Here is a 144,179-nt window from a genome sequence, read left to right on the forward strand (position 1 = left end):
ATTTTCGCTAGCTCACCATTTACAACCTGAACAAGCAACAGCCAATGAGAGCTGCTTCTGCAGCAATTCTTTATTCTGATTATTGCAGTAGATGGAATTGCAATACCGATCAGCCATGAGCACATTGAATGGTGGAACAGGCTGGAGAGGCTGGCTGGCCCACTCCGGTTCCACAAACCTGGTGATGCCAGCTGGCATCTTTTCTATGTCACACACAAGCGGATGTAAGAACAAAGTTGAGGGGTGGGGAGGTGTTCCCATTTTGTGTGAATGTAACATATATTTTACAGAAAGAAGGTGGCAGTGAAAAGGCAGGAAAGCTTTCTTTTATTAGGAGACCCTTGCCGAGAACTTCAGCCCAGGTTGGGCCGGTAAATTTAGCAAAGTTGAAAAAGTAGCGGCAGGCGCTAACCATTCTCTCCTCCAGCGATATTCAGCTTTGGCGCTCCAAGAGGGAAGTGGAGCGCTAAATCAAGTTCCACCTACTTCTCTTAGGGCACTAAATTCTGAGAGCAGGGCGGTAGCGGCAGAGCGCTGAACAATTTTGAGTGCATTGCTAACGGTATGATAGGCTGCTTCCCTCGCTTAAAGGTAAGGGCCAATGAAGCTGCACAAGGCGACCTGCACGACTGCCATTACAGCCCCAAACACTCTCACACAGTGGAGGGCCTGGACATCTTGCATCAGTGCAACATGAAAAACTTTGCACAGGCACCAGACTGGTGCAAATAATAAAGGTTGCGCTGGCTGAAAATTATTCCCTTTAATTACCACTCCCCAAGCGGCCAGCTGAGCTCACAATGCCTCATCTTGCTGGTGTAATCGACGCGAGGCGATACAGCAGGGGGCGGGAGGCAATTTCACATCCGAGGCGGTAACGGGGCGCTGCGCACTTTATGACAATCCGCAAGGCGCTCGAGACCCAGGCGGTAAGTGTTAGGACCAGGGCCATACCAGGAGGGAGGTCTGCGGGCGTCGCTGTACCCTGTCGTTAACCCGCTTCGCTCTTGATGAGATATATCTGCACTGGCTCAAACACCAGGTGGAAGCAGTTCGGAGAGAATAGAAACCTTTCCTGCAAGTAAGCGATGATCCACATCTGAACTGAGCTCTGCCCGAGCCTGAGGTAACGTATGCTTCATATATCGAAGCATCTATTGAATGTCACTGTGTCACATTTCCTCATGCACAGCAACTTAAAGCAATTCCAAGTTAACCAGAAACAAATGAGGATTAAAAATGACACAATAAATGCAAATTATAATTCAATGAGATTGTGGACATTTAAAATTAAACAGTCAAGTCACATGTAACTGAATGCTTTTCATGGAGTGTGTGCATCGTGCTATAACAGTTGGTGTGACTGTGGCTTGAACACCAACACACGCATCAGTTTCTAATGCAGTGATATCGTGATCAGATTAATTACATTAACACCAAAACAAATCTCTCCTTTATGAGCTGCTTGCAACTGTAAACCCTCCTCTAGCTGGGAAGAAAGAACAGCATAGACCCTGGATACTGTTTTCAAAGCTGCTGTGTGTTTGGCTAGGGCAATGCTCCAAGTGATTGAGCTGAACATCAGTGTTGCCCTTCCCCCAGACCCAAGGCATTATTTGATGGGGACTGCCCCCTAGTGGCACAGGTTAGAAGTACTAATAAGCATTTGAGTGACAGATGGCTCTGTGGCCTTCCAATTGCACATGAGCAGCTTGAGCTACGAGGGGGCATTCAAGCAATACATAAAGCATATGTTTAAGGAAGAACTACATAATTGAAAAGACCTAACTGATCATCTAACCAAACAGGTAATAGAAATCTAAGAAATAGCCTTGACACTGTGTTACTGAGAGATCGGCCACACGGTGAGAAGGACTCACTACTGAACTAAAAACAATGAACGTGTAAAATGATTACTTCTTGGAAGCGGTCCCAGCAGCATTGCACACATCACTGGAGGTTCATGGGGCCAATGTTCCTCTTCTCAATGCTTTGTTCCCAGTAGAGGGAAAATGGGTTGAGACCAATGACATTGGGTCGTCTCTTGCTAATATTGCCTAGGGAGTTCCTGGGGATGTCTGGAGGCGGTGGGGGGCGGCAGAACAGGTAGGGTGCAAGAAGGGGCTACCAATGCGGTAGTTGGGAGCATAACAGGCTCCTGCCTCATTTTCCTCCTCCAACACCAGCAAGGCACCCATTACCTTCCTTTTTGCTGAACTCCCCAGGAGTGTGCCTGTGATTCCCCGATGTCTGCTGCTGGTAGGTGAGGTTCCATGTCAGAAACACGCATTTTGAAAAGCTATAACTAGCTTTAAAACAAGAATAGGGGAAGTCCAAGATTTTAGTAGTTCTTTTTGGCAGTTTCTGAGTAACGGTCTCTGATTTAGTAAGATATGTGGGAGATCAGCGCCCACTGCAGCCCCTTTTAGTCTCCTGACATGTAGAGGTCCAGTCAAGCAAGGAACTGAAAACTCCAAGAAAGTCTGTGGGTTTTAAAACCATCTTTTCCTTTGATGAAAAAGCAATTCCTTTTAAGATTATCTTTTCAAAACACAAGTTGCAGCAAACTGTTTGTTAATGGTCCGGAAAATGAGTGTTCTCGTGGTCCCAGTATAATGGTCTCAGAGCCCAATAAAAGTGATTGCCTTTTGAGACAGCCATCACCAAGACAAATTCCCATAGGATTACTAAATGGAAGCCCTCCTTAACTCTTCAAGAAATGTAATAAGTACAAGTATGAGTATAATATAAACTGTGGAAGGGATGGGCTCAGTGGACAAGTGGCCTTTTCTTGGTCCATATAATTCATACAGCAGATTTTAATGCATGTAAATTATAAATTGGCAGGATGATAATCTGTTAGAACTGTTTTTGTGCCATTTAGCAGTTCATGAAAAATTGTCCTGAGGCAATTGAGGTGTCAAATGTTTCCCTGGAGATTGTTGAATCTAAGTAACTAAACAAATGTCAAGATAAGTGCATAAATAGAACATTTGTTAACTCCTTCTCTCCTTGCCTGCATAACTTCTGACTCACAGCGAGTAACATCATGGAAAGTAGCTATTGGGACCGAAATTGGCCAGCGCCCGGTATAGGGGCGGCAACCGAGTCGGGGTAGGACTTCCTGTGCCTGGTGCAGAAGTCCCACTCCGGCCACAAAATTCGGGTTACCGCCCCTCACAGGAAGAGGAGCGTAATGTCGCGTGCTCCACTTCCTGTTGGGGCGGTGTCCGGGCCGCTACGTGGGCAGGATTGGAGGGGAACGGGGCAGGTCAGAAGGCCTTCTCGTAGGACTGCTCCTGAGAATGGTCAAGGTGTCCATCAACTGGTCCAGACAGCGGGCGGTCGAGGGGGTCGTTCAGCCCAACTGCCTGCCTCTCTTCATCCGAGCCAGAGGGTCCCTGGAGATGGAGCACGCGGTGTCCACCGGTACGCTCGTGGCCTTCCGTGAGAGGTGGGCACCGGAGGGACTGGAGTGCATCATCACCCCCGGCAACCAAATTTTAATTTGATCCAATAATGTAAAAAGTTTAATTGGTTTAATTTGTTGGTTTTAGTGTCCCTGTTAAGGGGGGGGGGGGGGTGGGGGGCTGGTGGGGGGGGCACGCGAATTATAGTTTTCACAAAAATAGTTGTAGAGCTGTTGAGTTGTGAGTGGCTTAGCCAGTCATGTGATGGTCACAAGACTCAATAAAACCCCAGCCAGTTGGCTTCAGGGACTCACAATGACGCAGATGTTTGTGGGCCTGGTGGATGAACAGGTAATGTGTAGTGTGATTTGCTAATAAACCAACTAGTTCTTAATAGCAATGTGTTGCTATGAATTCTTAAGCAAAGAACCCATGAAGCAAATACATTATAGCTTGGTACAAAAATTCCTGCATGTGGTATGACAAAATGTAGCAGCATAGAATTACATAGAATTTACAGTACATAAACAGGCCATTCGGCCCAACTAGTTTATGCTGGTGTTTATGCTCCACACAAGCCTCCTCCCACTCTACTTCATCTAACTCTGTCAGCATGGGTAGAAAGTTTGTTGTGATATATATTGGACTAGGGGATGGTAACGAAATATGAAAAATTGCTAATGACACAAAATTTGGGAGTTTGGTAAACAGTGTTGAGGGCTTTAAAAAACTCCAGGAAGAGATAAACAGGTTAGTGGAATGGGCAGTCAAGTGGCAGATGCAGTTTAGTGTGGAGAGATATGATCGATGCATTTAAGAAGGAAATATAAGGAAGTGGGACTCTACTCTCATTGGAAAGACACTGAAGGGTACGGAGGAACAGAGAGACCAGGGGGTGCAAATATATAATTCCCTGAAAGTGCAAGTGCAGGTAGATAAAGCCAGTTTAAAAAAAGGCCAACAGCATTTGGTGTTTTATAAGAACAAAGATAAATTTGTACTCGCATACTGGCTGCAGTTTTGAAAGGACAGTAAATCCATAGAGAGGGTACAATATATATTCATAAAGATGATGCCAGGGGTGGGAATCTATAGTTATGAAAACATACTTGAGATACTGGGACAATTTTTAACTAGAGCCGAGAAGACTAATAGGAGATTTAATACATTATTTTTTTCAATTATGAAAGATTTTGTTAAGATTAATAGGGAAAGACTATTTCCTTTAGTTGTGGAGTCAGTGATGTGGAATCATCAAATTAAAATGAGCATTACAGAGTGAGGAGAGCTGTTCAGAGATATTTCTTTGCACCAAGAGCTTTTAGAGCATGAATTATTTGCCACAGGAAGTAGCCGAGGCAGAGACCACTGCATCTTTTAACAACAATAGCCATTTGATACATAGGGATCCAGGACAGCTTTAGATTGCTTGAACAAAGAGCCAGCATGGACATGTTGGGCTGAATGTTCTTGTTGTGCTTTAAACTTTTACATCTCCCTGCAAGAAATTAAAGGATCAAATGAGTGCTCACAAAATATATTTCAATTATTTGACATGAAGCCGTTTGAAATTTCTAACTCGGTTACTGCTGACTATATTCTTACCTCAGCTTTATTACGAGTGGCCTGCCCACAATCCTTGCCCCCTACTTCAGTTCTGATTACATTATGGAAGACCACAAAACTTTGTGAATTGTCCTTGTGATTAAGGTGGGTGGGGTTTGTGATGGGGAAAAGTCTGTATAGCCCATGGTTGGAACTGGCTCATAGGCCCAAGAGTTTTCTGTTGTCCTGAGCTTTCTTAGGCTCCTATTACATGCCACTGATTTCCCTTCTCTGCTGATTGCTAAACTGGTGCAGGGACATGAGCCATTCCAAGTAAGACTGCAACCTTTACAGTACCTCCTAAAGAGGCAAATCTACCAGCAGGCTTCAGTAACATGGCATCAAAACATGAAGCTATTAAGAAATATAACAAAAATTATGTGGCTAAAGTACAGTTCATCATCATCATAAGCAGTCCCTCGGAATCGAGGGAGACTTGCTTCCACTCTAAAAATGAGTCCTTAGGCAGCTGAAAATCATCATTGTCATGTATTTCACCATCTTGCAATGACAATAGTTATGTAACTGTAACTCATGTACACTGTACTGTCCCCTTGAAATGCACATCCTGACCACAGGGGGTGAGCTTGCAGTAGACACTCCTCATCTGGGTTTCCAGGTATAAAAGGGGAGGTCCCACCAGGATCAGCATTCCTTGGTCCTGGGAATAAAGTGAAGGTCACAGATTGACCGTGTCTGATATATACATGCCTCGTGTGAGTTTGTAACAAGGTGCAGAGACACTACAATCACCATCATAGGCAGTCCCTCGGAATTGAGGAAGACTTGCTCCCACTCATAAAATGAATCCTTAGATGGCTGAACAGTCCAATATGAGAACCACAGTCCCTGTCACAGGTGAGACAGATAGTGGGCGGGATAGGTTTGCTGCACACTCTTTCTGCTGCCTGCGCTTGATTTCTGCATGATCTCGGCGATGAGACTCGAGGTGCTCAGCAGCCTCCCAGATGCACTTCCTCCACTTAGGGCAGTCTTTGGCCAAGGACTCCCAGGTGTCAGTGGGGATGTTGCACTTCATCAGGGAGGCTTTAACATAGAAACATAGAAACATAGAAAATAGGTGCAGGAGCAGGCCATTCAGCCCTTCTAGCCTGCACCGCCATTCAATGAGTTCATGGCTGAACATGAAACTTCAGTACCCCCTTCCTGCTTTCTCACCATACCCCTTGATCCCCCGAGTAGTAAGGACTTCATCTAACTCCCTTTTGAATATATTTAGTGAATTGGCCTCAACTACTTTCTGTGGTAGAAAATTCCACAGGTTCACCACTCTCTGGGTGAAGAAGTTTCTCCTCATCTCGGTCCTAAATGGCTTACCCCTTATCCTTAGACTGTGACCCCTGGTTCTGGACTTCCCCAACATTGGGAACATTCTTCCTGCATCCAACCTGTCCAAACCCGTCAGAATTTTAAACGTTTCTATGAGGTCCCCTCTCACTCTTCTGAACTCCAGTGAATACAAGCCCAGTTGATCCAGTCTTTCTTGATAGGTCAGTCCCACCATCCCGGGAATCAGTCTGGTGAATCTTCGCTGCACTCCCTCAATAGCAAGAATGTCCTTCCTCAAGTTAGAAGACCAAAACTGTACACAATACTCCAGGTGTGGCCTCACCAAGGCCCTGTACAACTGTAGCAACACCTCCCTGCCCCTGTACTCAAATCCCCTCGCTATGAAGGCCAACATGCCATTTGCTTTCTTAACCGCCTGCTGTACCTACATGCCAACCTTCAGTGACTGATGTACCATGACACCCAGGTCTCGTTGCACCTCCCCTTTTCCTAATCTGTCACCATTCAGATAATAGTCTATCTCTCTGTTTTTACCACCAAAGTGGATAACCTCACATTTATCCACATTATACTTCATCTGCCATGCATTTGCCCACTCACCTAACCTATCCAAGTCACTCTGCAACCTCATAGCATCCTCCTCGCAGCTCACACTGCCACCCAACTTAGTGTCATCCGCAAATTTGGAGATACTACATTTAATCCCCTCATCTAAATCATTAATGTACAATGTAAACAGCTGGGGCCCCAGCACAGAACCTTGCGGGACCCCACTAGTCACTGCCTGCCATTCTGAAAAGTACCCATTTACTCCTACTCTTTGCTTCCTGTCTGACAACCAGTGCTCAATCCACATCAGCACACTACCCCCAATCCCATGTGCTTTAACTTTGCACATTAATCTCTTGTGTGGGACCTTGTCGAAAGCCTTCTGAAAGTCCAAATATACCATATCAACTGGTTCTCCTTTGTCCACTTTACTGGAAACATCCTCAAAAAATTCCAGAAGATTTGTCAAGCATGATTTCCCTTTCACAAATCCATGCTGACTTGGACCTATCCTGTCACCATTTTCCAAATGCGCTGCTATGACATCCTTAATAATTGATTCCATCATTTTACCCACTACTGAGGTCAGGCTGACCGGTCTATAATTCCCTGCTTTCTCTCTCCCTCCTTTTTTAAAAAGTGGGGTTACATGGGCTACCCTCCACTCGATAGGAACTGATCCAGAGTCAATGGAATGTTGGAAAATGACTGTCAATGCATCCGCTATTTCCAAGGCCACCTCCTTAAGTACTGTGGGATGCAGTCCATCAGGCCTTGGGGATTTATCGGCCTTCAATCCCATCAATTTCCCCAACACAATTTCCCGACTAATAAAGATTTCCCTCAGTTCCTCCTCCTTACTAAACCCTCTGACCCCTTTTATATCCGGAAAGTTGTTTGTGTCCTCCCTAGTGAATACCGAACCAAAGTACTTGTTCAATTGGTCTGCTATTTCTTTATTCCCTGTTATGACTTCCCCTGATTCTGACTGCAGGGGACCTACGTTTGTCTTTACTAACCTTTTTCTCTTTACATACCTATAGAAACTTTTGCAATCCGCCTTAATGTTCCCTGCAAGCTTCTTCTCGTACTCCATTTTCCCTGCCCTAATCAAACCCTTTGTCCTCCTCTGCTGAGTTCTAAATTTCTCCCAGTCCCCAGGTTCGCTGCTATTTCTGGCCAATTTGTATGCCACTTCCTTGGCTTTAATACTATCCCTGATTTCCCTAGATAACCACGGTTGAGCCACCTTCCCTTTTTTATTTTTACGCCAGACAGGAATGTACAATTGTTGTAATTCATCCATGCGGTCTCTAAATGTCTGCCATTGCCCATCCACAGTCAACCCCTTAAGTATCATTCGCCAATCTATCTTAACCAATTCACGCCTCATACCTTCAAAGTTACCCTTCTTTAAGTTCTGGACCATGGTCTCTGAATTAACTGTTTCATTCTCCATCCTAATGCAGAATTCCACCATATTATGGTCACTCTTCCCCAAGGGGCCTTGCACAATGAGATTGCTAATTAATCCTCTCTCATTACACAACACCCAGTCTAAGATGGCCTCCCCCCTAGTTGGTTCCTCGACATATTGGTCTAGAAAACCATCCCTTATGCACTCCAGGAAATCCTCCTCCACCGTATTGCTTCCAGTTTGGTTAGCCCAATCTATGTGCATATTAAAGTCACCCATTATAACTGCTGCACCTTTATTGCATGCACTCCTAATTTCCTGTTTGATGCCCTCCCAACATCACTACTGCTGTTTGGAGGTCTGTACACAACTCCCACTAACGTTTTTTGCCCTTTAGTGTTCTGCAGCTCTACCCATATAGATTCCACATCATCCAAGCTAATGTCTTTCCTAACTATTGCATTAATCTCCTCTTTAACCAGCAATGCTACCCCACCTCCTTTTCCTTTTATTCTATCCTTCCTGAATGTTGAATACCCCTGGATGTTGAGTTCCCAGCCCTGATCATCCTGGAGCCACGTCTCCGTAATCCCAATCACATCATATTTGTTAACATCTATTTGCACAGTTAATTCATCCACCTTATTGCGGATACTCCTTGCATTAAGACACAAAGCCTTCAGGCTTGTTTTTTTAACACCCTTTGTCCTTTTAGAATTTTGCTGTACAGTGGCCCTTTTTGTTCTTTGCCTTGGATTTCTCTGCCCTCCACTTTTCTTCATCTCCTTTCTGTCTTTTGCTTTTGCCTCATTTTTGTCTCCCTCTGTCTCCCTGCATAGGTTCCCATCCCCCTGCAATATTAGTTTAACTCCTCCCCAACAGCACTAGCAAACACTCCCCCTAGGACATTGGTTCCGGTCCTGCCCAGGTGCAGACCGTCCGCTTTGTACTGGTCCCACCTCCCCCAGAACCGGTTCCAATGCCCCAGGAATTTGAATCCCTCCCTGCTGCACCACTGCTCAAGCCACGTATTCATCTTTGAGGCTGTCCTTGTAATGTTTCCTCTGCCCACCTTTGGTTCATTTGCCATGAAGGAGTTTCGAGTAGAGCACTTGCTTTGGGAGTCTCGTGCCTGGCATGCGAACAATGTGGCCTGCCCAGCGGAGCTGATCAAGTGTGGTCAGTGCTTCAATCCTGGGGATGTTGGCCTGATTGAGGACGCTAATGTTGGTGCGTCTGTCCTCCCAGGGGATTTGCAGGATCTTGCGGAGACATCGTTGGTGGTATTTCTCCAGCGACTTGAGGTGTCTACTGTACATGGTCCATGTCTCTGAGCCATACAGGAGGGTGGGTATTACTACAGACCTGTAGACCATGAGCTTGGTGGTAGATTTGAGGGCCTGATCTTAAGGCGGCCGAAGGCTGTGCTGGCACACTGGAGGCGGTGTTGAATCATCTCATCAATGTCTGCTCATGTTGATAAGAGGCTCCCGAGGTATGGGAAATGGTCCACGTTGTCCAGGGCTGCGCCATAGATCTTGATAACTGGGGGGCAGTGCTGTGCGACGAGGACTTTTGTCTTACGGATGTTTAGCGTAGGGCCCATGCTTTCGTATGCCTCAGTGAATACGTTGACTACAGTTATGCTGCAAATAGATCCCATCCACCTTTACTTGCGTATGTAGTGAAATCTTGTTACTTTTAAAAATCTATTCGGGATGAGGCAACACTGGCAAAGCTGGCATTTATTGTCAATCCCTAGTTGCCCTGAGAAAGTGATGATGGGCCTTCTCCTTGAATGGCTGCAGTCCTTGTGGTGATGGTATCCAGTAGTAGGATGGACTAAATGAACTGTTTATAGCCAGCCTTGTACAGAGCAGGTTGTGCCATGCTGTTACTATGTAAAGAGGAACATTAAAATCTGGCAACAATATATCATGGTATATTGCTAGGAATATCATTAGTATGGCATAACTATGAATGGAACGGTACTTAATTGGCAGCCAAATTACCTAGGAAAGATTTCATTCCTTTGGATTGTTAACTTGTTATGTAAAATGATAAGGCTAATGAATAGCTCATACATTAACTGAAACGACAATTGTCTTTTCTGTATTTTAACAGATAGATTATACTCATTACTTTAGTTCCAATAACACCTCAATAAAAAGAAGAAAAAAACACCTGCCTGAGATTGTCAATGCTGCTGAACAAACAAATCCCTTGACAAAAGCAGTAGTGATCCATGATTATACAGCGCGCTTTTGTGACAGGACTGTGTGAATAAAAATAACAGTGATTAAATTATAAATCAAGGAGAATGACAGAAAATTATTGGGAACAATGAAATGATTTGACGATTCACTATGTCATTAGTACAGCCAGAACTCTGAATAATAATCTATAAATAATGCTCATAAACAGCTAATGTCAGGGGTAATGAAAAGGTCATTGCTGTTAAGATAGATATTTCAGACTGGATTACAATGTTTGTTGATGAGATTAAATAATTCTTCTGAGGGCATCTTCAGTAATATTTCTGGAACCGCCTGATGCATATAATTATTGTTCTTGTACATGACAAGAGTAAAGGGCACTGAACTGGATCAGAAAATAGTCGTTTTACTGCACTACCTGACCCTGTCCTGAATGTCATTGTAGATCATGTGATATGCATCTATGTGAGTGGAATTTCTATCCCAACATATTTTTGGCATTCTATTCCTTCGGTCAGCATATATTATAGCTGTGGCCCAGTGGGTAGCACTCTGGCCTCTGAGTCAGAAGTTTGTGGGTTCAAGACCCACTCCAGCGACTTGAGCGCAAAGTCTAGGCTGACACTCCAGTGCAGTGCTGAGGGGATTGCCGCACTGTCGGAGGTGTCGTTTGGATGGGATGTTAAACTGAGGCCCCATCTGCTCTCTCAGGTGGGTGTAAAAGATGCCACTGCCACTATTTAGATGAAGAGCAGCGGTGTATTCCCCAGTGTCCTGGCCAATATTTACCCCTCAACCAACATCCCAAAAACGGATTATCTGGTCATTATCTCATTGCTGTTTGTGGGACTTTGTTGTGAGCAAATTGTTGCTCCATTATATCAGAGACCAAGAGGAGCATTTTAACCTGGAGGAGCCCGTGGGTTGGGGTGCAGGTGGAACGTTGAAAATGTCAAAAATGCCACATTGGGAAGCCGGCTCCAACCCACCAACTTTAACTGTACGCGTTAGGCTGCTTGAACATAACCCACTTGGGAAAGGCGAGTTGCCAATTGACATAAATTAATTGCTCAATTGGAGTGATATTTCAACTGACTTTTCAATTTAACGGTGTATCCATGGGTTTCTCAAGCTTCCGGAAGCTCGCCAATGAAGGAAGGCAAGAACAGAGCATCAAGTAACATTTGCATCACACAAGTGCCAGGCAATGACTGTCGCCAACAAACAAGAGTCTAACCACCACCCCTTGACAGTCAACGGTCTTACCATCACCAAATTCCCCACCATCAACATCCTGGGGGTCACCAGTGACCAGAAATTTAACAGGACCAGCCACATAAATACTGTAGCAACAAGAGCTGGATATTCTGCAGTGAGTGTCTCATCTCCTGACTCCCCAAAGCCTTTCCACCATCTACAAGGTACAAGTCAGGAGTGTGATGGAATACTCTCCGCTTGCCTGGATGAGTGCAGCTCCAACAACATTCAAGAAGCTCGACACCATCCAGGACAAAGCAGCCCGCTTGATTGGCACCCCATCCACCACCTTAAACATTCACTCGATGCACCAACCAGCGCACTGTGGCTACAAGATGCACAGCAGCAACTCGCCAAGGCTTCTTCGGCAGCACCTCCCAAACCCGCAACATCAACCATCTAGAAGGACAAGGGCAACAGGCACATGGGAACACCACCACCTCGCCGTTCTCCTTTAAGTCATACATTATCCTGACTTGGAAATATATCACCATTCATTTATCGTTGCTGGGTCAAAATCCTGGAACTCCCTCCCTAACAGCACAGTGGGATTATCTTCACCGCATGGACTGCAGTGGTTCAAGTTGACAGCTCACCACCATCTTCTCAAGGGTAATTAGGGATGGGCAATAAATTCTGGCCTTGCCAATGATGCTCACATTCCAGGACCCACATACAGTGAGGAGAATCGCCCTGCGCTTGGCCTCCGTCTTAGCTTTGTCCCATTCCTTGGCCACAAAGTACTGGTCAAGGCGCTCAACAAAAGCTTCCCAATCATCACCCTCAACAAATCTCTCAAGAATACCAACGAAGGCTATTACCGCGTGAAAGTTTGTGATCCGTTACTCGTCGCCAATTTGTTATGTTCAGAATAAATCCATAGGACAATGTCGCAAGCTCAAACTGTTGTGACCTTGGTCCCTTTATTTCAGACTCTAGAGTGAGGAAGCAGCATGGTGAGTCACCTTTTATACCTGTTTGCCCCAAGGTGCACAGGTGACCCTTAGGTCTCTCACAGGTGTGCCCCCTGGTGGCAAGATTTATATTTGGGTGAGGTCAACATACATACATAACAGTTAGTGTCCTCGATCAGGCTAACATCCCCAGCATCGAAGCACTGACCACACTCAACCAGCTCCATTGGGTGGGCCACATTGTTCGCATGCCTGACACAAGACTCCTAAAGCAAGCGTTCTACTTGGAACTCACACACGGCAAGCGAGCCCCAGGTAGGCAGAGGAAACGTTTCAAGGACACCCTGAAAGCCTCCTTGATTAAGTGCAACATCCCCACTGACATCTGAGAGTCCCTGGCCAAAAACCACCCTAAATGGAGGAAGAGCATCCGGGCGGGCGCTGAGTGCCTCGAGTCTCGTTGCCGAGAGCATGCAGAAAACAAGCACAGACAGCGGAAGGAGCATGCGGCAAACCAGACTCACCACCCACCCTTTCCTTCAACAACTATCTGTCCCACCTGTGATAGAGACTGTAGTTCCTGCATTGGACTGTTCAGTCACCTGAGAACTGGCTTTTAGAGTGGAAGCAAGTCTTCCTCGATTTCGAGGGACTGCCAATGATGATGATGGTTTGCTGCGCTCAGTGCAACATTGCACAGCACTGAGGTTTAGACCTTCAGGAGAAACAAGGCGCAGAGCACAGAACCTCTTTGGAGGATAGAGAGGGGGAGGAGGAGATTGATGAGGGCAATGCACCACCGGTTGCTCACATTACTGCCAGGGATCCAGGGATGCCCCAAGGTTCACTTAGGTTGCACCGGTGGACTCATGTCATGAGCACGTTCAGCCACTCTTCCTGCACCCCACCGACACAAAGCAATTGTGCAAACAACTAATCACCCCTTGCACAATCCCACATTGGTCCCCGTCAATTCACATCTCCACATTCATCATCAAACATGTTAAAAGGCAACTTGCCACCCAGCAACCAAGAATGGGCAAGATGGGAAAGTGGTGTAAAAGAATAACATTTATGTGCTTTAACTAAACAACAGAAACTTAACAACATTACATTTTCTCATACACCCATGTGCATACCCTTGTGCAAGTACATCATGTCCTCTTCCTTTTCCTTCAGCTCTGACATGGTGTTATCACTGTGGCTTCAGCAGAGGTAAAGGTAGGCTGCTCAAATCCCTGCTCTGACTCCTGAGATGCTCCTAGCCGATGACCTCTGGGTTTTGGAGCCCGTGAGGACCCCTCCAAAGCCTGTTCCACCTGCATCTGTGCAGGGGCAGACTCGGCCATTGGGAGATGAGGCAGCATGTAGGCTGGGGTGGGGAGGGGAGAGGGTGACAAGTGAAAATGCATTGAGTGGATTCCCCACTTCCATGACCCCTTTCACCATCATCACTCTCATGGCCCAGCCGCACATCACTGCTACCATTGTGGTGGAGAGCACTATGGTGCAGTTTAGTATGGCCGAGGCTTAGGTATCCATCATCCTATTTAAAGTGACAGACACACTGTTATCCAGAGTCCGCACAGCCATGGTCAAGGTGTGCATGGACTTATTTGATTGGAGTGTTTGATGCTCCACGGAGCTGGCCACTCTACCAATGGAAGTGTTTGATGCTGCGTGGAGCTGGCCACTCTACCCATGGAAGAACACAGCATCGCAATGCCCTATGACATCAGCTCACTCAGGTTTGAGGCGGACTCCTCCATTCTTTCTGCAATCATGATCAATGTCCTTTGGAGGCCTGTCAGTGCATCGCACATTCTTTGCTGCTGCTCAATGATTCTCGTTTTCATCGATGGCCCCCAGGGTACAGCATCTGTGTCCAACTGAGCAGAGCTTGGAGAGGGCTGCGCCCCTCCCCCCCCCACCTCCCCACAAAGTGAACTCCCCACTGCTGTCTCTGTCACCACCATCTGCTCTTGCTCACTTGTGAAGTGTGAGTCACCAGGTGAAAACCCAACTCTTTGTCTAACTGGTTCCACCGAAGTGCAAGCATCTGAGCTGGTGCATGTTCTGAATGTGTCCTGAGAAGAATTCAGTTCCTCAGAGGAATCATTATCTGCAACCTCCACTGACTTCTGTTGCACATGTGAAGGCCCTATCAGAGATAAAAGATATGAATTAGTCCTGGCAATGTAAGAATATGTTGCAAGTTATCATTATGAAGATGATCTATGTCACTCACTGTTGAATTTAAGTCAACATGACAGAGTGTCGTATGACATGTGAGTCATTGATGTTCAATTGTGTCACCAGATAACTGGGAGCTCCCCATCTTCCCCTCTCTGTTGGCCAAAGACCCCAAAAATTGACTGTTCTCCAGCGCTTTCTCCTCTGCACTTGTGAGCTGACAAATGCGTGGAGACCCACCTCCAGTCCCATCCCTCTTCCTTGTGTTCTCAGCTCGCTTCTCTTGCAACAAGGGAAAGAACAGATCTATGAGTGAATGTGTTCACTTGATGAATGCTGTGCATTTGTTGAGGCAGCCTATCAGGGAGAGGCATCACATTACATAAGGGTGATTGGGATGTGAGGAAGTGCATAGAAATAAAAGGATGAGTGCGTATGCAAGGTAAGTGGATGTGAGGAGTGAAGTGATGGAGTAGGCTTTACAAGGGGATGGGGTGATGCGCACAGCAGGATGTAGGTGAATGTGTAACCGTACTCACCTTTCTTAATCTGGTTAGGTCATTAAAGCTCTTCCTGCATTGAATCCAGGCACGTGACACTACACTCCTGTTGTTGACGTGCTGGGCCACCTCCTGCCACACCTTCTTAGTGTCAACAGCAGGTTTCTTCCTCCCGCTGCTGGGAAGAGTATCTCTCCGCTGTTCCCCACAGACCCATCAGTATCACATCAAGGGAGTCGTCATTGAAATGTGGCACAACCTTTTCCCATTTCAAATCCATTCTCAAACTTCCACTTCTCTTGTTTTCAACTGCAAGTCCTCTAAATTCCAACTTCGAATTGGCCCTTTAAATACTGGAGTTGAGATCGCGTCACATGGCTCCTCATCATGTGAGGTGAGTCCTCATCGTGTCGGATGGCTCCTCATCATGTCACATGGCACCTCATCATGTCACATAGCACCTCATCGTGTCAGGCAGGTCCTCATCATGTCACACGGGTCCTCATCGTGTCAGGCAGTGACTTCTGCTACATTGGGGGCGCAGTATAAATGCAAGTTGTTGTTGTAATGACATCTTCCCACCCTGATCCCTGTATCCCTCATGTATGTACCAAGTCTCCCTTTAAATGCTATGCTGTCGCAGGTTGTGTCTCAGAGCCCCTCTCCAATTGCGCTCCCAGCGACCTAACCTCCAAAGTAGCAAGGCCAGCGGGAGTTCTAAGGGCGCATACTTACATTGGAGGCATTTCAGAGAAGGTTCACTAGATTGATTCCTGAGATGAAGAGGTTGTTATATGAAGAAAGGTTGAACAGGTTGGGCCTATACTCAATGGAGTTTAGAGGTGGTCTTATTGAAATGTATAAGATTCTGAGGGGGCTTGACAGTGTAGATGCAAAGAGGATGTTTCCCCTCGTGGGAGAATCTAGAATTAGGGGGCATGGTTTCAGAATAAGGGGTCGCCCATTTAAAACAGGAATTTCTTCTCTCGGAGGGTCGTGAATCTTTGGATTTCTCTACCCCAGAGAGCTGTGGTGGCTGGGTCATTGAATATATTTAATGTGGAGATAGACAGATTTTTGAATGATAGGGAAGTCAAGGGTTATGGGGAGAAGGCAGGGAAGTGGAGTTGAGGCCAGGATCGGATCAACCATGATCTTATTGAATGGTGGAGTAGGCTCGAGGGGCCAAATGGCCGACTCCTATTTCTTATGTTCTTGTATTCTCATCACGCCCGCTGCCGCTGATTGGACGACAAACCCGGATGTAAAATGCTAATGAGCAGGCTGAGTTAAAAAGCCATTGACAGACTAACTAAACTTACTTCTGAGTTTCCCACGCAATATCGGAGACCCCCACCAACCCCCCTCTCCCAACACATCTCCGAGTTAATATTGAGGCCTACACTTCAAAAATACTTAATTGGCTGTAAAGTGTCAGCTGTGGCACAGTTGATAGCTTTCTTGCCTCTGAGTTAGAAGGTTGTGGGTTCAGAGACTTGAGCACAAAAATCCACGTTGACATTCTGAGGCAGCGTTGCAGTGTCGGACTGTCTTTCGCATGAGACTTTAAACCGAGGTCCTGTCTGCCTCCTCAGGTAGATGTAAAAGATCCCATGGTACTATTTTGAAGAAGAGCAGGGGAGTTATCCCCGGTGTCCTGGCCGTTATTTATCCCTCAATCAATCACTAAAACAGATTATCTGGTCATTATCACATTGCTGTTTGTGGGAGCTTGCTGTGCTCAAATTGGCTGTCGTGTTTCCTACATTACAGCAGTGACTACACTCCAATGGTACGTCATTGGCTGAAAAGCACTTTGGGACTTCCTGAGGTCATGAAAAGCACGTCTTTCTTTCTTCACATTGAGGAATATTCATATTCACCATTTGTATGTGAGATTTAGTAGAGTGAAAATCAGATTTCAATGTTTCAAAGTTCGAAATGCTGTGCTATAAAGTTGTTGATTTTTTTGTGAGTCTATACAGAGTTTAAACCAATCTGAAACTCCAGAAATGTCCATTTGACCCAACAGCACAATCACGCCCACACACACCGTTCACCACATCTTCACAGAAACACATCTGTTTTCTGCCTTTTTAACCCATTTATACTTTTCATTTCAGTAGCCTATCCTAGTAAGTCATTTCATAAATGTATAATCCCTTCTGTATAAGACCTCCGCTCATAATACCCGATTTTCGTTTTTAAATTGTGCACCCCTGTTGATAGTATTTCACATCATAGATATTTTAAATCTAAGATTAAACTCCATGCAGGGTGGACTAGATCATAGGCATCGTGGGGATTGGATTAGGTTGTTGCTTTAAAGTGAAATGATATGACAATCTGCTATCTTTTGAAATCTATGAAATTCTGCTCATAAGTTGCCTGCACTCAATTTCAAGCGTGCTCTTTGTTGGCTTCTTGCCCCCTTGCCTGTTTGTCTGGAAACATAGAACATTGAGTGGCAGCTACACAGATTGAAACGTGTTTGCTGCTGAATAATGCATGGTTCCAGTAGGGATCTCAACCTGCACTAATGTATGAAGCTAGATGTGTATTGGTTGTTCTGTTACAATTTACGTGTACATTTTGATCTCATGTAATTTCAAAGGGATTGAGCAGTTCAAAAGAAGATGCTGAGTAGAATGCTGTTCATTCTCACTTCTGAGATAGAGTCATAAGGAATGACTCAGAAATATAGAAGATACGGCCACATAAAGCACAATTCAAAGCTCCACTCAACACTAGTGCCCCAAGATTATGACATCAAACAGGATTTGCCATCCAATGACTTTAAGGTAAAAACATTTTTTAGTACTACCAGGAGAAGTAATTTAAAAAGGTAAACTAATCCCTGCTGGATATCGGGAATGGTAGCATAGTGGTTATGTTACTAGACCAGTAACCCATGATTAAGGGACATGAGTTCAAATCCCACAACAGAAGCTGGGGAATTTAAATTCAGTTAATTAAGTAAATCTGAAATAAAAAGTTAATATCAGTAATGGTGACCCTGAAACTATCAGATTGTTGTAAAAACCCATCTGTTTTGCTAATGCCCTTATGGTTTACTAAAAGGGAAGGAAATCTGCCATCCTGGCCTGGTCTGGGCTATATATGACTCCAGACCCACAGCCATGTGATTGATCTCTGAAGTGGCTGAGCAAGCCACGCATTTGTACACAACCACTACGAAAAATATTAATAAGAATAAAACCGGACGGGCTACCCGGCATCAACCTCGGCACCGGTTTCAGACACGACAAAGGCACACCCAGCCCACTCGACCCTGGCAAGTCCTCCTCACTAACATCTGGGGACTTGTGCCAAAATTGGGAGAGCTGTCCCACAGACTAGTCAGTGGCAGTTGCAGCATGTGAGTATGACTGACATAGGCATATTCATATGTTGTTGCAACTGCACCTATCCAGGCCACTGTTCAGTATTCCATCACATTTCTGACTTGGGATTACAGACAGTGGAGTCTCACTGAGGGATCAGGAGACGAGGGACTTGTCACAGAGTACTCAGCCTCTGTTTTGCTCTGCTAGCCACATTTTTGATACGATTGGTCCAGTTACGCCTCTGGTCAATGGTAACCCCCATGATGTTGATAGTGGTGCTCCTGCAGGTCAGAGGGCAGTGGTTGGGGCTTTTCTTCTTGGAAACATTCATTACCAGGCACTTATGTGATGTGTTACCTGTCACTTATCGGACCAAGCCTGGATGTTGTCCAGGTCCTGCTGTCGGTTGATACTGGTCTGTTTATTATCAGAGGAATTGTAAATAGAATGAACACTGTAGAACCATCAGAAAATAGCCTGGGCCCTGACCTCAAGATGGAGGGAAGGCCATTGAAGCAGGTGAAGATGGATGGGCCGAGGATACTTCGCTGAGTAACTCCTGCAATAAGGACTTGGGACTGTGGTGATTGGCTTCCAACAACTGCAATCATTTTCTTTTGCGTCAGGTATGCCACCAGTCAATGGAAAGTTAACCCTTGGAACAAGTATTCAGTTTGAGGGTTATAGCCAATAAAACAGTGTAAAGGACCAATGATTCCATAATGTATTTGTCAATCATATGAAGGCTTTTAAATTGTTTACTTCTAAGACCCCTGCAGGTCATGAAGATGACATTTTTAAAAGAAATGTGTCAATCAAGATCCTTGGAAGTAAACTCGTTTTTGCTTTAAAATGGCGAGTATTTTTTGTTGAATGTTCTTCCCTCTAGACATCCCTTCTTTAAGAATCTGACATATAAACAATGAATTGATGAAATTGTTCTGAAGGACCAGGCGGTTGTCAAGAATGCCACTGATGCTTGACCTTTTCCATTTATTTTTGGAACATATTGCAGGAAGCACTGGAAACATTTAAAGCAACACTGGGGTAAAATACACAATCTGTCATTTTAAACATAAATGTAATTGTCAGTGTTTTCTTTAGGTTAGAAGATCCCAAATGTTCTTTGTTGAGTCCCTCATAGAATCATGTCCCATTCAGGCTCCCCCTTTTTCTAAGAAATTTTATATTGCAGACCCCAAAAAGATGGCACACTTCAAAAAAAATGGCACATTTTAACAACTGGGAAAACAATTGAGAGAAGCTCAAGATGCTCATGCTGCCTTCAGTCATGTAGGGATTGAGGTGCAGTGGCCCTGGAGCAGTGTGGTGGCCCCGACCTGCGAGAGACCATCAGCAGCAGGTCGGGGCCATGAAAGGAATGGAGGTGCAGCGACATAGCACTGCAAGGTACAGCACGAGCCAGTCCAGGGGGGTGACGGCTGTGAAGAGGGCTGGACGTCACCATAACCCAGGTCGGTGATTGGAGCGTGGGCAGGTACAGCAGGAGCGGCAAGGTCGGGGGGAAGGAGCGGCGAGAGATTGCAGAGTAATGTGAACGGAGCCCAGGAGTGGCGAGGGCCCCAGGAGCAGCACGGGCCAGTCCACACTGCGATATGTGTGCGCACTAGGTCCGTGCAGCAGAGCTGGTCTCCAGTCGTCTTGGTTAATCCTTGCCACTGGACCAAGACCTAGCTCTGTCAAGCCTGTGTGGTGACTGGTGTGCAACGGCCACCACACATTAAAAAAACCCACGCACAGGCATCTTCCACCCTTCAAGATGCAGTTTGGGACCTGGAATATTCGGTCCTTCATTGAAACACCTGTGAACTCATTGAACTCATCTCTTTTTGGCGTGGAAGCAAGTCATCCTCGATTCCAAGGACCGCCGAAGAGAAGAGAGAGGGATTATGTGTCTCAAATAACCAACTGCAATCAGGAGATTCCACAGGAAAGTCTTTCACTTCAACTGATGTGACAACAACAACAACCTGTATTTATATAGCGCACCAAAAGGACACCTGTTGTAAACAGTCTTTAATGGATGTTGATGCAGGCGAGTTTCTTCGAAGTGTCGACAAGCTCTTGTGTCCAATAGGCAGACGTCAGATCCAGTTTCGTGAACGACTTTCCACCAGCTAGCATGGCGAACAGGTCATCAGACCTCGGTAACGGATACTGATCCTGTCTCGAAAATCGGTTAATTGTAACCTTGTCGTCTCCACAAATCCTGACAGTGCCATCACTCTTCAACACAGGAACAATGGGACTAGCTCACTCATTAAACTCGATCGGTGATATGATCCCTTCACGCTGGAGTCTGTCAAGCTCAATTTCAACCTTCTTCCTCATCATGTACGGAACAGACCGAGCTTTGTGATCGACAGGCCTTGCATTGGAGTCCAGGTGAATCTGCACCTTGGCTCCCATAAAATTGCCAATGCCCAGTTCAAACAAAGAAGGAAACTTTTTCAATACTTGAGCACACGAAGTATCATCCACCGAGGACAACATCTTGATAGCATTCCAGTTCAGCTTGATTTTCTTGAGCCAATTCCTGCCGAACAGCGTTGGACCATTACCTGGGACGATCCATAATGGTAGCTCGTGAACCACACCGTCATATGACACCTCGATTGCTGCACTGCCGAGCACCGGTATGAGTTCCTTAGTGTAAGCACGCAACCTGGCATTGACTGCACTCAGCTTCGGTTTCGCAGCCTTAGTGTCCCACAGCTTGTCGAATGTCCTTTGGTCATTATCGACTGGCTCGCACCCGTGTCCAGCTCCATTGATACAGGCATGCCATTCAACTTCACATTAACGACTGTCAGCTGGCTCTTGTTCAGGAATGAATACAGTCCTTTCACTTTCTCCTCGGGTTGCGTATCTGGGCCATCACTGAACTGGTCCTCATCAACCACATGGTGAGCCGCACCACTCTTGCTCCAGTGAAAACGGCCCACTTTCGAACATCCTTTGCATGAGTATTGTCTAAACCGACACTGATGAGGCTGATGATTGCCCCCAAAACACCAACAGGGTGAAATCTGGTTTGAACTAGTTGGTGGGCTCTGAGCAGCGACAGCTTTTGCGTAAGCAGCTCTGCCCGAAGACGACGCCATCTTGTTTACAGTACTTGCCGTGGAACTCCGACTCGTCGAAGATATCTGCCTCAAATTATCATCTGTCGTCATGCATGCCTGGGCAGTTGCGATGGCCTTTTTCAAATCCAGCGTCTCGGTAGTCAACAGCTTCCTGAGGATCGCATCATGGTTGATGCCTATCATGAAGACATCACGCAGCATGTTCCTGAACTTACACGGCTCAGCAAGACGTCACAGGTCGGCGTCAAATCCTGACACGACCTGGCCCTCAGCACGAACATGTGTCTAGAAACAGTAGTGTAATATGATGATCCCCTCTTTTGGTTTCAGATGGTTACCCACCAACGTACACAATTCTTCGTACCCTTTTTACGCCAGACATACAGGCGAGAGAAGATTCTTCATGAGGCCGTAAATTTTCAGACCATGAACGGTGAGGAGAACTGCCCTGCGCTTAACTGCGTAGGCCTCTGCCTCCATGCCGTTGGCCACAAAATACTGATCCAGGTGCTCGACATAATCTGCCCAATCCCCCTCCACGAATCTCTCCAGGATTCCAACAGTGCCCATTGTGCATGCGAAGGTTCTTAAATTACCTCATCGCCAATTGTAATGACTCAAGAGTCTGGTTATTATAAACCCACTCAGGTGCAACCTGATCCATCTTTATTCCAGCCCAAGAGTTCCAGTTTGACAAAGACACACAGCTTAGATACAGGTGACCAAGCACACGTGCCACATGCGTACAGCCCGATGACCTCCGACCGCGGCGCCCTCTGGTGTCTGGTGACCCCCAAGCATTAATACATAACAGCAACAGAAGGCCACCAATGGTTGAGCGATTATAATCAGCGAAGCTCAAGAGGGGAGAATTAGAGGAGCACAGACATCTTGTGGGGTTGTGGGGCTGGAAGAGATTACAGAGATCGGGAGGGGTGAGGCCATGGAGGAATTTAAAATAAGGATGAGAATTTTGAAATCGAGGCATTGCTTAACCGGAAGCCAACCTTGCATAGCCAGGGGAACTGGATTATAATCTGATGGCAGCACAGTTATTTGAATCCTGCCGATTTCTGGAAGTGAGCATTGTACCTATTAGAGCTGTTATTGGTGCAACAGCAATCGGTTACTATGTATCTGATCGCCAGATAGGTCCAACCTGCTGCCTCTGGCACATTGCAACTGACTACTGTCTCACGAGAAGTAGCTCCGATTGGTCCAATGTCCACTTTCTTTATCTGATTGGAGGGCTGAGGGGTGACCTAATAGAGGTCCTTAAAATTATGTAAGGTTTTGACAGAGAGAATGTTTCCACTTGTGGGGAAGAGCTTAACTAGAGGCCATCAATATAAGATAGTCACCAAGAAATCTAATAGGGAATTCAGAAGAAACTTCTTTATCCAAAGCGTGATGAGAATGTAGAACTCTCTACCACAGGGAGTGGTTGAAGTGAATAGTATAGATGCATTTAAGGGGAGGCTGGACAAGCATATGAGGGAGACAGGAATAGAGGGTTATGCTGATAGATTTAAATGAGGAAAGACAGGAGGAGGCTCGAGTGGAGCATAAACACCGCATGGACTGTTTGGGCCGAATGGCCTGTTTCTGTGCTGTATATCCTATGTAATCCTATGTAAGCCTGTGTAAACCTGTGCTTATCAGGGTCTGTTGGCTGTTCACAATTGCATTTTGGAGGTGGGTTTATTGACAGTAATATGCTAAGTGTCAATTTTGAATTGAATGCATTTGACTGAAACACCATCCAGGGATAAAGTTATTTGGAACGTCTATTATATATTTTTTGTGGAAACTTGAATATTCACAAGAAATGATGAATGGGTTAGACTGTCTTGATTTAATATTGATAAGCTAAGGTACTAAGGGAAGGCAGTTTGTTTGTTACAGTCTGCGTAAATAGGATGAAATTTGAAAAAGGAAAAAGTCAAAGGGGCTTGATTAAGGCCTCCGCCCACCCAACTGCCGCCCAAAGTGCCACTGATGATCGCAGAGGTACCGGATGGTACTTTGGGCGGGATATTCATCGCCGAGATCCCTCGAAGGTCGGCGGGCGACACATGGACGACGTACACTGACAATCTGGACGGCAGCAGGCGGAAGGTCACATTCTCGGCGGCAGAGGCGCTTGTCGCCCAAGTGGTGGAGGATGGAGTCGGGCCCACGGAGGGTCGAACAGCTGAAAAAAAAAATCATCATGAAAAAATAAAAAAACTATCGGAAGACCTTCAGGGGATCCCATCCAGGTAAGTCGCTGTGGAAAAAAATTAATAAAATGTTCACTTACCTTTTTTTCAGGTTCTTCATCCTTACCGTCAGGGTCAGACCAACCTCCTCGCAGCGGTCCACCCCCGTTCTGGCGATGACTCCCGCCCACATCAATACAGGAGCTCGGTGGGCGGGAGGTCAGTTGCGCCACTGGGCCGTCCGCTGACGTCAGCGGGCAGTTCCTGGCGGCTCGCCCCTCCTGCCTGCTCCAGGCCATCTCGAAAGTGGCACTGGGCGGATCTTCCAGAGGAATATCGGCGGCAGTGGGTGGTGAGTTGATGAATTTTGGCCCCTTTAAATGTGTAGTTATAGCACTCTGGAATTCCCTCTCGAGACCCCTCTACCTCTTCACTTCTAGCTCCTCCTTAGAACCTATCTCTCTTTCCCCTCCTAATATCTCCTTCTTTGGCTTGATGTCTACACTTTATTTGATTATGTCTGTGAAGCACCATGAAACTTTTTACCTAAAAGATGCTATATTAATGCAAGTTGTTGTTTTTGAGGCTACTATTATTATATAGAAAATATATTTCAACAGACAACTCAGGAGGAAGTATAAAATTAAAAGTACAAGCAGAGTGCCAGCCAGAAATTGGAAGAAGACTAGCGATGAACCAGCAAAGAAAATGATCTCAAACAACTAACTGAAGACAGAGTCTGGAACCAGCAAAATGTAAAGGGTTTCAATAAAATGAGTTAAACTGCTACCTGATCAAAGAGACTGTAAGATTATATTGACATTATATAAGGTGGAATTTTTGGCCCCACGTTTCCACACGCGGCGAAAAAGGCGCCCCTCCGAGCTGGGTGCCCGTTTTTCGCGCCGTTACCTGAAAAAAAACGCGGTATTCTCGAGCGCCTTGCAGCTCGATGTCTGCTTGGCGCGGCGCACAGGGGGCGGAGCCTACCACTCGCGCCGATTTTGTAAGTAGGAGGGGGCGGGTACAATTTAAATGAGTTTTTTTGGTGCCGGCAACACTGCGCGTGCGCGTTGGAGCGTTCGCGCACGCGCAGTGTGAAGTAAACATTGGCACTCGGCCATTTTAAAAAGTGCTGCAGAAAAAGTGAAAATTTGTTTATTGAACCCTTGCAAAGGCTTGCATTTTAATTTTCTTGATATTTCTGTGTGTGAGGGTGAGGGAGTGCATTCTGTAATTAAAGATAGACTGTGATAAACGGGACACATGCACTTGTTTGAGACTATTCAAATTTTTTGTAGCTGTTCAATTTTTTACATTTTTTAATAAAACCACATTGTCCTTCCACGATCAGCACTGAGGCTGCTTGCAGCTTTCTCCCCCTGCCGTCGGTCAGTCCCGATGGCAAATCGCTGCCTGAAAGGCCTGCCTGAAGCACTTTCACACAGGTAGGAACATGGTTTATTTAATCTTTTCTTTGCTTATAAATTTTTATTCAGGTTGGATTTATTTGTATAATATTTGTATAAGTATAACTAAGGATTTATTGTAGAATTTAATGACTTCCCTTCCCCCCCCTCCCCCCCCACCTTGTTCCCGACGCCTAATTTGTAACCTGCGCCTGATTTTTTAATGTGTAGACAAGGTTTTTTCAAGCCTACAAAAATCTTCACTTGCTCCATTCTAAGTTAGTTTGGAGTACGTTTTCAATGTGGAAACTTTCAAATCCGGCGTCAGTGGCCGGACACGCCCCCTTTTGAAAAAAAATTCTGTTCAAAAGTGAAACTGTTCTACCTGACTAGAACTGCAGAAAACTTAAATGTGGAGAATTGCGATTTCTAAGATACTCCGTTCTCCACCAGTTGCTCCTAAAAGCAGGAGCAAATCATGTGGAAACTTGGGGCCAAACAGGAAATGCATGATTCCTACACGTTAGTTTGTTATATTAACTGATAAGATCTAAGCACGACTGTAATCTTCTAAAATGATTATTCAAGTTATTATACGTTATATTGAACCAACCTAACCGTCCTCAACAAAGTTATTGTTCTGTTTGTGATGCCTAAGTTGATAATCATATTAGGGTGAATCTTCTAGTCCATGTGTGGACTAGGGACACAGTAGGTTTCACACTTTTGATTTGGTTGGAGGTGGGCCACATTCAGACTTCACCTCAGTAACAATAAGCAAGCGAGTTCCCAGCAACTGAGCTCATAACTTTGTGGGCAGAAGATCCTATGTGCTACAGTTATTAAAAGTCTGTAGCTAGATCTTAGACGGGGGTGTGGTAATTTACATTGCAGCATTGCAGAAATATATCAGGCTGAAGGTGCAGTGCCGATATTCAAAGTATTCTCAGATGTCAGCACTGAGGAGCAAGTGTATTTCAGGAGGACAGCTTTTTTTAGCACCCAAGGCCAAGGGCCCCATAAAGAGTGGTCCAAAGTACATCAGAGGACAGGCAACTCACGTTGACAAGGATAGTAACTCCCAGAAGAGATGTGCAAGAAGTTCAGAGCCCCCAGTCGTTCTGCTACTGAAGGGACAACTCAATCATATCCTCCCTCAGCTGAAGATCAAAGGAATGCTTTTAATAGAATGATAGAGTGAAAGGTATAGAGGGAACAGAATTCTTAAAATGCATTCAGGATAACTTTTTTGGCCAGTACGTGGCAAGCCCAACAAGAGAGGGAGCGGTTCTGGACTTAGTTTTAGGGAATGAAGCTGGGCAGGAGAAGAGGTATCAGTGGGATAGCATTTTGGGGGTGGTGATCATAATTCAGCGAGACTTAGGGTAGTTATGGAAAAGGACAACGATAGACCAGGAATAAAAGTTTTCAATTGGGGAAAAGCCAATTTTACTAAGCTGAGATGGGATTTAGACAAAGTGGGCTGGAAACAGCTACTTGAAGGTAAATCAATGTCAGACCAGTGGGAGGCATTCAAAAAGGAGATAGTGAGACATCAGAAAAAGAGTGGGACTAACAAATCTGGAGCCCCCTGGATGTTAAGGGGCATACAGGGTAGGATAAAGAAAAAAATGGAAGCTTATGACAACTACCGAGGGCTCAATACTGCAGAAACCCTAGAAGAGTATAGAAAGTGGAGGGGTGAAATTAAAATGGAAATTAGCAAAGCAAACAGAGGGCATGAAAAAGTAATCTTCATTTAGAAAGACACGGATTCATCAAGGACAGTCAGCATGGATTCGTTAAAGAAAGGTCGTGTTTGACTAACTTGATTGAATTTTTTGAGGAAGTAACCAGGAGGGTCAATGAGGATAGTACATTTGATGTAGTCTATATGGATTTTAGCAAGGCTTTTGATAAGGTCCCACATGGCAGACTGGTCACGAAAGTAAAAGCCCATGAAATCCAAGGCAAAGTGGCAAGTTGGATCCAAAATTGGCTCAGAGGGCAGGAAGCAAAGGGTAATGGTCAGTGGGTGTTTTTGTGACTGGAAGGTGGTTTCCAGTGGGGTTCCACAGGGCTCAGTACTAAGTCCCTTGCTTTTAGTGCTATATATCAATGATTTAGACTTGAATGTAGGGGGTATGATTAAGAAGTTTGCAGATGATACAAAAATTGGCCGTGTGGTTGATAATGAAGCAGAAAGCTGTAGACTGCAGGAAGATATTAATGGACTGGTCAGGTGGGCAGAACAGTGGCAAATGGAATTCAATCCGGAGAAGTGTGAGATAATGCATTTGGGGAGGGCTAACAACGCGAGGGAATTCACAATAAATAGTAGGACACTGAAAAGTGTAGAGGAACAAAGAAACCTCGAGTGCATGTCCACAGATCCCTGAAGGTAGCAAGCCAGGTAGATAAGGTGATTTAGAAGGCATATGGGATATTTGCTTTTATTAGCTGAGGCATAGAATATAAAAGCAGGGATGTTATTCTTGAACTGTATAAAACACAAGTTAGGCCACAGCTGGAGTACTGCATGCAGTTCTGGTCACCACATTACAGGAAATATGTAATTGTACTAGAGAGGGTGCAGAGGAGATTTACGAGGCTGTTGCCTGGACTGAAGAATTTTAGCTATGAGGAAAGATTGGATAGGCTGGGGTTGTTTTCTTTGGAACAGAGGAGGCTGAGGGGAGACCTAACTGAGGTGTATAAAATTATGAGGGGCCTAGATAGAGAAGGATCTATTTTCCTTAGCAGAGGGGTCAATAACCAGGGGGCATACATTTAAAGTGATTGGTCGGAGGTTTAGGCAGGATTTTAGGATATATTTTTTCACCCAGAGGTTCTGGAGCTCACTGCTGAAAGGGTGGTAGAGGCAGAAACCCTCATAGCATTTAAACAGTACTTGGATGTGCACTTGAAGTGCCGTAACTTACAGGGCTATGGACCTAGTGCTGGAAAGTGGGATTTGGCTTGTTAGCTCTTTGTCGGCCGGCACGGACACGATGGGCCGAATGGCCTCTTTATGTGCTGTAACTTTCTATGATTCTATGATACTTTCTGAGCACAGAAGTATAACTCTGTCACAGCCTCGCAGCGCACTGCTTCTCTGATATATTGAGGTACAATGGCCTTAGTTGATGTTTGCGACTGGAGAATGCAACTTTGAAGGAGATTGGCACTTCCATTATATATTCTAAATTGCTGGATGTCCGTTTTCAATGGGCATCACTTGGACTGAGTGTAGTACAAATGCTGCCCTCATTATGCTGCTCAGTTTTATATTACAGTGTTGATTTCACACCCAATCATGAAATGGGTGGGAAATCAGCATTGTCAATCTCCATCCATGCTTCAAGGCTCAGTGCTGCCTTTGTGCATCACTGCCAATTTTCCCTTCTGAGGATATGAAAAGTGTTATATCAATTCAAGAGTTTTCTTTCTTTCTTTCCATCATAGCCACCTTTAAAAGGTCTTCTCAAAACCTAGCTTTTATTTATGCCTTTGGCCATTTCTGCTAACTCTTGACCCAGTTGCTGCTCTGTGCCCAGTCCCCACAGTGAAGCAGTTTGAGAGGATCACTATATTAAAGGAGACATACAAGTGAAAATTGCTGGTGATTGTCTGAGAATACTGTGTCAATGAGTTTTCCTCCCCAGCAGCTCCTGCCTTCACACAGCCGCACCACAGGCCATACACTGCGAACACTGCCTGGAGACAGGAAACACTCGGCCCCAGTAGTACACTTTCGCTTGGCAACATCTTCCAGTGAAAATGAAAGTTTGAATAATCTGTCATCCTTATAACTGCACAGTACCTTTGAAACAGCGACTAACTGCAGCTCATCGACAATGAAGCCGAAAATAACACTAATTGACCAATTATTGCAATTATAATAATTCTTCCTGCTTGAAATGGAAAACCTTCTGCCACTCAAATTTTTATTAACCAGATATCGAGTTAAATCTAGCTTAGAATGCATTTCCAATGCAGAAAGTGTGAATAATTCTGTCTGGGAATTTTTAGTGTATGTAAGACCGCAAGTTTTAAACACCACCTCTCCAGGGTGCAGCACCTCAGCTTTGAACTAGGATCTGTCTTCCATTTGAAGACAGTAAGAAAAAAAAAGCACGACCTTCAGAGCCTGCAGGTAATTGGTCTCCCGAGTCTCCGGTTTGCTGAACCCAACAGCAAACTCTGCTCTAATTGCATGGCAGTCTGTTTGCCCATCTCAAAGCCCAGAGGTCTGATAATATGTAGCAGGCTGCTGGCATCAGATTTTTTTTTCTGACTGTCTCAGCTTTTACTTTCCAACAACTTGCGTGTTATGCTTTTTTTTTGATTAGTAGTACAATATCAACAATCAAATTCCTCCTGCCAGTTTCTCAATGAGGTATGTAACTGATTATTGGTAAGCTGCGATCTTGATGTAATTACAAGATAATTCATTTGTCATGGCTATTAGAGAATCGCTGAGGGTAGATTATCTCATCTTGAACTGTCAGAGGAACATAACCGTGCAAGCCCTTATTCTGTATTCTGCGTAACAGTTTTTTTCAATCACATTTTCGTTGATGATTATGGGCTAGAACCTCCACTTTTTTTGCATGCTTAACGCCCACTTAACGCCCGTTTTACCGCTGGAATGACGTATAACGCCCAGATATCATCCATTTAGCCAAAAATGGAAACTGACCGCCCATTTTTCAGAAACTTATCGCCGAGCGTTACTTTCCCCATGTGCTTGTTGCTGGGAAAAAATAATACCGCCCGCCCATTTTTTGGGGGCGGAATCATCAGAATGGGCGAAATCAACGCCCATAATATCGCCCAGCGCTACTTTCCGCACAGATTTAATGCTGAGATTTAATAATACCACCTGCCCACTTTTTTTTGTCGTAAAGAGCACATTTGCTGAAACTAGCGGCCATGAGATCGGCCAGCGTCACTTTCCACCACCTCACACACATATCACCCACAATATCGCTTGTCCAAAAAAATGCCCAGAAAAACTGGAACAAACCGGAACTAATCACAGTGTTATGGACGGGCAAGTCGAGTTCTACATCATATGTCGCATCCTTTAAAAGGCTGCTGTGCTTCAACCTCGGGGAGTTCGGGTGTATTCTGGAGGTCGTTGGAGTTGATGTGAACACCTCTACAAACATCTTGACCATACTGTGACTGATTGGAATTTAATAGGTGCCTTTGTCGGGACATTCATTCTTTTTGACCAATCGGAAAACAGAGAGCTACTGGAATGGGGCCTGTCCTTTCTCACCCTCTCTTGATGACCAATTACATGAAGCAGACTCGAGATCGCCGAAGGTACACTCCACAGCATTATGTGCACAATGTAAGATGTGCCAGACTGATGAGGTGCACCAGACGTTACACCCCCCGCAAGTATAGGCAGAAGCAGTCTTAACTCGCCTTGAAGTCTGTATTGTACTCTGCAAGGGTCATTTCACCTATGACCAATGGCCACCCATTATATACCATGCCCAATTTTCCCTTCCATCAAAAGAAAAATCAGGCATGGTGTGGGTGGTAAAAAGGTATCACGGGTTTTACACAATCATCCAGAGATAAAATTGCATACTCCATTCCTTCGTTCTCTCTATCTCGCTCCATCTTTCCCTCACGCACACTCCTCCTCGCTCATTCTCCCTCCCTTCTTTCCCTCTCCCTCACAGGCCTACTCTTTCACAGGCCCATCTCTGTCACAATCCATCTCTCTCACTTTGTCATTCGTTCATTCCCTTAGACATTGCTAGCATAAAAATGCAGGAATATGCAGCACTGCTGGAGGGGGAGCGAGTGCCAACATGAATTGAGGGAGTGAAGAACTGTGTCAGAATGAAATGGGTGCAGAGGCAATGAAAGACGAATCCCAGCTTGAACTGAGAAGGGAGCGGGAGCAGAATGCCAGAATAAACTAGAGGATAAGGAGGCTACAGAAAAGTGCTTAATAAGAATTAGGAACAGGAGTAGGCCATCTAGCCCCTCGAGCCTGCTCCGCCATTCAACAAGATCATGGCTGATCTGGCCGTGGACTCAGCTCCACTTACCCGCCCTCTCCCCGTAACTCTTAACTCCCTTATTGGTTAAAAATCTATCTATCTGTGACTTGAATACCATCAATGAGCTAGCCTCAACTGCTTCCTTGGGCAGAGAATTCCACAGATTCACAACCCTCTGGGAGAAGAAATTCCTTCTCAACTCGGTTTTAAATTGGCTCCCCCATATTTTGAGACTGTGCCCCTAGTTCTAGTCTCCCCGACCAGTGGAAACAACCACTCTGCCTCTATCTTGTCTATCCCTTTCATTATTTTAAATGTTTCTATAAGATCACCCCTCATCCTTCTGAACTCCAACGAGTAAAGACCCAGTCTACTCAATCTATCATCATAAGGTAACCCCCTCATTTCCGGAATCAGCCTAGTGAATCGTCTCTGTACCCCCTCCAAGGCTAGTATATCCTTCCTTAAGAAAGGTGACCAAAACTGCATGCAGTACTCCAGGTGCGGCCTCACCAATACCCTATACAGTTGCAGCAGGACCTTCCTGCTTTTGTACTCCATCCCTCTCGCAATAAAGGCCAACATTCCATTCGCCTTCCTGATTACCTGCTGCACCTGCAAACTAACTTTTTGGGATTCATGCACAAGGACCCCCAGGTCCCTCTGCACCTCAGCATGTTGTAATTTCTCCCCATTCAAATAATATTCCCTTTTACTGTTTTTTTTCCCAAGGTGGATGACCTCACATTTTCCGACATTGTATTCCGACATCTGCCAAACCTTAGCCCATTCGCTTAACCTATCTAAATCTCTTTGCAGCCTCTCTGCGTCCTCTACACAACCCACTTTCCCACTAATCTTTGTGTCATCTGCAAATTTTGTTACACTACACTCTGTTCCCACTTCCAGGTCACCTATGTATATTGTAAACAGTTGTGGTCCCAGCACTGATCCCTTTGGCACACCACTAACCACCGATTTCCAACCCGAAAAGGACCCATTTATCCCGACTCTCTGCTTTCTGTTTGCCAGCCAATTCTCTATCCATGCTAATACATTTCCTTTGACTCCGCGTACCCTTATCTTCTGCAGTAACCTTTTGTGTGGCACCTTATCGAATGCCTTTTGGAAATCTAAATACACCACATCCGTTGGTACACCTCTATCCACCATGCTCGTTATATCCTCAAAGAATTCCAGTAAATTAGTTAAACATGGTTTCCCCTTCATGAATCCATGTTGTGTCTGCTTAATTGCACTATTCCTATCTAGATGTCCCGCTATTTCTTCCTTAATGATAGCTTCAAGCATTTTCCCCACTACAGATGTCAAACTAACCGACCTATAGTTACCTGCCTTTTGTCTGCCCCCTTTTTTAAACAGAGGCGTTACATTAGCTGCTTTCCAATCCGTTGGTACCTCCCCAGAGTCCAGAGAATTTTGGTAGATTATAACGAATGCATCTGCTATAACTTCCGCCATCTCTTTTAATACCCTGGGATGCATTTCATCAGGACCAGGGGACTTGTCTACCTTGAGTCCCATTAGCCTGACCAGCACTACCCCCCTAGTGATAGTGATTGTCTCAAGGTCCTCCCTTCCCACATTCCCGTGACCAGCAATTTTTGGCATGGTTTTTGTGTCTTCCACTGTGAAGACCGAAGCAAAATAATTGTTTAAGGTCTCAGCCATTGTAACAGTGCAAACAATTTTTAAACTGTTCAGCAACAGAGTATGCCAATAAATAGCTACATAAAACTTTAAAACATAGAAACTGGACATTCGGCCTAACAGGTCTGTGTCGGTGTTTATGGTCCACACGAGCCCCCTCCCAGCCCTCTTTATGGGAACATAGGAACAGGAGTTAAGCCCTTTGAGCCCATTCCACCATTCAATGGGATCATGACTGATCTGTATCTTAACTCCAACCACCCGCCTTGGCTCCATATCCCTTAATACCCTTGGCTAACACAGAACTAGCAACTCAGATTTAAAATTAGTAACTGAGCCAGCATCTACTGCTTTTTGCGGGAGAGGGTTCCACACTTCTAACACCCTTTGTGTGAAGAAGTGTTTCTTAACTTCTCTCCTGAATGGCCTGGCTTTGACTTTAAGGTTATGTCCCCTTGTCATAGACTACCCCACCAGCAGAAAAATGTTTCTCTCTATATACCCTATCTATTCCTTTCAAAATCCTCAAAACCCCAATCAGAGCTCCCCTTAACATTATATATTGCAGGGAATACAAGCCTAGTTTATGTAATCTCTCCTCATAATTTAACCATAATGGTAACATTCTGGTGAATCTGCGCTGCACTCCTTCTCAGGCCAATATATCCTTTCTAAGGTGTGGTGCCCAGAACTGTACACAGTGCTTCGGTGTGGTCTAACCAGAGCTTTGTGTAGCTGTAGCAAAACTTCCTTCCCTTTATATTATAAGATATGAAATAAGAGCGGGAGAGTAGGCTATTTGGCCCCTCGAACCTGCTCCCTCATTTAATAAGATAATGGCTGATCTGATCTTGGCTTCAACTCCACTTTCCTGCCCGCTCCCCATAACCCTCGACTTCCCTATCATTAGCAATATACTAACATAGTAGGTTGTGGACAGGGCAAGACCATTAGGCCAACCCTTCAGTTCCATTACTGTGATTACATGAGAACATATTCTAGCTCTCTAGTTATAAAGGCTAACATTCCATTCACCTTTATAATTATTTTTGTATGTGACCACTACATTTTAGTGATCTGTGTACATGGACCCCTAAATCTCTGTGGACTTCCACTCATCCTAGATTTTCATCGTTTAAAAAATACTCGGATCTATCCTTTTTTGGTCCAAAATGGATGACCTCACACTTACCTGCATTGAAATCCATCTGCTGCAGATTCTCCCACTCACTTACTCTATCAATGTCTCTTTGCAATTTTATGCTCCCAACAACATTACTTACCAATCAGCAAACTTGGATATATGGCTCTCTCTTGTGTTATCTAATTCATTAATAAATAAAGAAAGTAATTAATCTAACCGTATCAACATATCCTTCCATTCCTGACTCCCTCATGTACTTAACTAGCTTGCCATTAAATGTATCTATGGTATTCAACCGCTCCATCTCGCTACTCTCTGAGTACAGAAGTTGCTCCTGAATTAATTATTGGATTTATTAGTGACTATCTTATATTTATGGCTCTGAGTTTTTGATTAGTCTACAAATTTAGTCTTTGCTGATAGAACCCTCTCAGTTCTGGTATCATCCTTGTAAAATCTGATACTGTCCTTGTAGCCCACAATTTCTCCTCAACAAATAAGGAAAAGCTTCTGCAATTTTTAGCACAATCTTCGCTGTTCAAGTGATGGAATGTTCGTTATAGCTGCAGTTTAAATTATGACAAACCTATATTGACGGCACTTTCATTCATAAGATTGTATTTAAGACTGTCATTTAATTGTCTGTTTATTGAAGTTGTTTTGTTAGCTTTTGCTAGTTTTCCAGGTTGTATGCTATCTCTTCCCTTTTCTCCCTGTCCTCCCTCTATCTTCTCTCTCATTCCCTCTCCTTGTCTCTCTAATTCCATCTTCCCCCCTCTCATTGACTCTCTCCTTCCCTCTCATTCTCTCATTCCCTCTGTCTCACATTTACCTATAAAGCTGAGTGGGGCCTTCACTCGAGGTCACGCCACTGGGGTTTCTTTTCTCCCGCAGAGACCTGTAGCTTGTGGTATCGGTAGTATTGCTCCCCATTTAATCCTTTGCCAGACTCTAGACCAACTGATTATATCAGGGCTCAGTGTAAATGTTGATTGCTCACTCCCACTAGATATTTACATCAGCCTCAGATTAGACCAATCAAAAATAATTCTAAAAACATGCAAACAGATACATTGCATGTTATTAGAATTATAGAACAGATACATAGGAACACAGGAACAAGAGTAACCCATTCACCCCCTCATGCCTGTTCCGCCATTCAATTTAATCATGGCTGATCTGTATCTTAACTTCATTTAACCATCTTGGTTCCGTAACCCTTAATACCCTTACCTAACAAAAATCTATCAATCTCAGTTTTGACATTTTCAATTGACCTAGTTCCAACAGCTTTTTGTGGGAGCGAGTTCCAGATTTCCACTACCCTTTGTGTGAAGAAGTGCTTTCTGACACCACCCCTGTACGGCCTAGCTCTAAATTTAAGGTCATGCCCCTTTGTTCTGAACCTCCCCCATCAGAGGAAATCATTTCTCTCTATCTACCCTATCAAATCCTTTAATCATCTTAAACACCTCCATTAGATCACCCTTTAACTCAAAGTTCTATACTCAACGGAATACAACTCTCTTCACTCAGAGAGTTGTTAATCTGTGGAATTCTCTACTGCAGAGCGTTGTTGAGGCCAGTTCGTTAGATATATTCAAGAGGGAGTTGGATATGGCCCTTACGGCTAAAGGGATCAAGGGTATGGAGAGAAAGCAGGAAAGAGGTACTGAGGTGAATGATCAGCCATGATTTTATTGAATGGCGGTGCAGGCTCGAAGGGCCGAATGGCCTACTCCTGCACCTATTTTCTATGTTTCTATATAAGCCGCGTCTATGAAACCTGTCCTCATAATTTAACCTTTTATCATACACAGAATTAATCTTTCAGCACATTGTAGTAAATTAACAAGAGGGAAGAGCATGAAAATGGAGGCCAGAATGCAGTAAGAAAGCTTGAAGAACAGACACAATTGTTGATGGCTATGGTGGCCATTTAAGCAATTTGGGATGTTCTTGATTAGAACCCAGAATGTAGAGGCTAATGCCAAACTCATTACAGAACAGCAACATTCAATAACTGTAGACTGAATATTATAAACAAGTTGCATTTATTAACCTTTTCCCAAGAAAACAAATCAATTTAAAAGAATAATTTTGCAAAGGTTTTTCGTTGCTGTGGCTACAAGCAGTTCATGAATCCTTGAACAGGAAGATGAACAGCTAGTCTGTAAAATATTGCAATTAACACATTTGAATTTTTTAAAAAGTCTACTTAATTGAAGATTATTACCCATGGTTAAGAAGGGCATGAAGTCTATTTGCTGACAAATGCATTCATCATAAAAAGAGCAGCTTTTTGAGATGCGGTGAGGATGTTTCCCCTGGCCGGGAAGTCTAGAACAAGGGGTCACAGTCTCAGGATACGGGGTAGGAAATTTAGGACTGAGATGAGGAGAAATTTCTTCACTCAGAGGATGGTAAACCTGTGGAATTCTCTACCACAGAAGGCTGTGGAGGCCAAGTCATTGAATATATTTAAGAAGGAGATAGATAGATTTCTAGACACAAAAGGCATCAAGGGGTATGGGAGGAAGCGGGAATATGGTGTTGAGATAGAGGATGCATGGCAGTGCAGGCTCGAAGGGCCGAATGGCCTACTACTGCTTCTATTTTCTATATTTCTATGTTTATTTTTCAGAAAGGTGAGGGCTGAGTATAGACTTTAACTTTAATAACAAAGGATACCTGCAAGCTTTATTCTGCTTAATCCTCTTGTTATTCTGCACCATCGCACTGAGATTAAGTGTGTGGGCAGGGCAGCTAAACAAAGCATTCAAAAAGCTATATATTACAGCCACAGAAGAATGCAGCTTGTCATTGGCCACATACTGTCCTATTCAAATTGTATGTAGAAACAAGGTTAATGGTAATACTAAGCCAAGTGCAACTGGGCCATTAGAAATTAGCTGACAAAAAGAAGGCCAAAGGGCTAAAAAGGATTCTAGCAACAGATTTTTCTTCCTGTTTTAAGTTTAAGCATTTAAGAAATATGAGACTGTATTCCTTCAATTTTCTTTACAGCAGAAATGAGATTATTTTTCAGTCAGTGCACCGCTAAAGCTATCGTACAGAGAGTCGCAGCTATTGTTTATGCCAATCTCCCAGAAAGATATTACTCTGAGGAGCATTGTGGGGGGGTGGGGGTGGGGGGAGTTCGATATCACATGTCAGTGGCATTTAATTACAGCCACTTTGTCGTTATTTTACTTACAGGTTTGTGTCGACTGCAAGGCAGCGGGCGCGATGAGAACTCGCATGGCGAGATTTCAACTCAAGTATTTAAAGGGACAATCCAAAGGTGGAAGTTGGAGGAGTTGGGAGTTGGAAGCAAGAGAGGAAGAACTCTGACAATGGATTCAGGATGGTTAAAGGCTATGTCGCACATTAATGACGCCTCCCTTGATGGGGGCATTGAGGAGCCACTCTTCCCCACCAATGGGAGGAAGAAATCTGCTGCTGGCACCAAGATGACGCGATTGGAGGTGGCCCATGAGATCAGCAGCAGGAGCACTGTGTCAGGCTCATGGATTCAGTGCAGAAAGGGCTTTAATGACCTAATCAGGTCTGGAAAGCTGAGTACAGTTGCTCTGCCTTGTCAAGCCTACTCCATTACATCACTCCTCGCACCCACTTACCTTGCAAGTGCATCCATCCTTCTCTTTCTATGCGCTTCTTCACATCCCCATCTATCTATTCACCACTGCCACTCACCTTCATCCTTATGCAATTGCATGCCTCCCCCTGATAAAATTAAATTTTATCACGAATGTTCAGATTAAAAACCCTGTCCATTAAGGTAAGTTTATTTTTTTTAAGTTTAATTTTTCTATCTTTTAAAACTGTTACGCTGGTAAAAGCAGGCTATACACCTGCAAATAGCCCAGATCTCTGCCCGTGAATGTCCTTATCCCGGGGATGCGTGTGATCTGTTAAAAGATATTTTCACCGTTGGCAAATGCTGGTTCTTGGTGCATGTGCATGACACACCAAGAACCATTACTTGTGACACCTCTTCGGGTACATGCATAAATCTTACGCACCCGGGGAAGTCACAATTTTACAGGCCATAAAAAAAATTCCCAAAAAATCTATTTTGAAATTCTCATTCTTGTTTTCAAATCCCTCCATGGCCTCACGCCTCCCTATCTCTGTAATCTCCTCCAGCCCCACAACCCCCCAAGATGTCTGCGTTCCTCCAATTCTGCCCTCTTGAGCAACCCTGATTATAATTGCTCAACCATTGGTGGCCATACCTTCTGTTGCCTAGGCCCTAGGCTCTGCAATTTCCTGCCTAAACCTCTCTACCTCTCTCTCCTCCTTTTAAGATGCTCCTTAAAACCTACCTCTTTAGCTTTTGGTCACCTGCCCTAATTTCTCCTTATGTGGCTCGGTGTCAAATATTTTGTCTCATAATACTCCTGTAAAACGCCTTGGGAATTTCACTACGTTAAAAGCGCTATATAAATACAAGTCGTTGTTGTTGTGTGAAGAAAGATTTCCTTATATCAGTCCAAAAATTATATTTCAACAGTTTGAGCCAATGAACCCTAATTCTACTCCAGCAGTTTAATTCTTATAAGCTCTCTTTGCACCTCTTATTTCATTCTTCAGTTCTCCCCTGTACTTTTTGTACTCAGCTTGGTTTTTACTAAATTATGAACCCGTCATTTATCATAAGCCTCCTTTTTCTATTATATTTTAATCCATATAGCTTTTGTTATCCAGGGAGTTTTAGTTAGCTTTTACTGCCCTTCCTTTCCCATTGGGAATGTGTCTAGTCTGCACCCGAACTATCTCCACTTTGACAGCCCACCATTGCTCATTTACTGTTTTACCTGCCAATCTTTGATTCCAATCCAGCTGGGCCAAACCCCTTCACTCAATCTAACTAGCTCTCTTCCAGTTGAGTATTTTCTCACTTGATTTGTCCTTGTCCTTTTGTCATAACTACTCTAAACCCAATGATACTGTGATCACTGATTCCCAAATGCTGTCCCACTGAAGCATGCTCCACGTGCCCCTATTCAACATCCCATTGGCTTTGTTGATTGCTGCTCTGCATTGGTTGGATCTGTTTAGTGTCAAATCTATTAAGACTTCTAAATCTTTTTCAACTTCATTCTTAGCTATTTCAACACCATTCACGCAGTATGCATGGCATCTAGTTTTCCTTCCTATGTGTAGCAATTTACAGCTTTCTGCATTAAGTGTTATCTGCCGATGTTCTGTCCACTTACATATTTTGTCCAACACGTTATGTAATTTCTGAGCTGCGTCCTCAGATTTCATTGCCCCTCCTAGTTTTGCTATCATCTGCAAATTTGACGACTTTACATTCAGTTTCTGAATCCAGTCATTTATGTAAATTAGGAACAGTGGTGGTCCCAGCACTAAGTCCTGAGACATTCCACTTGGTAGTTCCCCTACCTCTGACAGAACTCCTCTAACAAGTGTCCATTGTTCCTACCCTTCAGCTAATTTCTTATTCATTTCCAGGGTTTATTTAACCTGAACCCCCAAAACTTTGATTTTAATTATTAGCCTTTCATGTGGAACTTCATCAAAAGCCTTTTGGAAATCAAGTTACATCACATCATAAGGTTTACCACAGTCTACTTGGAGGTGACACTTCCTTAAAAGAGTCAAGATGGGATCTTCCCTTTCTGAATGCATGCAGACTATTGTTAACTAGCTTATTGCTAGATGATCCTCAAGTTTATTCTTAATAATTGATTGCATTATTTTACAGGAATGAAAGTGACTAAGGGGTCGTCATTACTGTGCTCCTCAGACCCGCTGTCAAGGAATTTAAAGAACTTAGGGGCCGAAATTGTCCCGCGGCCCATCCGGGGAAGTTAGCCTTCCGGGCCCGGGTCAGTTAACACCCGGGATGGAAGTCCCGCCTCCGGCATGGAATTGCCCTTTGCGCCCCTCAAACAAGATGGAGTGCTGTCTCAGGCACTCCCGAATCGCCAGCACTGCGCTGAACAGGTCACCACTATGCGGAAGCTCCACATAGCGCTGACATGTCACAACGCCCCTTCTCTTCATTTAAAAGTGAGGGCCACTGTGGACTCTGCATAGCCCTTTGGTGGCCACCACTGGACCACCAGGGACAATCTCGACCAGGCCAATGACCTGGCACGCAAGGAAGAGTGTCGGGCTGCATGATGGCGGCCCAGTCGAGACAAGGGCCGCCATTGTTGAGCCGATGGAAAAGTCGGCTGACAAAAAAAAATGTCGACCCGGGGCACACACGGCCTTCCTATTAAGGGGCGGATGTCAGCGCCCACACTCTAACAATTTTCTGAGTAAAGAAATTACTCCTTATTTCCCTATTGAATTTATTGGTAACTATCTTGTATTATAGCCCTTAGTTTTGGATTCTCCCACAAGTGGAAGTATTCTTTCTACATCTACCCTGTCCACCCATTCATAATTTTAAAGACCTCTATCAGACCTCTAAAGAAAAAAAACATAACCTGTTCAATCTTTCCTGATAGCTATAATATCTCAGTCCTGGGACCATCCTTGTAAATCTTCTTTGCACTTTTTCCAGTGCTTTTATGTTTTTATAGTATGGAGACCAGAACTGTGCACAGTACTCCTGTGTGGCCTGACCAGGGTCCTATACAAGTTTAACATAATGTCACTACTTGTGAATTCTGTACCCCTGGAAATAAATCCCAGTGCTTTGTTAGCATTTTTAATTGTTTTGCTGACATGTGATACTGCTTTTAATGATTTGTTCACGTGTATCCTTAGACCCCTTTGCTCATCCACCCCATTCAGTTTCTTATTTTCTAAGGTGTAGGTCAATATCACCTGCAAATTTTGATATTGAGTTCCTTGTTCCTTTGTCCAAATCTTCGAAGTGCTCCTTCCAGCGAACACTGACTGCCTCTCTGTCCTTGTTGAGTACCTTTCCGTTCTTGGCCAGCAGTGGGGTAGGGTCTTGGGTGCTTGAGCCATAGGTGGTCTTGACTGTGCTGAAGAATCCACGCATGTCGTGGTTGTCAGCTAGTTATTGGATCCCCTGCACTTTCTCCACCCACCTGTTCTTTAGGTCACGAGATTTTTGTTGGACCTCAGCCTTCAGATGTCTGTAGAGCTGCTTTCTTGCTCTCGAGTTGTGTTGCTGTTTCCAGTTCAAGAATGGCTTGCGCTTGCAGCATATTAGCTCCTGGATCTCCTGGTCGTTCTCGTTGAACCAGTCTTGGTGTTTCCTAGTCGAGTGACCGAGCGTCTCTTCACAGGTGCTAATTATGGAGGCCTTGAGGGCAGACTGGGCGCTATGGCCATTCTTGTCTTTCTGATGGAATAGGGTGTTGGTTATGACAAGGTCATGTTCTAAGCATTTTGTCAGGAGGAGGGTACCGTTGGAGTTGGTTTTCCCTACCCCCTCTCTGCCAATCACACCTCTCCAAATCATTAATGTAAATTATGAATAGCAGTGGTCCCAGCACTGATCCTTGTGGAATACTGCTTTCTATATTCCTCCAATCTAAATAACTATCCTTTACTCCTACTCTCTGCTTTCTAATTTGCTATACATTCAGCTATTTGTCTCCTGGTTCCACATGAGTGAACCTTTGTCATGAGCCTATCGTGTGGCACCTTATCAAAGACCTTTTGAAAATTCAAATATATGACATCTACTGCATTACCCTTGTCTACTCTTTCCATTGCCTCTTCAAAGAATTCTGTCAGGTTAGTTAAGCATGCCTTAGCCTTTCGAAATCCATGCTGACTATTTTTTATTGGCCTGGAAATCCCAGCCTCTCCGGGTCCGTACGGGGTGTGTACGGACCCGGGAAGGCATTGCAAAAGCCGGTTTTCAGCGCACAATGCGCATGCGCTGAAAACCGGCTTTTCTGATCTGTCAAGCTCCAGATCCTCCACATCTCCATAGCCAGGACATTCGCATGGGCAAGATTGCGGTATTCACCCATATCTTGCCCAGCAAATGTCCTGAAAACTCTTGTGCCTGATAGCGTAAGAGTTTTAAAACACACAAAAACATTGTAAAATAAAATTTAAATAAACATATTTTATTGTTAAAAACCCTGTCCACTAAGGTAAGTTTATTTTAAACCATAATTAAAAAAACTTTTTTAAAAATCGGAAAAATATATTTTTTTTCTAAGACATTTATTAACTTTAATTTCAATTAATTTTAATTATGTGAGGTGCGTTTTTATTTTTTATTATGGTGTTTAGTGTGTTTGGTTTTTTTTCTCATCAAAAGCAATGAGAACTTGTAGATACGAAGTTCCCATTGTTATTAATGAGAATGCTGTGGAATACTGTACCTGATTGGCTGAGCAGTTACACGTGACTGCACCTTCTGTGTCCGAACCTGGAGGACAGGAGCGCGCTTCACAGCACGGGAAGAGAAGGCCTCACCACCGGAATCGCAGGCGCCTCTGGGACCACCAGGTAAATTCGTAAAATTTCTCTGGTCGGAGAATATGTTTATTTAAATTTTATTTTACAATGTTTTTGTGTGTTTTAAAACTCTTACGCTATCAGGCACAAGAGTTTTCAGGACATTTGCTGGGCAAGATATGGGTGAATACCGCAATCTTGCCCATGCGAATGTCCTGGCTATGGAGATGTGGAGGATCTGTCAAGCTGGAGCTTGGCAGATCGGAAAAGCCGGTTTTCAGCGCATGCGCATTGTGCGCTGAAAACCGGCTTTTGCAATGCCTTCCCGGGTCCGTACACACCCCATAGAGGCCGGGATTTCCAGGCCAATAAAAAATAGTCAGCATGGATTTCGAAAGGCTAAGGCATGCTTAACTAACCTGACAGAATTCTTTGAAGAGGCAATGGAAAGAGTAGACAAGGGTAATGCAGTAGATGTCATATATTTGAATTTTCAAAAGGTCTTTGATAAGGTGCCACACGATAGGCTCATGACAAAGGTTCACTCATGTGGAACCAGGAGACAAATAGCTGAATGTATAGCAAATTAGAAAGCAGAGAGTAGGAGTAAAGGATAGTTATTTAGATTGGAGGAATATAGAAAGCAGTATTCCACAAGGATCAGTGCTGGGACCACTGCTATTCATAATTTACATCATTCCATCGTTCAAAAGAAGCCTCCAACCGGAATTTCAGGGCCATTATATTTACTGTCTCTAGATATCTTCTATTGGGAGGGGGGAACTTAAAACAATCACTATCACTAGAGAAAAAGTACTAAGCAAACTAATGGGACTAAAGGCGGACAAGTACCCTGGATCTGATGGCCTGTACCCTTTGGTCTTAAAAGAAGTGGCTGCAGAGATAATGGATGCATTGGTTGTAATCTACCAAAATTCCCTGGATTCTGGAGAGGTCCCAGTGGATTGGAAAACCGCAAATGTAATGCCCCTTTTTAAGAAACGAGGGAGACAGAAAGCAGGAAACTATAGACCAGTTAGCCTAACATCTGGGAGAGTTGGGATAAATGGGTAATTTTCAGGTTGGCAAGCTGTAACAAGTGGGGTGCCACAGGGATCAGTGCTGGGGCCTCAATTATTTATAATCTATATGAAGTAACCGATATGTAATGTAGCCAAGTTTGCTGATGATACAAAGATGGGTGGGAAAGCAAATTGTGAGGAGGACGCAAAGAATCTGCAAAGGGATATAGATAGGCTAAGTGAATAGGCAAAAATTTGGCAGATGGAGTATAATGTGGGAAAATGTGAGGTTATCCACTTTGGTAGGAAGAATAAAAAAACAAATTATTATTTAAATGAGAGATTACAAAATGCTGCGGTACAGAGGGATATGGGAGTCCTTGTACATGAAACACAAAAAAGTTAGCATGCAGGTACAGCAAGTAATTAGGAAGGCAAATGGAATGTTGGTGTTTATTGCAAGAGGGATGGAGTATAAAAGTAGAGAAGTCTAGCTACAACTGTACAGGGTGTTGGTGAGACCACACCTAGAGTATTGTATACAGTTTTGGTTTCCTTATTTCAGGATGGATGTACTTACACTGAACACAGTTCAGAGAAGGTTCACGAGGTTGATTCCTGAGATGAAGGGGTTGTCTTATGAAGAAAGGTTGAGCAGGTTGGGCCTATATTCATTGCAGTTTATAAGAATGAGAGGTGATCTTATTGAAACGTGTAAGATCCTGAGGGAGCTTGACAGGGTTGATGCAGAGAGGATGTTTCCTCTCATGGGGGAATCTAGAACTAGGGAGCATAGTTTCAGAATAAGGGGACGCCCATTTAAAACAGAAATGAGGAAGAATTTCTTCTCTTAGAAGTTCGTGAATCTTTGGAATTCTCTGCCCCAGAGAGCTGTGGAGACTGGATCATTGAATATATTTAACATGGAGATAGACAGATTTTTGAGTGTTAAGGGAGTCAAGGGTTATGGGGAATGGGCAGGGAAGTGAGGTTGAGGCCAAGATTAGATCAGCCAAGATCTTATTGAATGGCGGAGCAGGCTCGAGGGGCCAAATGGCCTACTCCTGCTCCTATTTCTTATGATCTTATATTCTATCATTTCTTTTAGTATAGCTTCCAGTATCTTTCCTGCCACTGACATTAAGCTATAGTTCCCAGGTTTTGTTTTATCTCTTTTTTGTATATAGGACCAACATTAGTTCTCCGCCAATCCTCTGGCACAATCCCTTCGTCTATTGAACTTGTAGATATATAAACAAGTGCCTCTGCATTGTTGCATTTGTTGTGCCAATTAATACTCTTTTAGCTGGATAAAGGCTACTACCAGATGTCTTTTTATCTAATATGCAGGATTGATGTTGAGTCCTCAGTGTAAATGGGTATAGCTGCATTTTATTTTAATGTTTTAGAACTCCAAATAATCCACTGTCCTGCTCAGTTCCTTCATTTTATCTGGAGTACTTTCAATCTCGTAAAAAAACCTCTAGAGCATTGGATTCAAATAATGGTTATGTGATACACTTGAGCAGAGCCTGTCTTCTATATGAAGCTGATTGATATAATATATTTAATTGGACTGTTTGGTCATTCGATGTTACCACAGAATTAAAATAATATACAAAATATACCCAATCTCTGCAGTGAAGAGTGAAAGAGGAATGTAAGATGTACATAAGCTCATCAACACAAAGTAGCAACTAGGTATTCACGGGACGCAGTCTGGACAGGTGCCATATTCTTTCCCTGATCTGTGCTGAGTTCGCTCAATTCAGCTGGAACAACAATAGTAGTATTAAAATCAGATTCACCAGCCGAGCTAAAGAGGGTGAAAAGAATGGGTCAGTGTTGTTGCTTCAGGTTGTTATCCAGTGATTCCCGCTTAACTGCATATGTTGGAATGATACATAGCCCCTCAACACTCAGGAGGGGAAGAAAGGAGAAGTCTATTGGAAAATGAAGGGGGAAAGATCAAGAGCTTTAGAGCCAATAGGGCTGATTTTAACTACAGGTGGGGAACAGGGGAGCTACTCGAGGGCCAAGCCATTTTGGGGCTCGGGCCTCATTTACATGCTGCAGGTGAGCTGCGGGCACCAAGCGGACACCCCACAACAGCACACCAGTTCTGGGAGGGCTGGAAATCATCCAACTCCCACGGTGATCTGATTGACAGTTGGAACCATGGTGCAGGGGGGGGGGGGGGGGTGACGAGAAGCAAGGCGACCCTGGGCAGGGAGTGGTAGGGCTGTCCGGCAGGGGCTGCAGTGTTTCTGTGAGCCCACGACAGCATTCCTCTTGGGACCACGAGTAAAAAAATGAACACATCCCAGACTGTTTTGTGAATGGCCATTTAGTGAGTGGTCTCCAGCGCTCCCTTTAAGGACAGCTGGTTAGGCCACACACCTCTGGTACAAATGGTTGGCGTGTTCACGGTGCATATTCTAACCATTTGTACCTCGAAATTGCAATGTCCTATGTATCTTATAGGAGAGTGCCAGTATAAATGGGGCAGTAAGTGACCCAATGGCATTCTGGTGTACTACCATTCCATTTACACTGGACGTAGAGAATTAAAATCGTCCCTAATGTTTGAATTCTACAATTGATTCTTGGCTCAATGGTCACATATTCATAATAGGAAGTTAGAATGGAATCAGGGAAAGCAGTGTTAAGGATGTCACCATTAAAGCTGTCCGCCCCTAATAGCCATAACATTAGTTTACTGTTGATTCTCAAGAGGCTTGTAGTGTTTGTAGGCACTCTGGTAATGAGTCCACGAGGTAAGGTATTGCACTTGAACTGTTGTGACCTTAGTCCATTTATTGCAGCTCCTGAGTGAGGTTACAGTAAGGTGGGCTCCCTTTTATACCTGGTTACCTGCGGTGTACAGGTGACTTCTAGGTCTCTCTGGTGGTACAGGCATATTGTATACAATGTAAAGATACATTCAATGGTCTTATGTAACTGTACATTGAGTATACAGGGTATATACATACACAAGGCTACTGTAACCCCCTCGGATATTGTGAATAGAGAAAACAAAGTACTTCTTTTATTTGAGATTATATAACATTCTTGCTAACTATCTGATGGGAACGCTAAAGGGCAATAAAGAGAAATGTAACCATAATATTTCATCAAGACTCCTGCTTAAAAAGCAAAATGCATCAATCCTTTCCTAATTGTAGATGATTTTTTTCAAAAATAATTTCGTTAGAAATTATATAGAAAATAGTGAAGTCTCACCTCCATGCATGTAATAAGATTATTGTAAAATATTTTTCCAGAAAGAAGCATCCGATATTAAATTGTAACATATTGTCAAAAGAGATTGAAGTATTACAAAATGAAGATAATTTCATTCTAAATGTGTGCATATTATACTTCTGGCATATGGAGAGTTAAGCCAGCGTGTAAAATTGGTGATTTAATTTCGTATCAGTGCAGACCGTGGAACTTATGTCCAACAAATGTAATTAATGTTTGCCGCTGAGCCATATCTTCTCCATTTGACATATGTCTGAGGCGTCCTCTCCTTCTGTGCCGTTTCATAAGGATTTATGATTTACTCTGCTCACGGAGCCTAGCTACGCTGTAGATGAATGTGGCAGAGGATCTAGATGGCTGCATTTCCTCACTCAATCTTCCAACATTTGCATGCCAGATGTGGGCCGAGGCTATAAAATCAAAGCAGCGTGCAGTGAGCAGTGAGCAGACAGGACTTTAGTGATGATGAGACACAGTGGCCTGAACCCCTCGCACACAACACAAAGCAAGAAGCCATCAAAACTGAACGGAAACTTTTTCACCATATATTTTTGTACACTGCTCTACCCCTAGTGACTTCGGAAACACAGTGAAATTCAGAATATAGGAGCTGTGAAAGCTGTTTTAAGTAAAGCACCTGCATATTGCTTATTGTCAATTAAGCCGAATGGAGCTTTCGGCACTGTATTAAATGGACACCTCTGCATTGGCGGTCTGCTGAGCGCAACCAATCTATTTAGTCTGATAGTGGTTGAACCCAGTGAATGGTGGTTAAGTACCTGTTCGATATCACCATTAAATAGCAGTTGATCAAATGACTATTGCTTACATTTAAGTACAGCTTCTGACCAGATTTAAACGCTACGCTTGCTTTTTGCAAACAAACCCTGCAGAACAACAGGGGAAAAAAATGACATTTATGTTAAATGGCCATCATGTCGTACGGATTTCAGGAACGCTGGCACCTTATGACCATTAAGTCCCAAACTAAGAACTGCCAAACTCATTTCACAGGTGATCGATACAGCATCAGTCAGCAGCAGACAGAAACATAGAACAACAACACAATGAGCCACTGAGCCCCATTTGGAAGTGCCGTCCTGTGTTGACGAATTTTGTCAGCCCGTGATGAATGCGATCTCATTGATTTGCTGCTAGTGCGGAGCTTAAACCCCAAGGAAAGACAAATAGCTGTTTTGCATATCATTCAAAGCACAATGTCCGTTAGCAGAGGTTACACAGGCATTGATTTTTTTTGAATGCCACTGACAAACTAAAGCTGTCATTTATCACAACCGACAGCACTGAACATATTCTGTACAAATGTGATTTTTATGCCTGGCTGCCTTGATGTAGAAAGGAAAATATACCGAGTTTATTGTAACTAATTTGAAGGAATGCAATTTCATGCTTTCTGCTATTAGTGCTGACATTCTTAGCTTTGTGACGAGACCTGAATTGTTTTTTTACACATGATGCATCGTACAACTGGTTTTAGCAAATGCAAGAATTGTGTTTTGACTATCATACACAAATATTTGGAATAGTATTTTTCCTGAGTCAAAAGACGCCAGACATTTTATGCAGGAATATTATACTAATATTTAATTATACTCACTCAAGATTTTTGTTAGAGGTTGGGGGAGGGGTGGCTGGTTGCCTGACATATGCAGAAGAGTTTCTGAGTCAGTTATTGAGACATTTACACCTGTATAATTTCTGTTTGTCCCATACTGGACACACATCAACACACTTGCCTAGGTCCAGAAAAATGAAGTGCAGATTGGCAGAGCCAAGGCTTAGGGTAGGATTACTGCTGGAATTGAAGCAGTCTACCATGCAGCCTATTAGTACAAAACATACCCTATCCAGCTAAACCAACCTTAAGTGCTTTTTATTGTGCACGGACTGCTGTTATGGGTAGTGGTGAACATGTGCCTCGCAGTGATTAGGTGAGTTTATATGGAATTCTTGAAAATGTTCTTTAATATCTAGTAGAGGGCATTTGTTTGCAGGACTATCTGAAGCCCCGTGAGAAGAATCCCAGCCCCAGTGACAAGCCTCGCCCTCTGGAATCTATGGAGGGAATTTTAACCTCCAAAACAGGCAGGCTTGTGTTGGGTGAGAGGTTAAAGTGTTAAAAATCTGAATCCCGACCCCAATCCACCTCCAACCTGCCCACTTCCAGGTTTAACGGAGGCAGGATGGGGGACAGGTAGCTGACCTGCTCCCAGGAGACGGGTTGGCACTTTAACTATGATAATAAGGCTGGAAATCTTGGATTTAACTATGGCAGGCCGGGATTTCCAGACCTTTGAATTCCTGGCTGCTGCAGTGAGGCGAGGACAGCCTTGGGGAGTGTAATGTATGCACCTGTGAGGATGTTCACAAGTTTACAAAGCTGTTGAACTTGGCCTGGAGGGTGTTGCATGGAGCAGTCCCGTACAAGAAGCTTTTAAGTCAGTTCAAGAACTCCCAGGCTGCCTGTAATTTCTGCGGTCTGGAAGAGTCTGTGTTCCATGTTTATGTTGAGTGTGTGAGGTTGCAGCCCCTCTTCCATTATTTGAAAGGGCTGCTCCTCAAATTCTGGTTGCACTTCAGTCCCACGCTCCTGATCTTTGAGCACTCTGTGCAGAGGGGAGCGGGCAGGTCAGAAAGCCTCTTCGTAGGACTGCTCCTGGGCATGGCCAAAGTGGCGATCAACCAGTCCAGGCAGCGGGCGGTCAAGGGGGGTCATTCAGTCTGACTGCCTGCCTCGCTTCCACAGTTACATCCGAGCCAGGGTGTACCTGAAAATGGAGCAGACGGCCTTCCATGAGAGGTGGGCGCCGGAGGGACTGGAGTGCATCATCACCACCGGCAACCAAATTTTAATTTGATTTATTTTAATGTCCAAAGTTTAATTTGTTTGATGTGTCAGTTTTAGTGCCCCTTTAATAAGGGGGCACTTGTATTATTGTTTCTACTTAAAATAGTTGCAGAGCTGTTGATTGCCATCCGAGCGTGCCATGGCACACCATCTTGCCATCTGGAAGAGGCGGGAGTCCCCACTGAAAGGCTCTCTATGTGGGAGTCCTCCTTTTATTTATTGGGAAGTTGGCCTGGAGGGTGTTGCATGGAGCAGTCCTTAAAATAAGTTTTTAAGTTGGTTCATGGACTCCCAGGCCGCCTGCAATTTCTGCAGCCTGGAGGAGTCTGTGTTCCATGTGTATGTACAGTGGTGTGAGATTGCAGCCACTTTTTGGCTGCACTTCAATCCTATGCTCTTGATCTTTGGGCACCCAGTGCGGAGGGGAATGGGCAGGTCGGAGGGCCGTCTTGTAGGACTGCTCCTGGCCCTGACCAAGGTGGCCATTAAGCCCGACGACTTGCCTCTTTTCCATGACTACGTTTGCACCAGGGTGTCCCCGGAGATGGAGTATGCTCGCGGCCTTCCGTGAGAGGTGGGCACCGGAGAGACTGGAGTGCATCATTACCAGTGGCAACCAAATTTTAATTTGATTTAAGTTTCCTTTAAAGTCTTATTTGGAAATTTGTGGGTTCTAGTGCCCTTATCAAAAGGGGGCACTTGATTTAAAGTTGCACTCAAAATAGTTGCAGAGCTGTTGAATTGTAAGTGGCTTAGCCAGTTAGGTGATGTTCACAAGACTCAATAAACCACCAGCCAGTTGGGCTTAGGGGATCCATGATGAAATATGTGGTTGTGAGCCTGGTGGATGAACTAGTAATGTGCTGTGAATTGTTAAACCTTTGGTAATAAACCAGTTAGTAATGTGTTGCTATGAATTGTTAAACTAAGAACCCATGAAGCAAGTGCATTACAGGGAGCAATCCTTGTGATCCGGGAGGAGCAGAAGTGCTTCCCTCTGGTCCTCCAAGGTCCCCCGCCATCAGCTCCACCACTCCCCACTCCCAGCTGGTCCAAAGGTAAAAATACCCACTGATGTGTATGTATCATGTACTGTAACATTAGACCACTGAATGTATCCTCACACTGTATACACCATACCTGTACCACCAGAGGGTGCTACTGGTGGAGACCTAAGGGTCACCTGCACACTGCAGGTAACCAAGTATAAAAGGGAGCTTACCTCATTGTGTCCTCACTCAGGGAGCTACAATAAATGGACTAATGTCACAACAGTTCAAGTACAATACCCTACCTCATGGAGTCATTACTAGAGTGCTTGCACACATAACAACTGGCGACGAGATTACGAATTTCCATGCGCAACATGGCTAACCTAAGCAACTTTCAACAATTCGCTGATGGAGAAGATTGGGACGCCTTTGTGGAAAGGCACAAACGACTTGGCTGGAGACACACAGACCTCGCTGGCTGATAAGCGCAGAGCCATCCTGCTCAGCAGTTGTGGGCCCACTGTCCACGGCCTCGTCAGGGACCTGCTAGTCCCAGCGAAGATGACAACGAAAACGTACGCGGAGCTCGTAACAATAATACAGGAACAGCTCAAACCTAAAGAGAGCATCCTCACAGCCAGACACCAGTTCTACACCCACCGGCAGCCCAAAGGCCAAGAAATTGCAAAATATGCTGCAGATCTGAGACGAATGGCTGCACCATGTGATTTTGGCGACCACCTCACTAAAGCATGAAGGGACATCTTTGTTATTGGAATCGGCCACGAGGGCCTCCTCTACAGGCTGCTCTCTGCGGACACCATGGTCACCCTGCAGAAGGCAATTAAAGTGAGCCAGCACCTTTCAGAAGCAAGGCTGCTGCCCCGAGTCCCGCAACCCTAAGTCCACCACATGGGGCCAACCGGCTAGCCCTGTGCTGGCACTGTGGAGGAAATCACAGGGCCCACCAGTGCTGATACAAGGACTATACTTGCAAAGGCTGTAACACTAAAGCCCATCTCCAGTGGATGTGTAGAAGAAACTTTACTCACCGAATTGCTGAAGAGTTGGTCGATCACCCGGGCTCCAGCACTGATGAAGATGAAGAGAGAGTCTATGAAGCAGCCTGGAAGAGGTGTACAGAGTGTATACCTGCTCCACTGAAAGTTCCCCGTGGAAAATGGAAGTAGAATTCAATGGCGTTCCAGTCTCTATGGAGATCGACACAGGGGCAAGCCAATCACTAATGAATCAGACAGCCTTCGAGAAACTCTGGGACAATCCCGCCGAACAACCCAAAATGCTCCCAATCCAGGGCAAGCTGCTCACTTACACAAAAGATACCAACCCAGTTGTTGGCAGTGTAGATATCCAGGTGTCCCATGGCGGCGTGATGCATAAGTTACCTTTGTAGATCGTTGCTGGGGATGGTCCACTGCTGCTGGGAAAAAGATGGATGAATCAAATACAAATCTGTTGGAGTTGGGAAAGCCTCCAGGACCCGGCGATCGACGTCCTACATAGCCCCAAATTTGGATCCATCACAGCACCAGAAAATCCTACCGTCCACTCGACTGCGTGGCAACGACACAGACCGCACAATTCAATGGCGGGATGATCCAATCCAAATGACCAGACCTCACCTTCCGGGCTCCAGTGGCAGGACTCCGAGGGAAGAAGATCAGCGCAGAAGGTAGATTCCCGGCTTCTCTGGTAGAACCTGGGGAGAAAAGGATCACCGCAGCCTACCTCGTGGAGAGACCGAAGATGGCGCCCGCACCACGAGGTAAAGCACCTGAAATCAAGATGGCTGCGACCAGACCATGAGGGGCAGCGTTGAGGGAGCAACACGTGATACCGAGCAGCAAACCAGATTGGGGTAAAGATTGCAAGGCCCTTTTAAAGGAGACCGGCAACCCAGAACAATTAAAGGACAGTTCCACTCTTTGTACAGCGATGCCGGTGACACTAATGTTAAAGATATAATTAACAAATGCAAGTATACAAATGTACCGTTGAACAACGATGCTTGTGATACTAATGAAAAAGATGTAACTAACAAATGCAGGTATCTAAATGTAACCTAGCACCGAGATTAATGTGCAAAGTTAAAGCACATGGGATTAGGGGTAGTGTGCTGACGTGGATTGAGAACTGGTTGTCAGACAGGAAGCAAAGAGTAGGAGTAAATGGGTACTTTTCGGAATGGTAGGCAGTGACTAGTGGGGTACCGCAGGGTTCTGTGCTGGGGCCCCAGTTGTTTACATTGTACATTAATGATTTAGACGAGGGGATTAAATGTAGTATCTCCAAATTTGCGGATGACACTAAGTTGGGTGGCAGTGTAAGCTGCGAGGAGGATGCTATGAGGCTGCAGAGCGACTTGGATAGGTTAGGTGAGTGGGCAAATGCGTGGCAGATGAAGTATAATGTGGATAAATGTGAGATTATCCACTTTGGTGGTAAAAACAGAGAGACAGACTATTATCTGAATGGTGACAGATTAGGAAAAGGGAAGGTGCAACGAGACCTGGGTGTCATGGTACATCAGTCATTGAAGGTTGGCATGCAGGTACAGCAGGCGGTTAAGAAAGCAAATGGCATGTTGGCCTTCATAGCGAGGGGATTTGAGTACAGGGGCAGGGAGGTGTTGCTACAGTTGTACAGGGCCTTGGTGAGGCCACACCTGGAGTATTGTGTACAGTTTTGGTCTCCTAACTTGAGGAAGGACATTCTTGCTATTGAGGGAGTGCAGCGAAGATTCACCAGACTGATTCCCGGGATGGTGGGACTGACCTATCAAGAAAGACTGGATCAACTGGGCTTGTATTCACTGGAGTTCAGAAGAGTGAGAGGGGACCTCATAGAAACGTTTAAAATTCTGACGGGTTTGGATAGGTTGGATGCAGGAAGAATGTTCCCAATGTTGGGGAAGTCCAGAACCAGGGGTCACAGTCTAAGGATAAGGGGTAAGCCATTTAGGACCGAGATAAGGAGAAACTTCTTCACCCAGAGAGTGGTGAACCTGTGGAATTCTCTACCACAGAAAGTAGTTGAGGCCAATTCACTAAATATATTCAAAAGGGAGTTAGATGAAGTCCTTACTACTCGGGTGATCAAGGGGTATGGCGTGAAAGCAGGAATGGGGTACTGAAGTTTCATGTTCAGCCATGAACTCATTGAATGGCAGTGCAGGCTAGAAGGGCTGAATGGCCTGCTCCTGCACCTATTTTCTATGTTTCTATGTTTCTATGCTGATAGTACACAGGAAAGTGATGTAATTGACAAATGCGGAAGTGTAAAGACAAATAACGATGTTGAGTCGGCTGATTGTCGGAGCCAATGTATCATGTTTTCCAATGATGAAATGAGATGTGATGCCGGGTTCGACAAAGCCAAAGACAACCTCCCGTTGGAAGCATCCAGGTCCAGCGGGTTACCCGATCATATAGCCTGTGCCTCCAGGACCAATGTGATGCTCCAGGGAGGGTGGCCACACACACAGTGGGTGCATACCCACTGTAGAGCCAGCAATCAATGGATGGCACAGGGACCACCACTGGTGCCCTGTCCCAGATCGGCCCGAGCCCACCTGGCCACCAGGGCCAGCACCGGGGGTAAGAGGCTAGCACCCTCCAGCCCTCCCGATGGGACCTGGGATGACCAGACACCCACCACCACTAAAGGGCAGCAGAGAGACCCTGCAGCCCTCAAAGGAGGATAGGGCGGCCACACGTTCCTATGGCTCTATTCACGACTAAGCAACGGCTAATCCATGCCCATCCAGCTGGCAGGGGGCACAGTCCGGTTGCTCTCGAACAAACGTCCTCACCCACCTGCACCCACACCCCAGGGGCAAGTCTGAATACCACGTGTTGTGTAGGCATGCCTGTTCACTGCGTGATGTCTGTAACACTGTCATGCAACATTGAATGTAACCTTGTACTGTACACACCTTACCGGTACACTAGAGGGTGCTGTTGCTGGAGACCCAGGGGTTGCCTGCACACGGCAGGTAACCCAGTATAAAAAGAAACACACACAGCTTGTTGTCAGCATTCAGGAGCTGCTAATAAAGGACTGCAGGTCTGCACAGTTTAAGTACCATACCCTGCCTCGTGGAGTCATTACTAAAGGTGCCTACATACACTACAACTGGCGACGGGAATACGGGATCACGAACTACACGCTCAACATGTCTAACCTCAGCATTTTACAGAGCGGGAAGATTGGGATGCCTTTGTGGGAAGATTGGAACACTTCTTTATAGCCAGCGACCTGGACGGGGACACACCGGCCACATTACCAAACAAACACAGGGCCATCCTGCTTAGCAGTTGTGGGCCCACCATCTATGGTCTCGTCAGGGACTTACTAGCCCCGGAGAAGACAACCACCAAGAGCTATGAGGAACTTGTAGCAATTATACAGGAACAACTAAAACCCAAAGAAAGCAACCTCACAGCCAGGCACCGGTCTACACTTACAAGTACGCTACACACTTAAGAAGACTAGCTGCACCGTGTGAGTTTGGTGACAACCTTAATGAAGCACTAAGGGACATATTTGTCATCAGAATCAGCCACGAAGGCCTCCTACACAAATTGCTCTCGGCTGACATCACGGTCACCCTGCAGAAAGCAATTCAAGTGAGCCAGGCCTACATGGTTTCGGCCAGCGACTCCAGGCGAATACTGACCCAGGACTCTAAACCGGCGAGCGCAGTGCACCACATGGACACTTCTAAAGGCAGAAATGCTGCCCCGAGTCCCGCAACCCTGAGTCTGCCACAAAGGGGAAACCGGATGGGCCCGTGCTGGCGCTGTGGAGGAAACCACAGGGCCCACCAGTGCCGCTACAAAGACTATGCATGCAAAGGTTGCAAAGAAAAAGGGTACCTTCAGAGAATGTGCAGAAAAGGCTGGAATCACTGTGTCTCTGATGAGTTGGCTAATCACCGGGGCTCCGACACAGATGAAGATGAAGCTGCTCTAACCCTGGGAGAAGAGTACGGAATCTTTACCTGCTCCACCGGAAGTTCTCCGTGGATGATGGAAGTGAACATCGACGGGGTCCCAGTCTCCATGGAGATCAACACAGGGGTGAGCCAGTCTGTGATGAGCCAAAAGATCTTTGAAAAAATTTGGAGGAATCCTGCCACTCGACCAGCCAAATCCTGTCCAGGCAAAGCTGCTCACCTATACCAAAGGTAAAATCCAAATCGTTGGCAGTGTAGATGTCCAGGTCTCCCAGGGCGGCGTATTGTACAAGCTCCCCCTGTGGATTGTAGCCGGCGATGGTCCCACGCTGCTGGGCGGGAATTGGAAGAACTGGGTCCACATCAGGCGAAGTGGTGTTGTGGAAGAAAAGAGCACCACAGCCTGCCTGCAGCAAGACCACAAAATGGCTGCAGAACCACAAGCATGTGGAAGGAAAGAGCACCACAGCCTACCTGCAGCAAGACCACAAAATGGCTGCAGCACCACAAGCAACAGACCTGTAATCAAAATGGCCTCCTCCATGCCACAAGTCAACATGGAGGAGCATTATGTGACATCAAGCGTCCAATCGGATTTGAAAGCTCCCTTAAAGGAGACCGGTAACCAAAAAAATTTAAAGGGGAAGTTCCAACTATTTGAGTACACGGACTTTAAAGCTAAAGATGCAACTAAAGGGTGCAAGTATGAAAATGTATGCAATGTAACCATGAATTGTGATGCTGGTTTAACTAATGTGACTAATGAGATGAATGCAGGTGTCAGTAAGGTTAAGAATAAGTTCATTATGCTTAACAATAATGATAGAGATTGCAAAATGCCCAATGTAACCATGTCTGTTGAAACCAGGACACCCAAAAGTGATGCAAGTGCTAGAATGTACAATGCAGGCTCGACAATGTGTGATCAGAGCCAAGGTGTCATGTATACCGGTAGGACACTGCCAAAGGACATTGGGTCCTACAGAGACCATGCTAATGCCAATGGAATCCCCCTGTGGGAGACCCTCAGGTCCAGCAGGCTACCTGACCATGTAGCCTGGACCTTTCGAACGAATGTGATGCCCCTTGCAGGACACACACACAGGCAGTGGGAGCAGACCCACTACAAGAACAGTGGTCAATGGACAGCCCAGCCACCACCAATGGCAACCGGCACCAGACCAGCCCTACAGCCCCTGGCCACCAGGGCCAACACCAGAAGCATGAGGCCAATACCCTCCAGCCTCCCTGGCAAACCCTGGGATGACCTGACCCTCATACCCATTGTGGACAAGGAGCCCACCCAGTCTTGTGGCCCTGCCCACCACCCCACAACTACCCACATCACAGTGTATACACACCACCCACTGCTGTCGTGGCTACCTCCCACTTAGTTTGTGTGTGAGGGAGGGGAAACATACGAGGCCAGCCTCAAGCACAGGGGTCACACCTGGCAACCACACAACCCTTACCACAACCTCCCATAACCCACCACTGATCATCTCCCCTGGTCATGACAACTAGGATATGAAAAATGCTCAGGGGGGAGTATTGTTGTGTAGGCATACCTGTCCACTGTGTGATGTCTGCAACACTGTCATGCAACATTGAATGTACCCTCGTACTGTACACACCTTACCGGTACACTAGAGAGTGTTGTTGCTGGAGACCCAGGAGTTGCCTGCACACGGCAGGTAACCCAGTATAAAAAGGTACACACAGCTTGTTGTCAGCACTCAGAGCTGCTAATAAAGGACTGCAGGTCTGCACAGTTTAAGTACCATACCCTGCCTTGTGGAGTCATTACTCAAGGTGCCTAGATACACTACACCACATATGTATTTTACCTGTAAAATGTACTTGTTCCACTGCTGCTGAACCCACAAACAGAGATATAACCAATCAGATTCTTTATTCTCTGTACATGCACGCCAATGCAGATGTCGAGCCAGACACATGGTCTATGCATGGGGGGGGGGGGGGGGGTGGAAATGGATGTATGTAGCCATGGTCACACATGGCTCACACCCAGAAACCACACAACCCTCACTACAACCTCCTACCGTCCACTGCTGACCATTTCCCAATGTTGTGGCAATAAGGAATTGGGGGTTCACAGCGGGAGAGCCATTCCCCAGCAAAGACAAAGTGCAAAGGCTTTGGGCACTCGAATCGAGGGCTAGAGCACCCAGTGCAAAAGCCAGTGGCACAAGACTTAGGGCGGAGTGTTGTTGTGTATGTATAATCTATGTACTGTAACATTAGACCATTGAATGTATCCTCACACTGTATACACCATACCTGTACCACCAGAGGGGGCTACTGGTGAAGACCTAACGGTCACCTGCACACTGCAGGTAACCAAGTGTAAAAAGGAGCTCACCTCATTTGTCCTCACTCAGGGAGCTACAATAAACGGACTGAGGTCACAACAGTTCAAGTACAATACCCTACCTCGTGGAGTCATTACTAGAGTGCTTGCACACATAACACCCCCTATTGGATGGCCAGTCCGGCCGATCAATCAGCAACAGTGCCTTGGATCACTGTGGACCTGCTCCAGGTATCAGATCACTAAGTCTATCACAGAAGATGAATGTGTTCCAAACGTCCATCACCTGACGCATGTCACCTCGACCCTGAAAGAGACCCTGCTTACCTTCCACACCAAGAAGGATAGTCAGCCATTAGTCATTAGTCAACTGGCAAGAAAGTATTTAAGCTATGTAGACATCACATATCAGGAGATCCTGTTGAGTCGCATGGTAAACAGAACAACTCAGCATAACATTTTTGAATGTATTCCCACTATGCTGCGCGGATGCACATCATATTTCTTCAAACCAGTCGAAGGTGTGGAGCTTCAGCAGCATCTGCTTGCCTATTTGCAACCTAATCATAATGGGAAGCGAGCCCTACATATATGTCCAGCTGGACAAGGGATAGACATAAAGAGAAATGAGAAAAGAAAACATACTCATGACACAATATGTGGTTATGGTACAATGGGCCAAATCTTCCTGGAAAAATAACAGGGAGTTCATGATGCACACACAAACTGGCCAGCACATTCAAGGGAAGAATGGAACAGGAACTAAGGAGATTGTTTTTTCAAAATAATTCTTGACGAGTTATTTACCATTTTTTATGCTTTTCCTTAGACCCTCAAGCCAAATACCATTCATTAACCAAGAGAATAACAGATGCCATATTCCCAGGCTTCTGCCAAAATCACTCTCTAATCAGTCTCTGTTAAATGTGTCCAAGTTGCTTCAACCTCCAAACTCCTCTCCCTCCTTCTGCAGAGCATCTTATCTCCACTCGGCACTTTGACCAGCCAGCAAAGCTGAGACTGAAAGAAAGAAAGACTTGGGTTTATAAAGTGCCTTTCACGACCACCGGACATCTCAAAGCGCTTTCCAGCCAATTAAGTACTTTTTAGAGTGTAGTCACTGTTGTAATGTAGGATATGTGGCAGCCAATTTGCGCACAAGCAAGCTCCCACAAATAGCAATGTGATAATGACCAGATAATCTGTTTTTTTTGTTATGTTGATTGAGGGGTAAATATTGGTCAGCACACCAGGGATAACTCCACTGCTCTCTTTTGAAATAGTGGAGTGTCAGCCTAGATTTTCAACATTTGCCGTCTCCAGGCCAAGTCCAAGACAACCCCAACCTCTGTCATCGAGCTACGGTACATGGGCGATGCCTGCATCTGCACACATACAGAGGCTGAACTCCAGGACATAGTTGAGATATTTACTGAGGCGTACGAAAGCATGTGCCTTACGCTAAACATCCATTAGACAAAGCTCCTCCACCAGCCTGTACTCGCCGCATAACACTGCCCCCCAGTCATCAAGATCCACGGCGCGGCCCTGGACAACGTGGACCATTTCCCATACCTTGGGAGCCTCTTATCAACAAGAGCAGACATTGAGGATGAGACTCAACACCGCCTCTAGTGCTCCAGTGCAGCCTTCAGCCGCCTGAGGAAAAGAATGTTTGAAGACCAGATCCTCAAAACTGCCACCAAGCTCATGGTCTATAGGGCTGTAGTAATACCCACCCTCCTGTATGGCTCAGAGACATGGACCATGTACAGTAGACACCTCACGTCACTGGAGAAATACCACCAACGATGTCTCCGCAAGATCCCATAAATCCCCTGGGAGGACAGACACACCAACATTAGCGTCCTCGACCAGGCCAATATCCCCAGCATTGAAACACTGACCACACTTGATCAGCTCCGCTGGGCAGGCCACATTGTTCGCATGCCAGACACAAGACTCCCAAAGCAAGTGCTCTACTCGGAACTCGTTCACGGCAAATGAGCCAAAGGTGGGCAGAGGAAATGTTACAGGGACACCCTCAAAACCTCCCTGAAAAAGTGCAACATCCCCACCGACACCTGGGAGTCGCTGGCCAAAGACCGCCCTAAGTGAAGGAAGTGCATCGGGAGGGCGCTGAGCACCTCGAGTCTCATCGCCGAGAGCATGCAGAAACCAAGCGCAGGCAGCAGAAAGAGTGGACAGCAAACTTGTCCCACCCACCCACCCTTTCCCTCAACGACTATCTGTCCCACCTGTGACAGGGACTGTGGTTCTCGTATTGGACTGTTCAACCACCTAAAGACGCATTTTAAGAGTGGAAGCAAGTCCAAGGGATTCCAAGGGACTGCCTATGATGATGAGTAGGAAATGTGGCAGCCAATTTGCGCACAAGCAAGCTCCCACAAATAGCAATGTGATAATGACCAGATAATCTGTTTATTTTTGTTATGTTGATTGAGGGATAAGTATTGGCCAGGACACCAGGGATAACTCCCCTGTTCTTTTTTGAAATATTGGAGTGTCAGCCTAGATTTTTGTGCTCAAGTCCCTGGAGTGGGACTTGAACTCACAACCTTCTGACTCAGAGGCGAGAGAATTACCCACTGAACCACAGGTGACACTGACACTGGGAGCTCATGTGAGAAATTGTGGGTGCACGGAAGCAATATACAAATGTAGACATGGCTGCCTCCAAATCTTTAAAAAACAAAGGTAATTTATTTTTCAAAATAGATCAGAATATTGATTTTTCCAACTTTTTTCCATCTAAAGATAAATATGATTACGACAAATAGAAATATTCAAATATTCTATTTTTCAAGAATTTTCCGTGGTTTTGTTGCACTCTTTGCCAGATAGTAAACCCTGAAGCACATAAACAAGGTTTCTACCACACTACAGACAGAGTTACAGTGGCAGAAAGTCTGAGGAAATTCAGTACCGTACTGTCTTCAAGAGCAAGTCAAGTAGACACCGTATAGTTGCACTTCCCAGTCTCCGTCCATCTGCTGCTGAAATCGTTTACATGTTTTGATACCTCCAGGCTCAAATATTCCAATGCTACCCTCCGGTAACCTGAACTTCCCAAAACTCTGCTGCCCGTGTCCTAACCCACACCAAGTCCCATTCACCCAGCACCCTGTGCTCGCTGACTTACATTGGCTCTTGTTCCAGCAAATCATCGATTTTAAAATTCTCATCCGTCCATGGCCTCACCCCTCTCTAGCTGTGTAACCTACTCCAGCTCTCCGACACTCCAAGAACTCTGTGTTCCTCCAATTCTGGCCTCTTATTCATCACCGACTTCCTTCACTCCACCATTGGCAGTCACGTCTTCAGCTGACTAGGCCCTAAGCTCGGAATTTCCCTTCCTAAATCTCACTGCCTCTCCACCTCTAAGATGCTCCTCAAAACATATCTCTCTCCAGTTTTTAGGCTAGAAATTCATTATAGCCCAGGAATGGGCGGTATAATTAGAAAAGTTGCAGAATTAGCGCCAGGCGCTAATGCTTTAGACTGCATGCAAAATTCGTGCTCATTACTCCTGGCAATAACTGTTAAGAGCGGTGCTGCGGGGAGGGCGGGATTTGACACGTGGTGCTGGATTCGCCTTGCCCCAGCGCTAATGCTCTAGTGTCACATTAGCTGGTGTTTTTCCACATAATCTTCTAGTGGACACGGGCAGTAGAGCTTTGGATGAGCTCAAGTTTATTGAGGGTAGAAGGTAGGAGGCCGGCCAGGAGACCATTGGAATAGTCGAGCATGGAGGTAACAAAAACATAGATGAGGGTTTCAGCAGCAGCTGGGCTGAGGCTGGGAAGACACGCTAATGTCTCCTTCTTTGACTCGGTGTCAATTTTTTTGTCTGATTATGTTCCTCTAAAGTGCCTTGGGTTGTTTTACTATGTTAAGAGCATTTTATAAATGCAAGTTGTTGTTGAATTTATTTTGCATGGATTCTCCGTGTCAATATATGTATCCAGATAGAATAAAAAATACATGAATTGGCGTGTGACTGAGTTTGAAAAAGGGCAGCATATGAGTGAGTGTTACATCCTGGCATGTCACAAGAACTATTTACTTTTAGTACTTTAAGTCCAGTACTTTTAGTAAGTTTTCAAATGGCCTTCGATAAGGTACACCAGAATAGACTGATGAACAAGGTCAGAGAATGTGGAGTCAGGGGACAAGTAGAAGAATGGATAGCTAGCTGGCTTGAAGACAGAAAGCAGAGAGTAGGAGTAAAATGTAACAAGAATCAATGCTGGGGCCACTGTTGTTCCCAATTTATATTAACGATTTAAACTTTTGAATCCAAAACAATTTCTAAATTTGCGGATGACACCAAACTGGGGACGATAGTCAATACTGAGGAGGACTGCAACAAATTACAGGAGGACATTAATTAACTTGCAGACTGAGCATCTAATTGGCAAATGAAGTACAACACAGGTAAATGTGAGGTATTACATTTTGGTAGGAAGAATAGGGAGGTCACTTATTACTTGGAGGGTGCGAGTCCAGGTGGGTTGAGGAACAAAGGGATCTCGGAGTACAAATACACAAATCACTAAAAGTTGCGACACAGGTTAGCAAGGCCATAAGAAAGCAAACCAAGCACTAGGGTTTATTTCTAGAGTTATAGAATTCAAAATGAGTTATGCTAAACTGTATCGAATCTTAGTTAGACCACACTTAGAGTATTGCATACAGTTCTGGGTGCATTATAGATGTCATGTATTTAACTGTCATTGTAACCCATGTATAAACTGACCTAAGTAGTACACAGTGAGAACATTGACCACTAGGTGGTGAACTTGTGGGAGACACTCCTAACCTGGACTTTCAGGTATAAAAGGGGAAGCTCCACCCACCTTCATCACTTCAGTGCTGGCTAATAAAGGTTACTGGTCACAGAGTGACCTTTTCTCAAGTATGGGCCTCGTGTGCATTTATACTGTATAGTAAGGACATATTAATAATAAAAAGGCACTGGAGAGGGTGCAGAAAAGATTTACAAGGATGATACCAGAAATGTGAGGGTATACATATCAGGAAAGGATGAACAGGCTGGGTCTCTTTTCTCTTGAAAAAAGAAGGCTGATAGGTGACCTAACAGATCTTTAAAATTATGAAAGGTTTTGATAGAGTGGATACAGAGAGAATGTTTCCACTTGTGGGGAAGAGCATAACTAGAGGCCATCAAAAAGTAAAAGAAAGAAAGACTTGGATTTATATAGCACCGTTCATGACCACCGGATATCTCAAAGTGCTTTACAGCCAATGAAGTACTTTTGAAGTGCAGTCACTGTTATAATGTAGGAAACACGGCAGCCAGTTTGTGCACAAGCATGCTCCCACAAACAGCAATGTGATAATGACCAGATAATCTGTTTTTTTGTTATGTTGATTGAGGGATAAATATTGGCCAGAACATCGGGGATAACTTCCCTGCTCTTCTTCAAAATAGTGCCATGGGATCTTTTATATCCACCTGAGAGAGCAGACAGGGCCTCGATTTAACATCTCATCCGAAAGACGGCACCGCTGCACTGGAGTGTCAACTTAGGTTTTTTATGCTCAAGTGCCTGGAGTAGGACTTGAACCCACAACCTTCTGACTCAGAGGTGAGAGTGCTATCCACTGAGCAACAGCTGACACTGTATCAATATATGATAGTCACCAAGAAATTTAATCGGGAATTCAGAAAAAAATTCTTTACTCAAAGAATGGTGAGAATGTGGAACTCGCTACCACAGAGAGTGGTTGAAGCGAATAGTATAGATGGATTTAAGGGAATACTAGACAAGCATATGAGGGAGATGGGAATAGAGGGATATGCTGAAAGATTTAGATGAGAAAAGATGGGAGGAGGTTCTACTGGAGCATAAACGCCGGCAGGGAATAGTTGGACTGAATGGCCTGTTTCTTTGCTGTATATCCTATGTAAAGTTTGTTGCTTTTATAATTTTGAAACAAACAGGTAGAAAGTCTATAATATGTCCTCTACCAGTTTCTATGCATTATAGGGCCAAGTTTCCACAGGAGTTGCTCCTATTATTTTGGAGCAACTAGTTTTTTTTGGAGTACCTTAAAAATCGCAATTCTCCACATTTAGTTTGCTCCCGTTTCAGTGAGTTAGTTCAGTTTCTTTTTAGTTTAGTTTTACTTCAAAAGGGGGCGTTACCAGCCACTTACGCCTGTTTTGGCCATTTAAGCAAGTTTAGACAGCCAATAGTTACTCCAAACTAACTTAGGCCAGCGTATGTGTCCACTTTTGTACGCTCAGAAAAACCTTGCAGACACTTTAGAAATCAGGTGTAGGTAGCCAAAGGTGGGGGGGGGGGAAGGGAAGTGAGAGGATTTTCCAAAGAATTAAACACCTTCACAACAACATTAAAGAAGCATAAGTACATTTAAAGCACCAAGCACTAAACAAAGCACAAAAATAAGCATTCAATAACAAATAAAAAATACAAGGAAAGCACCAAGACTTACAAAGCACTAAACAAAGCACAAAAAGTAATAAGCAATTAATTCACAAATAAAAAATAGTTGGAGCCCTGCACCTAAAGCACCAAGACCAAAGTAATAAGCAATCAATCAATCAATAACAAATAAAAAATAGAAGTCCTACCTTTATGTGACGGGAAGGCAGCGGGCCGCTGATGAGGGAGAGGGGAGAAGGGAGGAGGGGGAGGAGAGGGTGGAGAGGAGGGGGTAGGATGGGGGGAGAGGATGGGGGGAGAGGAGGTGGGGGAGAGGAGGGGGGGAGAGGAGGGGAGGAGGGGGGAGGAGAGGAAAAGGGAGGAGAGAAGAGGGGGGAAGGAGGGGGGAGACGAGGGGGGTGAGAGAGGAGGGGGTTGAGAGAGGAGGGTTGAGAGAGGAGGGGGGAGAGAGGAGGGGGGAGAGAGGAGAGGGAGGAGGAGGGGTGGAGAGGAGGGGGGAGGGGGGGCAACGTTAAACATACGAGCCTGCCCAAGTCCCATCCTACTCACATCTTGCCCCCAATCTCTTTGCTTTCCTGCTACCCACGCCCCCCCAAACATCTCTGAGACAGCCCCAAGGAACACTCGATGGCCTCAGTCATCTTCCTTCTTGATGGTCACTTTTGCCAGCTCCTTCTCCCTTTCTTGTTTGGCTTTCTGTTCCCGGGATCTCCTGTCTCCGATGATGGACATTGCCGTCTGTTCCCTCGCAGGTCGCGGCGGGTAGCCCATTCGGCCAGGGCTAGGGGTGGCGTGCTTTGGGCCCCTCCCAAACAGCCTGCAGCACACGCATAGCTACTGCACATGCGCGCACACTCTAGTGCGCATGCGCAAAGTTCCCGGCACTGTTTTTAGTGCGGGGACCTGGCCCCGCCCCTCCCCCCCCCCTCCACTGGTTCTGGGCACTCCGCCAAGTCCGAAGGAGGCCTGATGAGCGTGGAGAATACCACGATAAGGATTAGACGCACTTTTTGTTCCAGAAAGTCGGTGGACCTCACAGAGATGCGCCGTTCTAAGGGTCGCTGGAAACTTGGCCCCTTGATGCCCCAGACAGTGATATCTAATTATCATTGTTTTCATATTGACATTTAAAATTGTAAAGTGTCAAATTTGTAGGACAGCAATAGAACTGTCATTACACAGGTCTCAGGGACTATACAGTGGGGTATTGTTGGTGCCAATTACTGAGATATGGTTTTCTAAAGGGACACTTCTTCAAACACCAATGTTTTTAAATGAACATCAGTGTGTTTTGCTGAATAATGAGGACTTGATAAATGAGAATAATCTACAAGATGGGCTCAATTAACATGTTTCAACATTAATCAAGTTTCTTCATAGCAACGAAATAGGATTTGAGATAGCATCGACAGGATTCATTGGGGAGTATTATACATGCTCAGTGGAGGAAAGAAAACCCTGCTGTAAATATTATCAAGGAGTTCATACTGCTCCATTACTCTAGAATATAAAATAGAGGATTGGTACAGTACATTGGAAACTGTCATAGTTGGCCTACCAAACTTGAAACAAAGACCTAGAAATTTAACATCACTAAAAATCTGCTGGTGCTACCACGGGCCGGTGTTAATGGCCGCCGAAATTGAGGGCACTGGCAGGACCGGTAAATGGGCACTGGTGGCTAACTAACATCTGCCCAGCGCTAAACTTACCGTGCAACGCCACCCTGGTGGTATTAGTCCTAGCAGGAAGCCCAGCCGTAGCATCATTGCAGCAAGAACAGCCTGCTCTTAAAGCAAGGCTGTCATTTTAGAAAGCAGTGTGGTCTCTTAAAGGGAAACTGCCTTCTGAAATGAAAAAAATTTAAATAATGTAAAAATATGCAGTTTTTAGCCCTTACAGTTCAACTGCCTTCTGAAAAAAAAATTAACATTAAAAAGAATTCCCAAATGGGAGTCTTCAGCTCTTAAAGCTGAATTGCCTTCTACACCGAAAAATATGCTAATGGCTCAGCAAGCCAGGGAGGGGGCACCCAGGGTCATGCACACAGTACTCCAGCTTTGCGCAGGGGGTCAACACTGCAAGAGAGGTCCTCTAGAAAGAACGATGTGGGACCAGATCACCGAGACCATCACTACTAGCAGTGTCGCCCCCACGACCTGGTTCCAGTGCCCAAAGAAGCTTCATGACCTCAGACCAATGGTCAAAAACCATCTTCTACCAACTGCACCACTAGCCTCACACACTGCTCAATGCATAAACCCCCCCACACCAATCACTCACCTACTATGAATCACAAAGCCCACCTCCTAGTCCTAGCTTCACCTCAGCCCCTTGGAGGAGATAGTGCTGGCCATTCTTGGCAGAGTCATGGCTGAGCCCTTGGCCAGTGGCGGGGCTGAAAGGATACAAGTTGCTGGTATCCTCACACCTTATCCTCCTTCTCATAGGCATCTCTTGCTTTCCCGCCCTCCCCTGACCACAACTCCACCCTTGTGCCTTCCTCATTTCACACACCCAAGAAATGTAGCCAGCGAGCAGGTGGCCAGTGGTTGACTAAGAAGAGGGAGAGGAGATTGAAGAAGAAGAAGAAACACCGTCACTCGATTTCACACTCCCAGCCACCAGCTTCGCAAGGTCGACCGGCAAGGCCATTTATAGTGACCTGCCCTGAAAATCAGCAGCCTTCCATTGGCCCTTCTGCAGCCATTGGGATAGCACTGCATGGCATCAATAGGATAGGCAAAAGCACACACAAGACAGCCACTAAGGGAATACACAATGGTGATTAGTTGATTTCTTGATGTCATATTGGATGGATAGATGTATAAAGTTGGATTGGAAGGTTTGTTTTGTGGTGACTTTTATTTCAGCATCATGGCCAAGAGGACACTGTGATGGTCAGTAACAGAGGGATGGTAAGGTGTCGGACAAAAGTTGAAAGGGAATTGGGGTTGTGATCACTGGTACCGTGGATATCCCGGCCAGAAAGGCACCATCTGGGTTGCATCCTTCTCTTCTGCTTCTTCCTGTTCTGGGTCTTCCTTTTCCCTTGGTGAGCGGACACTGCACATCAGACATAAAAGCATAAAATGCTGAAAATACTCAGCAGGTGAGGCAGCATCTCGACCTGAGACATGAACTCTGTTTCTCTCTCCATGGATGCTGCCTGACCTGCTGAATATTTTTTGTCTTCTCAGAGGCCCTCATTTACCATCTGAGGCCTTGCTAGCATCCAGCAGCATTCTCTGCACATTTAAAAAAAACTTCTAACATGTATTACACCAAGCTACTACTTCAAATGTTTAAAATTCCAGTCCAAAAGCTTAAATGCTAACTTACCTGAAAGTTGTGTGTGTCCCTTTCAGAGGTACGGCTTGCTGCATGCTTGCTTTCAGAGCGAGCTTAGGACCCAGCGCTAAACGCAGTGCAAAGGTCCAAGTTTGCAGAACATGACGTTAAGTCGGTCTGCCGTCACGCTCTCCATATTTGCATCTCTAAAGCCTATCATTAAAATGGCGGTGCCAAGCCCTGCACCTTTGATGGACGTTAGAGTTGCGGCAGTCAATTTTTGTCAGGATTGCGACGCTAACTTGTGTCATTAAGGTCGGGAATATGTCGGCCAAAAAATCTTTACTGACCTGAGCCCTCCTCTCATCAAAACCAAGATTCAAATTGCAGCCATACTGAATATTGAAAGAAGGAGATGATCCTTATTACCTCATAAAAATATTCAAAAATTTCAACAGGACACAAAGAAAGTTAGTCACGCTTTTTACTTTGAATTTTAAAAGAGGCACTGAAGGTGAATCTCCAGCTTTATGTCACAAACAGTCATCTCCCTGTTTAGCACTACTGAGAAAGAGACAAATAGATTCCGTAGTGTAATAGGTAATGCTGGGAAACTGGATGTTGAAGGGTAAAATATAGTATGGATGAATAATTATTCCATGATTCCAATTCAAGAGTGATGACTTCAAATTTAAGACTTCTATAGATTTGTCTGGAAATTGATCACGTTGGACTGGTTTTTTTTGAGGAATACTTTAGCGAACGGTTCTTCTCCTCAATCATTTTTACTTGAACGATGTTCCCACCTTTCCCTTTCTCCAAATCAATGTCCTAATTTCAGACAACTGATACTTGTTATATTAGCAACAGGAAGAGCAAATGGCTCTTATGGTACAGATGCAATGGTGGCTTAGCTTGGCATCGCTGAGATTTACAAGGAAGTTTGGTAAAGATGGTATATTCCTATTCCTATTCACACAATCACAAGATATGGATGAGTAAGGTCATTCGGCCCATTTTAATTCATCCATCCAGAACAATTCCACATTCTCCCTTTTGTTGCATCTAGTTGTTTCTTCAATGATTCCAAAGCTTTCGCCTTCATTACTCTGCCTGGAAGTCCATTCCGAAGAACTTCCTGCTATTAGCCCTAAAAGTCCTTTGTTCTTCTCCCACGGTTTTATGTAAAGTAGTATTATGGATTAAATTTTTCCAGGTCTTTTACTGTTTTAATCCTCATCATTGGTTGACAATTGTCCTCCACACGCTTTATGTTTTAAGGCAGGGACCTGGTCATTGTCCATGGTCACTCTTTTGTAGACTTTTATTGAGCTGCATCATGGCTTGCAGGTTATGGATGTTGTTGGCTAATTCAAGGATTAGCTCATCAGCCTTTTGATGGCTTTTCCTTCAACGAGGGTCCCCCTCCTCTTCCCAAGCCGCTCGACCACCCAAAGCCGTTGGCATTTCCTGGAGATGGCCACTCGTCTTTGACTAGTCCCAGATAATACCGTCTACTGTCATTACAGTGGCAGGTTTTAACACCTGACCTGATACTGATTGATATGGCTGTATAAGATCATCTCTTTTTCATACTGAAAAGCCCAAGGGGGAGAAATTGGCCTTGTTTGCTCCACCCGTAGTGCCTGCGAGGGGCAGTAATGGGGCACGAAGGGGTTAGCGACTCACCGACGCCCGCGAACTTCCCTGGTGGTGTTGCACTGGTGCTACCACTTACCACCTCGCTCTCTTGCGCCCCATAGATGGTGACATTATCTGGTGCACAGCGCTCCGTTAGTGCCCTGGATGTAATATTCGCTCCCGCCCCCTGCAACATCGCTGGGCGCCAACAATGGCAGCTGCAGGAGGCGTTGTCACCTTGGCTGGCCGCTTGGGGAGTGATATTTAAAGGCAGTGGTGGTCAGTTAGTGAAAAAATTATATATCTTCCACATTCTGATGCTTCTTGATTCTTTTCCCACTGCGATTGCTCAGCCTTGCACTCTCGTAGGGTGCTTGGGGTGGCTATGCACGTAGCACAGATGTCCTGGACCAATAGACACAGCCTGAAGATTCATTCAACCCAGCATTGGCCCTTCCCTTTAAGGGAGGGAAGGAGCCTGTTCAGACGACAGCGTTGCAGCGAATATTGTTCAGCGCTCCGTCACTACCGCCTCTCTCACTCCCTTTGGCGCTCTAAGGGAAGTGGTAGCATTTGATCTAGGGCTCCACTCCCTTCTTGGAGCGCTAAAGCGGAAGTTCCCAGCACCAGCAAATCCTTTTCGCCCGGCGACACTTTTGCACCCCCTGACAAGTTATCACCCCAAACGGGGCACTACGCAATTTCTAGCCCCAAGACTCTCCAGTCTCAACTCTTCACTCAGATAATGACCAACCTTGTAGCTCTTCCCTGCAGTGCCTCCAACACTTGAATGATATTGTTTCTCAGTGTCCAGAGCTGGGTAAAGTACTCAAGTTGATTGCTTCTGAGTGGTTAAATGTAACTTATATTCAAAAATAGTTTTAAAATGTCTCGGTGACCTCTACATGCATATACAGGTGCAGCACCTAAAATCCTGAACACTCGGGACCGAGGCCATTCCGGACCTCGTGTTTTTCCAGACTTTCGAACGTGTTTCTGACGTCACGACTCCAGAAACACCCGAGCCCAGGTTTCGTTATTTCCGGATTTCGGAACATCGGAAAGACGGGGGCTGGGGGGAGTGGTGGACAGGAGGGTAAGAGCCCCCGCCGAGGAGAGAGAGCCCCGTCGAGGAGGTGTTTGGGCTGGCCGGCCCCACTGAGGAGGTGTTCGGGTGGGCCGGCCTCACTGAGGAGGTGTTTGGGCGGGCCGGCCCCACTGAGGAGGTGTTCGGGCGGGCCGGCGAGGAGGCCCCGAGGTAATGACGGCGGGGTGAGTGGCAGCGAGGCGAGGCCCGAGGTCGGACAGCGGTGGGGCCCCGAGGTCGGCAGTGTCGGCGGGTCCAGATTCTGGAACATTTTACGGATTCCAGATGATCCTGCCACCGATTGTCCTGGAGTCGGAACATTCCGGATTCCGGAACTCCGGATTTCCGATGCTGCAACTGCATCCCAAAGCTCTGTTCAATCAGGGAGGAAAAGAACAGTACGATCTATATAATGTACGTAGACCGTCCATGGGATCATTAAAGAGCAATAAAGCTTTCTAATCCATAAATGATTCGAGTTTAGCTGAAAAGGCTAATAAGAAAACATTAAGGCCTTGTTGATTATACACTTTGCACCACATGTGGTTCTTAAAGTTGGAAAAGTAAATCAGTACTTTTATATGCTGCTTTGAACGTGAAACGACAACAATCCCATTAAACCTAACATTAAACGTAACACTATTACTTTATAATTATGTTACACATTTTCTGTTTTTTAACTAGAGTATAATTCAAAGTAATAAATTTTCAAAAGCATTGTCTCCGACTTTAAAATAATTAGCCTGTTTTAACAGATTACACAAACAAGAGCATTGTACTAATTTCTAAAAACACAAATTGCATAAATTTTTACATCAAAATCCTCTGAAACCAATTTACCATGGGGTACTTTTAACCGAACCCACCCAACGGGATCCTAAGGTGATCAGATCAGGCGATCAGTTTCCCACCCCATCTGATTTTACTCTCCGTTGACTTCAGTGAAAGGTAAAAACAAGCGGGGTGTAAATCAGGAGAGCGATAATGTGTCTGTCGGACAAATCTAATGGAAAACAGCAGCTTTCCTAACAACTGCTTGAATGTGCTTATTTGGTTTGTCAGGGGTTTAAAGCTTGTCAAAGTTACTTGCTTATGGTGATTTGCTTTTTTAATTGGGAGTTAAACAATGTAATATTTCTTCATCATTGCTTAACAATGATAAAGGTAACAGTAACAATGTGCATCCATACAGCACCTTTATTGTAGTAAAACATTCCAGGAGCGATTATTAAACAAGATTTGACACTGAGCCACACAGGAAGATAATATGATATGTGATCAAAAGCTTGGTTAAAAGGTATGTTTTGAGGGGCTTTTTAATGGAGGACGGAGAGGTGGAGAGGCAGAGAGGTGGAGAGGATTAGGTAGGGAATTCCAGAGCCTGAGGCTTAGGCTGCTACATAAGTACATAAGAAATAGGAATAGGAATAGGCCATATGGCCCCTCGAGCCTGCTCCGCCATTTAATACGATCATGGCTGATCCAATCATGGACTCAGCTCCACTTCCCTGCCTGCTCACCATAACCCCTTATTCCCTTATCGTTTAAGAAAATGTCTATTTCTGTCTTAAATTTATTCAATGTCCCAGCTTCCACAGCTCTCTGAGGCAGCGAATTCCACAGATTTACAACCCTCTGGGAGAAGAAATTTCTCCTCATCTCAGTTTTAAATGGGCGGCCCCTTATTCTAAGATTAAGCCCTCTAGTCTCTCCTATCAGTGGAAACATCCTCTCTGCATCTACCTTGTCAAGCCCCCTCATAATCTTATATGATTCGATAAGATCACCTCTCATTCTTCTGAATTCCAATGAGTAGAGACCCAACCTACTCAACCTTTCCTCATAAGTCAACCCCCTCATCTCCGGAATCAACCTAGTGAACCTTCTCTGAACTGCCTCCAAAGCAAATATATCCTTTCGTAAATATGGAAACCAAAACTGCACGCAGTATTCCAGGTGTGGCCTCATCAATCCTCTGTATAACTGTAGCAAGACTTCCCTGCTTTTATACTCCATCCCCTTTGCAATAAAGGCCAAGATTCCATTGGCCTTCCTGATCACTTGCTGTATCTGCATACTATCCTTTTGTGTTTCATGCACAAGTACGCCCAGATACCGCTGTACTGCAGCACTTTGCAATCTTTCTCCATTTAAATAATAACTTGCTCTCTGATTTTTTTCTGCCAAAGTGCATGACCTCACACTTTCCAACATTATACTCCATCTGCCAAATTTTTGCCCACTCACTTAGCCTGTCTTTGTCCTTTTGCAGATTTTTTGTGTCCTCCTCACACATTGCTTTTCCTCCCATCTTTGTATCGTCAGCAAACTTGGCTACGTTACACTCAGTCCCTTCTTCCAAGTCGTTAATATAGATTGTAAATAGTTGGGGTCCCAGCACTGATCCCTGCGACACGCCGCTAGTTACTGATTGCCAACCCGAGAATGAACTATTTATCCCGACAGCCACCAATAGTGGAGCGCTGAAAATTGAGGATACACAAGAGGTCAAAATTCATGGATATCTCAGAGGGTTGTAGGGCTGGAGCAGGGTGCAGAAATAGGGAGGGGTGAGGCTATGGAGGGTTTTGAAAACAAGGATGAGAATTTTAAAATTAAGGCATTATATGACCAGGAGCCAATGTAGGTCAGCAAACACAGGGGTAATGGGTGAAAGGGACTTGGTGTGAGTTAGGACATGGGCAACAGAGTTTTGGATGAGCTCAAATTTATGAAAGGTGCAAGGTGGGAGGACAGCCAGGAATAGACAAGTCTAGAGATAACAGCAGCAGATGGGATGTGATGGGGCAGAGACGGGTGATGTTACGGAGGTGAAAGTAGGCTGTGTTGGTGATGGAGTGGATATGGGGTCATTATCTTTCTTCTCTAGCTATCAAATGCTATTGATACTGAGAACAGCTTAAGTATAAAGGTATAAATATGAGCGACTTCTACTTTACAAATAGAGTAACTTGCACGATAGAGTAAAATTCAAACTCATTTCTTTCAGCGAATAGTGAATACAATCACCATAATCTCTGTGATTTAATCTGATGGTGAAACAGCTCTGATTTACTTTGAGTTACATTGAATTTACAGCACAGAATCTACAGCACCATTCAGCCCAACTGGTCCATGCCAGAGTTTATGCTCCACACAACATAAGAACATAAGAAGTAGGCCATTTGGTCCCTCGAGCCTGCTCCGCCATTTAATAAGATCAGTGCTGATCTGGCCTTGAGCTCAGCTCCACTTCCCTGCCCGCTCCCCATTACCCTTCACTCCCTTGTCGCTCAAAAATCTGTCTATCTCCACCTTAAATAAAAACAATGACCCAGCCTCCACAGCTCTCTGGGGCAGAGAATTCCACAGATTTACAACCCGCTGAGAGAAGAAATTTCTCCTCATCTCAGTTTTAAATGGGCAACCACTTATTCTGAAACTATGCACATAGTTCTAGATTCCCCTGAGAGGAAACATCCTCACAGCATCTACCTTATCGAGTCCCCTCAGTATCTTATATGTTTCAATAAGATCAGCTCTCATTCTTCTAACCTCTACTGAGTACAGGCCCAACCTGCTCAACCTTTCTTCATAAGTCAACCCCTTCATCTCAGGAATCAACCGAGGGAGCCTTCTCTGAACTGCCTCCACTGCAAGTATACCCCTCCTTAAATAAGGAGACCAAAACTGTACGCAGTACTCCAGGTGTGGCCTCACCAACACCCTGTAAAGTTGCAACAGGACATCTTTGCTTTTATACTCCATCCCCTTTGCAATAAAAGCCAACATTCTATTTGCCTTACTGATTACCTGCTGTACCTGCATACTAACTTTTTGTATTTTATGCACAAGGACCCCCAAGTCCCTCTGTACTGAGCCTTTTGTAATTTATCTCCGTTTAAATAATAATTAGCTTTTTTATTTTTCCTGCCAAAGTGGATAACCTCACACTTTCGTACATTATACTACATCTGCCAAATCTTTGCCCACTCACTTAGCCTACCTATATCCCTTTGAAGATTTTTTTGTGTCCTCCTCACAACTTGCTTTCCCACCCATCATTGTATCATCAGCAAACATGGCTACATTACACTTGGTCCCTTCATCCAAGTCATTAATATAGATTGTAAATAGTTGAGGTCCCAGCACTGATCCCAGCGGCACCCCACTAGTTAATGTTTGCCAACCGGAAAATTACCCTTTTATCCCGACTCTGTTTTCTATTAGTTAGCCAATCCTCTATCCATGCTAATATATTACCCCCAACCCCATGAACATTTATCTTGTGCAGTAACCTTTTATGTAGCACCTTATCGAATGCCTTCTGGAAATCCAAATACACCACGCCATTGGTTCCTTCTTATCCACCCTCAAAGAACTCCAGCAAATTTATCAAACACAATTTCCCTTTCATAAAACCATGCTGATTCTGCTTGCCTGTATTATACTTTTCCAAATGTCCTGCTACTGCTTCCTTATTAATGGACTCCAGCATTTTCCAAACAATAGATGTTAGGCTAACTGGTCTATAGTTTCCTGCTTTCTATCTGCCTCCTTTTTAAAATTTGCATTACATTTGCATTTCCAATCCGCTGGGACCACCCCAGAATCCAGGGAATTTTCGTGGATTACAAACAATGCATCCGTTATCTCTGCAGCCAGTTCTTTTAAGACCCTAGCATGCAAGCCATCAGGTCTAGGGGGCTTTTCCACCTTTAGTCCCATTATTTTACCGAGTACTTCTTCTTTAGTGATAGTGTTTGTTTTACGTTCCTCCCTCCCTATAGCCCCTTGATTATTCATTATTGGGATTTTTTAGTGTCTTCTACCATGAAGACCAATAAAAAATATTTGTTTAAAGTCTCTGCCATTTCACTGTTCCCCATTATTAATTCCCAGTCTCAATCTCTAAGGGACCAACATTTACTTTAGCCACTCTCTTCCTTTTTATATACCTGTAGAAACTCTTACTCTCTGTTTGTATATTTTTTACAGTTTACTCTCATAATCTATCTTCCCTCTCATTATTTTTTTAGTCGTCCTTTGCTGGTTTTTAAAAGTTTCCCAATCCTCTGGCCTCCCACTAATCTTAGCCACTTTGTATGCCCTTGTTTTCAATTTGACACCATCCCTTATTTCCTTAGCTAGCCACGGATGGTTATCCCTTCTCTTACAGTCTTTCCTCCTCACTGGAATATATTTTTGTTGAGAGTTATGAAATAGCCCCTTAAATGTCTGCCACTGCTCATCAACCATCCCACACTTTAATCTATTTTCCCAGTCCACTTTAGCCAACTCTGCCTTCATACCTTTGTAGTCTCCTTTACTTAAGCTTAGGATACTGGTTTGAGAACCAACTTTCTCATCCTCCAACTGAATTTGAAATTCAACAATGCGATGATCACTCTTTCCTAGAGGATCCTTTACTAGGAGATTATTTATTAACCCTGTCTCATTTACACAGTACCAGATCTAAGATGACCTGTTCCCTGGTTGGTTCTGCAATGTACTGTTCAAGGAAACCATCCCAGATACACTCTATGAACTCTTCCTCAAGGTTAGCTTGGTCAATTTGATCTGTCCAATCAATATGAAGATTAAAATTGCCCAAGATTATTGTAGTTCCTTTTTTAGAAGCCTCCATTAATTCTTGGTTTATACTCCGTCCAACAGTGTAGCTACTGTTAGGGGCCCCACCCTACATCACCTAACCCTATCGGCATATCCTTCTATTTCTTTCTCTCACATATATTATCTAGCTTCCCTTTAAATGCATTTATGCTATTTTCTTCAATTACTCCAACTCGTAGCATGTTCTACATTCTTGCTGCTCTTTGGGTAGAGATGTTTCCCTTGAATTCCCTATTTTATTTAATATTGGCTATCTTATATTGATGACATCTGGTTTCAGACTCTCCCACAGGTGGAAACATTTTCTCTACGTCTATCCTATCAAACCCTATCATTCTCTTAAAGACCTCTATCGGGTAAACGCTCGACCTTCTCCTTTCGAGAGAAAAGCACCCCAGCCTGTTAAACCTTTCCTGATAGGTCAGTCTTCTCAGTTCAAATATCCATTTTAAAAACAAAAACAGAAACAAAAGCATTGCATTTCTTTTCTGATTGATTATTTTAGTTTGAACAGTTTGTATTACTGGCGTCTTCGGCACGGCTGGTTGAATGAATCTTAGTGGAACAGTCATTAAGACAGAGGTGCTTGTGCTGTAACTGAGCATGTTACTTCAGCTCCCTCACACTGCTGGACTCCGCAACTGCTCCAAAGTCACTTCCCAGATGGGGTCATCACTACAAACCATTTAAACAAAAATAAATGATGACAGAAGCAAAACATTAATGATAGTTCTCAGTAACTACTTGTGCCTTAAAGGCACCATCCTTCCTGAAACAGTGCTTGCCACACAAAATGAAGTAAATCGCATCACTCAAATTGTACTGAAAATAACACAGGGTTTCTATTTTTCTTCTTCCGCATCAAGGAAAATGTTGCCAAGCATCATTTAATGAAGACTGCGACCCTTTAAATAAGATTCTGATGGTAGCACGTTCTCTCCCAAAAACAGGGGCTGGATCTTGACTTTGTGTGACAGTGTAAAACATCCCTCCTGATTTTTATTTCTATTGAAGTCAAGATCGGGAGCGACGTCAAGCAGGCTGCCGATTTGCTATTACCCGCTTTACACAACGCACATAGTCTAGATGAACCCCACTCTTTGAAATACTCTGAGGGTCAGTCATTTTCAACATTATTGCCTGGGAGTTAAGCTAGTGGATCGGGCTGCACTCCTTTATCCAACCAGCGTGATTGTCATTCCAGTGATTTTGATGGGATGAGGATCAATTGGAGTCTATCCCAGGCAGGTGATCCGCTCTGCCAAGTTACCTCCCAAGCAGTTCAGTTCAAAATGAGCCTCAATCCGTTTATTGAAACCAAACCATGCGATATAGGTTTGAATGTACATTTGTAAATGTTTCATTGAACTTAGACTTTATGTGACGTTTGCAAAAGAGATCCGATATCAACTAATCACAAGGTTATTCACAAGAGAAATCGAGACTAGGAACCAACCACAATGCTACAGAGCTGCATAAGGCACCTTCTGGATCTCTTCTACAAGTGAAAGCCCTTCCTAGGTACTGCTACCTGCTGGCTGGCTGTTTAATCTTTGCACCTTTTAAATCATTGGTCGAACATCAGATTTAAAACAAAACATTTTACAAACACAGTGAAGCTTCCTTGTAATACTCATATAACACAATACAATATATTGGTATTTTGATAGCTGCAGTTCTTGACAAAGCTCCAAAATATATTTGAAACTTTCACACAATAACTTGGGGAGAAAAATTGAGTTACAAGCTGTGTTTCAAGCACCAAGGTTTCGGTGTCCTATTTCTAGCACAGGTTTTGGAAAGGTGCCAAACAATGCAATGCGTTGCGGTTTACTACAGAACAATTTCGATTTATGTAAGCTCTTCATGTTATTGAAAGTTGGCATGCGGGTACAGCAGGCGGTGAAGAAGACAAATGGCATGTTGGCCTTCATAGCTAGGGGATTTGAGAATAGGAGCAGGGAGGTCTTACTGCAGTTGTACAGGGCCTTGGTGAGGCCTCACCTGGAATATTGTGTTCAGTTTTGGTCTCCTAATCTGAGGAAGGATGTTCTTGCTATTGAGGGAGTGCAGCGCAGGTTCACCAGACTGATTCCAGGGATGGCTGGACTGACATATGAGGAGAGACTGGATCAGCTGGGCCTTTATACACTGGAATTTAGAAGGATGAGAGGTGATCTCATAGAAACGTATAAGATTCTGACGGGACGGGACAGGTTAGATGCGGGAAGAATATTCCCAATGTTGGGGAAGTCCAGAACCAGGGGACACAGTCTTAGGATACGGGGTAGGCCATTTAGGACTGAGATGAGGAGAAACTTCTTCACTCAGAGAGTTGTTAACCTGTGGAATTCCCTGCCGCAGAGAGTTGTTGATGCCAGTTCATTGGATATGTTCAAGAGGGAGTTAGATATGGCCCTTACGGCTTAAGGGATCAAGGGGATTCGATTGAAAGCAGGAAAGGGATATTGAGGTGAATGATCAGCCATGATCTTATTGAATGGTGGTGCAGGCTCGAAGGGCCGAATGGCCTACTCCTGCACCTATTTTCTATGTTTCTATGTTTCTATTTTTTTGTTTAATATAATCATCATCATCATTGTTATAGGCAGTCCCTCGAAATCGAGAAAGACTTGCTTCCACTCTAAAAGTGAGTTCTCAGGTGACTGAACAGTCCAATATGGGAATTACTATCTCTGTCACAGTTGGGACAGACAGTGGTTGAAGGAAGGGGTGGGTGGGGAGTCTGGTTTGCTGCACGCTCCTTCCTTGTCTGTGCTTGATTTCTGCATGCCCTCGGCGACGAGACTCGAGGTGCTCAACGCCCTCCCGATGCTCTTCCTGCACTTACAGCGATCTTGGGCCAGGGATTCCAGGTGCTGGTGGGGATGTTACACTTTATCAAGGAGGCTTTGAGGGTGTCCTTAAAACATTTCCTCTGCCCAACTAGGGCACGCTTGTCGTGTAGGAGTTCCGAGTAGAGTGCTTGCTCGTGTCGAACATGCGAATACTATAAACTGTACAAATGAAAACCCCACACTGTTATATTGATACATAATTATCAAAGCGATAACATCTGCAAAGTGAGAACAACTCAAAACATTACTTCTGTTGGCAGTAAATACTACAATGTAGCCCAGTATGAAAGGAGGATATCATTTTAGATAAGTACTTAAGAAATAGGAGCAGGAGTAGGCCATTTGGCGCTCATCTGATCATGGACTCAGCTCCACTTCCCTGCCCACTCCCCATAACCCTTTACTCCCTTATCGCTCAAAAATCTGTCTATCTCCGCCTTAAATATATTTAAAGACCCAGCCTCGTCAGCTCTCTTTTTTAAATAGAGGCATTGCATTTGTGCTTTTTCAATCTGCTGGGACCTCCCCAGAATCCAGCGAATTTTGGTAGATTACAACCAATGCATCCAATACGTTTGCAGCCACTTCTTTTAAGACCCTAGAATGCAAGCCATCAGGTTCAGGGGACTTGTCTGCCTTTAGTCCCATTATTTTACTGAGTACTACTTCTTTAGTGATAGTGGTTGTATTAAGTTCCTCCCTATTAGCCCTTTGATTATCCACTATTGGGATGTTTTTAGTGTCTTCTACTGTGAAGACCGATACAAAATATTTGTTCAACGTCTCTGCCATTTTCCTGTTCCCCATTATTAATTCCCCAGTCTCATCCTCTAGGAGACCAACATTTACTTTAGCCTCTCTTTTCCTTTTTATGTTCCTATAGAAACTCTTACTCTCTGTTTTTATATTTCATGCTAGTTTGCTTTCATAATATATCTTCCCTCTCTATTTTTTTTTGTCATTCTTTGCTGGCTTTTAAAAGTTTCCCAATCCTCTGGCCTCCCACTAGTCTTGGCCACTTTGTATGCCCTTGTTTTCAATTTGATACCATCCCTTATTTCCTTAGTTAGCCATCGATGGTTATCCCTTCTCTTACAGTCTTTCCGTCTCATTGGGATATATTTTTGTTGAGAGTTATGAAATATCTCCTTAAATGTCTGCCACTGCTCATCAACCATCCCACACCTTAATCTATTTTCCCAGTCCACTTTAGCAAACTCTGCCTTCATACCTTTGTAGTCTCCTTTGTTTAAGCTTCGGACACTGGTTTGAGATCCAATTTTCTCACCCCCCAACTGAATTTGAAATTCAACCATGCTATGAGCACTTATTCCTAGAGGATCCACAACGTACTGGTCAAGGAAACTATACACTCTATGAACTCTTCCTCAGGCTACCCTGGCTAATTTGCTTTGTCCAATCAATATGAAGGTTAAAATTGCCCATGATTATTGCCGTTCCTTTTTTACAAGCCTCCATTATTTATTGATTTATACACCGTCCAACAGTGTAGCTACTGTTCGGGGGCCTATAGACTATGCCCACCAGCGACTTTTTCCCCTTATTATTCCTTATCTCCACCCAAACTGATTCAACATCTTGATCTTCTGAGCCAATATCGTTTCTCACGAACGCACTGATCTCAACCTTTATTAACACTGCTACCCCATCTCCTTTCCCTTTTTGTCTGTCCTTCCGAATTGTCACATACCCCTGAATATTTAGTTCCCAGCCTTGGTCACCTTGCAACCATGTCTCTGTAATGGCTGTCAGATCATTTGTATCTATTTTTGCCGTTAACTCATCTATTTTGTTACGAATGCTATGTGCATTCAGATAAAGAGCTTTTAAATTTGTTTTCTTTAACCATTTTTTCCTTTTGACCCACTTTCATGTTTATACATTCTGTCCCTTCCTGTCACGCTCTGGTTTACATTTCCCCCAGTGTTACCCTGCTCTGTTGCCTTCTCCTTATTCTTTGACTTTTAAAATTTGCACTCACCTGAACCCTAATTAGTTTAAAGCCCTCTCTACAGCCCTAGTTATTCGAATGACTATAATTATGCTATGGCCATAGCGAACCCATATTTCTAGGCACCCTTTATGCAGAGATAGAATGGCAGGTGGAAAAAGAATGAGATGCAACAAAACGGCAACAATTCTGACCAAACTCTCAGTGGCTGGTGAGCGGTTTTCCGAGATGTCTGCAGATTGCAAAGCAGCGACAAAAGGTCTCCACATATGTCACTGCAGCCAGATCAATCTTCTTGCCAGGCCCATTTTATGATGTAAAGCATGAACTGCCCTTTGGAGTGACATTCTCACTCTTCCAGGTCTGCCGCAATGTGTGTCTAGCAATCAATAACAAAATAACAAGAGTCTGAGAATTATTTTCATCTCAGCTGATGAACAGAGATTTGTTGCATTGGGTAATATCACCAATTTAGAGTCCGGAAAGGCACCATCTGTCAAAGATTGTACTGCTACCAGATGTTGCTAATATAAGTGATAGTTAAACCATCTCATTTTGCATCTTAGTACTCACCTGAGGCCCTACTGAAACCCCCTACCTGACACTTGCCTGGAAGCACTGCAGCTGAATCTCTAGCGCTGATTTTAATTCTACCCACCTGGCGGAAACTGTTAAAATGCCCTGGGTTACTTACCCACCAAAAAGCCACAGACCACAATTTTAACTCAGGCTTTACTCTGCACCTCTGAGGTTGAGTGGCTTTACAGGAACATAAATCTTATCATTAAATGGGTCCTTACATCAGTAAATGCCAGCCGCAGCTTTCTGGGGCAGTTTTAAATCATTTTAACAGCGCAAATGCTGAGGTTTCTTGAATTACGGGAGGGGGGGTGGGGGCGGAGGAGGGGGGGAGCTGTTGGTTGACGGAACACTTTCGTCTTCACAAGGCTAATGGCAGAGTGTTGCAAATCATTCAGCAATTCATGGCAATTTGTAACTCACGCCAAATCTTTTCGTTGCCACAAGTTGCTGGGAATTTTACGCACTAAAAATGGTGAGTTAAACGCGTATGACATTATTGGTGTGTAAAAATCCCAGCAACTTGTGGCTCCAGAGACTTGAGCACTAAAATCTAGGCTGACACTCCAGTGCAGTACTGATGGAGTGCAGCACTGTCGAAGGTTCTGTATTTCAGATGAGACGTTAATCCGAGCCCCATCTGCCCACTCAGATGGACGTAAAAGTTCCCATGACGCTATTTGGAAGAAGAGCAGGGGAGTTCTCCCCGGCATCCTGCCCAATATTTATCCCTTAATCAACATAACAAAAAAACAGGTTATCTGGTCATTATCACATTGCCCTTAGTGGGAGCTTCTGTGCGCAAAGTGGCATTCGCATTTCCTACATTACAACAGTGACTACAATTCAAAAAGTACTTCATTGGCTGTAAAGTACTGTGAGACATATGGGGGTCGTGACAGGTGCCATAGAAATGCAAATCTTTCTTTATGTTCCCAGCAAATTCTGGGCCAATAGCATGACAACAATTTATTACCAATTCATTTTTAGGATGACGGCAGAACAAACAGCAATGATTAATTAATTAGCGGCACTAATTGTTAAGAAATCAGTTACCCACTTTCTAACAGCCATGTTAACTTGTTTCTACAGGTGTTCTTTGTTAAAGTTAACATGCAGGGGACAATTACTTTCCCTCCACAGCCCCAGACAGCTCCAAAGGATGAAACCATGATGAGGATTAAGGAGAGCTGGATGGGGGCCAAGATGCAGCATGCACGTTTAGGTTCAGAAACTAAGGGAGCCAGCTCCAAAAGAGAAAAAATATAGGACTTTTTAAGTCTAAATGATATTTAATGCAATCCAATTTGCACTGTGAAGTTTAAAAATAATTGTGCAGATTGTTTTGTGGAAAAGATATTGATGAACATTTGATCTGTGTCATGAAAATTTTTCAACTGTCTTAATTGTTTCTACAATGTTTAACATAATAGTCTTCCTCACTCAGCCACAGTAGTTGCTATGGTTACCGCAGGTCAATTGTTGTAATCTTCACTGGTGGTGTTGCTGATGAAGAGGCAGAGGATATGTTTTATCTCCCTTCCCCCTAAATAGCATCAGTGTTTGTATCTCTCTCTCTCTCTCTCTCCCCACCCCACCACCATCCCAGTGTCTGCTGGTGCAGAGTCCAGGCTATAGCATCATCATCATCATATGCAGTCCCTCGGAATCGAGGGAGACTTGCTTCCATTCTTAAAATGAGTCCTTAGGTGGCTGAACAGTCGAATACGAGAGCCACAGTCCCTGTCACAGGTGGGGCAGATAGTTGTTGAGGGAAAGGGTGGGTGGGACAGGTTTGCCACACGCTCTTTCTGTTGCCTGCGCTTGATTTCTGCATGCTCTCGGCAATGAGACTCGAGGTGCTCAGCGCCTTCCTGGATGCATTCCCTCCACTTAGGGAAATCTTGAGCCAGGGACTCCCAGGTGACAGTGGGGATATTGTACTTTTTCAGGGAGGCTTTGAGGGTGGCCCTGTAACGTTTCCTCTGCCCACCTTTGGCTCGTTTGTCGTGAAGGAGTTCCGAGTAGAGCGCTTGCTTTGGGAGTCTCGTGTCTGGCATGCGAACGATGTGGCCTGCCCAGTGGAGCTGATCAAGTGTGGTCAGTGCTTCAATGCTGGGGATGTTGGCCTGGTCGAGGATGCTAATGTTGGTGCGTCTGTCCGCCCAGGGGATTTGTAGCTTAAGAACAACAAGGCTACGGGAGCGGATGGAATCCCTGCTGAGGCACTGAAGTATGGCGGAGAGGCACTGCTGGCGCGAATACATGATCTCATCTCTCTCATCTTGAGGGCAGAGAGCATGCCGGGGGATCTCAGAGATGCAGTGATCGTGACCATCTTTAAAAAAGGGGACAAATCCGACTGCGGCAACTACAGAGGAATCTCCCTGCTATAAGCCACTGGGAAAGTCGCCGCTTGAGTCCTCCTCAACCGTCTTCTCCCTGTGGCTGAGGAGCTCCTCGCAGAGTCGCAGTGCGGATTTCGTCCCCTATGGGGCACAATGGACATGATTTTTGCAGCGCGACAGCTGCAGGAAAAATGCAGCGAACAGCACCAGCCCTTATACATGGCCTTCTCCAACCTTATAAAGGCCTTTGACATTGTCACCGCGATGCTCTATGGAGCGTCCTCCTCCATTTCGGATGCCCCCAAAAGTTCTTCACCATCCTCCGTCTGCTCCACGACAACATGCAGGCCGTGATCATTACCAACAGATCCACTACAGACCCAATCCACGACAAGACCCGGGTCAAACGAGGTTGCATCATCGCCCCAACCCTCTTCTCAATCCTCTTTGCTGCCATGCTTCATCTCACAGTCAACAAGCTCCCCGCTGGAGTGGGACTAAACTACAGAACCAGTGGGAACCTGTTCAGGCTATCGCACCGGTGAAATAAATGACATTAGCATGGAACTCTGTTACGTATTAATGCTTGGGGGTCACCAGACACCAGAGGGCACCGTGGTCGGAGGTCATCGGGCTGTACGCATGTGGCATGTGTGCTTGGTCACCTGTATATAAGCTGGGTGGCTTTGTCACGGAGGAACTCTCAGGCTGGAATAAAGATGGATCAGGTTGCACCTGAGTGAGTTTACAGTAAGCAGACTCTTTGAGTCATTACAATTGGCGATGAGGTAATTTAAGAATGCACAATGGACACGGTTGGAATCCTGGAGAGATTCGTGGAGGACGAGGATTGGGCGGATTTTGTCGACCGACCGCCTGGATCAGTATTTTGTGGTCAATGGCATGGAGGCAGAGGCTTGCGCAGTTAAGCACAGGGCAGTTCACCTCACTGTTTGTGGTCCGAAAATTTATGGCCTCATGAAGAACCTTCTCTCACCCGTACGTCCGGCGGAAAAAGGGTACGAGGAATTGTGTATGTTGGTGGGTAACCATCTGAAGCTACAAGAGGGGATCATCATATCACGCTATCGCTTCCACACGCATGTTCATGCTGAGGGCCAGGTTGTGTCGGGATTTGTCGCTGACCTGCGACGTCTTGCTGAGCCGTGTAAGTTCGGGAACGTGCTGGAAGACATGCTGCATGATATATTCGTGATAGGCATCAGCCAAGATGCGACCCTCAGGAAGCTGTTGGCTGCAGAGACGCTGGATTTGAAAAAGGCCACCGCAATGCCCCGGCATGCATGATGACAGATGATAATTTGAGGCAGATATCATCGACGAGTCGGCGTTCCACGTGAAGTACTATAAATAAGATGGTGTCGTTTTCGGGCAGAGCTGCTTACCAACTGGTTCGAACCAGACTTCACCCTGTTGGCATTGTGAGGGCAATCATCGGCCTCTTCAGTGTCAGTTTAGACAATACTCATGCAATGAATGTTTGAAAGTGGGGCATCTTCACAGGATGTGTCCACAACAGAGCAAGCGTGGTGCGGCTCACCACGTGGTTGATGAGGACCAGTTCAGTGATGGCCCGGATACGCAACCCGAGGAGGAAGTGAATGGACTGTATTCGTTCCTGAGCAAGAGCCAGCCGATAGTCATTATTGTGAAGCTGAATGGCGTGCCTGTATCAATGGAGTTGCACACGGGTGCGAGCCAGTCGATAATGAGCCAAAGGACATTCGACGTACTGAGGCTGCGAAACCGAAGCTGAGTCCAGTCAATGCCAGGTTGCGTACTTACACTAAGGAACTCATACCGGTGCTCGGCAGTGCAGCAATCGAAGTGTCATATTGTGTGGTTCACGAGCTACCATTATGGATCATCCCAGGTAATGGTCCAACGCTGTTCGGCAGGAATTGGCTCGAGAAAATCAAGCTGAACTGGAATGATGTCAAGATGTTGTCCTTGGTGGATGATACTTCGTGTGCTCAAGTATTGAAAAAGTTTCCTTCTTTGTTTGAACCGGGCATTGGTAATTTTACGGGAGCCAAGGTGCAGATTCACCTGGACTCCAATGCAAGGCCTGTCTATCACAAAGCTCGGTCTGTTCCGAACATGATGAGGGAGTAGGTTGAAATTGAGCTTGACAGACTCCAGCGTGAAGGAATCATATCACCGGTCGAGTTTAACGAGTGGGCTAGTCCCATTGTTCCTGTGTTGAAGAGTGATGGCACTGTCAGGATTTGTGGAGACTACAAGGTTATTATTAACTGATTTTCGAAACAGGACCAGTAATCCATTACCGAGGGCTGATGATCTGTTCGCCATGCTAGCTGATGGAAAGTCGTTCACGAAACTGGAACTGACATTGGCCTATATGACCCAGGAGCTTGTCGACACTTCAAAGAAACTCACCTGCATCAACAGCCATAAGGGACAGTTTGTCTACAACAGGTTTCCTTTTGGAATTCGTTCGGTCTGCCATACCTATGGGGATGCGTGAGGAGACCAGACCTTACAACCGTCACAAGGATGAGCTGTCCATTCAGTCAGACTGTTTACTGTGGGGTAATCGTGTAATCATGCCTAAGAAAGGTCGAGAAAAATTTGTACGTGAACTTCATAGCACTCATCCTGGTTTTGTCCTGATGAAGTCAACTGCTAGGTCTCATGTATGGTAGTCTGGAATTGACTCTGATCTGGAATCATGTGTGCATCAGTGCAATACTTGCCTGCAGCTAAGTAAAGTACCAGCGGAATCTCCGCTGAGACTTTGGTCGTGGCCATCCAAACTATGGTTGAGGAGCCACATTGATTTTGCGGGCCCATCTTAGGAAAGATGTTTTTTGTCGTAGTGAAAGCATATTCTAAGTGGATAGAGTGTGCTATTATGTCATCCAGCACATCGACAGCACCATTGAGAGCCTTTGTATCATGTTTGCTACTCATGGTTTGCCTGACATTGTTGTTAACGACAACGGATCTTGCTTCACAAGTCTTGAGTTCCAGGAGTTCATGAAACTCAATGGCATCAGACATGTAAGGTGTGCTCCATTCAAACCTGCTTCTAATGATCAAGCAGAGTGTGCCGTTCAAATGATCAAGCAAAGTATGAAACATGTAAGAATATAAGAACATAAGATCTAGGAACAGAAGTAGGCCATCTGGCCACTCGAGCCTGCTCCACCATTCAATAAGATCATGGCTGATCTGATCTAGGCCTCAACTCCACTTCCCTGCCCTCTCGCCATAACCTTTGATTCCCTTATCCCTCAAAAATGTGTCTATCTCCACCTTAAATATATTCAGTGACCCAGCCACCACAGCTTTCTGGGGTCGCGAATTCCAAAGACTCATGAACCTCTCAGAGAAGAAATTCCTCCTCATTTCCATTTTAAATGGGCGACCCCTTATTCTGAGACTATGTTCCCTAATTCTAGATTCCCTCACGGGAGAAATCCTCTCTGCATACACCCTGTCAAACCCCCTCAGAATCTTATATGTTTCAATAAGATCACCTCTTAGTCTTCTAAACTCCAAGAAGTATAGGCCCAACCTGCTCAACCTTTCTTCATATGACAACCCCTTCATCTCAGCAATCAACCTCATGAACATTCTCTGAAGTGCCTCCAATGTAAGTATATCCTCTCTTAAAGAAGGAGACCAAAACTGTACACAGTACTCCAGGTGTGGGCTCACCAATGCCCTGTACAGTTGTAGCAGGACATACTTACTTTTATACTCCATCACCTTTGCAATAAAGGCCAACATTCCATTTGCTTTCCTAATTACCTGCTGTACCTGCATGCTAACTTTTTGAGTTTCATGAAGAAGGATTCCCAGATTTCTCGCTACCGGGGCATTTTGTAATCTCTCCCTACTTAAATAATAATTTGCTTTTTTATTTTTCTGACCAAAGTGGATAACCTCACATTATCCCACATTATATTCCATCTGACAAATTGTTGCCCACTCGCTTAGCCTATCTATATCCCTTTGCAGGTTATTTGCGTCCTCCTCACAACTTGCTTTCCCACCTATCTTTGTACATCAGTAAATTTGGCTACATTACACTTGGTCCCTTGATCCAAGCCATTAATATAGATTGTAAATAATTGAGGCCCCAACATTGATCCCTGTGGCACCCCACTAGTTACAGTTTGCCAACCTGAAAATTATCCATTTATCCCGACTCTCTGTTTTTTGTTAGTTAGCCAATCCTCTATCCATGCTAACATATTACCCTCAACCCTGTGAGCTCGTAACTTGTACAGTAACCTTTTACATGGCACCTTATCGAATGACTTCTTGAAATCCAAATACATGACATCTATTGGTTCCCCTTTATCCACCCTGCTTGTTACATCCTCAAAGAACTCCAGCAAATTTGTCAAAAATGATTTCCCTTTCATAAAACCATGCTGACTCTGCTTGATTGCATTATGATTTTCTAAATGTACTGCTACTACTTCCTTATTAATGAGGAATAATGGGGAGCAGGCAAGGAAGTAGAGCTTAGTCAATGATTAGATTAGCCATGATCTTATTAAATGGCGGAGCCAAATGGCCTACTCCTGCTCCTATTTATTATGTTCTTATGTTCTTATGTTCTTATGTTCTTAATGGACTCCAGCATTTTCCTAAAGATAGAAGTTAGGCTAACTGGTCTATTCTTTCCTGCGTTCTGTCTCCCTCCTTTCTTAAATAGGTGCGTTGCATTTGCAGTTTTCCAATCCGCTGGGACCTCTCCAGAATCCAGGGAATTTTGGTAGATTACAAAAATGATGTGCTCCAGGATCTGATTAGGAGCTCCACAGTCACATGATGGGGATGCTTTAATCTTCCATCTATGGAGAAGGTGGCAGCATCTACCATGACCAGTTCTGAGGCGGTTGATGGTTGTCCACTGTTTGCGGGGAAGGTTTGATCCTTCAGGTTGTACTGTGGGGTCCTCTATAAGGAATCCATTCTGTATGTCACAGTTCTTCCAACCATTTCACCATCAGTCATCAAGGCTGAGGGGAGATCGCTGAAGGGCTTCGGCGACGATCCAAAATAGCCTTCTAGAACTCAGAGGGGTTGGTGGTAGGTTGTTCAAATCAGCTGGATTGGCATGTCATTGCTGATGTAGCGGTTGTATTCTCTGAAGACTGTATATTCGCGGCGTAGGTATGGTGTTGCGATGTTTGCGAGCGCGGGCAGCCAAGATGTTGGAGGCGATAAAAACATACCGGTGATAATTCTCATAGCAGAGTTCAGCTGGACAGCAATAGATTTGACATGTGGACTGGATAACCATGCTGGAGAGCAGTACTCTGGCATGGCTTTTGTACTCTAAGCCTCTATTAACAAAGCCAAGGATCCCATATACTTGTTAACAGTCTTCTCAATTTGTTCTGCCACCTTCAAAGATTTGTTTACCTACACCCGAGGTCTCTCTGTTCCTGCACCCCCTTTAAAATTGTACCATTTAGTTCATAATACCTCTTTCATTTTTCCTACCAAAATGAATCACTTCAAATTTCCCTGTGTTAAATTTCATCTACCTTGTGTCTGCCCATTTCACCAGTCTGTCTATGTTCTCCTGAAGCCTATTACTATCCTCCACATTGTTTACTACATTTCTGAGTTCCGTGACATCTGCATACTTTGAAATTATGTCCTGTATACCCAAGTTCAGGTCATTAATATACATCAATAATACTGACCCCTGAGGAACAGCAGTGTACACCTCCCTCCAGTCGGAAAAGCAATTGTTCACCACTACTCTCCACTTTCTGTCCATTAGCCAATGTTGTACCCATGTTGCCACTGTTCCTTTAATCTAATTGGCTTTAATTTTGCTAACAAGTCTACTATGTGAAATAGCGGCATTTCCCTTTAACACCCACCAGGAGGCCATCTGCCAGATTAAATGGGTCAAGTGGGTGTGATTAACCCCATCACTCTATTTCCCGAACTCCTGTCCCAAACCTGCCGCAAGTTATCACCAGCACTATTTCACTGATAGTATGAGCAGCAGAGGGGTACAGTTGTGCTTACAGCATGGAGAAGTCTATTGTGAATTTCCAGTCTGAAGTTTTTAGGAAGTTTGGCTGCACTGCAATTTTTGGTTGATTTTGCCCTGGAACTTCTCTGAATACTTCTCCTGACAGTTTCTGGGTGTACTTGAGAAAGAAAAATTCCAAAATGGGAAATGGATTTTTCACTGGGCATCCATCCATTTATTCCTGTGCTAGGAGGAGGAGGAGAAGGATATGAAAGAGGTAGATTGGAGGCTCTTAGAGGGATACATCAGAGAAGACATTTGTTTCCAACACATAAACCAGCAATTTCCTGAAATCTGCTCCCGCTCCGCTGCTGTGGCTCAATGTGTATGGCACACATACTCTGGCCTCCTGTGATCTTAAGGAGCATTAAATGAAGTCCAATACTTGCATCTTTCCTACTCGGAAGATACCTTTGTTTCCTGTTCCAATTCTGGCGACTTGCATATTCCTGATTTTCACCACCCCACCATTGGCGGCCATGTCTTCAGCTGCCTGCGGCCTAAGCTTTATAATTCCCTCCCTAAATCTCTCCGCATCACTCTCCTCCTTTAAAACGCTGCCTAAAACGTACCTCTTTGACCAAGCTTTTCATTGCATGCCCTAATATCTCCTTATGTGCCTCGGTATCAACATTTTGTTTGATAATTGCTCTCAGAGGCCAGAATTGGAGACACAAGATGCCAGAGATCTGGGAAACTAGGGCTAGGGGAGGTTACAGAGATAGGGAAGAGCGAGGCCATGGAGGGATTGAAAACCAGGATGGGAGTTTTAAAATTGAAGTACGGTGGAAACCCTGTTTACGCACATAAATAGTGTTTGTGCTTCACTTGCAGTGAAGTTACGGCAGCGAAGCAAGAGCAGCCCTAGGAAAATTCCCAACCATAGAAACCCACTCCACATGACAATGCTTCAGAACACTGCGTTTGCCCCAGAGGTTATTGCGGAGATAGATCAACGGTTGGCTAAAGACCTGCAGCCCACTTCCACCGGGAATATCATCATCATCATCATCATAGGCAGTCCCTCGGAATCGAGGAAGACTTGCCTCCACTCTAAAAATGAGTCCTAGGTGGCTGAACAGTCCGGGAATATATCGGAACAGGAGTCGGCCATTCAGTCACTCAAGCCTATTCCGTTATTCTATTAGATCGCGGCTGATCTGTACCTCAACTCAATGTACTTGCTTTGCTCTATATCCCTTTGATACTATTACCCAATAAAAATCTATTGAACTCGGTCTTTACATTTTTAATTGACCCAGCATTCTGTCTTTTGGTGAAACGAGTTCTAGATTTTCACTACCATTTGTGTAGAAAAGTGCCTCCTGATTTTACTCCTTAACGGCCCAGCTCTAAGTTTAAGGTTATGCCTCCGTGTTCCGGATTCACTCACCAGAGGAAATAGTTTCTCTTCCTCTACCCTATCCTTAATTATTTTAACCTCCTCGATTAGCTTATCCCTCAAGCTTCGAAACTCAAGGGAATGTAAGAGATGTTGAAGCAACCAGCCCTCATAATTTAACCCTGGTAGAATTCTGGTGAGTGTGCACTCTATCCCTCCAAGACCAACATATCTCTCCTAAAATGTGGTTCCCAAAACTGAACGCAGGTGGGGTTCTGACCAAAGCTCTCTACAACTGAAGCATCACTTTCTCACCTTTGAATGCCAACTTTCTTGACATAATAGCCAACACTCCAGTCACCTTTTTGATTACTTTTTGTACCTGTGCACTAGCTTTTCACAACTTGTGCACATCGACACCCAAATCCTATTGCTCCTTCATGGCTCTAGTCTCTCATCGTTCAGAAAATATTCCAATTTCTCTATCTCAGACAGAGAATGAGCATGAGAGGTCAGGAAGTGAGTGACGGGCCTATCAGTGGCATAGGATGTGGGTTGGCAACAGAGCTCGACTTACTATTGGCCACTCTTCCTGCACTGTTTGGCAATGCCTAGATGGTGTAGGGTGCATGGACAGCATCAACTATCTCCCTCTTGAACCACCCTCTTATGGGACTTCATGTCCTCAGTGCTTAAGTCAATCCCTTCTCGTCCTGACTTCAGTCATTAACATCTCTCAGAATCTGTGAGTCCTTCTTACTACTGACCACTCCTTTGCCCACTGCCCCTTCCCCCAAAGCTGCTGAACATTCCCACAGACATTCTTTCCATTTTGCTTCTTACTGCTCAATGTGATGTCCCCCTTTAACTAGCTGCAGCCTTTTGTAGATTCTATTTCCCTTCTCCCAGTGGCAGTAACTGACTGAGCTGCAAAGCTGCCCTGCATTGATAATGAGCTCATAATCTAGGCTGACGCTTCAGTGCAGTAGTGCAGGAGTACTGCACTGTTGGTGTGCCATCATTTGGATGAGACGTTAAACCGAGGTCCTGTCTGCCTTCTCAGGAGGATGCAAAAAATCCCATAGTACTACTTGAAGAAGAGCAGGGGAGTTTTCCCAGTGCTTTGGCCAATAATTATCCCTCAACCAACATGACTGAGACAGATTATCTGGTCATTATCTCCTTACTGTTTGTGGGGCCTTGTTGTGTGAAAATTGGCTGCTGCATTCCCATACATTTCTGTAAAGTCTGCACTTCAAAAGTGTTTAATTGGCTGCGAAGTGCTTTGAAACGTCCTGGGATCGTGAAAGGCGCTTCATAAGGTCTTTCTGTCTAGAAAGATTTGCCATTATGATTGTGACACAGAGCCTTCCAGCAAATATAAATTCCCGTCACTGAATGCATCTTTGGGTATGGCACAGAGATACTAAAACAATATTCAATGGGTTAATTAAGCTATGGGCCTTCGTTCATAAAACATATCAAAATGTTTCCCCTGTACTGCACAATTCAGTTCACATTGCTCCCCTGCGTAAAACATTACTTAATTCACCCAGTCTACAGCTGGAACTGTGCTGCAGATATCCGATAGTGCATGATGTCTAAAGGACATTTGAAGGTAGCGTATCTTTATCAAAATGCTGTCTTTTTTCTAAGGGCACTTCCATGGAAATTAGTTATTGCACGTACAAGAGTAGAGTTTAGATCAAAACCATCTAGATAAAGTGAACAAAAGGAGGTCATATTTATTTATTTATTTAATGATAACCTAATAAAGTGCACTTTTACATTTGTTGACACAAATCTTATCATGGACTGCAGATCGAAATAATAAAATATTTTCTAAAGGGATTTTGCTCTCCACTTCTATGTGGGATATTTTTTTGACAAGAAAATAATTAATTTTATGCCAAATTCAATGTTTACTTACAATCACTGGCAGGTGCCCTTTTGGAATTACAATTGCTCTTGGCATAAAATACTTATTCTAGTTGTCAAACTACGAGATGGATGAAGTGTCAAGTGCTGTTACATACTGAGAATGAGAATTGGGTTTCTCCCGCTGCATGATGCTTGCCTTAACAGAACCTGTAGACCAGATAATATGCACTGCAAGGATAGCAAAGGGATAATTTTAACAATGGGTGATAGTATAAAATGGGCAATATCAATTTGACTAACCTTCATTTTCATTGAAGTCAACATAAAGTGCTGTATCAGCTGTGGCTCAGTGGGTAGCACTCTCGCCTCTGAGTCAAAAGGTTGTGGGTTCACGTCCCATGCCAAGGACCTGAGCACAAAAATCTAGGCTGAGACTCCAGTGCAGTGCTGAGGGAGTGCTGCACTGTTGGAGGTGCTGTCTTTTAGATGAGACGTTCAACCGAGGCCCCGTCTGCTCTCAGGTGGACATAAAAGATCCCATGGCACTATTTCAAAGAGAGCAGGGGAGTTATCCCCAGTGTCCTGGCCAATATTTATCCCTCAATCAACATAACAAAAACAGATTATCTGGTCATTATCGCATTGCTGTTTGTGGGAGCTTGCTGTGTGTAAATTTAATGCTGCGTTTCCCACATTACAACAGTACACTCCAAGAATATGTCATTGGCTGTAAAGTGCTTTGAGATGTCCGGTGGTCGTAAAAGGTGCTATATAAATGTAAGTCTTTCGTTAACAGAGGAAAGCATCCCAAGGCACTTTACAGGAACATAATCAGACAAATATTGATCCCAAGCCAAAGAAGGCGATATTGGGACAAGTGGCGAAAAGTTTAGTCAAAGAGGCAGGTTTTATGGAGGACATTACAGTAAGAGAGAGATGTGGAAAGGTGGAGGGAATTCCAGAGCTTAGGGCCTAGACGGCTCAAGGCCAGCCGCCAAAAGTGATGGGGATGCACAAGAGGCCAGAGTTGGAGGATCGTAGAGTTATTGGAGTACTGCAGGGCTGGAGGAGGTTAAAGATATAGGGAGAGGTGAGGCTATGAAGAGATTGAAAGCGGGGATGAGAATTTTAAAATCGATGTGTTGGTGGACCGGGAACCAATATAATTTAGCAAGGGTGAAGGGCGAGCAGGACTTGGTGTAGGTTAGAATAGAAAGAATAAGTTTGGTACCAAGCCCAGAAGCACGGCGCCACTGCCTGTGGGCAAGGGTGATAGAGTGTCGAAGACCAAGCGCAGCGGGCGGTCTTAGAATAAGGTGGAGGAGAGATGGATGGGTGAAGCCTTTCTTTGCTGCTGTTAATATTATTGTTGTAACTGTTCTCAAATTAAAAGTTTTTTTGTAAGTTATATCAATTTACAAGTTTAAAAGTTTGTAAGTGATCTTAAAGTTTTTAAGTGATCTTAAAGTAAAGTTTGAGACAAGAATAATTTTTATTAAAGTTAAGTTAAATACAAAAGACTTCGTTAAACCTTTGAATAAAATATAGTTTACATCAAAACTGAATCATTTCTGTTATTTGTTCCATTCTTAACACTTTTAGAACTCAAGAAGAATCACACAAGGTCTTGTGACTTCTCCCCTTCTCTCTCTTCCCCCGCTCTCCTCCTACTCATTGCAGTCTTCAGAAGCCTTCCGCTGGGCACCTCGCACCCCGGGCTCAGTCTGCAGAAGCCTTCCGATTGGCATCTTGCTCTCGCGCTCTCCTCCCACCAGCCCCCCTCCCCCCGCCACCCCCACCCTCCTGCCACCCTGGGCTTCTTTTCCAGCCGAGCCCCGAGCCCCTGTGTCCGGGCGCAGGGCCGATTTTGTCGGCCCGAGGTAGGACCCTCCAGCCCTGCTTCAAGACGTTCGGTGGTGGCGTGTGAGTGAGTAAAAAAAAAAGGAGAAAACTTCTGAAATCCAACAAACTTCCATTTACTACATTGACAGGTAAAAAAAGTAAAACTTTATTATTGATTTTGACACTGTGCTTGATTCCCTCCAAATTCTTCGATTAAAAACAATGGTGTCTTTCAGTGCCGATTTGTCAATGTGTGCTGGTTTTCTTAAATGCCCAGAAGGTTTTTTGGGAGTGGCCAGATACGCCGACCTAGGAGAAAAAATTTTGGCCAAACGGAGAAACATTTTTAAAACCAGTGCAGACATGAGGGGACTATGGCGTCAAAAAAAAAACTGGCCTAGAAAAATCGTAACAAAGTCAGTTAGCCGGCGCAGATCGCAGGGGGAAACTTTGAAAAAAATACATAGACCAACAAAAACGGCCTGCGCCAAAGCAACAGCGCAAATGACCCGGGAAAATTGAGCCCCATAAAAATAGAGCTTGGAAATAATGCATTCAATTTTCACCAAACAAAAAGCAAAGCCAGATCTCTTAGATGTATGTGCGCTGCTCTGCCTGAAGCTACAATGCAACCATTCACATACATGGACTTGAAAATAACTGATGGAAGTGTCTTTTTCAACTAAACAACGATGTTGTTTATTATGTCAACACACTTCAGAATAAGAAGATCTTTTCTCAGGCGATGGGTGCAATGTTTATTGACTCTACCCATGTATGAACAATGTCGACACAAATATCAATAGAAAATCTGAGACTATTGCTGTGACAGAAAGCACAGAAGAGAGAAAAAGGGAAAGAGATACAATGTAAAAGAAAGTCGGCACAAAACTACAGGAGAAAGAAAGAGGAAATGAAATGGTGAAAGAAAGGGAAAATACAGGAGAGAGAGAAAGTACTCCGAAAGAGAAGTGTTGAATTTTGAAAAGCTTGCCGGTGCCTGCTTCTTGAAAGAGCTGTTCAATGAGTCCACCAAGTAAAGAGTTAGGTTGTACACCTAATACAAATTACATTGGGCAATACAGTGACACCCACATCCCATGACTGAACAAAAAAACTAATGTCATGTGTAATTGAAACTGCTTCTCTTCATTCCATACAATTATAAAGCTTGACTTCAGAAATGATTTATTGACAGCCCCTGTTCTGAAGGTGGGAGCTTGTGCTAGGAGATGGTGTCACAGCCAATGGTAGCTCTGCAGTACCAGGCAGCCATTTTAATTGGCTAGCCTTTGCATTGAACAAAGAAGGGAAAAGAAACACGACAGAAAGCCCACGGGAGGGAAATGCAGATTCGGCTGCAGTGCAAAATGGGTGAAAGAGAATTGACAGTTGCTTTACACGCTGGATGATTTCCTGGAAATGAAAATCAGCCGGGTGTACAATGCCGAAGCCAAATTTCACCAAATTTCATTGCAAGAGAGTAAAGGGGCGAAATTGCGTGGCGCCTAGTTTGGGGGCGGTAAAAGTCGCGAGATAGGTGTTCTTGCGCCAGGCGCGGAAGTCCCGCCCCACGACCTGTATTTGGGTTGCTGCCCCCAAGAGCAAGTGGACACAAAATATCATGCTGCACTGTGAGGTGAAAGCCAGGCAGAAGGGATCCTTGGGGGGGCACAGCGCTACGCGGTGGGACGTGCAGCGCTGCCGTGTAGACAGGGCCCTCCCCATCATTAAAGGGGAAGGCCAGCTGCCAACTCTGAGGTGGAGCATCGGGTCCACCCCTGGAGCACCAGGGAGTGGAGTGCCGTGGCAGCAGCCTGGCACACAAGTGGAGTGCCGGGATGCAAGATCACAGCACAGACCCCGTGATCTGAAATGAAGAAGGTGGGCCATTTATTTTTCCAATTTCCCTTTAAATTTTGCCCAGTGACCGGCCTACAGCCCACTGGCATCACCCAGTGCAGCCACAGGGGGCGCTACATAATTCTCGCTCCGGGATGAAAGTGAGTCGCTGCGCACGCGATGACGGAGCGGGACATTACCGGTTGGAGCAGGGTGCTACTGGTTATTGCCACTGCTAAACTCCTGTGGAATTTCACAGGCGTCGTTAGTGGCGCCGTGCCCGGGCAAAAAGTTGTTTGTGCCTCGTTAGCGCCGGCTTTAACAAGAGGCGCAAACGCCCCGAAATTCTCCCCCTTAGTGAGAACTTTATCCTGCTACACTTCAGAGTGGTTGATGCTAATACTGCGTGCCTGTTCTCCAACCAATGTCTCTTAGCTTCAAAAGCAGGACAGAAAATCACCCCTTGTCCTTTTGTTCTAATGTGCATCACTCATTCCTTCCTGATTTACTCTTATTCTGGGGTTGTCAGCCAATGTACATTGTGTGCTGTGAGATGTCATTTTATGGAATTGTTACAGAGGCAGCCCAATTTTCCTTGTGTGATATATTTAATCTCCATCTCCTCAAAAAAAACTCGAATTCGCAGAGATTATTTTTAATTCAATCTTCACAGGGAAAAACTCCAGTCCTCTGATGGATTCAACCTCAGAAGGGCACCCTCTATTGCACCATTGATTTTTAATTATCTTTCTCCAATTTGTTCAGTATTTCTCCCATTGCACAAATTGAATAAAATTGAGCTTTGCATAACCAAATTATGTACACATCTAAAATACACTTGGTGACAACAGTTTGGATAAATTAGCGTTTTATTGCAACTCTGAAGACGCTTTTAAACTCTATCCATTAGTATAATTACACCTAACTCCTGCTAGTGTCATATTACATATTTAGGATTTTATGCCTTTGGTAAGCTGCACAGAATTTATAAGCTGGTGTTGTATCTCCTTAGAGATGTATGCACATGGTTTCTAATTAGTCCTAACTTTTATATAACTGTGAGGATTTTAACGAATATAAAGAAAGATAGGAGTGCCAGAATTATTCAGATGAACACTAAATTAAACATTTAACTAGCTAAGGAATGGTGGTTCTTTAGCACAGGCAGATTGCTCCATAGATATCTAATCCCAAATAAATTCATTTGACAAGTACAGAACACTGAATTCTAGGATTAGCACGCACTTTGGCACTATGGTGCGCGCAGCGCGAACTATGCCCAGAATTCCATTCCCTTTGCATTGTTGCACAGTTGCATTTTGTGGTAATGTTCACAGCGTCTGTAAGCAAACCATTGTCTGGGAGTTGCCCATGCACCACCACCACTGGGAGTGCAGCGAAAACTCACGTTACTGCCTTACTTGCAGTGAAGTTATGGCGACAGAGCAGGATGACCTTCAAGGAAATTCCTCCCACTTTAGTGATGGGGAATGAGATTTGTCACACAATATTAAGCAAGGTTTGACAGGAAGCAAGTCAAGATTGGTAATATTTTACTTGAATTTAGAGACTATTACTTGACAGATCCCTGTGGCACATCTTGTCTCATCTCCAAGAAGCATATACATGTCACATTGCCATATCAGAGCTCAAAATATAATTCTTGGGGCTAATCTCCCTGATGGTTTTCTATACAATGGGTCACATGATGGTTCTGTTCTGTCTTAGCAGCAATAAAGTCGGGTGAATAGGGAAAATCGCATTTTGGGATACAATATCATTTTCTGTAGTAGTGTTTAATTTGTTTGGTGGACACCTATTTCTCCATGGAACGTAGTCCATATATGACGGCTGAGATTTTCCTTTGCAGACCAAAATGTAAAACAAGATTAGTTATTTGCAATATAAAAGCAGAATACTGTGGATGTTGGAAATCTGAAATAAAAACAGAAAATGCTGGAAACACTCAACAGGTCAGGCAGTATCTGTGGAGAGAAAAACAGAGTTAATATTTCAGGTCGATGACCTTTCCTTGGAAATGGAGACAGAGAAGTCGAGAAAGGGAAGGGAAGAGTCAGAGATGGACCATGTGAAAGTGAGGGAGGAGTGGAAATTAGAAGCAAAGTTGATGAAATTTTCTAGTTCAGGGTGAGAGCAGGAAACGGCACCAATACAGTCAAAAAGAGGTGAGTGAGGGGAACTGAGTAGGACTGGAACAAAGAATGTTCCACATATCCCATGAAAAGACCCATGCGGGTTCCCATAGCAACACTTTTAATTTGGAGGAAGTGAGTGGAGTGAAAGGAGAAGTTGTTCAATGTGAGAACAAGTTCAGCCAGGCGAAGGAGGGTGGTAGTGGATGGAGACTGATTGGGCCTCTGCTCGAGGAAGAAGCGGAGCGCCCTCAGGCCGTCCTGGTGGGGGATGGAGGTGTGGAGGGATTGGATGTCCTTAGTGAAAAGGAGACAGTTGGGGCCAGGAAACTGGAAGCTGTTAAAGTGATGGAAAGCGGAGGAAGAGTTGCGAATGTAGGTGGGAAGGTACAAGATAAGGGGAGAAAAAATAGTCAAGATAGGAAGAAATCAGTTCCGTGAGGCAAGAACAGGACTGTTTGTGGATCTTGGGAAGGAAGTAGAAGCGGGCTGTGCGGGGTTGGGGGACTATGTGGTTGGTGGCCAAGGAGGGAAGATCTCTAGAAGAGATGAGGTCAGTGACAGTCTTGGAAACCATGGTTTGATGTTCGGTAGTGGGGTCATGGTCCGGGGGAGGTAGGAGGAGGTATCAGAGAGTTGGCGTTCAGCCTCCGCAAGGTAGAGGCCGGTTTGCCAAACAACAACAGTGCCATCCTTGTCAACAGGTTTAATGACAATGTTGGGGTTGGATGTGAGAGAACAGAGTGCTGTAAGTTCAGAGGGAGGTAGCTTGGAGCGAGTGAGGGGAGCAGAGAAATTGAGACGGCCGATGTCATGCCGGCAGTTCGCAATGAAAAGATCTAAAGAGGACAAGCGGCCAGAGGGAGAATGAGAATTCTGAAAACATGCAGGGGCAGAGTCCTGGCCAACGAATTGGGCACGAAGATGAAGGCGACAGGAAATTAGCTCAGCATCATGCCATTGGTACCAAGAGTTGTTGAAGTTTGCAATCCTTGACACCTTACAAGTTATTTAAAAGCCTTGCCCCGGTGCCAAACCGAAAATTAACATGATTAGAAAATTAAGAATTGGGTTCCAAATACTGGTGATCCATTCCATTATACACCAGCCCTCTCTTCCACACAGCTCTCTAATCGCTCGCTATAGTTCTTGCTGAATTGGGACAGATCGAGGGATGAATTGCCACACTGGCAATAATGATTTGCCTTATTTTCATTTTTGCTTTATAAAAATACAACTGCATCAGCCCCTAAAAAAATGAACATCTCAGCCACCATAGTGAGGCGTGCAAGTGTCTGCCAACAGAGTCGATACCACAGCATAAGAGATATTGTGACAATAACATAAAAATGAGATATTAAGGGGGAGAAATTGGCCAGGTTTGCGCCTCCCATCAGCGCCTGCTGGGGGGCAGTAACGGGGTGCTAAGGACTTACCAACCAGGCATGGCAAAACACCAACTCCCGCAAACTTCCATGGCAGTTTTGCACTGGCGCTAACACTTACCGCCTCGCACTCTTGTGCCCCGGAGATTGTAACGTCATCCGGTGCACAGTGCCCCATTACTGCCCCGGATGCAATATTGGCTCCCACCCCCTGCAGCATCACCGGGCGTCAATACCGGCAGCTGCAGGAGGCGTTGTCACCTCAGCTGGTCGCTTGGGGAGCGCTAATTAAAGGCAATGGTAGTCAGGTAGGGCAACATTTAATTATGTCCCCAGTGTGGTGTATTTTGCTTTTTTTAAACCCCACAATTGCTCAGCCTTGCACTCTCTTACAGTGCTTGGGGCTGCTATAGGTGTAGCACAGGTGCCATGGCTCAACACAGGTAGCAGGAAAACTCAGTGACCCCAGCATTGGCCCTTCCCTTTAAGGGAGGGAGGAGCCTGTACAGACAGCAGCGCTGCACTGAACATTGCTCAGCAGTCTGCCGATACCACCCCTCTCATTCACTTGAACGAGCTAAGGGAAGTGATAGCGATTGATTTAGCGTTCCACGTCCCTGTTGGAGCGCTAAACCAGAAGATCCCGCCAGCTGCAAATCTTCTTCACCCGGCGATGCCTTTGCGTTCCCGCAAAAGTTTATCGCCCCAAACAGGGCACTGGGCAATTTCTAGCCCTAAGTAATTTTTTGACTATTTGTTTTCACAATTATTAACATACGGTATTTTTTTAAAGAAAGCCTACATTCTTGGATGTAAATTTGGGTTGTTCTACAACACAGTATGGCAGAGTAATAAATCTCCACTTTAAAATGACAAAGTAATGGAGGTTCCTTACTCAACAAAAGCCATTTGAAAATGTGACCTGTGCTGTACAGATATGTGACTGCCATCTATTAAAACATTTCTAAAAGAAAGGGGATAATCTTCACATAAATCACACAGGCAGCTGATAAACTAAAGAACCCTGCATTTGAGAAAAGCTGCGTGCTTTGAAACTTATTTACATATAGGAAAACGGGGGCGGTGGGTGAGATAATTTTCATTCCACGCATAAACTCATTGAAATATGCAAATATTTTTATAAAATATTTTTACATATTATGCAATATGTCATTGAACTTAATTCTATTGTCAATCAAATACTTTGCTTAATCATTTACAATGCAGTTTTTTTTATCGATAGTGGGAAGCACTGTGTGGTATCCTCTTGTGTAAGTGTGGCTTGATCTGAGTGCTGACATCTGTTGCTAAGAGTTGTGATTGAGGGAGTTGGGCTGAAGGAGTTAAGATTACTTTTTTTGTCTGCTCCTTCTGCAGCTTTTCTTTTTTTTCTGCTTTCTTTGTAGATTCCTTAGAAAAATAAAGCTGGCGAACCCCGGATCCCAGAGGAAAGGAGAACGCCGCCAATGTGAGATATATACCATGTACACCTTTAAGGAATCGTTAAAGAGCAATGGTGTCAAAGTGAAGCATTGTGGGACCTTGACTTGCAATAACTGTGTCCAGGTTTTGTCTCTGCAGCATGAGATCATTTCGCTAAAGGAGAAGATTGAGCAATTGACGTACTTGGTGGATTTTGACGACTTCCTGACTGTGACGAAAAGTAAGTTTTCATTGTCGGATGGATATTGATAGCAGCAGATCTCTTACCACTTTGGATTCTCTTATTACTTTAAACAGGAATGCCCCGCTTTGTGATTTGGATAACATGACAGGCAGTGAGGTCAGCGCAAGTGACACCGAACCTAAAATGCTCATATCAGCATCTTGGAAAGAGTGAGGGGAAGGCTGCAAAGTTCAAGAGGACGTTGTTTGAAAAGCCAAGGAATAGAAAGAGGCAACGGGCAATCCTCATAGGAGATTCCATCATCAGGCACACAGACAGCACCCTTTGTAGAGGTAAGGCTCTGTCGAAAGCAGTCTTCTGTTTTCCAGGGGCCAAGGTAGCTGATTTCCGGGATCGTGTGGATAAACTGATGAAAGGTGAGTGTAAAGATACTGCAGTAGGCTTACAGATCGTCACTAACGATATTATGGATAGAAGACCATTTGTTTTGCAGGATTCCTACAAAAGCCTCATTGATGCCCATCAGCAAAGGGGTGCAAGGGCAGTAGTCTCCAGGCTATTACTGGTCATGTCCCGATCGACAGAAAGGAATAGACAAATCATACGGTTCAAATCTGGCTTCGGGACCTCTGCAAAAAGAAGAAGCTTCACTTCATCGATAATTGGGAGGCGTTCGGTAGACAAGGTAAGTTGCTTAGGAGGGACGGCCTCCATCTTAACTTCGTGGGAGCTAAAAAGCTGGCAGAGGGTGTTAAGCATGCTTACTGAAAGCACTTAAACGAAGTCAGCAAGGGGATAGTGTAGATAAGTTCAAAGTTTGGCTTACTGCACGTGATAATTACATTGATGCTAAACATGAAGGTGAACCAGGTAGGAAGCAAATAAAAATTAATAACTTTATGAAATTATATGGGAGATCTTTAAATTGCTTTTATGTGTTAGAAGCAAATTGTTAGAATTGCAGTCCTATGCTGTGTTGGAGAATTTAGACGTATTGTGCATTTCTGAGACATGGCCAAATGACAATTGTCATGTATGTAACCACAATGTAACACCACTGTATTACTGTATACACTCAACCTAGATGCACACCTTGACAACAAGGGGTGAACTTGTGGGAGACACTCCTTACCTGATCATACAGGTATAAAAAGGGAGGTCCCACGCAGGGTCATCGTTTTTGGAGTCCTGTGAATAAAGAGAGAAGGTCACAGAGTGATCTTGTCCCCAGAATGTGCCTCATGTGGTTTCATTCTGTTAAGTAAAGGACTTTACATTAGCGACGAGAAACGGGAATTCACGGCCCACGAGAATGGCCACCGGTAGCACAGAAGAACGGTACTGTGTTGGGGAAGACTGGGGCGATTTTGTCGAGAGGCTTCAGCAAAGCTTTGTCACGAAAGAATGGCTGGGGGATACAGCGGCCGACAAGTGAAGGGCTCATCTTTTGACTAGCTGTGGACCAAAGACTTACACGCTCATGAAGGACTTACTAGCACCCGAAAAGCCAGCAGACAAAAGTTTTGAAGAACTTAGCAAATTGATCGGGGAGCACCTCAAACCATACATATGGCCCGACACAGATTCTACACCCACCGACGTCGTGAAGGACAGAGCATACCGGACTTCGGAGCTGGCCTCCGGCGTTTGGCCAGCCTCTGTAAGTTCACAGATGCCTGCAGGGGGGAGATGCTAAGGGACTTCTTTATCGAGGGCATCGGTCATGCGGGAATTTTCTCCAAATTAATTGAGACCAAGGATTTGACCTTGGAAACGGCGGCATTGATGGCTCACACTTTCATGGCGGGGGAGGAAGAGACAAAAATGATATGCGCGCACAATTCTGCCTCTAATGCGGCGATGGATCAGGGAGCCAACATCATCAATGCGACTCAGAGCCACACAAGCAGGCAGGGGCAGTCCGACACTCCCCTGGCAGCAATAGACCCCAGAGTAGGACTTCAACAGAGACAATGGCAGGCTGAATGGACATTCACGCCATCACAGTGGACAATGCGGCCCGGGATGGGGCCATTGACACCCACCAATAGGGTACTTAAGAGCAGTCAAAGGGACAGTCAGCGCGGAATGCCTGGCCATAGTCCCTTTGTTCCCAACAATGGAAACTTTAACTCATGCTGGAGGTGTGGGGGGAAACACTCAGCTAGATCTTGCAGATTTCAACAGTTTGTCTGCAGGAACTGCAATCTCAGTGGCCACTTAGCTCAAATGCAGGAAGTCTGCAACCAGACTAATATATGAGGAGGATGGACCAGAAGAGGGTTCTTTGAGGCAGGATGACTTTTGGGGCAAATCGATGGACGCCGAGGTTCAGCGAGTCCATGTGGCGAATATTCACAGTTCATATACCAGAATGTCACCAATGATGATGAGGGTTTTATTAAATTGTATACCTGTACGCATGGAGCTAGACACTGGGGCCAGCCAGTCACTCATGGGCATTCAGCAATTTGAGAAGCTATGGCCACTTAAAGCTAGTAGACCCAAATTAGCACGTATTGAGACACAATTACGGACTTACACTAAAGAAATCATTCCGGTGCTAGGCAGTGCAATGTTGGCTGTCACACACAATTGGTTAGTGAATCAGCTGCTGCACTGGATTGTCCCGGGCAATGGTCCCGCACTGTTGGGGAGGAGCTGGTTAGCCGAGGTGAACTGGAAATGGAGGGATGTTCGCGCAATGTCATCTGTGGAGCGAAGATCGTGCTCACAAGTCCTACAACAATTTGATTCACTATTCCAACCTGGTGTCGGGACTTTCAAAGGTACTAAAGTAGTGATACACATCACCCCGGACGCCTAGCCAGTGCACCACAAAGCCAGAGCGGTGCCATATGTGATGCGGGAAAAGATCGAGAGCGAATTGGACCGGCTGTTGAGAGAGGGTATCATCTTGCCTGTTGAATTCAGCGATTAGGCGAGCCCCATCGTTCCCGTCCTAAAAGCGCATGGCTCTGTCAGGATCTGTGGCGACTACAAGGCCACCATCAATCGGGTGTCCCTACAAGATCAATACCCGTCCCCGAGAGCGGAGGACCTCTTCACCACACTGGCAGGTGGCAAGCTGTTCACCAAGTTGGACCTCACTTCAGCCTATATGACCCAGGAACTGGCCGCCAAATCTAAACTACTGACTACCATCACGACGCACAAAGGACTGTTTGTTTATAACAGGTGCCCGTTTGGCATTCGATCAGCAACTGCGATTTTTCAACGAAACATGCAAAGCCTGCTTAAATCCATTCCTGGAACGATCGTATTCCAGGACGACATCCTCATCACGGGTCGAGACACCGGGGAACACCTCCACAACCTGGAGGAGGTGCTACGCCGACTGGAGCGGGTAGGCCTGCGACTCAAGAAGTCTAAATGTGTGTTTTTAGCTCCTGAGGTTGAGTTTCTGGGCAGGAGGGTTGCTGCAGATGGGATTCGGCCCACCGAATCCAAAACAGAGGCGATTCGACGAGCACCCAGGCCCTGCAACACATCGGACTTGCGTTCATTTCTGGGACTGTTGAACTATTTCGGGAACTTTCTGCCGAACTTGAGCACGTTGTTGGAGCTGCTACACGTGCTCCTGCGTAAGAGTTGCGATTGTTTTTGGGGGGACTGTCAGGAATGGGCTTTTGATCGGGCGCGAAACCTACTTTGTTCAATCAAGTTGTTGACCCTGTATGACCCCTGTAAAAAATTTGTTCTGACATATGATGCATCGTCTTATGGGGTTGGGTGCCTGTTGCAGCAGGGCAATGCTGAGGGTCAACTACAACCTGTGGCTTATGCCTCCAGGTCACGCGCTCAAGCAGAACGGGGATATGGGATGGTCGAAAAGGAAGCGCTTGCATGTGTCTATGGTATAAAAAAAATGTATCAGTACCTCTTTGGCCGGAAGTTTGAATTAGAGATGGACCACAAGCCATTAACATCCCTATTGTCAGACAGCAAGGCTATCAATGCCAACGCATTAGCTCGCATACAGCGATGGGCTCTCATGCTGGCTGCTTATGACTACTCCATCTGGCACCGGCCCGGCACTGAAAATTGCGCTGACGCGCTCAGCAGGCTTCCACTGGCCACCACTGAGGGGGCAGCGGAGCAAAGCGCCGAGATGGTCATGGCTGTCGATGCCTTTGACAGCGCAGGCTCCCCCATCACAGCCCGCCAGATCAAAATCTGGACAAACAGAGATCCCCTCCTATCCCTGATTAAGAAATGTGTCCTGACTGGGGATTGGGCGCCCGCACACGGAGCATGCCCTGAGGAGGTCAGACCGTTCCACAGACGGATGGATGAGCTCTCCATCCAAGCCGACTGCTTACTATGGGGCAGCCGGGTAGTTATGCCCCAGAAGGGCAGGGAGGCATTCATCAGGGAACTCCACAGCGAGCACCCAGGCATTGTGCTGATGAAGGCCATTGCCCGGTCATACGTTTGGTGGCCTGGAATTGATTCAGACCATGAACACTGTGTTCGCAGGTACACGACGTGTGCCCAGCTGGGTAATGCCCCCAGGGAGGCCCCGCTCAGCCCGTGGCCCTGGCCCACCAAGCCATGGTCACGCATTCATGTTGACTACGCGGGTCCATTCATGGGTAAGATGTTCCTCATTGTGGTAGATGCATACTCGAAATGGATCGAGTGCATCATCCTGAATTCATGCACTTCATCCACCACCTACGTGCGATTTTTGCAACCCATGGCTTGCCGGACATCCTGGTTAGTGATAATGGGCCATGTTTCACAAGCTATGAATTCCGAGAGTTTATGTCGGGCAATGGCATCAACCATGTCAGGGCTGCGCCGTTCAAGCCGGCCTCCAATGGCCAGGCAGAACGTGCGGTCCAAATGATTAAGCAAGGTATGCTCAGGATTCAAGGACCCTCCCTACAATACCACCTATCGCGTCTCCTGCTGGCCTATAGATCCCGACCGCACTCGCTCACCGGGGTCCCGCCCGCAGAGCTACTAATGAAACGGACACTCAAAACTCAGTTGTCCGTCATTCACCCAGTCATGACCGACATAGTTGAGGGCAAGCGCAAGTCACAAAACGAGTACCATGACCGTAATTCAAGGAGGAGATGTATAGAAATAAATTATCCTGTATTCGTCCTCAATCACGCCATGGGGCCCAAATGGCTTGAGGGCACTGTAATTGACAAAGAGGGGAATAGGGTCATCGTGGTAAAACTCAACAATGGTCAGATATGTCGTAAGCATCTGGACCAAGTAAAAAAAAAGTTCAGCATCGACACGGAGGAACCTGAAGAAGACCATGAGATGGAACTCACAACATCGCCAGTGAACGAGCAACAAGAGCAATCAGAAGAATGGTGACAGACACTCTTGTCAGGGTCCAACAACCAGAGCCCCAACTGCGGCGCTCCACAAGGGAGCGTAGACCACCTGAAAGACAAACCTATGATCCCAATAAGACTTTAGCGGGGGAGGTGATGTCATGTATGTAACCACAATGTAACACCACTGTATTACTGTATACACTCAACCTAGATGCACACCTTGACCACAAGGGGTGAACTTGTGGGAGACACTCCTTACCTGATCACGCAGGTATAAAAAGGGAGGCCCCACGCAGGGTCATCGTCTTTGGAGTCCTGTGAATAAAGAGTTAAGGTCACAGAGTAACCTTGTCCCCAGAATGTGCCTCATGTGGTTTCATGCTGTAGAGTAAGGACTTTACAACAATCATGGCACAGAAATTCACCTAAAGGGCTACAAAGGTTTGAGAAAGGGTTGGCCAAAGGGGAGGTTGGGTTGCTATTTTTATTGGTGAGAATCTAACAACTAGAGAGAAACTTGATATTGCCTCATCAGGCTCAGCTGAAGCTATCTGGGTCACATGGACCAAGCTCACGGGCAGGGATTAATTATCGGTAATTGTTATCGGCCCCCAGGTCAGAAACTTTAACGTGATGAGTTATTGTGGAAACGGATCACTAATGCTTTTAATATAAAATGCCACCTTTGTTTGGTGGGTGATTTTAATTTTTCTGGCATTCAGTGACACAATGGTTTACCTACTGTTGTGGTAGGAAGTGCAGCTGAAAACATTATTGGAAATATACAGAACTGTTTCCTGACTCAACATGTTAATGAACTAGGGAAAATCATATATTGGATCTGGTGTTTAGTAGTGAGCCTGACCTCGTATCAGGCCTCCATGTGAGGGAACATCTGGGCAACAGTGATCACAACATTATACGGTTCCAATTGACTAGAACTAAAGGTACTGTGAACCTGCAACTTGTACTGGATTTCAGAAGAACGAACTTCTCCAAAATGGAGATGATTTGAAATGGATAAATTGGGTAACCATTCTTGGTGGTGATGCATCCGATGTTGAATATAAATGGAAAGTTTTTAAGAATAAGATTAAAAATGTGGAAAACAAACATGTATCCAAAACCAAAAGAAGGAAATGTGGCGAGAAAAAGCCAAGATGGCTGACTGGGTATGTACAAAGACAATAATGGAAAAAAGGATTGTAGACAACTGTGGCAGTAATGGGAAGAGCTTTTTTTAAAGTTATGTAAAGAGTCAGAGAACTATCAAAGACTGTATTGAGCCACTGAAAGGTGTTCAAGGGCAGGTTACAAATGACTCACTGAATATGGTGCCAATATTAAATGAGTACTTTGCATCAGTATTCACCCTTGAAGATGATGCTCAAATATTAGAATTTAATAATAATGGTTTTATCAGTAACATCAACATAGATAAGCATATTGTTTTAGAAATAATTAAGAACTTAAAAATAGATAGAGCAGCAGGGCCAGACGATAGCCACCCAAGGGTCCTCCGGAAGGTCGGACATGTGCTGTGCGAGCCCCTAGCCTGTATTTTTAATAGCTCACTGCAATCTGATGGTTCATACAGATTGGAAAGGGACTAATGTAGTCCCCATTTTTAAAAAAGGTGACAAGGCAGACCCGGGTAACTATAGGCCCACCAGTTTAACATCAGTAATAGGTAAGATGCTTGAAAGAATCATAAGGGATGCAATATATGAATGCTTGGATAGGGATGGACATATTAGGGACACCCAACATAAAAAAAGAGGTCATGTCTCACACATCTAATTGTATTTTTTTTTACTTACAAAGTTGGTGGATGAGGGAAGCCCAGTAGACATTGTCTCCTTAGATTTCCAAAAAGATTTTGACAAGGTACCGCATAAGAGACATCTCTATAAGATTGGAGCCTCTGGTATTAGTGGAAATTTATTGAGCTGGATTCAGAGCTGGCTGGAAGGACGCAGGCAAAGAATAGTTATAGATGGATTTGGATCTGCTTGGAGACCGGTCACCAGTGGTGTCCCGCAGGGATCAGTGTTGGGACCGTTGCTTTTTACTATTTTTATTAATGATTTAGATTCAGGGGTTGGCGGCACAATTAGTAAATTTGCAGATGATACCAAGATCTGTGCGAGTGCTAGAACTGTAGAAGAGGCTCACCTGATTCAGGCAGATTTTAATGTGTTGGGAGATTGGGCTCATGCCTGGAAAATGAAGTATAAGTTAGATAAGTGCAGTGTTATGCATGTGGGCAGGGCAAATGCTCAACATTCATACACCCTCCATGGAAAGACATTAAAGATGGTGAGGATAGAAAGAGATTTGGGCATTCTAGTGCATACATCCTTAAAGGTACACGTGCAATGCCGTGCAGCGATAGCTAGAGCAAATAGGGTGTTGGGGTGCATCCATAGGATAATAGAGTATAAGATGAGGCGTACTGTTTTGTCCTTGGACAAAACCTTAGTCAGGCCGCACTTGGAACACTGTGTCCAGTTTTGGTGGTCTCACATGGTGGGTGATATTGAGGCTCTGGAAAGACTGCAGAAGAGGGCCACAAGACTAATTCTAAGTCTAAAGCATCTTAGTTATCAAGATAGGCTGAAAGAGTTGGGACTCTTTACCTCAGAGCAGCGTAGACTAAGGGGGGATATGATTGAGGTTTATAAGATAAGATAATGAAGGGAATAGACAGTGTTTAAACTGACAGTTTATTTCAATTAAATAGATTAGGCAGATCCAGTTGTATAGGGCTTGATCTAGGTTAGATGTCAGGAGGTGGTTCTTTTCAAAAAGAATAGTACGTCCCAGGAACTAGCTGCCCTTTCCTTTCATGAGGTAGATGCAGACTTGTTCAATTCCTTCAAGCGAAAGCTGGATTTGTTTCTGACTGCGGCGGAGATTAACTCTTACAGTAGGTAGGTACTGCAGGGAATTTAATGGCCAGAGTGATCTCCTGGACTAGTTTCGATAGCCGAGCTGGCTCGGAGAGGAATTTCCCAGATTTTTTTTTTCCAAATTGGCCTGGGTTTTTTTAATCTGTTTTTTTGCCTCTCCCAGGAGATCACATGGTTACAGGTGGGGTGGGGCGTATATGTTGTGATACACAAGACATCGCAATTGTGTGGGACAGGCTCGATGGGCCAGATAGTCTTTACCTGTCTGTCATTGTTCATATGCTCGTTCATATAATGGAATTAACACCCAATATCTGATCAGGTGTAATTCTGATTATTTCCATGTTTCAGGATATTTTGACCATTTTTCTGCTGAACAGATTTGGAAATAAGAGTTATTTTTAATGTTGAATTTTTAAAAGCAATGCATGTTGTAAAGAAAGGTGCCTATACCAAAAGTTGCTTCAAACAATAAACAATTCGCTAACTTGTCTGGTCAATCGAAAAGCATCTCACTCCCATTGTGTTAGCAAACCTCTGGATCTCTGTCTGTCTATGAAGAGATATAAAATAGGAGCTGGGTGCGTGCCTTTATTTTGTCACAAGAAAGCTGTTAGAGGTAGTCAGGCAGCAAAGGCCTATGAGAAGGACAGAGCATAGGAGGCTAGAATTATGAAATTAGCTTTAAGTCAAGAAAACCCACTGAAGGAGGTAATACAGTAGCCCCGTTTATCTCCCCACAGAAGCTACCTGACCGGCTGAGCATCTCCAACATTTTCGGTTTCTATTTCAGATTTCCGGCAACCGCAGTATTTTGCTTTTGTAGAATGAGGGTGGAGCTGTCCTTTTAACGGTCCACTTCCCCGCCCGCTCCCCCATAACCCCTTATCCCCTTATCGGTTAAGAAACTGTCTATCTCTGTCTTAAATTTATTCAATGACCCAGCTTGCACAGCTCTCTGAGGCAGCGAATTCCACAGATTCACAACCCTCAGAGAAGAAATTCCTCCTCATCTCAGTTTTAAATGGGCGGCCCCTTATTCTAAGATTATGCCCCCTAGTTCTAGTCTTCCCCATCAGTGGAAGCATCCTCTCTGCATCCACCTTGTCAAGCCCCCACTTCCCCATTTATCCAGCCACCATTGCCACACACACCAATCCTTACGCAATGTGATGCATCTGTTTCATAATCACCCTCACCGAATGCACTGCATTCATTGGGTGACCTTCGCTCACTCACTGCTCTGGTTTTTTGCTCCTTATAGGAGAAGAGAGCTCAAAACACAAGGGAGAAGGAGAGGACTGGCAGTGTTAAAATCCTACCTGTGCATTCACAGTGGCATCTGGATGTAACAGAAGAGACACACCACTAAATTGGTTTTATTGTTATTGCTGATTCTGATAAATCGATACCAGGCTGAACATTTAACCACCATGCACAGCACATTCTGCTGATCAGTCACTGCGATCTCAGTGTATGTGTTTTTTTTTGTACAACCTAAACATATTGATCGCCATGTTTTTCTAGATTAACAATTTTTTTTGTTCTCTACATTTCGCTGCTGAATTATGGTCGATTTGCTTTTGGCCAAGATGATTGCTGTGAATGCACTGCTGATTGATTTGAAAATTACATTTTGTCCGCCTGCTATTCAGCAAGGTAACGGTAAGTTATTTCTGCTTCATTCACACTGGTATTGATTGTTAAATGATACAACAACCTAAAAAATTAATGGAAATCTGTGATGACACCCTGAATATAGCTGCAACTTTTCAGGAATTTCTCTGCCAATTTCAACTTCAATTTAAAAGAGCCATTCATTGTAACATAAATAAATGTGACTGCTGTGGCCAGCACGTTACCCAGACAATTAGAGGAAGCGGGTCTGGTGATGTCATTTGATGACGCGTCATTAGCTGGTTTCCTTAAAAAGACCGTATCCAAATTTAATTTGACATTTGTGCTATTTGTGTTCTACAGCATTGAGGTGCTGCAAACACTGACAAACACTGTACAGAGATGCTAGGCTGCACTCAACCTCTCCCATGACATCCTCCAGATGCAGGAAGGTCCTCTTCCCTTCCCATAGGCAGAAGAGACCTCCCCAAGACACCAACGCAGCCTGGTTGCACAGTGCACAGGAGGACACAAGCAGGGATGTGGTCAGGAGGATCTGGGTGCAGTGCCGCAAACCTTGCAATGATCTTAGTAGATTGCGGAGCATCAGTACAAAGCCACACTCTGCCTTCCCTACCCTACTCCTGCACATCCTTACTCACACCAACTTACCTTGCACCTCCACCCATCCCCCTCTATCTACATTATCACTTCCCCATCTCACTAGCTACCCTTCACATTCAGCCTCATCCTAATGCAATCATACCAACTAATAACACAAAAGGGAAAGGCACTTGGGTGTGTTATCCAATGTTCCTGTAAAGGTTCTGTTAATGTGCTGGCAAACATTTATTTTCAACACATTGCGTTCTTGAACAGATTTATGTGCACCTTTGGAAGTGGTTTCTTGAGTTGCGGTGAATGGTATAGGACATAATGTTACCCTCCGCACTGGTGATGAGTGTGAAAGCAATGGCTAGGGATGCTTTATGGTTTTGGTGTGAGAGGGTGCCAAACATTTTCAAAAATTTGTTCCCGGGATGTGGGCATTGCTGGCAAGGCTGGCATTTATTGCCCATCCCTAATTGCCCTTGAAAAGGTGGTGGTGAGCCACCTTCTTGAACTGCTGCAGTCTTTGTGGTGATGGTACTGCCACAGTGCTGTCTTTGTTATAGCGGTTTGGTACAACTGATTGGCTTGCTGAGTCATTCAGAGGACAGTTAAAAGACAACCACATTGCTGTGGGTCTGGAATCACATATAGGCCAGACCAGGTAAGGACGGCAGATTTCCTTCCCTAAAGGATATTAGTGAACCATATGGGTTTTTACAACAATCCGGTAGTTTCATGGTCACCATTACTGATACTTGAACTTTTTAATTCCAAATTTATTTAATTAACTGAATTTAAATTCCCCAGCTACTGTGGCGGGATTTGAACTCATATCCCCGGATTATTAATCCAGGCCTCTGGATTACTAGTCCAGTAAGATAACCACGATGCTACCTAATACATTATGTGGCAGCCAAGGTGTACAGTGTCAAGTGAAGTAAATTTGACCATGAGGAGGCCATCCCTGGCGTCCCGGGCAGCAATGTGGGTGCTGACACCCTCTGCCCTGTGTAGCATCAGTTGATTGCGGAGAAGGTTGGTGCTGTTGGTGTTGATGGTGCTCCTGGTGGTGCTGGTGTTCAAGCTGATTGTGGTGGGATTCCAAAGACCAAGGCAAGAGAGTATAAAGTGTACCGATGCTGATGGAATAGATGCAGGTGAAATAGAAATGACAGAAGTGATCTGTCACTGGTGGCAGCGGTAATGAGGTCAGACTGGATGAAGACTTGTGTGAAGACTTGCAGCATTCTGAATCTGTAATGGAAATGCAGTTTAGAGAAACTGGTGGCTAAGGAACATCTCTCAATCAGCTGGGAACTTTGACTTGACATTTGAAGCTGTCAACTCATCAACTGAAACAATGGCCTGTGACCTCCCGCCTCAGCTTCACTGATGAGGTCTAGGCACTGTGGGAAACTGGTGGGCAACCTGTCAACTTCAAAAAGCTGGGAAAGAAGCTTTGTTAAATGGCTGTAAACAAGCCACTAATGATTTTAATTGCCTCCCCCACTGCTGCGTGTCAGGTCTGCTCAGCGCTGGCAGACCTGACATTTGGGAACCAGCGCGTGGCGATGGGTTGACAGTGGGGTCGATGACCTTCTTTCAGAATGCCAACTCTCTGACACCTCCTCCTACCTCTCCCTGGAATATGACCCCACTACCGAACATCAAGCCATCGTTTCCAAGACTGTCACTGACCTCATCTCCTCTGGAGGCCTTCCTTCCACAGCCACCAAACTCATAGTTCCCCAACCCCGTGCAGCCCGCTTCGATCTCATTCCAATTGTGGATAGGCTGAAAGGTCAGCTCATCGTGTAGTTGTGTGTTTTGTTTTGCTTCTTGTTTTTCAACGGAATCAAGCTACCAATAGAAGAAACGAGGAAGCTCACTTGGATCTGTTGAACAGTTATAGTGCACTTGCTTTCAGATGCACTGAGGCCTCCCACAGCACTGCAAGGTAACTGAGACAACATTGCTGCCACTGGAGGCACCAGAGACCAGCTGAAGATGTGGTTTACATTGGTGCTTGTGGAGGTCACAAAGTGCTCAGCACATCCATACATTGCCAACATTGCAATTTCCTGATCATTAATCCTTGTAAATTTTCCCTGGAACTGAGGAAGGTCTGGTGGCCAAAATAAAATCACAAGTCAGGTATGGAGTTGTTTATCTGTTATTATGGCACTGTGGGAGCCATACTGCAATATAAATGGGGCAAATGCCACGACAGCCAAGCCAAAGGTTTACAGCACTCCTTTACTTGTACTACATGCACAGCATTAGATTACTAATTGATCACTAATGGACACATTACAACACTGTCTTTGTAACTCTGAGGCACCCAAGTTTAAACCTTGACCTTAACCAGACTGATGTGTTGGATCAGTGCAGGTAACTCTCAAAGACCATCTTCACTGCCCGCCCGGTTTCCGTTGGATGGACAGGGTTAAAAATCACCCCTTATATATGTCACCAAAACCGGACTGATGGGAGGGGCCTATCAGTACTCTTGTCTGTTTTATCACATTGAGACTAATGAATCTCCGCTTAGTGAGTTGGTAGAATTTTAGTGTGACAGAGCTGCGTGCTGATCAGTTGTGAATGGGTCACATAGTGATTGATGGGCTTTGCAGTTAACTCTGAGGTACTGTTTCATCTGATTTACTGCCTAATTGATTGTAGGAGCCCCATTTAACAAGCTGAAAAGATGCGAAAACAATAAACAACTGGAGGTCAACAGATGGTTGATTATTTTCTCCTTTACTGTCTGCGGAGGTGCAGCTAATCAGATGAAATATAATGTAAATATATTGTGATTTAACGATTTTGCTATACTCCTGATATCTATAGCCAGCTCTTAATCAATTGGCAGATTATCCCAGATTTTTTTAATGAGCAGCAATTTCAGTTTTTTATTAAAACTATGGTGAAATTACTGGAGAGATACAACTTAATTTTCCAGTTGAAAAACAGGGGAAAATGTAACACCATGCAACACCTACATTTTTCTCCTATATTTTCACCTATACTTAATCTCTTTCTTTGGTAATACAATGTTTAAATGCATTTTTCTCACTTTATTTAAAATGATTAGAATTTTTAAAATAAACAGGGATCATAGATCCCAAATAAAACAGTTTGTGGCAGCAACAACTTACATTTCTGCAACACCTTTAATGTAGAAAATCATTCCAAGGAGCTTCACAGAAACGTACTCAGACCAAAATCAACAAGCCACAGAGATATTCGGAGGGATGACTGTAAACTTGGTCAAGGAGGTGGGTTTTAAGGAGAGTTTTAAAGGAGAAGGGGGAAGATTGAAGCCCAGAAATTCTGCCACGTAGCTGGAAGTACACCGCCCGCCATTTTGGAAAAGGTAGACAAGAAGGCCAGCCCATACTTACCTGAAGGTGGAGCCGGCAGGAGCATTGAAAGAACGTGGGTCACTCACTCCTGCACCTCCTGGCCCCATGAGGCAAGTAAAAAGTCTTACCTTTTGGAGTCTCTTCTGGCCCCATCCTCTTCCCACTAGGTTAACCTGGCAGGAAGGCCACAATCGTTTCCCTACTCAGGACCACAGTTAAAATAGCCAGTTGGGTCCCGATGACATCATCAGAGCCTGATCTGCATATTTAAAGGAGGACCGCGCTGGTTTAAGGCGAGTTTTCTTCTCATCTGCTCAGAAGAGCAGTCACAATTGTAGCCTGCTGGATCGGTGTGGGATATCAGCGGGTGAGTCCCACAGGCAATTTTAACTGCCCGTCCACCTAGTTTCCGCTGGCAATGTTAAAATCTCCTCTTAAATATATAGCCTTGTATTTATGAATGCTAAATCGTCTTACTCTGCAAAATCATGTGTTGTAGTTGCTTGAGTTTAGAAGGTTGAGGGGTGGTCAAATCGAGATGTTTAAAATGATAAAGGAATGCGATAGGTTAGGTACAGAGAAACTATTTCCTCTGATGGCAGAATCAAGAACAAGGCGCATAATCTTAAAATTAGATTAGGTCATTCAGGAATGAAATCAGGATGCATTTTTTCACATAATGTGTAGTGGAAAGCTGGATCTCGCTGCCCCACAAGGCGGTGCATGCTGGGTTAATTGAAATTTTCAAGACCGAGATGAACAGTTTTTGTTAGGTAAGGGATATGGAGAAAAGGCAGGTAAATGGAGTTGTGGAACAGATCAGTCATGACCTAAGAGAATGTCAGAATAGGCTCAAGAGGCTGAATGGCCTACTCCTCTTCCTATCTTCCCATGCTCCTAAAATTATTAATCAATACAGAATTACTGATAGCAAGATAATAATGTTTGGTCATTCACTACCATTGAAATGAAAAGCAGTCAGATTGACTTCAGGTTCCTGAGACCTTAGGAAATAGAGTAAATGGGTGATTTCAGCCCTGAAACTCCAGGCGGAGGCTTCTTTCGAATGAACGCCTCCGACTGGAGAATTTTTACAAATTTAGCTGGTGGTCCCGGAGGTGCCTGGGATTCCAGTGGGGAGGCCTTCTCTTCCCGCGCTGCGGAACGCGCTCCCATCCTCCAGGTTCCAACGCAGACGGTGCAGTCTTCAGGTAAAGTATTTTCATTAATAGCAATGGGAACTCCGTATCTACCAGTTCTCATTGCTATTAATGAGAAAAAAAACAAACACACTCAACACCATAATAAAAAATAAAAAACACACCTCACATAATTAAAATTAATTGAAATTAAAGTTAATAAATGTCTCAGAAAAAAATATATTTTTCCGATTTTTAAAAAAGTTTTGTAATTAGGGTTAAAAATAAACTTACTTTAGTGGGCTGGGTTTTTAATATTAAAATGTGTTTTTTAAATTTTATTTTTATATTTTGTATGTTTTAAAACTCTTATGCTGGTAAAAGTAGGCTATGCGCCTGCTTTTATCAGGCATAAGAGTTTTCAGGACATTCGCTGGGCAAGAGATGGGCAAATACTGCAACCTTGCCCATGTGAATGTCCTGGCTGCTGAGATACGGAGGATCGGAAAAGCCGTTTTTTGGCGCATGCACATTGCGTGCCGAAAACTGGCTTTTGCGATGCCTTCCCGGGTCCATACACACCCCGTACAGACCCGGGGAGGCTGGGATCACTGCCCCATTGAAATAGCAGCCTGTTTTACACCTCTGAGGTTAATGAAAATAAAAATTGAGAGACATGTTAAACAGACTGCCGATTTGCTATCAATAACAATAACTTGCATTTATGTAGCGCCTTTAATGTAGTAAAACGTCCCAAGGCACTTCACAGGAACGATTATCAAGCAGAATTTGACACCGAGCCAGGTAAGGAGATATTAGGACAGATGACTAAAAGCTTGGTCAAAGAGGTAGGTTTTAAGGAGTGTCTTAAAGGAGGAGAGAGAGAGGCAGAGAGGTTTGGGGAGGGAGTTCCAGAGCTTCAGACCTAGTCAGCTGAAGGCACAGCCACCAATGATGGAGCGAGGAACATTGCAGATGTGTAAGAGGTGAAAATTGGAGGAGTGCAGTGATTTTGCAGGCTTGTAGAGCATGGGGTGAATGGGACTTGATGTGAGTTAGGATAAGGGCAGCAGCATTTTGGATGAGCTCAAGTTTACGAGAATGCAAGGTAGGAGGCCAGCCAGGAGAACATTGGAATAGTCGAGTCAAGATTTGCCCCCAAGTGTGCTAAATCGTGCAATTCGGTTTGTTAGGTCAGGCAAATGTCATTCTGTAGTATATGTTGTTCAAACATGCACGTATACCAATGCCTGGCATCCAGTGCTGTGAAGCAGACACCTAAGCCAAATATGCCTTTTCAATATGACTGGTGCATGTCTGAAGCATATACTGGAAAAATTGTGCACATTTGATTTTCCAACCATTAATTTTAATAGCTAGAATTGAGCTCTTTTGTCCATATTTGGACCAAGGCTGTAATGAAGTCTAGAGCCGAGTGGTTCGGCTGGAAACCAAACTGAGCATCGGTGAGCAGGTGAATAAGTGCTGCTTGATAGCACTGTTGATGACACCTTCCATCACTTTGCTGATGATTGAGAGTAGACTGATGGAACGGCAATTGGCCGGATTTGATTTGTCCTGCTTTTTGTGGACAAGACCTGGTAATTTTCTACATTGTCTGGTAGAAGCCAGTGTTGTAGCTGTACTGAAACAGTTTAGTTAAGTGAGTGGCTAGTTCTGGAACACAGGTCTTCTGCACTACAGGATATTGTCAGGGCCTGTAGGCTGAACTATGTCCAGTGCTATCAGCCGTTTCTTCATGTCATGTGGAGTGAATCGAATTGGCTGAACACTGGCATCTATTTTGGTGGGGACAGGAGGAGATTGAGAAGAATTATCGACTCGGCACGTTTGGCTGAAGAGGGTTGTGATCACATCAGCATTGTGCTTTGCATTCACATGCTGGGCTCTGCTATCAATGAAGGTGGGGATGTTCATGGAACCTCCTCTTCCCATTAGTTGCTGACTTGTCCACCACCATTTGTGACTGGATGTGGCAGGATTGCATAGCTTTGATCTGATCTGTTGGTCATGGGATCACTTGGCTCTGTCTATAGCATGTTGTTTAGCATGTATGTAGTCCTGTGTTGTAGGTTCACTAGGTTGGCATCTTATTTTCAGGTCCGCCTGATGCTGCTCTCTCTGAAGACTCTTCTACACTCCTCATTGAACCAGGGCTAGTTCCCTGGCCTGAAGGTAATGATGGAATGAAGGATATGCCAGTCCATGAGGTTACAGATTGTGCTGGTATACAATTCTGCTGCTGCTGATGGCCCACAGTGCATCATGCATGCCCAGCTTTGAGCTGCTAGATTTGTTCTTAATCTGTTCCACTTAGCATGGTGGTAGATCCACATGACACAATGAAGGGTGTCCTCGGCTGAGGACGGTGCGGTGGTCACCCCTACCAAAGCAGTCATAGACAAATGCATCAGTGACAGGTAGGTTGGTGAGGACGAGGTCAAGTAGGTTATTCCCTCATAAGAACATAGGAACATAGGAACAGGGGTAAGCCATTTAGCTCTTTGAGCCTGTTGGGCCAATCAATAAGATCATGGCTGATCTGTGACTTAACTCCATAATCGTGTTGGTTCTTTCACCACTTGCTTTTTGTTGTTGTTTCGTATGACGGGAAAAGCTTAGAATGGGATGTCTAGTTTGACTATCCAGTCAATGGCCTCCTGAGCTGATGACAACCTACATATGGTCTCCCTGTGCGTGCTCGTTCACCGAGAACCAGCCAGCTAATGTCATCAAGAAGATGATCGAATGCCCGATCTGAAAAGCCTGAAAACGTCGAACATGTCAACCAAAGGCTCCTTTCAGGTCCAATCAAGCAAGACAGTTGGTCCAGCACTCCGTATTTATCAACTAACGTTGAGGGGGAAAAATTCAGTTTCTACTGCCACTCAGCGGTACCGAATTCCGACCCCTGAATGTCTATCGAGAACGAAGTGTGAGGTCTTGTCAAAGGAACTTAGAAAATGAAACCCTCCAAGAAACCCACCTACCACCTGCGACAAGCCCAGTTTAGCAGCTATGTCACTCAGGACTCGGCTAGCTTGGTCAGTGGTGGTACTACCGAGCTACTCTTGGTGATGGACATTGAAGTCCCCTACCCAGAGTGCACTCTGTGTCTTGCGACCTGAAATGCTTCCTTCAAGTGGTGTTCAACATGGAGAAGTACTGGTTGATCAGCTGAGGGGTGGTGGGGGGTTAGGTGGTAATCAGCACGAGCTTTCCTTTCCCATGTTTGATCTGAAGCCATGAGGCTTCATGGGAATTGGATTCAATGTTGAGGACTCCCAGGGCCACTCCCCCATGACTGTGTACCGCAGTGCCCCACCTCTGGTGCGTCTGACCTGCCGGTGGGACAGGACGTACTCAGGGATGGTGATCAAGGAGTGTGGGACATATAGAAACATAGAAAATAGGTGCAGGAGTAGGCCATTCGGCCCTTCTAGCCTGCACCGCCATTCAATGAGTTCATGGCTGAACATGCAACTTCAGTACCCCATTCCTGCTTTCTCACCATACCCCTTGATTCCTCTAGTAGTAAGGACTTCATCTAACTCCTTTTTGAATATATTTAGTGAATTGGCCTCAACAACTTTCTGTGGTAGAGAATTCCACAGGTTCACCACTCTCTGGGTGAAGAAATTCCTCCTCATCTCGGTCCTAAATGGCTTCCCCCTTATCCTTAGACTGTGTCCCCTGGTTCTGGACTTCCCCAACATTGGGAACATTCTTCCTGCATCTAACCTGTCTAACCCCGTCAGAATTTTAAACGTTTCTATGAGGTCCCCTCTCATTCTTCTGAACTCCAGTGAATACAAGCCCAGTTGATCCAGTCTTTCTTGATAGGTCAGTCCCGCCATCCCGGGAATCAGTCTGGTGAACCTTCGCTGCACTCCCTCAATAGCAAGAATGTCCTTCCTCAGGTTAGGAGACCAAAACTGTACACAATACTCCAGGTGTGGCCTCACCAAGGCCCTGCACAATTGTAGCAACACCTTCCTGCCCTTGTACTCAAATCCCCTCGCTATGAAGGCCAACATGCCATTTGCTTTCTTAACCGCCTGCTGTACCTGCATGCCAACCTTCAATGACTGATGTACCATGACACCCAGGTCTCTTTGCACCTCCCCTTTTCCCAATCTGTCACCATTCAGATAATAGTCTGTCTCTCTGTTTTTACCACCAAAGTGGATAACCTCACATTTATCCACATTATACTTCATCTGCCATGCATTTGCCCACTCACCTAACCTATCCAAGTCGCTCTGCAGCCTCATAGAATCCTCCTTGCAGCTCACACTGCCACCCAACTTAGTGTCATCCGCAAATTTGGAGATACTACATTTAATCCCCTCGTCTAAATCATTAATGTACAGTGTAAACAGCTGGGGCCCCAGCACAGAACCTTGCGGTACCCCACTAGTCACTGCCTGCCATTCTGAAAAGTACCCATTTACTCCAACTCTTTGCTTCCTGTCTGACAACCAGTTCTCAATCCATGTCAGCACACTACCCCCAATCCCATGTGCTTTAACTTTGCACATTAATTTCTTGTGTGGGACCTTGTCGAAAGCCTTCTGAAAATCCAAATATACCACATCAACTGGTTCTCCCTTGTCCACTCTACTGGAAACATCCTCAAAAAATTCCAGAAGATTTGTCAAGCATGATTTCCCTTTCACAAATCCATGCTGACTTGGACCTATCATATTACCTCTTTCCAAATGCACTGCTATGACATCCTTAATAATTGATTCCATCATTTTACCCACTACCGATGTCAGGCTGACCGGTCTGTAATTCCCTGTTTTCTCTCTCCCTCCTTTTTTAAAAAGTGGGGTTACATTGGCTACCCTCCACTCCATAGGAACTGATCCATTCTGTAAGGATGGCTATGTCCAGCTGTTGATTGACTAAAATGTGGGACAGCTCTCCCAACTTTGGCACCAGCCCCCTGATGTTAGTGAGGAGGCCTCCACAGGGTCGGCTGGGCTGGGTATGCCTTTGTTGTGTCCTGTGAATTGTAATTCATTGAATTGTAAACATTGCACCATTTTGTAAATCTATTACTTAAACACAACTGGAATAGTTGCTTTCAGGTGTTTGTGCCATGTTAAATGTCTCAGTGAAAGTACAGATAAGATTCTCAAAAATATCGTGGAAATATTGAATACAGTTTCTTAAAACAACAAGAACAATATTGCTAGAGATTAGGACATCAGAAGCTACTATATGTTTGCTATTGTAGAGCACTTTCACTCGGTTAGGAAACAAAACCCTTTATTATCAATTGCAGCCATGGTACTTCACTTATTAAATACAACTTTCCATTGACCACAATAGTCCTCAATTCAACATGGCTCCAAAGAGAAGGTAGATTTTTTTCTCCAAGTTCCTTCTCCAGTCTGCAGATTGATCCCGGCTGCGCATTTTTCTAGCCACTGCACAAAATGAGCTGCATCAATCCTCAATGCAGTCCCTGCCCAACTTTTCCTGACAGTAACACCATCAGCAACTTTCCTTATGACTCTTGAATAATGTGCCCACAGTTATCAATGTTCTAATAATCAGCCTCACCTCTGCTTTTTTTCTTGTGTTGGTTCATGGATTTGCTCAGTGCTCATCATTGTAATCCAATCTGATCTCCAGCATATATCTGTAGCACATTCCCAGAGAGGGGTGGAATTCACAGAGCGTACAATCCCTGCTCACAATTGGCTCGCTTTATGTCTTCACAAGAATGGCACTGCAAACAGTTGCTGTGACCACCCCTGCCCCTCCACAGAACTTGCAAAAAGCTCAGCTGACATCCCCTCACAATTTCACGACATGGCTCCGAGCAGTTAATCCACTAGGGGGCGATAGACAGAGAGTATGAGGGGAGCACTAATGTGGAACCCCCCTCCTCCACTTCCCCCTCCCCTCCACTCTTCACTTCCCGCTCCTCTCCTAGCCTCCTGTCGCCTCACTTCCTTTCTTCTCCGAGACCTGCCCACCCTCTCATCTGGCCTTCCTATCCTACTCCTCCGACTCCTCACTCTCCCCTCTCCTCTCCTCACCCTGCCCTCCTCCCCATCCCATCATCCTCCTCTTCTCCTCTCCTCTCCAGCTCTCACCTTCTTCTCTCCCTCCCTTCTCCCTTTCTCCCTCCCTCTTCTCTCCTCCTCCAATTATTTCCTCTATGCCCACTTGACCTACCAATGCACACTTGGCATTGAATTCCCCCGCACTCTTCCACCCCCCCTCGGTGCAACACCACGAAAGATTGACAGGTAACTTCAAAATGTTGGGAGAGCCCAAGTTGTAACAGTTAAGAATTGCACTTCGGATCAGCAACACAATTTTATGATTGCTCAGAAGCTGCTCCGTGGTGTTAAAAGTCTTTTTTGCAATTACGATCCTTCATTTAACTTCTTTGTTGTTTCAGCCATTTCATGTTATTAGACTATCCAAGTAAATAATTGATAGAATTACAGATTTAATCATCTGGCCTAATATTGCCTGCAGTACAATTAGAGGCATTGCATTAGTTATTTCAGCTGACCAAGACCTTTGTGTAAATCCCTTTGTAATGTTTGTAACCCAGGCTTTAACTGTTTACTGAAATAAAAACAGACAATGCTGTAAACACTCAGCAAGCCAGGCAGCAGCTGTGGAGAGTTAACGGGGGTAATTTGAACCCCAAAAATGGGTGGGTTTGGGTCGTTTGGGAAGCTAAAAAGCTTAAACATTTCAAACCCGGTCCAAACCCGCCCACTTCCGGTTTTAACAGAGGCAGGACGTGGGGTGGATGACCAATCCGCTCTCAGGAGATCTGTCGGTAAAATCTTTTAAGGAGGCAGTGTGCCTCCATTACAACAGGATTTCTATTTTTGACCCAGGTTGGCCGAGTTTCCCATGCCTCAGGAAACCCGGCAGATAAAAGGAGGCAAGAAGGGATGAATCAATCAGGTAAATTCCTTTACAGAACAGCTTGTGGGTCAGGAGGAGCAGAAGTGCTTCATTTAGGCCCAATAAGCTACCTTGCAAACACCTCCGTGATCTGACCGACCCCCCCACCCCACCTTCACGAACTCGCAACCACAATCTCCCCCGAACCCCCACAATCACCAACCTCCCACCACATTCACCCTTCCCCGCCAATCTCTCACCCCCGATCTCCCCCCCTCCAATCTCTCCACTCCCCCTCTGATCTACATATAGATTGGGCTAACCAATCTGGTAGCAATGGTGGAGGAGGATTTCCTGGAGTATATAACGATGGTTTTCTAGACCAATATGTCGAGGAACCAACTAGAGAGCTGGCCATCCTAGACTGGGCTTTGTGCAATGAGAGAGGATTAATTAGCAATCTTGTTGTGTGAAGCTCCTTGGGGAAGAGTGACCATAATATGGTAGAATTCTTCATTAAGATGGAGAGTGACACAGTTAATTCAGAGACTAGGGTCCTGAATTTAAAGAAAGGTAATTTCGATGGTATGAGACGTGAATTGACTAGGGTAGACAGGCGAATGATACATAAAGTGTTGACGGTGGATAGACAATGGCAGACATTTAAAGATCACATGGATGAAGTTCAACAATTGTACATCCCTGTCTGGCGTAAAAATAAAACGGGGAAGGTGGCTCAACCATGGCTAACACGGGAAATTAGGGATAGTGTTAAATCCAAGGAAGAGGCATATAAACCTGAGGATTGGGAGAAATGTAGAATTCAGCAGAGGAGGACAAAGGGTTTAATTAGGAGGGGGAAAATAGAGTATGAGATTAAGCTTGCATGGAACATAAAAAGTGACTGCAAAAGCTTCTATAGATATGTGAAGAGGAAACGATTAGTGAAGACAAATGTAGGTCCCTTGCAGTCAGAATCAGGTGAATTTATAATGAGGAACAAAGAAATAGCAGACCAATTGAACAAATACTTTGGTTCTGTCTTCACTAAGGAAGACACAAATAACCTTCCAGAAATACTAGAGGGTCTAGCAAGAAGGAGGAACTGAAGGAAATCCTTATTAGTCAAGAAATTGTGTTCGGGACATTGATGGGATTGAAGGCCGATAAATCCCCAGGACCTGATAGTCTGCATCCCAGAGTACTTAAGGAAATGGCCCTAGAAATAGTGGATGCATTGGTGGTCTGTATTGTATGTATTGAATCCATGTACTGAAGTTGCATGATCAGCCATGATCATATTGAATGGTGGTGCAGGCTCGAGGGGCCGAATGGCCTACTCCTGCACATATTTTCTATGTTTCTATGGTCATTTTCCAACATTCTATAGACTCTGGATCAGTTCTTATGGATTGGAGGGTAGCTAATATAACCTCACTTTTTAAAAAAAGGAGAGAGAAAACAGGGAATTATAGACTGGTTAGCCTGACATCAGTAGTGGGGAAAATGTTGGAATCAATTATTAAAGATGTAATAGCAGCGCTTTGGAAAGCAGTGACAGGATCGGTCCAAGTCAGCATGGATTTATGAAGGGGAAATCATGCTTGACAAATCTTCTAGAATTTTTTGAGGATGGAACTAGTAGAGTGGACAAGGGAGAACCAGTGGATGCGGTGTATTTGGACTTTCAAAAGTTTTTTGACAAGGTGCCACACAAGAGATTAGTGTGCAAAATTAAAGCACATGGTATTGGGGGTAATGTATTGACGTGGACAGAGAACTGGTTGGCAGACAGGAAGCAAAGAGTAGGAATAAACGGGTCCTTTTCAGAATGGCAGGCAGTGACTAGTGGGGTACCGCAAGGTTCAGTGCTGGGACCCCAGCTATTTACAATATACATTAATGATTTAGACAAAGGAATTGAATGTAATATCTCCAAGTTTGCAGATGACAGTAAGCTGGGTGGCAGTGTGAGCTGTGAGGAGGAGGCTAAGAGGCTGCAGGGTGACTTGAACAGGTTAGGTGAGTGGGCAAATGCATGGCAGATGCAGTATAATGTGAGGCTATCCACTTTGGTGGCAAAAACAGGAAGGCAGAATATTATCTGAATGGTGACAGATTAGGAAAAGGGGAGGTGCAACGAGACCTTGGTGTCATGGTACATCAGTCATTGAAAGTTGGCATGCAGGTACAGCAAACGGTAAAGAAGGCAAATGGCATGTTCGCCTTCATAGCAAGAGGATTTGAGTACAGCTACAGGGAGGTCTTACTGCAGTTGTACAGAGCCTTGGTGAGGCCACACCTTGAGTATTGTGTGCAGTTTTGGTCTCCTAATCTGAGGAAGAACATTCTTGCTATTGAGGGAGTGCAGCGAACCAGACTGATTCCCGGGATGGCAGGACTGACATATGAAGAAAGATTGGATCGACTAGGCTTATATTCACTGAAATTTAGAAGAATGAGAGGGAATCTCATAGCAACATATAAAATTCTGACGGAATTGGACAGGTTAGATGCAGGAAGACTGTTCCCGATGTTGGGGAAGTCCAGAACCAGGGGTCACAGTCTAAGGATAAGGGGTAAGCCATTTAGGACCGAGATGAGGAGAAACTTCTTCACTCAGAGAATTGTGAACCTGTGGAATTCTCTGCCATAGAAAGTTGTTGAGGCCAGTTCATTAGATATATTCAAAAGGGAGTTAGATGTGGCCCTTACGGCTAAAGGGATCAAGGGGTGTGGAGAGAAAGCAGGAATGGGATACTGAAGTTGCAAAAATGATCAGCCATGATCATATTGAATGGTGGTGCAGGCTCGAAGGGCCGAATGGCCTACTCCTGCACCTATTTTCTGTTTTTATGTTTCTATGATCTCTCCACTCCCCTTCCGATCTCTCTCCCCACCCCCCCCCCCGATCTCTTCATTCCTCCTCTGATCTCTTCCACCCCCGATCTCCCCCCTCCAATTTCTTCACTCCCCTCTGAACTCTCCACTCTTTATGAACTCTTCACTCCCCCCAATCTTTCCACTCCCCCTCTGATCTTTTCACTCCCCCTCTGATCTTTCCCCCTCCCCCGACCTTCCCCCCAATCTTTCTCCCTAATCTCCCCCATGATCTCTCCCTTGATCTAATCGCCCATAATCTTTCCACTCCCCCGATCTCTCCACTCCCCCTGATCTCGCCACTCACTTTATTTTTTCTCTCCCCTAATTTTCTGCTCCCTCCCACACCCCAATCTCTCCGCTCCCCCCGATCTCTCCACTTCCCCCGATCACTCCCCCCACCGTTATCTCCACTCCCCCCCCCCCCCCCATCTTTCTGCTCCCTCCCATCCCATGATCTCTCCGCTTCTCCACCACTAGATCTTCCTGCTCTGGGCTGCGGCCTAGTACCCCACCTGATAGGCAAGCCAACTACAGGCTGTAGGGCGGGAAACCTGGATAAGAACATTTAAAGAAGGGTGTTGGACTTCCCGTCCATAACTCCACTCCTCTGCTCTGAACACATGCTTCAGTAAATATTGGGGCCAACGTTTCAGGTTGATAGTCTTTCATCAGAACTACAAGATGTTAGAGATGAACAGATTTCAAGCAAGTTCAGAACCAGGGAAAAGAAAGGGCAGGGAAAGAATGCAAGGGAGAGGTCCATGATAGCGTGGAGAGCAGGAGTGTTTAAATAACAGGATATGATGGTGCAAGGCAAGAGGAGATGTAATGGGATAGGTATAAAAACAAAAGCTGGGTTGAGAAGAGGTGTAACTGTTTTCTGCTTAAATTATTGTAAATGTTCAGCCTGGAAATCTGACAAAAAGGATAAATATCCTACAGTAAAGGTTGAACCTTAGGTGACAAGACTGTAGAAAGGGAACCATTGTTTAAAACTGTTGTTTGCAACATTTTAAAATGTAACCGAGCTGATTTATTCCATTGCATACAACAATTGTGTCAATATCTTTTAAGGATCAGTTCATGTCTGTATTCACTATCTAAATAGCATGGCAGTTTAAGCAAATCTCTCTTCTACTTTCAGATTGACACAAAGTGCTTATTGCATATCTTCCCGCACCAGGCCTCAGCAGCTATTGACAATGGAGCAGACAGAATCCAGCTTTTACAGATTGTTGAGAATTGTCTCCGAATTCAGGAGAAGTACAAGTGCAGGGGAGTGGATGGATCTTAATTCCTGAATTCCGACAATGTCCTACATTAATCCTTGTTTGGAAGACTTTGTTGAAACGTTTATTTATTTTTTCAGCAACCTTTTCATAGGGAATGGTCCAAATCCAAACCCTTCAAATGCTGCAATATCCTGCAGCAAAACACAAGTTGTTTTTAAGTTCAATTCCAGAAATGTTATGAATGACAGCCATACGTACTCACAGGTTTTATTGTTAAAGATGAATTTGGAAAATGACGTCTAATTTTGAAGTTTCGACCGGTGGGCCCACTTAAACAGGCTGCAGGGAACGATCCCAGTGCCGGAACGGGTAGGCCAAGGCCCAATATCGGTTAGGGTAGTGAGGATCGCAATAGTAGTGAGAGTGGGAAATGCAGAGTGTGTGAGTAGGAGGAGAAGATGGAGTGATGTGTGGTTCAGTGATTGTAGGAGAATGGAGGGAAGAGGGGGAGGGGACTATTGTGAGTAGTGATGATGGAGGTGTGAGCAGAGAGTTAGAGAACAGAATTCATACCTTGACAACTCTGGTGAGGTCATTGAACATTTTTCTGCAATGTAACCATTTCCTGGGAGCTAAACCCCAGGCATTAATCTCCTCTGCAATATATTCCCACTGGTGACCAAGGTGTTGCCTGGAGGGCTTTCTGCCCCACCTCCCATTGGAAACAGGATCACCCTCGCCCTGTCCATCGCCTGGGGCAGAGCATCGAAAGCAGCATCGGAGAATCTTGGTGTCTTACAGCCATTTGTTTCTTCGGACACCTTACTTCCTGTTCGCAGCCAGAGTGCACCTCCTCTTTAAAAGTTGCAGGAAGCCTTTAAGTGGTGTCAGTGAAGCCCGATTGCCCCCCTCTCCCTGTCCTCCAAACAGGAACGCAGCCAATGAATAGCACAAAAGGTACTGGCTGCATACCCGACTCATTACAGTGAGCTGGCAGCACCAATTTAACTTGGTCCCTGTGACCACGTGAACCCCCCGCCCCTTGCATGCCCAAAATCAGGCATGATCAAATTTCTAGTCCATCGAGTTATTAGACTTAAGAAAATGAATTATATGGCACAGGAGCTGAAGCAACAATATCACACTGGCAAGATGTGCTGAGGTCAGCCCTATTTAGTTATTCATGGCGATCTCCTGGCCCATATTGATCCTGGTGCTGGGAGGTCACCAAGGGGAGGCAGGACGAATTGCAGCATCAACAGCCCTTGAAGGACTGCAACTAAAATTTAAAGGGGTGCTGATGCTGCAGTTAAAGATGAATGGCTGCATGGAAGATAAAATTATTTCAGATTTTACAAAGCTTGCAAATATTTCTAATATTTATCAGCCTATCCATGGGTCATTAAATAAATGATTGGCTTAATCCAAGAGAAATTAAAATAATGTGGAGGGAGAAAATGGATTCAATGCTGAATGGTAAGGTGGTCTCTTATTTAATGATTGGTAAGGTGAAGCTGCTTCTGCTCGATGTAAGTGCAAGACACATTGCCCAATTTGACACTCTCGGGCTCCTTCCCCATCGGACTACTGGGCAGCATGGCTGGTGGCGGCCGGGGTCAAACATGGTGTACACTATCTGCTGATCTGGAAACAGATGCAGAAGATGGCACACCCTCAGGAAGCTGCCATAGTAAGAATAGAAACATAGAAACATAGAAAATAGGTGCAGGAGCAGGCCATTTGGCCCTTCGAGCCTGCACCATCATTCAATATGATCATGGCTGATCATGCAGCTTCAGTACCCCACTCCTACCTTCTCTCCATACCCCCAATCCCTTTAGCCGTAAGGGCCACATCTAACTTCATTTTGAATATATCCAACGAACTGGAGTCAACAACTTTCTGTGGTAGAGAATTCCACAGGTTCACAATTCTCTGGGTGAAAAAGTTTCTCCTCATCTCGGTCCTAAATGGCTTACCCCTTATCCTTAGACTGTGACCCCTGGTTCTGGACTTCTGCAACATCGGGAACATTCTTCCTGCATCTAATCTGTCCAATCCCGTCAGAATTTTATATGATTCTATGAGATCCCCTCTCATTCTTCTAAATTCCAGTGAATATAAGCCTAGTCGATCCAATCTTTCTTCATATGTCAGTCCTGCCATCCTGAGAATCAGTCTGGTGAACCTTCACTGCACTCCCTCAATAGCAAGAATGTCCTTCCTCAGATTAGGAGACCAAAACTGCACACAATACTCAAGGTGTGGTCTCACCAAGGCCCTGTATAACTGCAGCAAGACCTCCCTGCTCCTATACTCAAATCTCCTCGCTATGAAGGCCAACATGCCATTTGCTTTCTTAACTGCCTGCTGTACCTGCATGCCTACTTTCAATGGCTGATGTACCATGACACCCAGGTCTCGTTGCACCTCCCCTTTTCCTAATCTGTCACCATTCAGATAATATTCTGCCTTCCTGTTTTTGCCACCAAAGTGGATAACCTCACATTTATCCACGTTATACTGCATCTCCCGTGCATTTGCCCACTCACCTAACCTGTCCAGGTCACTCTGCAGCCTCTTAGCATCCTCCTCACAGCTCACACTGCCACCCAGCTTAGTGTCATCTGCAAAATGGAGATATTGCATTCAATTCCTTCATCTAAATCATTGATGTATATTGTAAATAGCTGGGGTCCCAGCACTGAACCTTGCGGTACCACACCAGTCACTGCCTGCCATTCTGAAAAGGATCCGTTTATTCCCACTCTTTGCTTCCTGTCTGCCAACCTGTACTATTTACCAGACAGAAGGCCCAAGTGCGCAAGTCACAAAGCTTTGCCGAGCAATCTGTTCCACATTTGCTGCCGGCCCATACACTGCATTCACGCAACCTTACAGCCATTCTCCAGCAGAGTGCATTTCAAGCTGCAACTTACGGTTGACACACTCACACCTTCACGGGACTCCACACTCTCTGCCTGCATGTGGTACGATCACTTACTGACTCACAAGGTAGGCTGCAGGATAGCCACAATCTCATCATCAATGATCCCCTACAGTTTGGGAAATGAGCAGCATAATCCTGCTGCTGCTATTCAGAGGGAAAGGAGATGAAAGTGCTAGCCACACTCACCTCAATCACCAGCCTAATACATGCGTGCACAACGCATTGACTGACACTGCAGATGATTGCGTGCTAGCCTGAAAAGAGGCAACAACAACAACAACTTGTATTTATATAGCACCTTTAATGCAGTGAAACATCTCAAGGCGCTTCACAGGAGTATTATGAGAAAGAAATTTGACACCGAGCCGCATAAATAGAAATTAGCACAGGTGAACAAAAGCTTGGTCAAAGAGGTAGGTTTTAAGGAGAATCTTGAAGGAGCAAAGAGAGGTAGAGAGGCTGAGCGGTTTAGACAGGGAGTTCCAGAGCTTGGGGCCTAGGCAACCGAAGGCACGGCCACAATGGTTGAGTGATTATAATCAGGGATGCTCAAGAGGGCAGAGTTTGAGGAGCGCAGACATATCGGGGGGGGAATTGTGTGGCTGGAAGAGATTACAGAGATAGGGAGGGGTGAGGCCATGGATGGTTTTGAAAATAAGGATGAGAATTTTGAAATTGAGGCGTTGCTTAACCGGAAGCCAGATGCAAAGAAGTTGAAGGAGGAGGTGACTTTGACTGACAGTACAGGCCTTATAGTATAGGACTGCAGGTGGCCTTCTAACCAATAGCACAACTCTTCAACTAACTTTGTGCTGAGTTAGACCAAATGGAGCCAGTTCTTCAAGGTTGTTACAAGGTAGGTCAGATAATGCCAGTAGATATACTTGATGACACTTATGGGGGTGAAGGCAGTCTGGATCTGATGCCTCACTATCTCCCTGGCATGTCTTATTTCAGAAAACAGCAGCATCTATGGAGAGAGAAACAGAGTTAACGTTTCGGGTCGATGACAATCACTTCCGATGAAGGGTCATCACCCTGAAACATTAACTCTGTTTCTCTCCCCACAGATGCTGCCTGACCAGCCGAACGTTTCCAGCATTTTCTGTTTTTATTTCAGATTGCCAGCATCCACAGTATTTCGCTTATGCCTTATTTCATCTTGTATCAGTTCAGAAATGAAATAGAAGTGCTGAAATTCCATGGAGGTTTGACCAGTTTCTCAATGCAAATCTGGTGGAACCCCCCAGCAAAACCCTGTAAATGACTTTGCTTGACTTCAGTGCTGATGAGTCTGAGAATTCCCCTCCACGTTCCCCTCGTGTTCCACTGGAGTTACCACTAGAGGCTGCTAGAATACCCACCGAATTTCAGGGCCACGTATTTAAGGTACTTCAAAACCCAACTCCTATCATTAATTTTAACTTGACTTGCCAACTTCCACAGAACTCCTCACTTACATTCTTTGTTGCTCCCTCGGTTCCAATAAATGTCCTTTTTTATGTCCCCTGTTTTCTTTTTCAGCTGTTCCTGTTTGCTGAAGTCTTGTAAATGCTTCAATTACAGTCGGCTTTCTGACAATTGGGCAATATTTAGGTTCCACATAAACATTACACAGCATTTCCTTTCGTATCCTGAGTATCTTTTCATGAAAATGGCCGCAAAAAATTAGTAACAAAATTCAATGCTAAAACTATATAATGAAACTGGAAAATAAAAGGAAAAAATGCTAAAAGACCTCAGATCCATAAGCGCCTTCACTGTCCATACAGCTTCCCTTAGGCCTACTCCAGATGGGTGAAAAGAACGGCCAGCAGGATTCCATCTCAAACAGATGGAAAATCACGCTCGGCATCATTTAAACGCAATGTAATATTTAAATGAAGCAATGGCTCATTTTCGTCAAGATCACTTTCATCTAACAAACGCCTGATGTAAGTCTGCGCTTGTCACTAAGCTGCTGCACATCCAGCTATATGAATTTGAATGAGATTTTCCAGTTTTCCATCTGTTCTGCTCCAGTATCATAATGACCAGAAAATATACTCTAAAGACTCCAGAGTCGAACCTAGAGGAAATTGCAAACATTTATAGCAATTAATTACGATGGCTACAGTTAACACATTGGCAGCAGAATATTGTTCAAATCATCCATATAAAGGCGTACTTCTCAAATTGTGGTGAAGGCGCATCCATTAACATTAAATTTAGATTGATACACGTAGAGTAGCAAATGTCTCTAATAGTATCTCACACTGACCGCTTGGTCCTCAAAATGAAATAGGAACAGATGCGAAATCTCGACTGGAAACATGATATGAATCCCTCCAACAGGGTTATCCCTGAGGCCGAAACAGAGTCCCGCAGATTCGTATACACTGATGACATTGCCTTGGCCACGCAAAGCATGAATCTATCCATCACCGAGGAAACCCTGACCAGTGATTTACAGAGGATGGAGGCCTACTTCTGCCGATGGCGACTCCGGCCATACCGGTAAAAGACCGTCACCTCGACATTCCACCTTAACACCCATCAAGCAAACCAAGCTTTGAAAGTCTCCTTTTGCGACACAGAGGTAAACCATTTAGAAGTCATACTTGATCGCACCCTGTTGTATAGACATCATCTTCAGAACCTTGGGAAGAAACTAAAGAGCAGGGTCAACTCGATCCAGAATCTCGCCAGATCCACATGGGGAGCAAACGCTCAAACCCTCCGTATGGCAGCACTCGCCCTGGTGTACTCTACAGCGGAGTACTGCTCTCCAGCATGGCTATCAAGTCCACATATCAAATCCATTGATGTCCAGCTGAATTCTACTATGAGAATTATCACCAGTACGCTTTTATCGAAACCAACACCTTGGCTCCCCGTGCTTGCAAACATCACACCACTACATCTACGCTGCGAATATGCAGTCTCCAGATAATACAACCGCTAAACCAGCAAAGACATGCCAATCCAGGCTGACTTGAAAAACCTTTCCAATCTAGAGGGCCATTTTGGTGATTTTCCCTCAGCCTTGATGACTGATGTGAAATGCTTGGAAGAACTGTGACATACGGAATGGATTCCTTATAGAGGACCCTGCAGTACAACCTGAGGGTTAAACCTTCCTCGCAAACAGTGGACAACCATCAACCGCCTCAGAACTGGTCATGGTAGATGCTGCCACCTTCTCCATAGGTGGAAAATTAAAGCATTCCCATCATGTGACTATGGAACTCCTAATCAGACCCTGGAGCACATCATTGAGCATTGCCCTCACAGGAAGTTCACAGGCAGCCTACAAGATATCCACGCTGTTACACCGGAAGCTTTGGCCCGGTTATCTGACTTAGATATTGATATTTGATTTGCTTTGCTACTACTATACGAAAGAAGAAGATCCCTTAAGTCATGCCAATTAAAGCTGCTCGCTAAGATAACACCGCTAATATTAAGGGATTCACGTGAAGGAAGCATAGCAGAGATGGTAAAGGAGAAAAAAAAGAAAAAGAAAGACTTAAATTTATATTAAGCCTTTCACGACCGCAGGATGTCCCAAAATGCTTTACAGCCAGTGAAGTGTTTTTGAAGTATAATGTGGGAAATGCGGCAGCCAATTTGCGCACAGCAAACTCTCACAAACAGCAATGTGATAATGACCAGATAATCTGTTTTGGTGATGTTAGGTGAGGGATAAATATTGGCCAGGACATCAGGGATAATCCCCCTGCTCTTCTTCAAAATAGTGCCATGGGATCTTTTACATCCACCTGAGAGAGCAGATGAGGCCTTGGTTCAACATCTCATCTGAAAGACAGCACCTTCGACAGTGCAGCACTCCCTCAGTACTGCATTGGAGTGTCAGCCTAGATTTAACTGTTCAAGCAATTATAACTTTCATCAATAACTGATCAACTTGTGGGAATTTAACAGAAATCAGAACTACATTTCAGGATGTAATGCTGGAGTAAAACTCCTGGTAGATGCTACCAACCCACATCATGTTCTCCAGCACTCTCACCATATTCCATTAATCTATTGGGACAGTGTGGGAAAATCATCAAAACAAATTCCATTGGCTCTTCTCTTGAGCTGTCTCTTGTAATCTTCCTCGTGCCTCCAGGTGCACCCTGGGGAGTATATGATTAACTTAATGTCAAATGATAATGGCTGTCAGGCAATCGATGCCACCGTTCAGAGTAATGAGCACTTAATGTGAAGCAAAGCCATTAATTAAAATATAAAGTAATATGGTCCCCTGAAACAATCTCCTACAAATTAGTGTGAATCGAGACTCAGTGGAGGCACAACAATCAAGTAATGCATATATATTAAGCAAACAACACAGATATATTGATGAGAAATCATGCCCCCTGAACAAAAAACGAAATTGCCCAAAGCGCAACAAAGACGATAAGGAAAATGAATTAATGTAATGTATTTTACAGGGGTCAGGCATGTCTAAACCCACAAGCCTAAGTACTCATGCAATTCAGACCACACCACACCACAGTAAGGTGGCCTGCGAAACTCGGCTGGATTTGGAGCTTTATCAAGCAGGAAAGGTTGTCAATGTGGAGTCTCTGCTGTATTTACAACAGTAATGTATGCACCTGTGAGTATGCTCACAGGTTTGTAGAGCTGTTGCCACCCTGTGCGGAGGGGAGCGGGTAGGTCCGAGGGCCTCCTCGTAGGACTGCTCCTGGGCACGGCCAAGGGTGCCATCAGCCGGTCCAGGCAGGGGCGGTCGAGGGGGTCATTCATCCTGACTGCCTGACTCTCTTCCGCGCGTACATCCGCGCCAGGGTGTCCTTGGAGATGGAGCACGCGGTGTCCACCGGTACGCTCGCAGCCTTCCGTGAGAGGTGGGCGCCGGCGGGACTGGAGTGCATTGTCACCCCCGGCAACCAAATTTTAATTTGATTTTATGTTTTAAAGTTTAATTTGTTTTAATTGCTGGAGTTTTAGTGTCCCCCTCCACTTTTATAGGGGGCACTTGTAAAATATTGAATTTTAATGCCCTAAAAAAACCCCACAAAAAACAACCTACAAAAATACAAAAAAAAACAAAAAAAGAAACAAAAAAAAGAGGGCTGTTATAAGTGTCTGGAGTGTCCCCCAGATCGGGGGGCACTCGATCTAATGTTGATTTGTACTCCCCAAAATGAGTTGTAGAGCTGTTGCCACCCTGTGCGGAGGGGAGCAGGCAGGTCAGAAGGCCTCCTCGTAGGACTGCTCCTGGGCATGGCCAAGGGGGCCATCTCCCGATCCAGGCAGCGGGCGGTCGAGGTGGCCGTTCAGCCTGACTGCCTGCCTCTCTTCCGCAATTACATCTGAGCCAGGGTGTCCCTGGAGATGGAGCACGTGGTGTCCACCGATACGCTCGCAGCCTTCCATGAGGGGTGGGACTGGAGTGCATTATTACCCCCGGCAACCAAATTTTAATTTGATTTTATATGTTTTAAAGTATAATTTGTTTTAATTGCCGGTTTTAGTGTCCCCCTTCCCTTTTATAGGGGGTAGTTTTATATATTCATGTTTTAGAGCCCCCCAAAAAAACACAAAAAAACCAAAAAAGGGCCTGGAAAAATGTTTGGAGTGTCCCCCAGAGTGGGGGGCACTTGATTTAATTGTTTATTTATTGTTTCTTAACGAAAAGAGTTGTAGAGCTGTTGCCATCCTGTGCGGAGGGGAGCAGGCAGGTTGGAAGGCCTCCTCTTAGGACTGCTCCTGGGCACGGCCAAGGGGGCCATCTCCCGATCCAGGCAGCGGGCGGTCAAGGGGGTCGTTCAGCCCGACTGCCTGCCTCTCTTCCACAGTTACATCTGAGCCAGGGTGTCCCTGGAGATGGAGCACGCGGTGTCCACCGGTACGCTCGTGGCCTTCTGCAAGAGGTGGGCGCCAGAGGGACTGGAGTGCATCACCACCCCCGGCAACCAACTTTTAATTTGATTTTAATGTCGAAAGTTTAAGTTATTTAAGTTGTTGATTTTCGTGCATCCCCCCATCCTTTTAGCCAGGGGGCACTTGTATAATTTGTGTTTCTAACGCCCTCAAAAAAAAACAAAGGGGCACTTGAAAAGTTTTTGCGGTGTGCCTCCCCCTTTAATCAGGGGGGCACTTGATTACTGATACAACTAAAATAGTTGTAGAGCTGTTGCATTGTGAGTGGCTTAGCCAGTCATGTGATGTTCACAAGATTCAATAAAACCCCAGTCAGTTGGGTCTAAGTCATCCATGATGAGGTATGCAGTTGTGAGCCCGGTGGATGAACTGGTAATGTGCAGTGTGATTGCTAAACCTTTGTTAATAAATCAACTAGTTCTTAATAGCAACGTGTTGCTATGAATTCTTAAGCAAAGAACCTATGAAGCAAATACATTACAGCAACAGTAGGAGCAACAGTGGTGGCTAGACAATTCCTGACAAGTTACACAGTGATTGTATAAAGGCCCCGAATTCTCCAATTTTTATCCCACAACCACCATCACTAAAATAGATTATCTGGTCATTATCTCATTGCTGTTCATAGGAGCATGCTTTGCACAGATTGGCTGCCACGTTTGCTACATTACAAGAGTGACTACACTTCAAAAAGTGCATCATTGGCTGTAAAGCACTTGGGGGCGCCCTGAGGTTGTGAAAGAGGCTATATGAATGCAAGTCTTTCTTTTTCCCTTTTCTTTCCAAGTCAGATAAAATTGCTGTTTGACAACGGAGGCTTAGGTCCCTCATGGAGTGGCAGGGTGGGGGTTGTGCGAGATGGTCACAGGAGTGAATTTTAATTAAGAACTGCTACACTTTGCAGCACAAAGACCCCCTTCAGAAGCAGAGATGAAAATAAATTTCGAAAGTGGGTGCAACAGAGCAATTATTTCCAGTCTGGACGTGGCAGTTGTAAAAACATGATCTGGAGCTGGACGCAAAACTCTGTGATTTGTTTCATTTATTTTACTCTAAATCTTTGAATTTTGTGGAGAGAATATTAAAAAAAGTATCTCCGGCCAGAAAAGATAGCAGTTTCTCCCGCTGGCCTGCTGATAGTCACAATATCACGGAGTGGGTGTTTGTAACTGGAGGCTATTCACCGAAAAGGGAATGCTCCTTAATTTGTTCACTGATCAGTTGCAGCACATGAATCACTTTGTACCATACATGTACGAAGCTACAGAAACACAAAATCTAGGCTCCAGTGCAGTACTGAGGGAATGCTGCACAGTCCGAGGTGCCAACTTTTGGATGAGACTTTAAACTGTGTTCCCATCTGTCTTCTCAGGAAGACCTAAAATATTCCATGGCATTATTTCAAAGAACTCCAGGGGAGTTCTTCCTGATGTCCTGGCCAATATTTATCCCTCAAGTGTCAGCTGTGGCTCAGTGGGTAGCACACTTGCCTCTGAGTTATACGGTTGTGGGTTCAAGTCCCACTCCAGGAACTTGAGCACATAAATCTAGGCTGACACGCTAGTGCAGTGCTGAGGGAGTGTTGCACTGTTGGAGATGCTCTCTTTTGGATGAGACATCAAACTGAGGCCCCGTCTGCCCTCTCAGATGGACATAAAAGATCCCATGGCACTATTTCAAAGAAGAGCAGGGGAATCATCCCCGGTGTCCTGGCCAATATTTACCTCTCAATCAACATAACAAAAAAAAACAGAGTATCTGGTCATTATCACGTTGCTATTTGTGGGAGTTTGCTGTGCGCAAGTTGGCTGCCACGTTTCCCACATTACAACAGTTGCTACACTTCAAAAGTACTTCATTGGCTGTTGTGATACATTCTTTACATCACAAACACACACATACAAGATGGATCTACAAGAACTTGTCAGGTGACCTTGTGAAACGATGCTTTTATTGAATATTCACCAGCAGTTGCATTACCACATTAGTCCACTAGGTGGAGCAGGAGGTCCACTGGATGGAGCTCTATGACACTTCTCCCTCCTTGATGAAGAAGTAATCATAACAAAATAATCATTACATATAACTTGCATGGGTTATACACAACAAAAGATATGGACTTATTTTGGCATATTTACAAATCAAGCTTAACCACTGGTTTTCTGTTTCGAAGAGGATACCTTCGCTCTCGAACAGAACTTTCCAAACATGGTGTTGAACTGAGGCAGAGCCTGAGGAGAGTTTGTTTCTTGATCTACATTTTGACTCTCTACAACTTCATACTGTTTGACTGCCTGACTCGTGAGACTTAAATTCTGACTTTCTCTTGGACTTGTTTCTAGTACATCTGATGTAGGATTTGCTACTGGTACTGTACTTGTAACAAGATTATCTGACTCATCAGAAATAATCGAATCATTCCAACTTTCAACTCCTTCCACATCTGTAGGTAAAATATGATCAATGTGAACAAACCAAACCTGTCCATGATCAAACATCTTGACCAAATATGTGCGAGGACCACATATCTTCACTATTCTTCCTGGTAACCACTTTAACCATTTATGGTGATGATTCTTCACTCTAACCTTCTGATTTAATTTCACACTTCTCTCTCTTACTCTACCTCTATCATGATTCTCTTTCTGCTTTTATTGTTTCTCTTCGACTGACTGTGCCAAGTTTGGCTTTAACAACGGGAACTTGGTTCGTGGCTGTCATTTGAGAAACAACTCTGCTAGTGTTGTACCAGTAGTTGTATGAGGAGTATTGCGATAACATAAGAATATAAGAATTAGGAACAGGAGTAGGCCATCTAGCCCCTCGAGCCTGCTCCGTCATTCAACAAAATCATGGCTGATCTGGCTGTGGACTCAGCTCCACTTACCCGCCCGCTCCCCATAACCCTTAATTCCCTTATTGGTAAAAAATCTATCTATCTGTGACTTGAATACATTCAATGAGCTAGCCTCAACTGCTTCCTTGGGCAGAGAATTCCATATATTCACAACCCTCTGGGAGAAGAAATTCCTTCTCAACTCGGTTTTAAATTGGCTCCCCCGTATTTTGAGGCTGTGCCCCCTAGTTCTAGTCTCCCCTACCAATGGAAACAACCTCTCTGCCTCTATCTTGTCTATCCCTTTCATTATTTTAAATGTTTCTATAAGATCACCCCTCATCCTTCTGAACTCCAACAAGTAAAGACCCAGTCTACTCAATCTATCATCATAAGGCAACTCCCTCATCTCTGGAATCAGCCTAGTGAATCGTCTCTGTACCCCCTCCAAAGCTAGTATATCCTTCCTTAAGTAAGGTGACCAAAACTGCACGCAGTACTCCAGGTGCGGCCTCACCAATACCCTGTACAGTTGCAGAAGGACGTCCCTGCTTTTGTACTCCATCCTTCTCGCAATGAAGGCCAACATTCCATTCGCCTTCCTGATAACCTGCTGCACCTGCAAACTAACTTTTTGGAATTGAGTTTCATGCACAAGGACCAATTGTGGAGCAGTGGAGGCGTGTCCTGCTCAGTTGGAGCTGTGAGCAGTGAGAGGAGCAGCTACCAACTTGAGCTCCTGCCTGGAGAGCCCTGAGAACAGCCCAGGAAGAGAAGGAAGGAAGGGGCTTCACCACCAACTTTCACCCAGAGGGAGAGGAGGAGAAAAGGAAACTTTTTAACAACTTTTTGCCATTCTGCAATGAGTTGGAGAGAGGGGGAAAGACCAACAAACATCCAGTGTGGAAGGAGGGAGACTCTACCATTCAACAGGTGGGTGTGGGTGCATTTCCCAAAAAGACTTTGTTATATCGGTGGGGGGAGGTAAGAAGACCACTGAGGGCTGGAACATCGCGGGGGGTGTGTGTGTGTGTGGAAGTGTGTGTGGGGGCCTTGCTTACAACTAGGCCCCCCCCCCACAATTAGAACCCCCCCCCACCCCCCCACATTTGCCTAGCCTGGGATAGCTGGAGCTACCAGGCTGAAGATTTTTCTTAATCACCCTATTAACATCGTTAGGAGTGTGTGCCTGGTGGCTCTAGCTGCCCCAGGTGAAGACGTCTTCCCCCCCCACCTGAAGACCAATCCAAAGACTGTGTTTTTTGTGTTTTGCCATCTGGGGAGTGCACCCACCCACAGCTGCGAGGGGAGACCTGCCCTCGCAGTTCCCCCCCCCTTCCCACCCCCCTCTCTCTTTCTCCGTTACTCCCTGTTTCTCCCCTCTCTCTCTGAGAGCCCTTTTCTTCCCAAATCAATTAAAAAAAAAACAATTGAGACAACTGAGCAGAGGGAGCAAGGCCCCTCCCCAATTGCCAACTAGGGGAGAGGTGCCTCGTTAAGGGCTCCTCTGCTCAGTTAATATACGAGGCCAATAAAGACCATTAAGGCCTGTGACTTTGGGGTGGGTGTAGCCCTTAAAGGGACCCCGTGATGGCGACCCCATCCACGCCGGTGGCAGGGCCAGCGAGGACATATGCGCAGGTGGCAACCGCTTCCACGGCACCTCCAGCGCCACCCGCTGCCCTGCCACCATTCAGATTAATTACAAAAAAACACGGGGTCAAGAGCTACACTCACCCCACAATGAGCATCGAGGAGTGCGTGCGGGCGATGGCTGGGGTAGTCGGCCCCTCGGCCATTGTCGCAGCCTCCAAGATGTCTGGGAAGGCCGTGTTCTTCCTGGGGTCGGAGCGGGCGGTGTCCCTGGCCCTTGAAAAGGGGCTCACGGTGGGCGGGACGTTCCTGCCGGTGGACCCTCTCGAGGCCACCGCGCAGAGGTTCATCATTTCAAACGTCCCTCCCTTTGTTCCCGCTGAGCTCCTCCTCCCTCACCTACAACAACTGGGGGAGGTAAGGTCGGGGATCAACCCCATACCGCTCGGCCTCAGGGAGAACAGCCTGCGCCACGTGTTCTCCTTCCGCCGCCAGCTCTTTGTCCGGCTGGCGCGGGAGGACATGACGGAAGGGCACTTTAATGTGGTGCACGAGGGGACTGCCTACCGCGTCTTCTGGACGTTGGACGGCGTGCGGTGCCATGCCTGCAGAGAGGTGGGGCACATTCGCAAGAACTGCCCCGCCTCCAAGGCCGCCAAACCACCGAAGGCGGCCAAGGCTGGCGCCGCCGCCACCCCTCCCCCAGTTGCGTCCGCGTGCCGGGAGCCATAGGTGCGCGGGCATCGCCGGGGGCCCTTGCTATTACGGCCTCCGGCGGGGGGGAGGAAGAGCATCCGATCGGAAGGAAGGCGCGGGAGAAGGCAAAACATCCAGAGGCGGGTCCCCTCGGTGCGCCAGACAATTTGTTTACCGCGCTCGGCCCAACCCAGTCACCGGCGAGCGCGGGGTGCCCCGAGCCCGTGCCCGAGCCCTTGAACAACACCACAGAGGGGCCCGGGCGCGGGCAAGAAAAGGAAAAGGGGGGGGCGGAGCGGGAGGCCTCGGCAGACATGGAGGTCTCCCTGCCTCCGCGCACCCCCAGGAACAAAAGGAGGCGTGGCTCCGATGAGGGGGAGGGGGAACAACATCCCTCCACGGAGGAGTCGGTGCCCGCCGCGTGTCCCGCGTCCCCAACCAGCGCCCCCAAGCTGCGCTGTAGGCGAGAGGAGTCTGTCCCCGGGGAGGGTGAGACAGTCGAGACTGCCCAGCCTCTGCCTCCCGGGGATGGCGTGGAAGATCTACCTGTCATGGGGGGGCATGGGGATCGCGGAGGAATGCATTGCCGCCGGGCCGGGCGTCCCGGGGACTGAGGCGGGCGGGGCCGAAAAGGCCGAACCTGAGCCCGCCCAGCCAATACCCAACTTCCCCCGGGAGTCGCTCAACCCGGCAGAAAATGAAACGATTGTTTATAATGACACTGTAGATGCTGGGCCGGGGGGTGGCAGCGGGGAGGGGGAGGAACACCCACCCTCGCCTCTTGCTGTGGAGCTGGAGCACTTGGAGAGCCTGGGGATTTCCTATGGCCGGGTCTCTCCTTGTTCCCCGGTTCCTGGGGCGGAGGGGGAACCCCTTCCGCTGTCATTTCCCGACCCAGCACCATTTTTAAAAGAGCCCAGTGGGGACTCCTCTGCCGACGATCCTGGGGGTGGGATCGGGGCAGAGCCAGGGCCGGTTGGAGCGGCCGGTTCATTTGCCCTACCTTGTGCGGTCGATGGGCCGGCTGCTGGCGGCCACCTCCCGGAGGAGGACGGGGACTCGGTGGGGGACGCGGGTGAAGACCTAGAGACCACCGCCAGCGAGGCGGTGGATCTGCTCGCGGCCGCCGCCGAGACCATCCTCATTCCTGCAAAGGAACTCCGGGACTTTTTGGCCCAGAGCCGGGGTCACTGCAACCAAGCCCGACTGGCCCTGGAAAAATGGTCCGAGCCAGAGCTGATCAAGGGGTCCGTCCGCGCCGCCGTTAAAACCTTGGCCGCGGGCGGGCCCTTGACAAAGGCGCAACACCTTGAGCTGCGCGAGCTCGAGGGACTCCTCGCTGGGCTGCGGAGGGAGCGGAGTTCAACAAAAGACTCCGCTCCCTCCCCCACAATAGGTTAAGGTAGAGGTTGCACTATGCTTTTGCCATGAAGATAACCATAGCCAGCCTCAACATCAACGGCGGCAGAGGGGCACGCCGTAGATTTGACAATTTTTCGCTCCTGCGGGAGGGGAAATATGCGGTGTGCTTCCTGCAAGAAACCCACACCGTTCCGGGAGACAAAGCCACGTGGCTCCTGGAATGGCAAGGAGAGGTCCGCATGAGCCACCTCACCGCCATTTCTAGTGGGGTGGCCATCTTGCTGGGCCCGCATTTTCAGCCGGAGATCTTGGGGGTCGAGGAGCCCGTGCCAGGCCGCTTGCTGCACGTAACGGTTCGCCTGGGGGACGTGCCGCTCCATCTCGTGAACGTGTACGCCCCTCAGCCCGGCCCGCAGCAGACGCGCTTCTTTGAAGAGGTGTCCGCTCTTCTTGGCTCCGTCGACGTCGGCGACTGCATTGTCCTCGGGGGGGATTTTAACTGCACCCTCGAGGCGAGGGACCGCTCCGGTGCCCCGCAGTGCATGACGGCGATGGAGAAGTTGAGGGACCTGGTCAGGTCCTTCGACTTGGTGGACGTCTGGCGAAATCTCCATCCCGACTCCAGCGCCTTCACTTGGGTGAGGCCTGGAGTTGGATGGTCTAGAGTCGACCGCCTTTACGTGTCTCGGGCGTACGTTTCCTGCGTCCCGGCGGCCTCCATGCGGCCGGTG

Source organism: Pristiophorus japonicus, chromosome 15 (assembly GCF_044704955.1).
Source record: "Pristiophorus japonicus isolate sPriJap1 chromosome 15, sPriJap1.hap1, whole genome shotgun sequence".
Classification (NCBI taxonomy): Eukaryota; Metazoa; Chordata; class Chondrichthyes; family Pristiophoridae; genus Pristiophorus; species Pristiophorus japonicus.